The sequence below is a fragment of the Engystomops pustulosus genome, chromosome 2, assembly GCF_040894005.1.
Source record: "Engystomops pustulosus chromosome 2, aEngPut4.maternal, whole genome shotgun sequence".
Lineage (NCBI taxonomy): Eukaryota > Metazoa > Chordata > Amphibia > Anura > Leptodactylidae > Engystomops > Engystomops pustulosus.
In genome coordinates, this window is record NC_092412.1 from 250,777,430 (window position 1) to 250,921,608 (window position 144,179).

The 144,179-nt window shown below is 42.9% G+C and overlaps 2 protein-coding genes across 5 annotated transcripts; both read left to right on the forward strand.

Moving 5' to 3' along the window:
• Positions 1-10,961: 10,961 nt before the first annotated feature.
• On the forward strand, positions 10,962-47,290 carry LOC140119608 (uncharacterized). 2 transcript variants are annotated; one of them, XM_072138824.1, is made up of 14 exons: positions 10,963-24,594; positions 25,170-25,424; positions 27,299-27,411; positions 28,919-29,138; positions 37,911-38,051; positions 38,265-38,405; positions 38,726-38,866; positions 39,130-39,270; positions 39,732-39,872; positions 41,337-41,477; positions 43,957-44,040; positions 44,548-44,660; positions 44,763-44,958; positions 46,097-47,290. In XM_072138824.1, the coding sequence occupies exons 1-14, from the start codon at positions 11,022-11,024 to the stop codon at positions 46,288-46,290; spliced, it is 15,594 nt and encodes a 5,197-aa protein (XP_071994925.1). In that variant the 5' UTR covers positions 10,963-11,021; the 3' UTR covers positions 46,291-47,290. The 2 variants fall into 2 exon arrangements, with proteins under 2 accessions (XP_071994926.1, XP_071994925.1); XM_072138825.1 differs by lacking the exon at positions 38,726-38,866 and having other exon boundaries at positions 10,962-24,594.
• An 11,179-nt stretch (positions 47,291-58,469) lies between these two features.
• On the forward strand, positions 58,470-116,659 carry ABCG1 (ATP binding cassette subfamily G member 1). Of its 3 annotated transcripts, none has more exons than XM_072138826.1 (15): positions 58,470-58,576; positions 65,200-65,443; positions 91,765-91,882; positions 92,212-92,344; positions 93,805-93,855; positions 95,929-96,074; positions 98,569-98,692; positions 100,081-100,195; positions 102,362-102,507; positions 102,632-102,733; positions 104,987-105,155; positions 106,599-106,699; positions 106,915-107,073; positions 110,111-110,229; positions 114,826-116,659. In XM_072138826.1, exons 1-15 carry the CDS (start codon positions 58,478-58,480, stop codon positions 115,052-115,054), a joined length of 2,055 nt encoding a protein of 684 aa, XP_071994927.1. In that variant the 5' UTR covers positions 58,470-58,477; the 3' UTR covers positions 115,055-116,659. The 3 variants fall into 3 exon arrangements, with proteins under 3 accessions (XP_071994927.1, XP_071994929.1, XP_071994928.1); XM_072138828.1 differs by lacking the exon at positions 58,470-58,576 and adding an exon at positions 58,961-58,992; XM_072138827.1 differs by lacking the exon at positions 58,470-58,576 and adding an exon at positions 59,251-59,298.
• The last annotated feature ends 27,520 nt before the right edge of the window (positions 116,660-144,179 follow it).

Here is a 144,179-nt window from a genome sequence, read left to right on the forward strand (position 1 = left end):
CTGAAAACCCAAACTCGGCTTATACCCGAGTAAAAAAAATATATATCAAAACTCTCCTTTTCAGCTTCCCCCCCTGCTGGCTATATACTGGGGCAGGGGGCTGGCTATATACTGCGGGATATGGGCTGGCTATATACTGGGGCAGGGGGCTGGCTATATACTGCGGGATATGGGCTGGCTATATACTGGGGGATATGGGTTGGCAGGCTATATACTGGGGGGCAGGTGTTGGCTATAAACTATGGGGCAGGGTACGGCAGGCTATATACTGGGGCAGGTGCTGGCTATATACTGGGGCAGGGGGATGGCTATATACTGGGGCTGGGGGCTGGCTATATACTGCGGGATATGGACTGGCTATATACTGGGGGATATGGGCTGGCAGGCTATATACTGGGGGGCAGGTGCTGGCTATATACTATGGGGCAGGGTCCGGCAGGCTATATACTGGGGCAGGTGCTGGCTATATACCGGGGCAGGGTCCGGCCGGCTATATACTGGAGAGGCTGTGACCAATGCATTTCCCACCCTCGGCTTATACTCGAATATATACGGGTAGGTGCAAACCAGCGAACTCTGGAAAACTGCTGGAAAAATGTTATACAAGGAAGATGTATCTAACATAGAACCTTCCCTTCTATAGAATCTTATGGACATCACTAAAGTCAATTTGATACTTTTATAATTTGGACTATTTTTATTAATAATCTCCGTTCCCTTTAACTAGTGGTGACCTTGTGTTCTCACAGGAATGAATAATTTATTGCTGGTTTTTATAGGGATTTTTTTACATATCTATATAACGATATCACTCAGGTTCCTCTTCTCTGAGATACATCATTGAGGTTTTGATACGTTATCTCCATAACTGCGCTCCTGGACGCTCCCCAGCGCGCTGATGAATATTTTTATGGACTGGTGCCCAAAACTAGACGGCAAACTAAAGATTGTAGACACCAGAGCTTGTAAAGGCATAAAACACTCCCTTGTTTCCCTATAAGCCTTGGTTTTATGTATAGAGGATAATATCTTGTTGGCTTTTGATGCAGCTCACTGGCATTGAGCGCTATCATTTATTATTATTATTATTATTATTATTATTATCATTATCATTATCTTAATCCTTGATCCAATAGAGTATAAATCATAGGGGTTTGTATAAAATGTTTTTGCCCCAAAATTATTAAAAATTTTTGAAATCTCATTTTTATTTTTATGATTATTTTAATAAAAATATAGAAAAAAAGGATATTTGGAATAAATACTTTGATAAATGGCAAATGCCGGTGACATATTTTACTATGATACTTGGATATCTCATCTTTATTGCTATCGTTGTGACATTTATATTATGGTAATTATTATTGTAAGTACCGTATATACTCGAATTTAAGCCGGGGCCCCTAATTTTACCACAAAAACCTGCTAAAACCTATATTTTTTTACTCGAGTATAAGCCGAGTTTGGGTTTTCAGCACATTTCTTTGTGCTAAAAAACTAGGCTTATAATCGAGTATATATGGATAGAAATGCATAGAAATAAATTAATAACAATTAATAAAATTAATTATACATATATATATGCATAGAAATAAATTAATAACATAAATAAATGTTATAATAGAATAAAATAATTACTAATATTATTTGTAATAATGTTACAATTATTATTTCATCATCTTTATTGCTGTCATTTAAAGGTGATGTAGTAACATAATGGGGGGGGGGGGGTAAATTTACCATGGTGTTTATGTGGTGTATTTAGCATTTGCGCCATTTTCTTTTTACCGGATTCTGGTATTTGTCTTGTCTTTTTTGCCAATTAGGCGTTATTGAAAATTTTCCTATTAAAATCCCCCCCTCCACAGACTGCTGAAGTCTTCTGTGGCGGGGGGATTTCAAAAGGAAAATTTTCAATAATGCCTAATTGGCAAAAAATTACAGAACATCTCCACACTGCGTCCCTAAACATATCACAGTCACAGTACAATGTCTACCAGATAACAACACTGTGCTCCTAAATATTATATAGCCCTCACAACACATGTGACCGGTTTCCTAATTGCAAACTTTTTTTTGTAATTCTGTTAAAGATTGTACAGTTCATATGGTTAAGGCTACATTCACACTAACGTATGGGGGACGTATATACGGCCGATATACGTCCCCCATACACTTCTATGGGCGCACGGCACCCTACGGGAGCGGTACGGTGCAGCACACGTGCGGCACCGCACCGTTCCGTACCTGGGAAAAAGATAGGACACCTGCGCTCACCTCCTCCTCCTCTCCCCGTACACTGCCGTTGCCCGGTACGGGCGGGCAACGGCAGTGTGAATGTAGCCTAAGTGTAACTACACTTTTGTTACCCTCTTTTGACGTGATCTTTGGAGTGAAGACCTTTTGCACCATTTTGTGTGTAACAAATCTGTTGGGGGATAAGGCATTTCCTCTTTTCATATTCTGCTAGTGTACTAAGAATTTGTAATATTGTATATTCGTAATTAAAGGGATTGTCCCACTTAAAGGCATGATATTCCCTGTCTACAGATTAGGGTGTTAATGGCAGATCGTTGGTGGTCCAACCTCTAGGTCCTCTGTCCTACCAGTCTGACACTTATCTCCTACCCCTTTGACTTTGGAGGGACGACCTCTTTGGTTTTACCATCCTAAAATTCCATCTATCATCATTTTGAAATCTTAGATACAAATTTTATGCAATTCATGAACAATTTTGGGATTGAGGATTGAGGACTAATGATGTAATGTGGAGATTATTTGACAATTGTCAAACAAATGGCTCCGGATGTTTGGTCTGCTCCTTATATAAGACTAGCAGACTATGACGTCCATATAGGGGTTATGTGTATAGGTTGCCCCTGTGTGACTATTCCTTTAAGGGCGCATTAGTATCATATTATACTGACACTTTTTATGTGGATGTGGAATTGCTTGGTCACTCGGGTCAATACTTGTGACATTTCTATGATCTGTAAAGTAAACTTGTAAAGTGGAGATTGAACATATTAATATGAGGAAATTATAGCTAAATATTAACCCCTAACAAGGATCTGGTGCATCATATAGGACAGGTGAAGGATCAGGTCACATATCACTGACAGTCTGCAGGGGAGGATTATGGCTACTTTAAACCTGGGCTGGGAAAGGTTTTCGGCTCTGGGAGTAGTAGTACTGTGCTGTGCTCATATATACAGGATAGGGGTAGTAATACTGTGCTGTGCCCATATATACAGGATAGGAGTAGTAGTACTGTGCTGTGCCCATATATACAGGATAGGGGTAGTAATACTGTGCTGTGCTCATATATACAGGATAGGAGTAGTAGTACTGTGCTGTGCTCATATATACAGGATAGGGGTAGTAATACTGTGCTGTGCTCAAATATACAGGATAGGAGTAGTAGTACTGTGCTGTGCCCATATATACAGGATAGGGGTAGTAATACTGTGCTGTGCTCATATATACAGGATAGGAGTAGTAGTACTGTGCTGTGCTCATATATAAAGGATAGGAGTAGTACTGTGCTGTCCCCATATATACAGGATAGGAGTAGTAGTACTGTGCTGTGACCATATATACAGGATAGGAGTAGTAGTACTGTGCTGTGCTCATATATAAAGGATAGGAGTAGTAGTACTGTGCTGTGCCCATATATACAGGATAGGAGTAGTAGTACTGTGCTGTGCTCATATATAAAGGATAGGAGTAGTAGTACTGTGCTGTGCTCATATATAAAGGATAGGAGCAGTAGTAATGTGCTGTGTCCATATATAAAGGATAGGAGTAGTAGTACTGTGCTGTGCTCATATATAAAGGATAGGAGTAGTAGTACTGTGCTGTGCTCATATATAAAGGATAGGAGCAGTAGTAATGTGCTGTGTCCATATATACAGGATAGGAGTAGTAGTACTGTGCTGTCCCCATATATACAGGATAGGAGTAGTAGTACTGTGCTGTGTCCATATATACAGGATATGAGTAGTAGTACTGTGCTGTCCCCATATATACAGGATAGGAGTAGTAGTACTGTGCTGTGTTCATATATGCAGGATAGGAGCAGTAGTACTGTGCTGTGCCCATATATACAGGATAGGAGTAGTAGTACTGTGCTGTGCTCATATATAAAGGATAGGAGTAGTAGTACTGTGCTGTGCCCATATATACAGGATAGGAGTAGTAGTACTGTGCTGTGTCCATATATGCAGAATAGGAGCAGTAGTACTGTGCTGTGCCCATATATACAGGATAGGAGTAGTAGTACTGTGCTGTGCTCATATATAAAGGATAGGAGTAGTAGTACTGTGCTGTGCCCATATATACAGGATAGGAGTAGTAGTACTGTGCTGTGCCCATATATACAGGATAGGAGTAGTAGTACAGTGCTGTGCCCATATATACAGGATAGGAGTAGTAGTACTGTGCTGTGCTCATATATAAAGGATAGGAGGAGTAGTACTGTGCTGTGCCCATATATACAGGATAGGAGTAGTAGTACTGTGCTGTGCCCATATATACAGGATAGGAGTAGTAGTACTGTGCTGTGTCCATATATGCAGGATAGGAGCAGTAGTACTGTGCTGTGCCCATATATACAGGATAGGAGTAGTAGTACTGTGCTGTGCTCATATATAAAGGATAGGAGTAGTAGTACTGTGCTGTGCCCATATATACAGGATAGCAGTAGTAGTACTGTGCTGTGTCCATATATGCAGAATAGGAGCAGTAGTACTGTGCTGTGCCCATATATACAGGATAGGAGTAGTAGTACTGTGCTGTGCTCATATATAAAGGATAGGAGCAGTAGTACTGTGCTGTGCCCATATATACAGGATAGGAGTAGTAGTACTGTGCTGTGCCCATATATACAGGATAGGAGTAGTAGTACTGTGCTGTGCCCATATATACAGGATAGGAGTAGTAGTACTGTGCTGTGACCATATATACAGGATAGGAGTAGTAGTACTGTGCTGTGCTCATATATAAAGGATAGGAGTAGTAGTACTGTGCTGTGCCCATATATACAGGATAGGAGTAGTAGTACTGTGCTGTGCTCATATATAAAGGATAGGAGCAGTAGTAATGTGCTGTGTCCATATATAAAGGATAGGAGTAGTAGTACTGTGCTGTGCCCATATATACAGGATAGGAGTAGTAGTACTGTCCTGTGCTCATATATAAAGGATAGGAGTAGTAGTACTGTGCTGTGCTCATATATAAAGGATAGGAGCAGTAGTAATGTGCTGTGTCCATATATAAAGGATAGGAGTAGTAGTACTGTACTGTGTCCATATATACAGGATAGGAGTAGTAGTACTGTGCTGTCCCCATATATACAGGATAGGAGTAGTAGTACTGTGCTGTCCCCATATATACAGGATAGGAGTAGTAGTACTGTGCTGTCCCCATATATACAGGATAGGAGTAGTAGTACTGTGCTGTGTCCATATATGCAGGATAGGAGTAGTAGTACTGTGCTGTGCCCATATATACAGGATAGGAGTAGTAGTACTGTGCTGTGCTCATATATAAAGGATAGGAGTAGTAGTACTGTGCTGTGCCCATATATACAGGATAGGAGTAGTAGTACTGTGCTGTGTCCATATATGCAGAATAGGAGCAGTAGTACTGTGCTGTGCCCATATATACAGGATAGGAGTAGTAGTACTGTGCTGTGCTCATATATAAAGGATAGGAGTAGTAGTACTGTGCTGTGCCCATATATACAGGATAGAAGTAGTAGTACTGTGCTGTGCCCATATATACAGGATAGGAGTAGTAGTACTGTGCTGTGCCCATATATACAGGATAGGAGTAGTAGTACTGTGCTGTGACCATATATACAGGATAGGAGTAGTAGTACTGTGCTGTGCTCATATATAAAGGATAGGAGTAGTAGTACTGTGCTGTGCCCATATATACAGGATAGGAGTAGTAGTACTGTGCTGTGCTCATATATAAAGGATAGGAGCAGTAGTAATGTGCTGTGTCCATATATAAAGGATAGGAGTAGTAGTACTGTGCTGTGCCCATATATACAGGATAGGAGTAGTAGTACTGTGCTGTGCTCATATATAAAGGATAGGAGTAGTAGTACTGTGTTGTGCTCATATATAAAGGATAGGAGCAGTAGTAATGTGCTGTGTCCATATATAAAGGATAGGAGTAGTAGTACTGTACTGTGTCCATATATACAGGATAGGAGTAGTAGTACTGTGCTGTCCCCATATATACAGGATAGGAGTAGTAGTACTGTGCTGTGTCCATATATACAGGATAGGAGTAGTAGTACTGTGCTGTCCCCATATATACAGGATAGGAGTAGTAGTACTGTGCTGTGTTCATATATGCAGGATAGGAGCAGTAGTACTGTGCTGTGCCCATATATACAGGATAGGAGTAGTAGTACTGTGCTGTGCTCATATATAAAGGATAGGAGTAGTAGTACTGTGCTGTGCCCATATATACAGGATAGGAGTAGTAGTACTGTGCTGTGTCCATATATGCAGAATAGGAGCAGTAGTACTGTGCTGTGCCCATATATACAGGATAGGAGTAGTAGTGCTGTGCTGTGCTCATATATAAAGGATAGGAGTAGTAGTACTGTGCTGTGCCCATATATACAGGATAGGAGTAGTAGTACTGTGCTGTGCCCATATATACAGGATAGGAGTAGTAGTACTGTGCTGTGCCCATATATACAGGATAGGAGTAGTAGTACTGTGCTGTGCTCATATATAAAGGATAGGAGTAGTAGTACTGTGCTGTGCTCATATATAAAGGATAGGAGCAGTAGTAATGTGCTGTGTCCATATATAAAGGATAGGAGTAGTAGTACTGTACTGTGTCCATATATACAGGATAGGAGTAGTAGTACTGTGCTGTGTCCATATATACAGGATAGGAGTAGTAGTACTGTGCTGTGTCCATATATACAGGATAGGAGTAGTAGTACTGTGCTGTGTCCATATATGCAGGATAGGAGTAGTAGTACTGTGCTGTGTCCATATATGCAGGATAGGAGCAGTAGTACTGTGCTGTGCTCATATATAAAGGATAGGAGTAGTAGTACTGTGCTGTGCTCATATATAAAGGATAGGAGTAGTAGTACTGTGCTGTGCCCATATATACAGGATAGGAGTAGTAGTACTGTGCTGTGCTCATATATAAAGGATAGGAGTAATAGTACTGTGCTGTGCCCATATATACAGGATAGGAGTAGTAGTACTGTGCTGTGTCCATATATGCAGAATAGGAGCAGTAGTACTGTGCTGTGCCCATATATACAGGATAGGAGTAGTAGTACTGTGCTGTGCTCATATATAAAGGATAGGAGTAGTAGTACTGTGCTGTGCCCATATATACAGGATAGGAGTAGTAGTACTGTGCTGTGCCATATATACAGGATAGGAGTAGTAGTACTGTGCTGTGCCCATATATACAGGATAGGAGTAGTAGTACTGTGCTGTGTCCAGATGTATCTTTTATCTATGATTCTCTGATAATGATCAATAGTTGATTAACTGTAATAAATAGTTTTACCAGTCCAACCAGACGCTCCCTGAGTACATGGCAATTTTATTAGTGCCAACCAACCTGTTTTTCATGTCCTTGGAAGTGGGAGGTTAAAAAAAGTATGGTTCCGGTTGTCAAAATTGTTAAAAAGTCAAACAACCTTGTTAAAAATCCAGCCCTCTGATCGTATAATTACTGGGTAATTACCAAGAGGAATTTGCTTTGTGGATGGGATTGCTGTGGAGTGACCATGGTGTCGGTGTGTACAGTGCTGAGTATACGGGTGCAGGGTCCCCGCAGAGGCCAGGGGACAGGTACAGGCAGTGGCATCTCCTGCTCACACTGAGGGTGCGATATTGAGGTTTTGTGTTGTCTCGACGGCCTGTCAAGTATCATGTCAGAAATTGTACAAAATGACACGTTACGTGGGGTGTTACTGGTATGTAGTGGTTAGTAATTAGCAAAACTGGTCTAAGAAGGACAATCGGTGGGAAAGAAGCTGAGTCTATCTGATCTGTTCCAACACAAGACCTACAATTACACAAATTGTTAAGAAACAAGGAGTCAGATATCAATTTCTATAATACAGTGCTCTGTATCACCTGTAGTAGGCAGCAAACTCTGGAGCTCCCTCTAGAGGCAACAGAATTCAGTCATCTCCATGCACTTTTCCTCCTCATTCCTACTAATCGAGCAGGTTTTACTGATTTTATCCAATAGAAATTTTTTCTAGACTGATCTAGATAATCCATAGGGGCTCTATCTCCCCTCTCACAGCAAACAATCTCAGAGGTATTCAATTTATTGTAAAAGGCTCATTGGCAATACTGAACCCCTGTATTGCTGCATGTTTACATGTGAGAAGCTCTATCAGAACTGAACTATAACCCATTACAGGGGGGTTTCCATTTAGCTGGTCTGTGAGGAGGTGATCAACAGACCAAGATAGGTGCGGGTCCTAGTATTTATGACATATTCGATTGACCGTGTAGGCAGCAAGCAGATCTTCATACAGCGCCCTCCCTCCTACATGTGAGTTTACCCACACCTTGTGTTTATTGGATGCTATCCTACGCAAATATTTTTGGTTAATTCAGTTAATAGAAGACAGGGGAGAGGAGGGATTTTTTTTAAATTCCTAAATGTAGTGCTGAGATTCATTGCTGTGAGAGGGGAGAGGGAGTTGCAGCTATTATCTATTCTTGTATTCAGAGTATAGTGCATTACTTGTCATATCAGCAAGAACCAGCTCGATAAATATTATTAGATAGAAAAAGTGCATAAACACAAACCGGAACAGGAAAGTGAAAAATACCCAAAATATGCAGATCATATACAACATTTTAGACCCTTTCCCTTCACGCAGAGTCTCTGTAAATATTCCCACACCTACTTCTCCACTTACAATCTAGATGAATACAGAAGACAAGAGATGAAAGGGAGATGCGGCTCCATATTCTCATCTTTAGTGTTTTGCTGAGATTGTTTGCTGTGAGAGGGGAGAGGGAGCTGCAGAGTTATATTGGTGTAAAGCAGACAGCACTGTTCTAATACCACACTGGTAAAAGCCTGATCAGTCAGCAGTGAAAAAAAAACAAATCTATATGAAACACATAATAGAAATGTATATAATTAATCTAATATCACATCTATAGATTCCTATAAAGGGGTTGGTTGCCTTTTACATGATAATCGATACATTTTGCATTCCATACCGATGCACCAAGCCCTATATCCTGCAATAAACGTTCCCTTCTCTCATTTGCTTATGTTTCGTGCAGTTTTATCAGGTTTTGTTGGTTTATTACCTCTTATTAGTGTTTGCTTTATACATATTGAGACACAAAGCAAACACATGACACGGCAGGGCTCAGTTTTACTGAAGGAAATCAAACAAAATACAAGGTTAGAAGGGCAGGGACGGGGCCGAGGCGTCTCTGGCTTCTGTTTCTTATATGTTCCATATGATGAAAATGTCACATTTGTCCATTGCTTCATATGGAAGAGGTTTGTGTGTCAGTCCACAATGTAGGAGGGTTTGTACATCCTGAAGGTAACGGCAGGTTTTGGAGGGGTGTGAATTGTGACTTAAAGTCTTAAGATGAGTTTTTTTCCATGAAGTACATTGTGAAAGTCACTTACATGGGAGAATATGTGACTAATACTCTCTACGAGGCCAAGCCGTGCCCCTATGGGGGAGTCATCAGGCAGAGGGGTGAATGGGATTAGGCAAAGATAGAGGTATTGGGGCAGATTTACTTACCCGGTCCAGTCGCGATCCAGCGGCGCGTTCTCAGACGAGGATTCAGGTCTTCCAGTGATTCACTAAGGTGGTGCGCCCAATGTCCACCAGGTGTCGCAGCTGTGCCGAAGTCCGCCGGAGTTCTCCAACCTATTCCCGGTGCATGTGAGTGATAGATTTTGCGACACAATTCGGTCTTTAAATTCTGTGTTTTTTAGAAATCCGTCGGGTTTTCTGACGGACACGTCCCCAATTTCTGTCGTGTAAAAGCCGGCGTGTTTGCGCCAAAATCCGATCGTGTGCACCAAAATCCCGGCGGAATTCGGCGCAAAACGGAAAAAGTCGGGAAACCTGACAAAAGTGCGGCCGCGGAACCCTTACTAACTGAGCCCCAATGTGTTAGGATCAGACCTGTCATATAGCTATTGTATATGGGACGACCTGTTTGTAGAGCTTGAGGTCAGGCTGTTATTGTACTGTTAGTGGGGACACTCATTCAGGATCCTCAGCTTATTACTATGGTGGTTTACAAAGAGCGTATCATGCTATGGAGGACTTGTCTGGTTCTGCATGACCCCATTGAACTGAAAGGACACTGTGTAATGCTTCTTTTCTCCTGTTGGTGGCACTGCAGGGAAATTAAACACTCAGTGAGAGGGTTCCCATTAAATTACAACTGACCAATAAGACTCTGAAGAGTCCGACAGATTGTTTAAGGACCATTCTAATAATTAGAAAGAACCCATCTTATCCAATGAGGTCATATTTTCAAAACTATGTGTCCCACAGCTATTATTTTCTGTACTGTCTATATTTAAAATGTAATATTTTACAAATAACTTCCATATAATAGAAAGCCAGTTCGGGGTTGTGCCTATTTTTGACGGTGGAATAAGAATTTACCAGAAAGAAGGATTCATACAAATACTATGATGGTGCATCGTCCCCTGGTTTGGTTCCAACTCACTATTCCTACAAATAAACTTTGATAGTCCACTGGGCAACCATCATGACCATTGGTGGTGGGCCAGTGGCTTTAGTTCTAGACCAGAGGGCAATGCATTTCGATTGAGAGGTTCCCCATTTAGCTCAACATATGGCTTGTATCTAATGAAATGTACCATAATTTTTGATTTTGTAATTTTTTTTTCTAGCTGACACAAGTTCTACAAATGAAACTACAACGTCTTATACCTCATCAGGTAGTGATTCATCACAGACGTCATCACAAACTACAGTGATAAATATGAGTACAACGGACAGCAGTACCGGTACTGTCTCTGATACATCTCCAGACAGTAGTACAACCTCTAGCCAGGAGCCAAGCACATCACTAAGTGATGCTACAACCCAATCTCAAAGTGCAACTACAACTCAACAAGAGTCGACAAGCAGCACCGGAGAAGTAACATCCATATCCAACACCAATACATCAAGTAGTGAACCTTCTGCATCAACCAATGCTGAAACTTCATCAAATACCGAATCAGTGACTACATCTGATACTGGTACCATCACACAAGAAACAACATTAGTGGACTCCACGACACAGAGAAGTACAGCAGATACTATCACGTCTTCATCCATCACAGATGTTACCTCCACAGATACCTCAACATCTGCAGGGTCTACAAGTAACGTTGAATCATCTTCTGTAAATCCTACAGGCACATCCACCGAAATGCCTTCTAGTATAGCGACATCAGAGTCAACAACTAGTGCAAGTGTGACTACTACAGATGTCGTGGCTTCATCAACCATAGAAAGTTTGTCCACAGTTACCTCAACATTTGAAAGTTCTGCAGTGACGTCAAGTAATGTTGAATCTACATCTCCAAGTTCTGAAAGCCCTTCAGGAGCCTCCACTGAAACATCTACTAGTGTAGGACCAACAGAATCCACAACAGCAGAAAGTATCTCCACAGTCTTGTCAACCGCTGAAACATCTCCAGTGACATCAAGTAACACTGAATCTACATCTTTGTCATCTTCTGTAAGTCCAGCAGACACAACTGAGATTTCTACAAGTATCTCACAATCAGAATCCACTACTACAGAAAGCTTCTCCACAGTCATCTCTACTTCTGAAACATCAACAGTAGCAGCAAGTATCTCTGAAACTACATCCGAGTCATCTTCTGTAAGTCCTTCAGACACAACACAATCAGGATCCATAACTACAGATGGAATCTCCACATCTTCTGTGACATTGACTTACTTTGAATCTTCATCTACATCACCTTCTGTAAGTCCTTCAGATACAACCACTGAAACTCCTACAAGTACTTTCCAATCAGAAACATCTTCAGTGACATCAACTAACTTTGAGTCAACCTCCTTGTCACCGTCTGTAAGTGTTTCAGACACAACCACTGACATTTCTACAAGTACTTTACTATCAGACTCCACAACCTCCCAAGACATCTCAACAGTCTTGTCAACCTCTGAAACACCTACAGTGACATCAAGTAACACAGAATCTACATCCATGTCACCTTCTGTAAGCCCTTCAGACACGACCACTGAAACCCCTACAAATACCTTACAATCAGATTCCACAACTACAGGAAGCATCTCCACAGTCATCTCTACTTCTGAAACATCAACAGTGACATCAAGTTTCACTGAATCCACATCTGTTTCATCTTTCGTCAGTGTTTCAGACACAACCACCACAGAAATACCTACTAGTTCATCAGAGTCTACAACAGCAGCAGATATCTCAACAGTCTTGTCAACTTCTGAGACATCACCTTCTGTAAGTCCTTCAGACACGACTACTGAAACCCCTACAAGTACTTTCCAATCCGAAACATCTTCAGTGACTTCAAGTAACTTTGAATCAACCTCCTTGTCACCCTCTGTAAGTGTTTCAGACACAACCACTGACATTTCTACAAGTACCTTACTATCAGACTCCACAACCTCCCAAGACATCTCAACAGTTTTGTCAACCTCTGAAACATCTACAGTGACATCAAGTAACACAGAATCTACATCCATGTCACCGTCTGTAAGTGTTTCAGACACAACCACTGACATTTCTACAAGTACTTTACTATCAGACTCCACAACCTCCCAAGACATCTCAACAGTTTTGTCAACCTCTGAAACATCTACAGTGACATCAAGTAACACAGAATCTACATCCATGTCACCTTCTGTAAGCCCTTTAGAAACCAGCACTGAAACTCCTACAAGTACTTTACAACCAGATTCCACAACTACAGAAAGCATCTCCACAGTCATCTCTACTTCTGAAACATCAACAGTGACATCAAGTTTCACTGAATCCACATCGGTTTCATCTTTCGTCAGTGTTTCAGACACAACCACTGAACCCCCTACTAGTTCATCACTATCAGAATCTACAACAGCAGCAGCAGATATCTCAACAGTCTTGTCAACTTCTGAAACATCAACAGTGACATCAACTATCTCTGAATCTACATCTGTGTCATCTTCTGTAAGTCCTTCAGACACAACTACTGAATCCCCTGCAAGTACCTTACAATCAGATACTACAACCACAGGAAGCATCTCCACAGTCATCTCTACTTCTGAAACATCTTCAGTGACATCAAGTAACTTTGAATCTACATCTTTGTCATCTTCTGTAAGTGTTTCAGACACAACCACAGACATTTCTACAAGTACTTTACTATCAGACTCCACAACATCCCAAGACATCTCAACAGTCTTGTCAACCTCTGAAACACCTACAGTGACATCAAGTAACACAGAATCTACATCCTTGTCACCTTCTGTAAGCCCTTCAGACACGACCACTGAAACCCCTACAAGTACCTTACTATCAGATTCCACAACTACAGGAAGCATCTCCACAGTCATCTCTACTTCTGAAACATCATCAACAACATCAGGTTTCACTGAATCCACATCTGTTTCATCTTTCGTCAGTGTGTCAGACACAACCACTGAACCCCCTACTAGTTCATCACAATCAGAGTCTACAACAGCAGCAGCAGGTATCTCAACTGTCTTGTCAACTTCTGAAACATCACCTTCTGTAAGTCCTTCAGACACAACTACTGAAACGCCTACAAGTACTTTCCAATCAGAAACATCTACAGTGACATCAAGTAACTTTGAATCAACCTCCTTGTCACCGTCTGTAAGTGTTTCAGACACAACCACTGACATTTCTACAAGTACTTTACTATCAGATTCCACAACCTCCCAAGACATCTCAACAGTCTTGTCAACCTCTGAAACACCTACAGTGACATCAAGTATCACAGAATCTACATCTTTCTCACCTTCTACAAGTCCATCAGACTCGACCATTGAAACCTCTACAAGTAACTTGCAATCAGATTCCACAACTACAGAAAGCATCTCCACAATCATCTCTACTTCAGAAACATCAACAGTGACATCAAGTAACTTTGAATCTACATCCATGTCGCCTTCTGTAATGGTTTCGGATACAACCACTGATACTTCTACAAGCTCCTTACAATCAGATTCTACAACCTCAGTGGGCGTCTCAACAGTCTTGTCTACCTCTGAAACACCTACAGTCACATCAGTTATCACTGAATCTACATCGTTTTCACCTTCTGTAAGTCCTTCAGACACAACAACAGAAGTTCCTACTAATACAGCACAATCAGATTCCACTACTACAGAAGGGACATCCACAGTCACACAGACTTCTGAAACATCAAGTAACTTTGAATCTACATCCTTGTCACCTTCTGTAAGTTCTGCAGACACAACCACTGACATTCCTACAAGTGTAACAGAATCCACAACTACAGAAAGTATTTCCACCATCATCTCTACTTCTGAATCATCCACAGCAACAGTGAGTATCTCTGAATCTACATCTGTGTCTTCTTCTGTCACAGTTTCAGACACAACCACTGAAATTCTTAGCAGTACAATACAATCAGAATCTACAACAGCCTTGCCAACCTCTGAAACATCACCATCTGTAAGTCTTTCAGACACAACCAGTGAATCCCCAACAAGCACCTTACAATCAGATTCTACAACCTCGGGCGGCGTCTCCACAACATTGTCAACTTCTGAAACATCTACAGTGACGTCAAGTAACTTTGAATCTACATCTTTCTCACCATCTGTAAGTGCTTTGGACACAACCACTGATATTTCTACAAGTTCCTTACAATCAGACTCCACAACCTTCCAAGTTGTCTCAACAATCTTATCAACTACTGAAATATCTACAGTGACATCAAGTAACACAGAATCTACATCCATGTCACCTTCTGTAAGCCCTTCAGACACGACCACTGAAACCCCTACAACAACTTTACAATCAGATTCCACAACTACAGAAAGCATCTCCACAGTCATCTCTACTTCTGAAACATCATCAACAACATCAGGTTTCACTGAATCCACATCTGTTTCATCTTTCGTCAGTGTTTCAGACACAACCACCGAAATCCCTACTAGTTCATCACAATCAGAATCTACAACAGCAGCAGATATCTTAACTGTCTTGTCAACTTCTGAAACATCAACAGTGACATCAACTATCTCTCAATCTACATCCTTGTCACCTTCTGTAAGTGTTTCAGACACAACCACTGACATTTCTACAAGTTCCTTTCAATCAGATTCCCCAACCTCCCAAGTTGTCTCAACAGTTTTATCAACTACTGAAACACCCACAGTAACATCAGGTATCTCTGAATCTACATCCTTGTCACCTTCTGTAAGTCCATCAGACACGACCACTGAAACCCCTACAAGTACCTTACAATCAGATTCCACAACTACCGAAAGCATCTCCACAGTCATCTCTACTTCTGAAACATCAACAACATCAAGTTTCACTGAATCCACATCGGTTTCATCTTTCGTCAGTGTTTCAGACACAACCACTGAAATCCCTACTAGTTCATCACTATCAGAATCTACAACAGCAGCAGGTATCTCAACAGCCTTGTCAACTTCTGAGACATCAACAGTGACATCAAGTATCTCTGAATCTACATCTGTGTCACCTTCTGTAAGCCCTTTAGACACAACCACTGAATCCCCTACAAGTACCTTACAATCAGATACTACAACCACAGAAAGCATCTCCACAGTCATCTCTACTTCTGAAACATCTCCATTGACATCAACTAACTTTGAGTCAACCTCCTTGTCACCTTCTGTAAGTGTTTCAGACACAACCACTGACATTTCTACAAGTACTTTACTATCAGACTCCACAACCTCCCAAGACATCTCAACAGTCTTGTCAACCTCTGAAACACCTACAGTGACATCAAGTAACACAGAATCTACATCCTTGTCACCTTCTGTAAGCCCTTCAGACACGACCACTGAAACCCCTACAACAACTTTACAATCAGATTCCACAACTACAGAAAGCATCTCCACAGTCATCTCTACTTCTGAAACATCATCAACAACATCAGGTTTCACTGAATCCACATCTGTTTCATCTTTCGTCAGTGTGTCAGACACAACCACTGAACCCCCTACTAGTTCATCAGAATCTACAGCAGCAGCAGCAGCAGATATCTCAACAGTCTTGTCAACTTCTGAAACATCAACAGTGACATCAACTATCTCTGAATCTACATCGTTCTCACCTTCTGTAAGTGCTTCAGACACAACCACTGACATTTCTACAAATACCTTACTATCAGACTCCACAACCTCCAAAGTTGTCTCAACTGTCTTATCAACTACTGAAACACCTACAGTGACATCAAGTAACACAGAATCTACATCTTTGTCACCTTCTGTAAGCCCTTCAGACACGACCACTGAAACCCCTACAAGTACCTTACAATCAGATTCCACAACTACAGAAAGCATCTCCACAATCATCTCTACTTCTGAAACATCAACAGTGACATCAAGCAACACTGATTCTACATCCATGTCACCTTCTGTAATTGTTTCGGATACAACCACTGATATTTCTACAAGTTCCTTACAATCAGATTCTACAACCTCGGTAGGCGTCTCAACAGTCTTGTCAACCACTGAAACACCTACAGTAACATCAGGTATCTCTGAATCTACATCTTTGTCACCTTCTGTAAGTCCATCAGACACGACCACTGAAACCCCTACAAGTACCTTACAATCAGATTCCACAACTACAGAAAGTATCTCCACAGTCATCTCTACTTCTGAAACATCTCCAGTGACATCAAGTTTCACTGAATCCACATCGGTTTCATCTTTCGTCAGTGTGTCAGACACAACCACTGAAATCCCTACTAGTTCATCACAATCAGAATCTACAGCAGCAGCAGCAGGTATCTCAACAGTCTTGTCAACTTCTGAAACATCAACAGTGACATCAAGTATCTCTGAATCTACATCATTGTCACCTTCTGTAAGCCCTTCAGACATGACCACTGAAACCCCTACAAGCACCTTACAATCAGATTCTACAACCTCGGGAGGCGTCTCCACAATATTGTCAACTTCTGAAACATCTCCATTGACATCAAGTAACTTCGAATCAACCTCCTTGTCACCGTCTGTAAGTGTTTCAGACACAACCACTGACATTTCTACAAGTACTTTACTATCAGACTCCACAACCTCCCAAGACATCTCAACAGTCTTGTCAACCTCTGAAACACCTACAGTGACATCAAGTAACACAGAATCTACATCCATGTCACCTTCTGTAAGCCCTTCAGACACGACCACTGAAACCCCTACAAATACCTTACTATCAGATTCTACAACTACAGAAAGCATCTCCACAGTCATCTCTACTTCTGAAACATCAACAGTGACATCAATTTTCACAGAATCCACATCTGTTTCATCTTTCGTCAGTGTGTCAGACACAACCACTGAACCCCCTACAAGTTCATCAGAATCTACAACAGCAGCAGCAGCAGATATCTCAACTGTCTTGTCAACTTCAGAAACATCAATAGTGACATCAACTATCTCTGAATCTACATCCATGTCACCTTCTGTAAGTCATTTAGACACAACCACTGAATCCCCTACAAGTACCTTACAATCAGATACTACAACTACAGAAAGCATCTCCACAGTCATCTCTACTTCTGAAACATCAACAGTGACATCAAGTAACTTTGAATCTACATCCTTGTCGCCCTCTGTAAGTGTTTCAGACACAACCACTGACATTTCTACAAGTACTTTACTATCAGACTCCACAACCTCCCAAGACATCTCAACAGTCTTGTCAACCTCTGAAACATCAACAGTGACATCAAGTATCACAGAATCTACATCGTTCTCACCTTCTGTAAGTCCTTCAGACACGACCACTGAAACCCCTACAAGTACCTTACAATCAGATTCCACAACTACAGAAAGCATCTCCACAGTCATCTCTACTTCTGAAACATCAACAGTGACATCAATTTTCACAGAATCCACATCTGTTTCATCTTTCGTCAGTGTGTCAGACACAACCACTGAACCCCCTACTAGTTCATCAGAATCTACAACAACAGCAGCAGCAGATATCTCAACAGTCTTGTCAACTTCAGAAACATCAATAGTGACATCAACTATCTCTGAATCTACATCCATGTCACCGTCTGTAAGTGCTTCAGACACAACCACTGACATTTCTACAAATACCTTACTATCAGACTCCACAACCTCCCAAGTTGTCTCAACTGTCTTATCAACTACTGAAACACCTACAGTGACATCAAGTAACACAGAATCTACATCCTTGTCACCTTCTGTAAGTCCATCAGACACGACCACTGAAACCCCTACAACAACTTTACAATCAGATTCCACAACTACAGAAAGCATCTCCACAGTCATCTCTACTTCTGAAACACCAACAGTGACATCAAGCAACACTGATTCTACATCCATGTCACCTTCTGTAATTGTTTCGGATACAACCAATGATATTTCTACAAATACCTTACTATCAGACTCCACAACCTCCCAAGACATCTCAACAGTCTTATCAACTACTGAAACACCTACAGTGACATCAAGTATCACAGAATCTACATCCTTGTCACCTTCTGTAAGCCCTTCAGACACGACCACTGAATCCCCTACAACAACTTTACAATCAGATTCCACAACTACAGGAAGCATCTCCACAGTCATCTCTACTTCTGAAACATCTTCAACAACATCAGGTTTCACTGAATCCACATCTGTTTCATTTTTCGTCAGTGCTTCAGACACAACCACTGAAATCCCAACTAGTTCATCACAATCAGAGTCTACAACAGCAGCAGATATATCAACAGTCTTGTCAACCTCTGAAACATCAACAGTGACATCAACTATCTCTGAATCTACATCCGTGTCACCTTCTGTAAGTCTTTCAGACACAACCACTGAAACCAGTACAAGCACCTTACAAACAGATTCTACAACCTCTGGAGGCGTCTCCACAATATTGTCAACTTCTGAAACATCTACAGTGACATCAAGTAACTTGGAATCAACCTCCTTGTCACCGTCTGTAAGTGTTTTAGACACAACCACTGACATTTCTACAAGTACTTTACTATCAGACTCCACAACCTCCCAAGACATTTCAACAGTCTTGTCAACCTCTGAAACGCCTACAGTGACATCAAGTATCACAGAATCTACATCCATGTCACCTTCTGTAAGCCCTTCAGACACGACCACTGAAACCCCTACAACTACCTTACAATCAGATTCCACAACTACTGAAAGCATCTCCACAGTCATCTCTACTTCTGAAACATCAACAGCGACATCAAGTTTCACTGAATCCACATCTGTTTCATCTTTCGTCAGTGTGTCAGACACAACCACTGAAATCCCTACTAGTTCCTCACTATCAGAGTCTACAACAGCAGCAGCAGATATCTCAACAGTCTTGTCAACCTCTGAAACACCTACAGTGACATCAAGTAACACAGAATCTACCTCCTTGTCACCTTCTGTAAGCCCTTCAGACACGACCACTGAATCCCCTACAAGTACCTTACTATCAGATTCTACAACTACAGAAAGCATCTCCACAGTCATCTCTACTTCTGAAACATCAACAGCAACATCAAATTTCATGGAATCCACATCTGTATCGTCTTCCGTCAGTATTTCAGACACAACCAGTGAAATCCCGACTACTTCATCACAATCAGAAGCTACAACAGGAGGTATCTCAACAATCTTGTCAACCTCTGAAACACCCACAGTGACATCAAGTAACACAGAATCTATATCTTTCTCACCTTCTGTAAGCCCTTCAGACACGACCACTGAAACCCCTACAACAACTTTACAACTAGATTCCACAACTACAGGAAGTATCTCCACAGTCATCTCTACTTCTGAAACATCTCCAGTGACAACAAGCAACTTTGAATCTTCATCTCTGTCTCCTTCAGTAAGTTCCTCAGGGACAACCACTGAGATACCTACTAGTACAGCACAATCAGATTCGACAACTTCAGGAAGTCTCTCCACTGTCATCTCCACTTCTGAAACGTCTCTATTGACAACTGCCTTTGAATCTACATCTGTTTCACCCTCCTCAAGTTCAACCACTGAAATCCCTACTGGTGCAGCACAATCAGAGTCAACAACTACAGGAAGTGTCTCCACAGTCATCTCTACTTCCGAAACATCTACAGTGACAACAGGTATCTTTGAATCTTCATCTCTGTCCCCTTCAGTAAGTTCCTCAGGTACAACCACTGAGATACCTACTAGTACAACACAATCAGAATCGACAACTACAGGAAGTATCTCCACAGTCATCTCTACTTCTGAAACGTCTCCAGTGACAACAAGTATCTTTATATCTTCATCTCTGTATCCTTCAGTAAGTACTGAAATTCCTACCAGTACCACACAATCAGAATCGACAAGTATAGGAAGTATCTCCACAGTCATCTCTACTTCTGAAACATCTCCAGTGACAACAAGTATCTTTGAATCTTCATCTCTGTCTCCTTCAGTAAGTTCCTCAGGTACAACCACTGAGATACCTACTAGTACAGCACAATCAGAATCAACAACTTCAGGAAGTTTCACTGTCATCTCCACTTCTGAAACATCTCCAATAGCAACAAGTATCTTTGAATCTTCATCTCTGTCCCCTTCAGTAAGTTCCTCAGGTACAACCACTGAGATACCTACTAGTACAACACAATCAGAATCGACAACTACAGGAAGTATCTCCACAGTCATCTCTACTTCTGAAACGTCTCCAGTGACAACAAGTATCTTTATATCTTCATCTCTGTATCCTTCAGTAAGTACTGAAATTCCTACCAGTACCACACAATCAGAATCGACAAGTATAGGAAGTATCTCCACAGTCATCTCTACTTCTGAAACATCTCCAGTGACAACAAGTATCTTTGAATCTTCATCTCTGTCTCCTTCAGTAAGTTCCTCAGGTACAACCACTGAGATACCTACTAGTACAGCACAATCAGAATCAACAACTTCAGGAAGTTTCACTGTCATCTCCACTTCTGAAACATCTCCAATAGCAACAAGTATCTTTGAATCTTCATCCCTGTCCCCTTCAGTAAGTTCCTCAGGTACAACCACTGAGATACCTACTAGTACAGCACAATCACAATCGACAACTACAGGAAGTTTCTCCACAGTCATCTCCACTTCTGAAACGTCTCCAGTGACAACAAGTATCTTTGAATCTTCATCCCTGTCTCCTTCAGTAAGTTCCTCAGGGACAACCACTGAAATTCCTCCTAGTAACACACAATCAGAATCGACAACCACAGGAAGTTTCTCCACTGTCATCTCTACTTCTGAAACGTCTCCAGTGACAACAAGTATCTTTATATCTTCATCTCTGTCCCCTTCAATAAGTTCCTCAGGGACAACCACTGAGATACCTACTAGTACAGCACAATCAGAATCAACAACTTCAGGAAGTTTCTCCACTTTCATCTCCACTTCTGAAACGTCTCCATTGACAACAGCCTTTGAATCTACATCTGTGTCACCCTCCTCAAGTACAACCATTGAAATCCCTACTGGTGCAGCACAATCAGAGTCAACAACTACAGGAAATATCTCCACAGTCATCTCTACTTCTGAAACAACACCTTTGACAACTACCTTTCAATCTTCATCTCTATCTCCTTCAGTAAGTTCCTCAGGGACAACCACTGAGATACCTACTAGTACAGGACAATCAGAATCAACAACTTCAGGAAGTCTCTCCACTGTCATCTCCACTTCTGAAACATCTCCAGTGACAAGTATCTTTGAATCTTCATCTCTATCTCCTTCTGAAAGTTCCACAAGTCCAACCACTGAGATACCTACTAGTACAGGACAATCAGAATCGACAACTACTAGAAGTCTCTCCACTGTCATCTCCACTTCTGAAACGTCTCTATTGACAACTGTCTTTGAATCTACATCTGTGTCACCCTCCTCAAGTTCAACCACTGAAATCCCTACTGGTGCAGAACAATCAGAGTCGATAACTACAGGAAGTATCTCCACAGTCATCTCCACTTCTGAAACATCTCCAGTGACAACAAGCAACTTTGAATCTTCATCTCTGTCCTCTTCAGTAAGTTCCTCAGGGACAACCACTGAAATCCCTACCAGTACTACACAATCAGAATCAACAACTTCAGGAAGTATTTCCACAGTAATCTCCACTTCTGAAACGTCTCCAGTGACTATCTTGGAATCTTCATCCCTGTCCCCTTCAGTAAGTTCCTCAGGTGCAACCATTGAAATTACTACCAGTACCACACAATCAGAATCGACAACTACAGGAAGTCTCTCCACAGTCATCTCTACTTCTGAAACATCTCCAGTGACATCAAGTATCTTTGAATCCTCATCTCTGTCTCCTTCAGTAAGTTCCTCAGGGACAACCACTGAGATACCTACTAGTACAGCACAATCAGATTCGACAACTTCAGGAAGTATCTCCACAGTCATCTCTACTTCTGAAACGTCTCCATTGACAACTGCCTTTGAATCTACATCTGTGTCACCCTCCTCAAGTTCAACCACTGAAATCCCTACTGGTGCAGCACAATCAGAGTCAACAACTACAGGAAGTATCTCCACAGTCATCTCCACTTCCGAAACATCTCCAGTGACTATCTTTGAATCTTCATCCCTGTCTCCTTCAGTAAATTCCACAGGTACAACCACTGAAATCCCTACTGGTGCAGCACAATCAGAATCGACAACCACAGGAAGTCTCTCCACTGTCATCTCTACTTCTGAAACGTCTCCAGTGACAACAAGTATCTTTGTATCTTCATCACTGTCCCCTTCAGTGGAAACCTCTACTGGTACCACACAAACTGAATCATCCACAACCACAGAAAGTATCTCCACTGTCATCTCTACTTCTGAAACATCTCCATTTATAACAAGTAGCTTTGAGTCTACATCGTTGTCACCTTCTGTAAGCTCCTCAAGCAGCACAACAAGGGAAATCCTTACTGGTACATCCCAATCAGAATCCACAACTTCACAAATCTTTACTTTTACTTCTACAACACCTGCTTCTATCTCAACCTCATCTAATACTGAAACTACATCTAGTACTAGCAGCAGTGTCATCTCCGCTGGGATCAATTCTACAGAACTTTCCACAGCAGGGACCACATTTGGGTCAAACATCACATCTCTTTCTACTCCGGCTGTAACAACAATGTCTACAAGTGTCCCCTCAACAACCACAAGCATATTAGATACTAACACTACTACTACTACTTCTACCACCACCACCACTATTGTACCAACAACTACCTCAACTAATAACTCAACAATAACAGATATCCTTTCTGATCCTACATCCACATTTATGACAGTGACAACCATCCCTTCTCAGACTTCACAGAGTACAGTAAGTGATAGTAGTACAGGTTTGCACACAGCTGGTATAAATTCTACACAACCATCTTCAGAACCAACCAGTGAAACCATTTACACCACTTCTACGCCAACATCTATGGCAGGAGGCCTTTCGTCTGGATCAACGACGACTGCCACAACAATGTCTCCTTTGAGCTCTATGACACCAACAACATTGAGTAATGTCAGTACTAGTCTAAGCACAGCAGAAACAACCACTACTACTACTCCTACCACCACCACCACAGCTGTGACATCTGTCAACTCAACATTGACAAGTGGCCTTTCAACTGCGTCAACAACAGCCACCACCACAACACTACCTTTGGGCTCGATGACTACAGTGAGTAATGCCAGTACCACTCTAAATACAGCCGGAAGTTCAACAGAGAGATCCACCTCAGAAACAACCACAATTACTTCTACCACTAGCACCACTTACGTACCAACAGCTGGGACATCTGTCAACTCAACATTGACAAGCGGCCTTTCAACTGCATCAACAACAGCCACCAGCTCCACAACACCATCTTTAAGCTCGACTACTCCTTCAACAGTGAGTAATGCCAGTACTACTCTAAGTACAGCAGGAAGTACTACAGAGAGATCCACATCAGAAACAACCACAACTTCTTCTACTGCTACCACCACCACACCAACAACACTCATATCTGTCAACTCAACATTAACAAGCGGCCTTTCAACTGCGTCAACAACAGTCACCAACACCACAACACCATCTTTAACCGTAACAACACCAGCAACAGCGAGTAATGCCACGACTACTCTGAGCACCACGCAACCTTCCACAGCAAGTGCCACCATCACTACAGCGCCAACAACAGTCCCACCTGTCAACTCCACAAGTGTCCTTTCAAGTCTTACATCCTCTACAACATCAACGACTTCAGCAACGACAACGCCGACAACGACAACATCAACAACCACAACATCCACTGCATCACCTTCAGTTTGTGGTGAGTAACCAAAACCTAATAATAATTCCTCTGCTAGTGTATGCTTAAGAAAAGGCTTAGCCTTCAAGCCAATTTCCATTTCTTTACCCAATCTTTATTTTCAGTCCTGTTACAATTTTATAATACATTAAGGCTTAATTTTCCTGATGGAGTGCCAGATCCACCTGTAAGTTAAAGAATAACATTGTGACTACCTGCATTCTTCACTAGGGGGAGCTCTGGAGCATGCTGTAGACTTCATTGCCATAGAGCTTAATGTATTAACAGTATACAGTTAGCTTACAAGCTCCCCCTAGTGGTGCCGGCAGGTACTTTTTTAGAGGATTTGGTGCTCTGTATTACATCGCATTAGCTAATAACATTGTGACTACTTGCATTCTTCACTAGGGGGAGCTCTGGAGCATACTGTAGACTTTATTTTCATAGAGCTTAATGTACTAACAGTATACAGTTAGCTTACAAGCTCCCCCTAGTGGTGCCTGCAGATACTTTTTGGAGGATTTGGTGCTCTGTATTACATCACATTAGTTTTAATTTATCTGTTGTGTAATAACATTTTCACATCTTTTTTGCAGATGTTGCCTCTGTTTCTGTACAACTCTTAAATATCACCAGTGATGTGATTATCTTCAAGCTAATCAAACAAGGAGCTCCGAACAACGCCGTGTACAGAGTGGTACTGTCCACGGGCAGCAACACCACGGCGGCGATCACTACCTCCAGCACGACACTTAACTTTACTGGTCTGTTTCCTTCTGTGGAGTATCAGATATCTGTGCAGCAGACATTTTGCCCTCAAAAACCAAATTATTCTGTGGCTGTCAGGACAGGTACGTGGCTGGTTTCTTAGAAACTGTAAATAATATATATTGTCTTTTAAAATGTGATATGTTTTTATACGGGGAGTTTGATGTGCAATTACCCGTAGGGTGAAATGAGAAAATTCTGTCTTCCAGTTGTCACCACTAGGGGGAGCTCAGGATCTTAGAGCATAGTGATTGTATATTAAACTCTACAATGATACAGTATCCAGTGAGCTTCTTCTAGTGGTGATTGTTGCAAAATTTTATATATTATATAAATATTCTTTGACTCCATATTTATGCAGAGAATTTGGAGCTCTGTACTTGCCATTCTTAGTAAAGATTGTATGAAATCTCTCAGTAGCATCAAATTATTGGACCTTTATGATGTTGTCTATACTACATGTATATCTATGACACTTTGGAAGATCAGTGGATATCTCCTTTATGCATTTGAAAAAAAAACAGCGCCCCACCTGCCAACAGGCTGTGTCAGGTATTGCAGCTCCACTCTATTAAAGGCAGTTCTGCAGAACCAACCCCAACCAATGGACATGTGTGGTGCTGTTTTTGTCACCATTTTTGTCAAGTAGCCCCTGAACAATCCGAAACTTGTCCGAGGGGGTTAACAATTTTTCGCCCATCCTTTACGTGACCTAAGTATTTACCTTGCCTCTAATCTCCATCAGCGGGGGATGAACATTGTGCAGAAACTACTTGAGTAGACATCAGCGGGAGCTTAGGCTTCAGGATATAAATAGGTTATTTCCTGAAGTCTTGTGGACATAGTGAGACGCTACCGTACGGAGAAGGCGATATTCATATCACGGCTTAGGATCGAATCTCACAATTACCGTCATCTACTGAATGGCCACAAATCAAATACAAAAAGCTCCAAAAGGAACATACAACAAACACAGAGATGAGGCAACTGTATAGCGTATAATACTGGAAGTGACTGATCATCCAGGATCGGGGTACATCGCGTTCCGTCATCGCGTTCATGCTGATTGATGACGGTCACTCATTTTCCACTATTAACCCCCTCCCTGTCCATACACACACTTGCTTGTTTGTATTTCCCACTACAATGTGTAACTACAATGTGTAAGAGCCAACATGGAAAGTCCAGGGGGGGGAGGGGGGTTATACTATATACGGAAATATTTTAAAATTGTTGCAAAAAGAAGGTAGGATTCTCCAAGGAAAATGCTAATAAGTGTATCATTTGTATCATGATATATAATATTTTGTTAGAATAATTTTTGTATGATAATTTATTACATTGTTTATTATTATTTATTTATTATTTGTTACTATTGTCAATAATATGATCCATTTTTTGTCATTTTATATCTATAATTAATATTCTGGCTATTATTATTATTATTATTATTATAGTATGGCGGTACGGATAATCTGGTTTGGTGGGTGGTCTTCTTCTAGAGGGGTCTTCTTGGAGCGATGACACTAGACATATAGATGTTTCTCTCTGTAGATATAGAGGCAGTCCCCTACTTAAGGACACTCGACTTACAGACAACCCCTGGTTACAGACGGACCCCTCTGCCCCCTGTGACCTCTGGTGACCTCTCTGGATGTTACTATAGTCCCAGACTGCAATGATCAGCTGTAAGGTGTCTGTAATGAAGATTTATTGATAGTTCTTGATCCCATTACAGCAAAAAATTTTGAAACTCCAATTGTCACTGGGGCAAAAAAAAACACAAATTGTCTGGAACTACAGTTATAAAATATACAGTTTCGACTTACATACAAATTCAACTTAAGAACAAACCAACGGTATCTATCTTGTATGTAACCCGGGGACTGCCTGTAGTGAAATATCTGTGACTTTACTGCGTCTGATGTGTTCTCTTCTGTTTTTTCCACCTCATCAGCTGCGAAAATATTCGCCGCACAGATCAGGGTCACGAATGAAGTGTATAAATCTGACTACAGCAACAAAAGCAGCGCCGCCTTCCAGGACTTTGAGAAAAACTTTATTGCTGAGGTGAGAAAAAGCACTTTTTTTTTTCTTTTACATGCGTTTGGCTGGTTTGAATTTGCTTTTCTTTATTTGTGGAAGTGTAAGGAGCTGTGAAACGGTAACCATACAAACAGCGCATGCGTTTTCAGAGGTAACGATATAAATAGATAGATAGATGATAGATAGGAGATAGATAGATAGATAGATAGATAAATAGATAGATAGATAGATAGATAGATATGAGATAGATAGATAGATAGATAGATAGATAGATATGAGATAGATATGAGATAGATATGAGATAGATAGATAGATAGGAGATAGATAGATAGGAGATAGATAGATAGATAGATAGATAGATAGATATGAGAGAGATAGATAGATAGATCGATAGATAGATAGATAGATAGATAGATAGATAGATAGATAGATGATAGATATGAGAGAGATAGATAGGAGATAGATAGATAGATAGATAGATAGATAGATAGATAGATAGATAGATAGATATGAGATAGATAGATAGATATGAGATAGATAGATAGATAGATAGATATGAGATAGATAGATAGATAGATAGATAGATAGATATGAGATAGATAGATAGATAGATAGATAGATAGATAGATAGATATGAGATAGATAGATAGATAGATGATAGATATGAGAGAGATAGATAGATATGAGATAGATAGATAGATAGATAGATATGAGATAGATAGATAGATATGAGATAGATAGATATGAGATAGATAGATAGATAGATATGAGATAGATAGATAGATAGATATGAGATAGATAGATAGATAGATAGATAGATAGATAGATAGATAGATAGATATGAGATAGATAGATAGATAGATATGAGATAGATAGATAGATATGAGATAGATAGATAGATAGATAGATAGATGGATAGGAGATAGATAGATAGATAGATAGATAGATAGATAGATAGGAGATAGATAGATAGATATGAGAGAGATAGATAGATAGATAGATAGATAGATAGATAGATAGATAGATAGATAGATAGATATGAGATAGATAGATAGATATGAGATAGATAGATAGATAGATAGATATGAGATAGATAGATAGATAGATAGATAGATAGATAGATAGATATGAGATATAGATAGGTAGATACATAATCATATAGATATGTGATAACTGGATATACATGAAATCTTTATGACGGAAGCTCCTCGCCCATATCAGACAGGTGACACATACAGCAGTGATGTGAATGTTTGGTAATATGATAATTTAACAATTGTTCCTTCGAAAGACAAATATTTGCTGACATGATTCAACGCGGTGATACTGTGGCAGTAGATTTACCCCGTCCTCCTGTGAAAGTGGCCGCTCTGCAGGAACTAAGTCCCCGCTCACCGCTCCTGTATATATATATATATTCTGTAATAACTTCTAGGCTGAGCAATGACACTTACATGGGGCAGAGGCAGAATTGCTCTGGAATAACTATTAATGTACCACATGAATCCTCCATGTATCTTGTCTTCTGCAGTTAGTGAAATACCTGAGCGACTATCTGAGAGGAAGGATTAATTCTGGTCAGATGAAGATTGTGTTGACGAGCCTCGTACAGGGCAGTGTCATTGTGAACTACGACATTGTCACCAACATCGCTGATAACTTCACACTGCAAATAGTGAAAGAAGATTTCACTGACGCCCTAAATCAAAGCACCGCCCTAACTATCGACCCATTATCATATATGTTTAACGGTATGTGGATATATAGTGCACTATGGGAGGCCACTGGAGGTTATACTAGAACAGAATATAACTACTATAATACTGCCCCTTATGTACAAGAATATAACTACTATAATACTGCCCCCTATGTACAAGAATATAACTACTATAATACTGCCCCCTATGTACAGGAATATAACTACTATAATACTGCCCCCTATGTACAAGAATATAACTACTATAATACTGCCCCTATCTACAAGAATATAACTACTATAATACTGCCCCCTATGTACAAGAATATAACTACTATAATACTGCCCCCTATGTACAAGAATATAACTACTATAATACTGCCCCCTATGTACAGGAATATAACTACTATAATACTGCCCCCTATGTACAAGAATATAACTACTATAATACTGCCCCCTATGTACAAGAATATAACTACTATAATACTGCCCCCTATGTACAGGAATATAACTACTATAATACTGCCCCCTATGTACAGGAATATAACTACTATAATACTGCCCCCTATGTACAAGAATATAACTACTATAATACTGCCCCCTATGTACAAGAATATAACTACTATAATACTGCCCCCTATGTATAAGAATATAACTACTATAATACTGCCCCCTATGTACAGGAATATAACTACTATAATACTGCTCCCTATGTACAAGAATATAACTACTATAATACTGCCCCCTATGTACAAGAATATAACTACTATAATACTGACCCCTATGTACAAGAATATAACTACTATAATACTGCCCCCTATGTACAAGAATATAACTACTATAATACTGCCCCCGATGTACAGGAATATAACTACTATAATACTGCCCCCTATGTACTGGAATATAACTACTATAATACTGCCCCCTATGTACAGGAATATAACTACTATAATACTGCCCCCTATGTACAGGAATATAACTACTATAATACTGCCCCCTATGTACAGGAATATAACTACTATAATACTGCCCCCTATGTACAAGAATATAACTACTATAATACTGCCCCCCTATGTACAGGAAGATAACTACTATAATACTGCCCCCTATGTACAAGAATGTAACTACTATAATACTGCCCCCTATGTACAGGAATATAACTACTATAATACTGCCCCCTATGTACAAGAATATAACTACTATAATACTGACCCCTATGTACAAGAATATAACTACTATAATACTGCCCCCTATGTACAGGAATATAACTACTATAATACTGCCCCTTATGTACAAGAATATAACTACTATAATACTGCCCCCTATATACAAGAATATAACTACTGTACTATAATACTGCCCCCTATGTATAAGAATATAACTACTATAATACTGCCCCCTATGTACAAGAATATAACTACTATAATACTGCCCCCTATGTACAAGAATATAACTACTATAATACTGCTCCCTATGTACAAGACTTTAACTACTATAATACTGCTCCCTATGTACAAGAATATAACTACTATAATACTGCCCCCTATGTACAAGAATATAACTACTATAATACTACCTCCTATGTACAAGAATATAACTACTATAATACTGCCCCTATGTACAAGAATATAACTACTATAATACTGCCCCCTATGTACAAGAATATAACTACAGGCGGTCCCCTACTTAAGGACACCCGACTTACAGACAACCCATAGTTACAGACAGACCCCTCTGCCCACTGTGACCTCTGGTGAAGCTCTCTGGATGCTTTAAAATAGTCCCAGACTGCAATAATCAGCTTAAAATTGTCTGCAATGAAGCTTTATTGATAATTCTTGGTCCTATTACAGCAAAAAAATTTGAAACTCCAATTGTCACTGGGGCAAAAAAAAAAATTGTCGGGAACTACAATGATAAAATATACAGTTTCGACTTACATACAAATTCAACTTAAGAACAAACCTACAGTCCCTATCTTGTATGTAACCCGGGGACTGCCTGTACTATAATACTGCCCCCTATGTACAAGAATATAACTACTATAATACTGCCCCCTATGTACAGGAATATAACTACTATAATACTGCCCCCTATGTACAAGAATATAACTACTATAATACTGCCCCCTATGTACAAGAATATAACTACTATAATACTGCCCCCTATGTACAGGAATATAACTACTATAATACTGCCCCCTATGTACAGGAATATAACTACTATAATACTGCCCCCTATGTACAAGAATATAACTACTATAATACTGCCCCCTATGTACAAGAATATAACTACTATAATACTGCCCCCTATGTATAAGAATATAACTACTATAATACTGCCCCCTATGTACAGGAATATAACTACAATAATACTGCCCCCTATGTACAAGAATATAATTACTATAATACTGCCCCCTATGTACAAGAATATAACTACTATAATACTGCCCCCTATGTACAGGAATATAACTACTATAATACTGCCCCCTATGTACAAGAATATAACTACTATAATACTGCCCCCTATGTACAAGAATATAACTACTATAATACTGCCCCCTATGTACAAGAATATAACTACTATAATACTGACCCCTATGTACAAGAATATAACTACTATAATACTGCCCCCTATGTACAGGAATATAACTACTATAATACTGCCCCCTATGTACAAGAATATAACTACTATAATACTGCCCCCCTATGTACAGGAAGATAACTACTATAATACTGCCCCCTATGTACAAGAATGTAACTACTATAATACTGCCCCCTATGTACAAGAATATAACTACTATAATACTGCTCCCTATGTACAAGACTTTAACTACTATAATACTGCTCCCTATGTACAAGAATATAACTACTATAATACTGCCCCCTATGTACAAGAATATAACTACTATAATACTACCTCCTATGTACAAGAATATAACTACTATAATACTGCCCCTATGTACAAGAATATAACTACTATAATACTGCCCCCTATGTACAAGAATATAACTACTATAATACTGCCCCCTATGTACAAGAATATAACTACTATAATACTGCCCCCTATGTACAGGAATATAACTACTATAATACTGCCCCCTATGTACAAGAATATAACTACTATAATACTGCCCCCTATGTACAAGAATATAACTACTATAATACTGCCCCCTATGTACAGGAATATAACTACTATAATACTGCCCCCTATGTACAGGAATATAACTACTATAATACTGCCCCCTATGTACAAGAATATAACTACTATAATACTGCCCCCTATGTACAAGAATATAACTACTATAATACTGCCCCCTATGTATAAGAATATAACTACTATAATACTGCCCCCTATGTACAGGAATATAACTACAATAATACTGCCCCCTATGTACAAGAATATAATTACTATAATACTGCCCCCTATGTACAAGAATATAACTACTATAATACTGCCCCCTATGTACAGGAATATAACTACTATAATACTGCCCCCTATGTACAAGAATATAACTACTATAATACTGCCCCCTATGTACAAGAATATAACTACTATAATACTGCCCCCTATGTACAAGAATATAACTACTATAATACTGACCCCTATGTACAAGAATATAACTACTATAATACTGCCCCCTATGTACAGGAATATAACTACTATAATACTGCCCCCTATGTACAAGAATATAACTACTATAATACTGCCCCCCTATGTACAGGAAGATAACTACTATAATACTGCCCCCTATGTACAAGAATGTAACTACTATAATACTGCCCCCTATGTACAGGAATATAACTACTATAATACTGCCCCCTATGTACAAGAATATAACTACTATAATACTGACCCCTATGTACAGGAATATAACTACTATAATACTGCCCCCTATGTACAAGAATGTAACTACTATAATACTGCCCCCTATGTACAGGAATATAACTACTATAATACTGCCCCCTATGTACAAGAATGTAACTACTATAATACTGCCCCCTATGTACAGGAATATAACTACTATAATACTGCCCCCTATGTACAAGAATGTAACTACTATAATACTGCCCCCTATGTACAGGAATATAACTACTATAATACTGCCCCCTATGTACAAGAATATAACTACTATAATACTGCCCCCTATGTACAAGAATGTAACTACTATAATACTGCCCCCTATGTACAAGAATATAACTACTATAATACTGCCCCCTATGTACAGGAATATAACTACTATAATACTGCCCCTTATGTACAAGAACATAACTACTATAATACTGCCCCCTATATACAAGAATATAACTACAGGCAGTCCCCGGGTTACATACAAGATAGGGACTGTAGGTTTGTTCTTAAGTTGAATTTGTATGTAAGTCGAAACTGTATATTTTATCATTGTAGTTCCCGACAATTTTTTTTTTTGCCCCAGTGACAATTGGAGTTTCAAATTTTTTTGCTGTAATAGGACCAAGAATTATCAATAAAGCTTCATTGCAGACAATTTTAAGCTGATTATTGCAGTCTGGGACTATTTTAAAGCATCCAGAGAGCTTCACCAGAGGTCACAGTGGGCAGAGGGGTCTGTCTGTAACTATGGGTTGTCTGTAAGTCGGGTGTCCTTAAGTAGGGGACCGCCTGTACTATAATACTGCCCCCTATGTATAAGAATATAACTACTATAATACTGCCCCCTATGTACAGAAATATAACTACTATAATACTGCCCCCTATGTACAAGAATATAACTACTATAATACTGCCCCCTATGTACAAGAATATAACTACTATAATACTGCCCCCTATGTACAAGAATATAACTACTATAATACTGCCCCCTATGTACAAGAATATAACTACTATAATACTGCCCCCTATGTACAAGAATATAACTACTATAATACTGCCCCCTATGTACAAGAATATAACTACTATAATACTGCCCCCTATGTACAAGAATATAACTACTATAATACTGCCCCCTATGTACAAGAATGTAACTACTATAATACTGCCCCATATGTACAAGAATATAACTACTATAATACTGCCCCCTATGTACAAGAATATAACTACTATAATACTGCTCCCTATGTACAAGAATATAACTACTATAATACTGCCCCCTATGTACAAGACTATAACTACTATAATACTGCCCCTATGTACAAGAATATAACTACTATAATACTGCCCCCTATGTACAAACATATAACTACTATAATACTGCCCCCTATGTACAGGAATATAACTACTATAATACTGCCCCCTATGTACAGGAATATAACTACTATAATACTACCCCCTATGTACAGGAATATAACTACTATAATACTGTCCCCTATGTACAGGAATATAACTACTATAATACTGCCTCCTATGTACAAGAATATAGCTACTATAATACTGTCCCCTATGTACAAGAATATAACTACTATAATACTGCCCCCTATGTACAAGAATACAACTACTATAATACTGCCCCCTATGTACAAGAATATAACTACTATAATACTGCCCCTATGTACAAGAATATAACTACTATAATACTGCCCCCTATGTACAGGAATATAACTACTATAATACTGCCCCCTATGTACAAGAATATAACTACTATAATACTGCCCCCCTATGTACAGGAATATAACTACTATAATACTGCCCCCTATGTACAAGAATATAACTACTATAATACTGCCCCCTATGTACAAGAATATAACTACTATAATACTGCCCCCTATGTACAAGAATATAACTACTATAATACTGCCCCTATGTACAAGAATATAACTACTATAATACTGCCCCCTATGTACAAGAATATAACTACTATAATACTGCCCCCTATGTACAAGAATATAACTACTATAATACTGCCCCCTATGTACAAGAATATAACTACTATAATACTGCCCCCTATGTACAAGAATATAACTACTATAATACTGCCCCTATGTACAAGAATATAACTACTATAATACTGCCCCTATGTACAAGAATATAACTACTATAATACTGCCCCCTATGTACAAGAATATAACTACTATAATACTGCCCCTATGTACAAGAATATAACTACTATAATACTGCCCCTATGTACAGGAATATAACTACTATAATACTGCCCCCTACGTACAGGAATATAACTACTATAATACTGCCTCCTATGTACAGGAATATAACTACTATAATACTGCCTCCTATGTACAAGAATATAACTACTATAATACTGCCCCTATGTACAAGAATATAACTACTATAATACTGCCCCTATGTACAAGAATATAACTACTATAATACTGCCCCCTATGTACAGGAATATAACTACTATAATACTGTCCCTATGTACAAGAATATAACTACTATAATACTGCCCCTATGTACAAGAATATAACTACTATAATACTGCCCCCTATGTACAGGAATATAACTACTATAATACTGTCCCTATGTACAAGAATATAACTACTATAATACTGCCCCTATGTACAAGAATATAACTACTATAATACTGCCCCTATGTACAAGAATATAACTACTATAATACTGCCCCCTATGTACAAGAATATAACTACTATAATACTGCCCCCTATGTACAAGAATATAACTACTATAATACTGCCCCTATGTACAAGAATATAACTACTATAATACTGCCCCCTATGTACAAGAATATAACTACTATAATACTGCCCCCTATGTACAAGAATATAACTACTATAATACTGCCCCCTATGTACAAGAATATAACTACTATAATACTGCCCCCTATGTACAAGAATATAACTACTATAATACTGCCCCCTATGTACAAGAATATAACTACTATAATACTGCCCCCTATGTACAAGAATGTAACTACTATAATACTGCCCCCTATGTACAAGAATATAACTACTATAATACTGCCCCCTATGTACAAGAATATAACTACTATAATACTGCTCCCTATGTACAAGAATATAACTACTATAATACTGCCCCCTATGTACAAGACTATAACTACTATAATACTGCCCCTATGTACAAGAATATAACTACTATAATACTGCCCCCTATGTACAAACATATAACTACTATAATACTGCCCCCTATGTACAAACATATAACTACTATAATACTGCCCCCTATGTACAGGAATATAACTACTATAATACTGCCCCCTATGTACAGGAATATAACTACTATAATACTACCCCCTATGTACAGGAATATAACTACTATAATACTGTCCCCTATGTACAGGAATATAACTACTATAATACTGCCTCCTATGTACAAGAATATAGCTACTATAATACTGTCCCCTATGTACAAGAATATAACTACTATAATTCTGCCCCTATGTACAAGAATATAACTACTATAATACTGCCCCCTATGTACAGGAATATAACTACGATAATACTACCCCCTATGTACAGGAATATAACTACTATAATACTGCCCCCTATGTACAGGAATATAACTACTATAATACTGCCCCCTATGTACAAGAATACAACTACTATAATACTGCCCCCTATGTACAAGAATATAACTACTATAATACTGCCCCTATGTACAAGAATATAACTACTATAATACTGCCCCTATGTACAAGAATATAACTACTATAATACTGCCCCCTATGTACAAGAATACAACTACTATAATACTGCCCCCTATGTACAAGAATATAACTACTATAATACTGCCCCTATGTACAAGAATATAACTACTATAATACTGCCCCTATGTACAAGAATATAACTACTATAATACTGCCCCCTATGTACAAGAATATAACTACTATAATACTGCCCCCTATGTACAAGAATATAGCTACTATAATACTGCCCCCTATGTACAAGAATACAACTACTATAATACTGCCCCCTATGTACAAGAATATAACTACTATAATACTGCCCCTATGTACAAGAATATAACTACTATAATACTGCCCCTATGTACAAGAATATAACTACTATAATACTGCCCCCTATGTACAAGAATATAACTACTATAATACTGCCCCCTATGTACAAGAATATAACTACTATAATACTGCCCCTATGTACAAGAATATAACTACTATAATACTGCCCCCTATGTACAAGAATATAACTACTATAATACTGCCCCCTATGTACAAGAATATAACTACTATAATACTGCCCCTATGTACAAGAATATAACTACTATAATACTGCCCCCTATGTACAAAAATATAACTACGATAATACTGCCCCCTATGTACAAGAATATAACTACTATATTACTGCCCCCTATGTACAAGAATATAACTACTATAATACTGCCCCCTATGTACAAGAATATAACTACTATAATACTGCCCCCCATGTACAAGAATATAACTACTATAATACTGCCCCTATGTACAAGAATATAACTACTATAATACTGCCCCCTATGTACAAGAATATAACTACTATAATACTGCCCCCTATGTACAAGAATATAACTACTATAATACTGCCCCTATGTACAAGAATATAACTACTATAATACTGCCCCCTATGTACAAGAATATAACTACTATAATACTGCCCCCTATGTACAAGAATATAACTACTATAATACTGCCCCTATGTACAAGAATATAACTACTATAATACTGCCCCCTATGTACAAGAATATAACTACGATAATACTGCCCCCTATGTACAAGAATATAACTACTATATTACTGCCCCCTATGTACAAGAATATAACTACTATAATACTGCCCCCTATGTACAAGAATATAACTACTATAATACTGCCCCCCATGTACAAGAATATAACTATGTAATAGTATAACTGTGTATTTTATTTTTAGCTGTAAATAGCTGTCAGCCTGGTCTGAACGGATGTTCCGTGAATGCGACCTGTACCCCGGATGGCGCTTCGTATACTTGTAAATGCTTTCCTGGATATGTGGACACAAGTCCAAATGTTCCCGGGATCACATGTGTACCAGGTATGTCAGTCTCAGCATCTAGGTGGTAAAATGTGAGGGATAGATGGGTAAGAGTCAAATGATGTCCATCTAAGTGGAGTTAGACTTTATTACGTTATACGTTAAAACCATTGTTTAATGATAGAGGAATGGGCGGAGCTGTGACAACCTCACATTTTTCATATCGGCATTATAAAAAAAAGACGGCTCATATTGTGTGAATTTTTTTTCCAGATGTAGACGAGTGTGCCATACCGAGTCTAAACACATGTTCTCCACTGGCAACCTGTACCAACACCAACACCAGTTACCTGTGTCAGTGCATACCAGGGACTGAAGATCAGAACCCCTCCAACCCGGGCCGGGTCTGTGTAGGTGAGTGCATTTTAAGAGATATATAATGTTACTATTTATTAGTGAAAGGGGCGGGGCTGTGACAACCTGGTAAGTTTCAAGCACAACTTCTCATGTTTAAAAATATGTATAACCTGTATCTACTTTACAAATCCTCTACTGAGATGAGAAAGCTGAAAAAAGGATTGGATAGAGTTACCCTTTAAGAACCAGATCCTTAAAGGGGAGTTCCATTTTTGATTTTCAGTAGTGCTAGTATAGGGAATGCGGCAACTTTATATTTCTCATCCTCATATTAGAACCATATCTAATGATCTATATTTTGTGTCCTCTTTGATCAGATATTAATGAATGTGCCAATACAAGCCTAAACACATGTTCCCAGTATGCAAACTGTACCAATACCAACGGCAGTTACCTGTGTCAGTGCATGCCAGGGACTGAAGATCGAAACACCTCCAACCCAGGACGGGTCTGTGTAGGTGAGTCCTGGGTTGGGGAATATGCATTACCTGTATTTGCTTTACAAATGTTGTGATAACAAAGCTGAATAAAAGTATTGGATAGAGTTACCCTTTAAGAACCAGATCCTTAAAGGGGAGTTCCACTTTTGGTTTTCAGGGTAAATAACTCTTATATAGCAATAGTAAAAGGGGTGTGGCTTTGACAACCTTATATTTCTCCCCTTTATATAGGAACTATGTTTTTTATCTAATGATCTATATTTTGTGTCCTCTTTGATCAGATATTAATGAATGTGCCAATACAAGCCTAAACACATGCTCCCCGTATGCGAACTGTACCAATACCAACGCCAGTTACCAGTGTCAGTGCATACCTGGCTTTCAAGATCGAAACACCTCCAACCCAGGACGGGTCTGTGTAGGTGAGTGCATGTTAAGAGATATATAATATTACCATTTATTAGGGGCGGGGCTGTGACAACCTGGTATGTTTCAAGCACAACTAAGGACCAGGTTATTATATTTTAAAATACGTCTTTCCTTCCCAAATCCTCTGTTTTGATGAGAGAAATTAGGAGAAACTGCATGGGTGGAATTGCCCTTTAAGAACCAGTCCTTTTGTAGAACCAGATACTGAGTGTTAGTTTTGTTGACTGAACCTCGATGGCCTAGATTTATTCCAAGTGACTACTGAGGAACATTATCCAAATAGTAAAATTCTACTAATAAGAACAGATTACGGAATAACGTTGTCTTATTGTTTGACTGTATGGGCAGTTTTGTCTTATCAGTGCTAGTAAAAGTGGGCGGGGCCGTGACAACCACAGTTTTCCCAAAGGAACCATCTCATGTCGTTCTATATTTTATGTCTTTTTCTGTGCAGATATCGATGAGTGTAGCCAACCGAATATGAATACATGTTCCCCGCTGGCGACCTGTACCAACACCGTCGGCAGTTACCAGTGTCAGTGCAAATCCGGGACTAAGGATGAACAGCCTTCCAACCCGGGCCGGGTCTGCTCAGGTGAGTGCCATCTGTTGGAAATTTGTGTCAAACTAATTTTCACCATGGGCAGTATAGGCTACGTGATTGCCGTGAATTTTAACACTGTATAAGTGCATCTACTTGATCTGTTTGGGAGTTTTATTCATATAGTATTAGGCTACATTCACACTGGGGGACGTATATATATGCCGTATATAAGTCCCCCATAGACAGCAATGGCGCACCACACCATTCCGTAGACGGGAGAAAGATAGGACATGTCCCATCTTTTCCAGGAATACGTTGCCGTGCACCATACATCACTATGGAGAGGGGTGGGGGTGAGCAGCGCTCACCTCCTCCTCTCCCCGGCGCTGTCGTGTGCCCATGTGAATGTAGCCTTACTGTTACTAACAGCCATTTGAGGGCAATCACAAGGCAGAACATGTTGTTAAATAACCAGAGACAACGGAAAGGCCAGTCTGTGCCCCTACAGCAGCATATAGATGCAGTGTCAACCAGAAGACCATTGCATCAGTGCACCTAATAGTCACAGTACCCCACAGAAGCCTACAGTCACAGTGCCTATAGTCACAGTACCCCCACAGAAGCCTACAGTCACAGTGCCTATAGTCACAGTACCCCCACAAAAGCCTACAGTCACAGTGCCTATAGTCACAGTGCCCCCACAGAAGCCAATAGTCACAGCGCCCCCACTGTAGCCTATAGTCACCGTGCCCTCACAGAAGCCAATAGTCACAGCACCCCCACTGTAGCCTATAGTCACAGTGCCCTCACAGAAGCCAATAGTCAGAGTGCCCCCACTGTAGCCTATAGTCACAGTGCCCTCACAGAAGCCAATACTCACAGCGCCCCCACAGTAACCTATAGTCATAGTTAGTCACAGTGCCCTCACAGTAGCCTATAGTCACAGTTCCCCCACAGAAGCCTATAGTCACAGTTCCCCCACAGTTGCATATAGTCACAGTCCCCCCACAGAAGCAAATAGTCACAGCACCCCCACAGTAACCTATAGTTATAGTGCCCCCACAGTAGTCAAGAGTCACAGCCACAGAAAAGATTTTTGTAGGGGATTATATCAGGGTTCTAGGGTTAATTTTTAGTTTATCACATAAATGTGTTCCAAGTGAATAATAAGCAGATATGACAATGTAAAAATAAAGACATTGGGGGTATTTATTATACGCCAGCATGGAGGTGACGGAAAGGGTAAAATAATTGCAAGGGCTTCTACACCATTATTCTGGCATAGAAGCCCTAATAAATACCCCCCCCCATTTTCCTTATATGAACATATTAAACAATTAATTCTCAATGGATGGGAATAAGATATCCAAAAGTGGAGCTGCACTTACGAGATTTGTTATTAGTACTTATCAGCGCTAGTGAAAGGGACGGGATTGTGACTACCTTATATTTCACATTCATTAGAACCTTGTTTTTTTCTCACCTTGGTCTTTATGTAATCTTTTTATTGTACAGATATCGATGAGTGTACCGCACCAAACATCAACACATGCTCCCAATTTGCAAATTGTACCAACACCATTGGGAGTTATCTATGTCAGTGCTATCCAGGAATACAGGACCTGAACTCAACCAATCCCGGGCACAACTGTTTAGGTGAGTGCAGTTTTGTATTTTCAGAGCTTCTGGTTATATACTGGTTATATACGGCAATGACAAAAAATAGGCAAATTTTTTTTATATAGATATGTGCCATTCACTTCCCTGAACATATTTTTTTGTAGAAAAGCGGTGTCCACTTTTCAGGAGTTTGGTAAAAATGGAATAATTACCATGGTCTCTGTTTTCAGTGTGGCTAGTTTGGAAATATATAAGTTAGTATAAAATAGCCTAAAAGGTGAAATAATAAAATGTAATAAAATTTGGTTTTCGATGGTGGACAGAGACAGACATGAAAAATTAGCCGTCCTTAGATATTTGGCATGGTTACTAGAGCAGAAACACCACTGGAACTACAAGGGATATAACACGGATATATACGGATATATATGGCTAATCCAAGGCTTCTCAATCTTCTCCTGAGTTTGGCAGGAGCCATTTTTGGGCAGATTTTGATGCAGAAAACTATCTTAAAATTGCCTTTAAATCTCTGTGTGTACACAAGCCCCATCAGGATGGTCAGATTTTGTATGCTATGCATTCCCTTAGCTGTGGGGTCTCTTTGAGGGCAATATAAAATATGTGGGTCCACCATGGACCATGGACCACCAGCAATAATTTGTAACCATATGGAAATATTTTCCCTTTAGGGATCATTCACTATTTTTACAGATTTACTTCGACCATTTGGTGGTTCTGGAGGCATTATCTATGCTGCAATATATAAAATGGGTTAATTCCACTGTTTTTTTTTCTTTATCTGTATGAGAACCGTCATACACAATCTCTTAATTATTGGTAATTATGGGTTTGCTGTGACCTTTAACCTCTGGGAATTTCCTAGACTATTTAAAGCTGTATAATTATGAATGGCTTATGTGATTTACTGTAGAAATTGTATAGGACAATAGGCATTTAGTTTTACAGCAGAAACCAAGTAAACAATCAGTATTCACATCAAAGGTGGGGGTTTAATGGCTATTTTCTATCATAAACAAGTCGCTCCAGCATTTTGTTGTGGGTTATTAAATGGTGGTCTCTGTGAGCATTAGGCCTCATGGAGTAGAGCTGTAGCCCATAGCAACCAATCATATCTCTGCTTTCATTATAAAACCTGAGCTGAGAAAATGAAAGATGGAATCTGATTGGTTCTTAGGGGCAACTTGTACACTGTGGTTTAGTTCTCCACACAAAATGTAAAAATCACTGTAAAAATCCACACAACATGTACAAATAATTAATATATTTCTTCTTATGTGACAAAGAGGTCCCTACAACCTTATGGTTATGAAAATGGCAGTCATTCTGAGCAAAAAATATACAAGGCCGCATTGAGTAGAGGTGTTGCCCATGGTAACCATTCAAATCACTGCTTTCATTTTAAAACCAGGCCTGAGTAAATAATAGTGGGAATCTGATTGGTTCTTAGGTAGAATATGTCTCCTTCATACTATGACCTTATTTTAAATATCCCAAAAAATATTTAGAGGTATCCCACAGCAAGCCTATTGATTAATCAAAATAATATGAGGGCAACATGAGGCGCAAAAGTACCTCGCGCCTCGATCATCACACTAATATGGCTTTCCTATATGTTAATACATATAAGTGGTTGTTTGTAGAGCGTTTAAGTGTCCTGTATAACATTTTGGGACCCACCCCAGTAACCCCCTGCCACTGGCCTTGATCTGAACTCATTGTGTGAATAAAAGGTTTTCAACCTGTGAAGCTGAGTCAATATTTCCTCTTGTGTGAGCGTCTATTAGCACTGCGGCTGGGACAAACATTCCCATAGAAGGTCCCGGGGTGAACCCCATAGTATGATCAGACGTACAATGGAGTCACTAATACCTTGTATAAAGGGGGGATCTACTGCTACTACCTGTAGCATAATGACATGTGTATTGATGTGGGAAAGTTACAACCTACCTACACAACCGCCTACTACATCCGCTGTATCATTACATAGTCCACATAGTTGTATATGGATGAGTAGGTGGCAAATCAGCTGCCAAATCGATTTTACCCAGCTTTTCCAAAGGCAGAAAATTATAAAATGTCAGTATAATATTTGTTATATTATACACATCAATCAATCTGGTAAAATTAGATAAAACCAATGAAAGGCAGTCACCCAGCTTTTCCAGATTCCTGAAATTTGAGCCTGCGTAGGACTGCAGAGATACATATACCCTTTATCTCCGTGAAAGCCTGTGAAAGTCGAGGCGTAGCCGGCGAGATACCCATCATCTCCAGAAACGGATAAACATACAGTACAAGAATTCTCGAAATTGTTTCCAGAAATTTGCCGTTGCCTCGAGTGCTTCACCCCATTCATTAGAAATGATGTATTATACTCAGCACACAGCGGACCGGACTGACTTGTTACTCCGGCCCGTACAAATGTCATTGTGGAAATCCTGACAGATGTGATTGTACAAGACGGCAAACATCAGTGATGTCCTTTATCTTTCAGATCCTGTCCTCTGTTACAATGCGGCGACATTCTGCTCTGCTACATCCTCCTGCAGTATCGATGGCAAATCTCAGATATGTGCAAGTAAGTGTCCGTCTACAATGCATACACATGTCTACTTATATATCAGACCCCGGAATACGCCGTCATGCGCCATATATCACTATGGAGAGGGGCGGCACCGTCGTGTGCCCGCCATTCTACGGTGTGGCGGGTACACGTGAGTGTGAATATAGCCTTAGATAGTAGGGGGCGCTCCGATTTGGATAATCTCCACTTGTTATAAAGGACAATAAACGGATCATAAAGTGTCCTCCATCTGAAATTTCATTATTAATATTAGAGGAAATTTTCAAGAAGTGTTTCCCAACAGCTCCCCCAGAGGAGAAGCAAAGTATTACACAATACCCATAGAAATCAGTAAATTGTCTGTGAAATGCAGGACATGACTGGTCCTCCAGCGCTAGAGACACTCTGTCATCAGTCCTCACCAGAAAATAAGACTTCTGAACCTGATGGCCACCCCCAATTACCCAGAAGTGTATGAACATGTGTTTTCTAAAATCTCCTATGATTTTCTTATTATTACAGGTAAGCAGGCATTCCCAGCCAGAGCCCTGATGAAGGGCCTTAATTTTACCACAGACTATTATAATCAATCCAGCACGGCCTATAAAGATCTGGCAGCGAGGTTCACCGTCAATGTAAGTTAATATTCTTTCTGTGAATCTGATCCTTTATTAATTATAATTAGGACATTAAGGGGTGAAGGTTTATAATGACACTGTATTTTATTGTGTTTGCAGCTAGCAAATTACATGAAGGCGGCCTTGAACGTCAGCAATTTCCAGATTATTGTAGTGGGCTTCAGGCAGGGAAGTATTGATGCCTACTTTATGTCCATCATAAACTCGTCTTCACCAATTAGCTCGGCAGACATGGAAAAAGCTCTGCTTGCCCAAAATGTGCTGCCTGGGGATGTCACAGTCAACCTGTTACCAGGTAAGTTGTAGCAGAATAGAGAATATCATCACTTTCTTCACAGTAGAAGTCTGATGGCACCACTAGAGGGAGCTAACTGTATACAGCAAATATTGATCTTCATATATATCTGCATACAGTGAGCACCCCCTACTAGAAGCAGTTCAATCTAAAGTTATAATACAGGTGGTCCCCTACTTGAGAACACCTGACTTACAGACGACCCCGAGTTACAAATGGATGTTGGTAATTTACTGTACTTTAGCCTTGGGCTACAATAATCAGCTATAACAGTTATCACAGGTGTCTGTAATGAAGCTTTATTGTTAATCCTGGATCTGATGACAATCCAACATTTTTTAAATCCAATTGTCACAGAGACCAAAAATTCTAGCTGGAGTTACAATTATAAAATATACAGTTCCAACTTACATACAAATTCAACTTAAGAACAAACCTACAGACCCTATCTTGCACGTAACCCGGGGCCTGTCTGTATTATAAATCTAGTTGGTGTTTATTTGAAATCCTCCTGTAGCTTTTTTTCTGCTACATTTGTCCATTTGCAAACACTGAATATTAATCTATGCTCATAGGTCACAGTTGAAGTGTTTTTTTCAAAAATCGGAAAAATTCCTAAAGGGGCAGATCTAGTCAAAAATACAAAAAAACTGACTTTAGTCAGATGGAAGGGATGTCACATTGATTGTCACCACTGAGCCAATCCCTGGTGTACAATGATCATGATGTCAACACTTGCAAGGGTGCACTTCAAGAGGGTGCTGCAGAATTCAAGAGCCGCTGATGGAGCCTTTAGAGTCCCATCAGATATAGATCTTTATTTTTAACCCCCCTCCCCCAAGTACTTTTTAAAAAGTCTGTGAAAACTCAATATCGCACAATATAAATACAGATATTTCGATCTAAGTTTTTGTAGATGTAAAGGAATTTATAGGAATATTACACGCAGTCCGCACAGCAGTGTTAGTATTATTGTGATGATCACATTGACAACAGCACCACCTAGTGTTAGCTATAAGTAAAAGTATTGCTTTTTGTTATAATTATAGGGACAAAACTCGACAGTGTTCCCCTTTAAGTAATTTTAATAACTTATATTGGAGTTTAATATAAAAAACGTATTTCCTTTTGATTACAGCCATTGCCACAAACCAGGTAACCACTGAAGACAACAATTGGAGGACGGCCACTATCGTCGTCGCTGTCCTGCTGGGGGTCTTCTTACTAATAGTCGTAGTTCTGTCCGCCTTGTGGATCTACACCAAGAACAGAGCCGGCAGATACTCGCCCTACACGGATAACATTCTAGGACATTCCTATAAGAACTTTTAGGCAAAAGTCGCCCAAAGTATCTGGACTTATTCACTGATGACCTATAGTAACATCCTCCTGGACTGTTAGAGGAATTACTATATTAAAGGGATGCGTTGACCGCTGGCTGTGCTAATGAATAGAATCTTATTCTATATGATTGACTTTGGATAAATTTATACATTTTTATTGTATACAGAAAAATCATCATTTTTATAAAATATTCTAATTATATATTTTGCTATATGATAGTGATACATTCTGAATCTGTTTTGCACTGAACGTTTGTCCTTATCCAGACCTCCCCTTTAAGAGCCATCTCTTTTTCCTTCGACATGTCTCCCCCCCATGACCTCACTGCCCCTACACTCACTTTTTGTCTTATTTAGCTACATTTTGTGTTCTTTTCTCCAGCCTGAACTGTGACCACTTCATACACGTGACTGGTGGTCACCCAGAAAGGAAGTGAAGTGGTTGCTGGGCAACCAGAACAAACAAGTAACCTTAAGATTCTAGAACTTTCTGAGAAACAAGTGACTATGGAGCCGTAATCGGGTAATAGTCACATGATCAGCGCCGTATCAGTTTATAGGGACTTATAAATATCCTTGTACTGTTGCCAAGGAGCCTTATACGTGAACAAATGTCATTGTCATAGGTTTACATGATGATAGGAAAGATATTTTATAAAGAATATTAAATATGCATTAATTGCACATATCTATGATGAAGTATGGACCGCAGGTGTTGTCATAGGGATCTCACCTGTGGTTCTGTATGTATAAGGGGCAGTGCTAAAATGACAGCCTATAACTCCCATCGGATTCCAGATGGGAGTTATGGTATCTGCATGATATTTGGGACAACCCCTTAAATGTATCCTTATTGTAAGGGCCGTATATGGTGTATATATATGTATACTGTATGATCCTATAATGAAGAGTTAATATGAAAAACTTATTTTATTTATTATTATTATGATGCTATTTAAGCTGAAGACAATAAACAAATTATTTTATTATCGGATGGTTTGTGGCTTTACTTATTGGGACTAGAAATCTGGTAACAAAAGTCTCCTCTAGGGAAAGCTCATGGCTATGGGTGTGAAGTCACCACTAGGGGAAGCTCATGGCTATGGGTGTGAAGTCACCACTAGGGGGAGCTCATGGCTATGGGTGTGAAGTCACCACTAGGGGGAGCTCATGGCTATGTGTGTGAAGTCACCACTAGGGGGAGCTCATGGCTATGTATGTGAAGTCACCACTAGGGGGAGCTCATGGCTATGTATGTGAAGTCACCACTAGGGGGAGCTCATGGCTATGGATGTGAAGTCACCACTAGGGGGAGCTCATGGCTATGTATGTGAAGTCACCACTAGGGGGAGCTGATGGCTATGTATGTGAAGTCACCACTAGGGGGAGCTGATGGCTATGTATGTGAAGTCACCACTAGGGGGAGCTGATGGCTATGTATGTGAAGTCACCACTAGGGGGAGCTCATGGCTATGGATGAAGTCACCTCTAGGGGGAGCTCATGGCTATGGATGTGAAGTCACCACTAGGGGGAGCTCATGGATAAGAATGAAGTCACCACTAGGGGGAGCTCATGGCTATGGATGAAGTCACCACTAGGGGGAGCTCATGGCTATGGATGAAGTCACCACTAGGGGGAGCTCATGGATAAGAATGAAGTCACCACTAGGGGGAGCTCATGGCTATGGATGAAGTCACCACTAGGGGGAGCTCATGGCTATGAATGTGAAGTCACCACTAGGGGGAGCTCATGGCTATAAATGTGAAGTTACCACTAGGGGGAGCTCATGGCTATGGATGAAGTCACCACTAGGGGGAGCTCATGGCTATGGATATAAAGTCACCACTAGGGGAGCTCATGGCTATGGATGTGAAGTCACCACTAGGGGGAGCTCATGGCTATGGATGTGAAGTCACCACTAGGGAGAGCTCATGGCTATGGATGTGAAGTCACCACTAGGGGGAGCTCATGGCTATGGATATAAAGTCACCACTAGGGGAGCTCATGGCTATGGATGTGAAGTCACCACTAGGGGGAGCTCATGGCTATGGATGTGAAGTCACCACTAGGGGGAGCTCATGGCTATGAATGACATCACCACTAGGGGGAGCTTATGGCTATGGATGTGAAGTCACCACTAGGGGGAGCTCATGGCTATGGATGTGAAGTCACCACTAGGGGGAGCTTATGGCTATGTATGTGAAGTCACCACTAGGGGAGCTGATGGCTATAGATGAAGTCACCACTAGGGGGAGCTCATGGCTATGGATGTGAAGTCACCACTAGGGGGAGCTCATGGCTATGGATGAAGTCACCACTAGGGGAGCTCATGGCTATGGATGAAGTCACCACTAGGGGGAGCTCATGGCTATGGATGAAGTCACCACTAGGGGGAGCTCATGGCTATGGATGTGAAGTCACCACTAGGGGGAGCTCATGGCTATGAATGACATCACCACTAGGGGGAGCTTATGGCTATGGATGTGAAGTCACCACTAGGGGGAGCTCATGGCTATGGATGTGAAGTCACCACTAGGGGGAGCTTATGGCTATGTATGTGAAGTCACCACTAGGGGAGCTGATGGCTATAGATGAAGTCACCACTAGGGGGAGCTCATGGCTATGGATGTGAAGTCACCACTAGGGGGAGCTCATGGCTATGGATGAAGTCACCACTAGGGGAGCTCATGGCTATGGATGTGAAGTCACCACTAGGGGGAGCTCATGGCTATGGATGAAGTCACCACTAGGGGGAGCTCATGGCTATGGATGAAGTCACCACTAGGGGGAGCTCATGGCTATGGATGTGAAGTCACCACTAGGGGAAGCTCATGGCTATGGATGTGAAGTCACCACTAGGGGGAGCTTATGGCTATGGATGTGAAGTCACCACTAGGGGGAGCTCATGGCTATGGATGAAGTCACCACTAGGGGGAGCTCATGGCTATGGATGTGAAGTCACCACTAGGGGGAGCTCATGGCTATGGATGTGAAGTCACCACTAGGGGGAGCTCATGGCTATGGATGTGAAGTCACCACTAGGGGGAGCTCATGGCTATGGATGTGAAGTCACCACTAGGGGGAGCTCATGGCTATAGATATGAAGTCACCACTAGGGGGAGCTCATGGCTATGGATGTGAAGTCACCACTAGGGGGAGCTCTTCGCTATGGATGTGAAGTCACCACTAGGGGGAGCTTATGGCTATGGATATAAAATCACCACTAGGGGGAGCTCATGGCTATGGATGAAGTCACCACTAGGGGGAGCTCATGGCTATGGATGAAGTCACCACTAGGGGGAGCTTATGGCTATGGATGTGAAGTCACCACTAGGGGGAGCTCATGGCTATGGATGTGAAGTCACCACTAGGGGGAGCTCATGGCTATGGATGAAGTCACCACTAGGGGGAGCTCATGGCTATGGATGAAGTCACCACTAGGGGGAGCTCATGGCTATGGATGTGAAGTCACCACTAGGGGGAGCTCATGGCTATGGATGTGAAGTCACCACTAGGGGGAGCTCATGGCTATGGACATGAAGATATAAAAGCTCTCACTGGTGAGCCACAACTTAAACTGACCAGATCTGTTTCTAAGACTATCCGGCACCTGCCCCATGGCTTTCATGTTCAAAACACAGAAAAGATCTTCGCAAAGACAAAATAATCAACAACATAAAACCCCATAAAACTGTAGAAATATCCATTTCATAAAACCCTATAAAACTATCTATAAGGTCATAAATTGGTGTAATACATTATACAATTGTATCAAACATTACAGAACCATGTGTAGCAGGATAGAAGCAAGAAGATACAGCAAAGAGGGGCTTTGGGAACCTCCCAGAGCCCTTCAGGCTCATTAGCATAACTATAAAAGTTGATATTAGAAGGAAGGAGGCCACAGATAACAAATATAAGAAGATTCCCACAGCCCCGGGATGTGCTCTATCATGATGGATTTTTATGGTAGATTTTCGTAAACCTTATTTTTCACAATATTTTCACGCACACGTTATTCATCCGGTTATTTCTCCTGCTTCCAGATGTTTTTCCTATTCTCTAATCCCGTCAGATAAGGGTTAATAGCTTTAGTTTATATTCCGAGTCATGTTTATAAAAATTGTCATCAATATCCATATTTCATTAGACCAATCATATCCTGTCCCTGGAAATGTCGGTGATCTGCAGTAAATGAAATCACCACAAGGTGTCACTGTTTCCCCCCCTTTATGTTATAATGCAGCAGTAAAGTGAAATTTAGAAGGGAAACCCATTTCATGTGCAGGATGGGGGTACTTTGTATCTGGCCCATCAAGAAGTATAACCCTTTCAGTGTTTTAGACCAAAAGGTCCAAATTTTTTTTTTTCACAGGGCGGTATAGGTTTCTGTATTTCAGGCTCCGCCCCATATGGAAGACTTGATGTTGGAGGTGGGAAGAGATAAGGAAGTGTCCTACGTTACACAGATCCCAGTAGATCTTCCCACAATGACCGGTCAAATTTGGTCCTCATTAATAACAAGTGAAAGACTATGTAGCCCTTTAAGCCCCCTTTAAGTGAACCCCTTAAGCATAGCCGGTTCCTGTGTGTGCATGCTCGGTACACACGAGGAACACAACATCATCGGCTCATAACATGGTTATTATAGATGGTAATAGGATTAGAAATTCCAGGAAGAGGAGCACAGCCCCATGTGACCTGCCAACACGGGGACACGAGGAAATACACATGGGAATACCTATCACAGCCTGACACTGGACTTCCCCTTTAACTAGGAGCATGGTATGATTGAGCTCATTGAAAAGCTGTAAAAAGTAAAGCTATAAACTAATACATTTCTCTCCCTCTTGTGATACTCAAAGAGAATCTATCAGCAGGTGCGACCATGTAAAAGTGCAGCAAGATTGTGAAAAAGTGGATTTGTATTCCAGGTTTGTAACTGGACTTGGAGCAATTGAGGAGTCTCCTCACACTGCTGCGCACTCTGTATTGTGCAGAATAAAATCTGTAGCAGTTTTCTGGTTAAAGGGTTAAAGGAGCTGGAGAGCAACTCAATGCAGAGAGCTCAGGAGCGCAGTCCAGAAATAAAGACAGATGGATTGATAGGAGATAGTTAGGAGATAGATAGATAGATATGAGATAGATAGATAGATAGATAGATAGATAGATAGATAGATAGGAGATAGATAGATAGGAGATAGATAGATAGATAGGAGATAGATAGATAGATAGATAGATAGATAGATAGGAGATAGATATGAGATAGATAGATAGATAGATAGATATGAGATAGATAGATAGATAGATAGATAGATAGATAGATAGATAGATAGATAGATAGATAGGAGATAGATAGATAGGAGATAGATATGAGATAGATAGATAGATAGATAGATAGGAGATAGATAGATAGGAGATAGATATGAGATAGATAGATAGATAGATAGATAGATATGAGATAGATAGATAGATATGAGATAGATAGATAGGAGATAGATATGAGATAGATAGATAGATAGATAGATAGATATGAGATAGATAGATAGATATGAGATAGATAGATAGATAGATAGATATGAGATAGATAGATAGATATGAGATAGATAGATAGATAGATAGAGAGATAGATATGAGATAGATAGATAGATAGATAGATAGATAGATAGATAGATAGATAGATAGGAGATAGATAGATAGATAGATAGATAGATATGAGATAGATAGATAGATAGATAGATAGATAGATAGATAGATAGATAGATATGAGATAGATAGATAGATAGATAGATAGATAGATAGATAGATAGATAGATAGATAGATAGATATGAGATAGATAGATAGATAGATAGATAGATATGAGATAGATAGATAGATAGATAGATAGATATGAGATAGATAGATAGATAGATAGATAGATAGATAGATAGATAGATATGAGATAGATAGATAGATAGATAGATAGATAGATAGATATGAGATAGATAGATAGATAGATAGATATGAGATAGATAGATAGATAGATAGATAGATATGAGATAGATAGATAGATAGATAGATAGATAGGAGATAGATAGATATGAGATAGATAGATAGATAAATAAATAAATAGATAGATAGATAGATAGATAGATAGATAGATAGATAGATACTAACAAAACACACACAACAGGTATGATTCATATCACTGCTGGGACAACACTGGCTGCAGAGCACGGAGCACAGCAGTGTGAGGACACACCTCCGTAATTGGAGAAGCTCAAATCCTGGAATATAGATCCATATGTCACAGTCCTGCTGCTACTAACAATATACACAAAGGTCTGATTACACATCTCTCCAGTGACAATTTCTAATACTCTAATGCTCAAATACTCTTATGCCTGAAAGAGAGCACAGCAGTGTGAGGACACAACGCCAGTGTTTGGATAAGGTACAATCCTGGGGAAAAAAAAAATCCATATTTTACAGTCCTGCTGCTACTAACAACATACGCAGAGGTCTGATTACACATCTCTCCGGGGACAATTCCTAACACTGACTGCACCTTCTGACAGGTTCCCTTTAGCCTACTGTAACACTACAACCACCAGCATGCCCTGAAACCCAGATGTTGTAGCACTGGATTTTGTGTGGCAGAACCCTATGAGGTAAGGTGACATCCTCTAAATTTAGTGACAATGTCACCTGATTCGGGTGCCGGAGCATTGTCCTCTGATATTCTGCGCGGTATAAGGGGAGGGTGACACATCCCTAAGTGTCTGCCGGCGATGGGTGATCAGCGATGTAAAAATAGGTTCTCACAGAATACAATTGGTCGCGTGGTGGAGGATGCGGGCACCATTCACACTGGCATTTAGGACTCATCAGCATGAGAAAGGCGCCTGCTATGGATTTAAAGAAAAGCTCAGCGATTATCACCAATTTGTAAATGTCTCTGCTTCCAGAAGTGAAAAACACAGTAATAATTTGCAAGAGAAATTATAATAAAAAGGGTAAGTGATCCCACAGCCGAGAACAAGAAGATAACACCTGATTTGACCCCTCTAAACCAGCAGGTAGGGTATACAATGTCCTTTTCCAAAATTCTCTCTTTTATGTGAAATATCACCCACAGAAAAACAAAATAAATTTCCAAAATCATGTGCCAATGAGCAGAAAAGAGTCATATTTTACCTGAGATGAGTCAAGTTTAGAGACCAAAGAAACTATCTTGTGTCACATTAAAGATAAGAATCTCATTTTTTCAGTTGCATCAGGATTGTGTTTCTCTGATCTACAGAATCGAAGATACAGTTAGATAAAGGCATAGTTGGAATCACAAGCAGGTAAAAATCTAATTCCTGCCTTTTTCTTCACCACCGGTATGTAAATCGCTGTTCTGTAAATTACTGATTCAATCTTAAAGATGAGATTCTTATCTTTAATATGACACCGGCCGCATGTTTCTAGGTGCTGTAGAACTGAGGATTTTACTTGACTCATCTCAGGAAAATTTGACTCATCTCTGCTCATTGTCACATGACTTTGAAGGAGAATTTTTATAGGTGTGATTTCACACAAAAGAGGGAATTCTAGAAAGAACATGTCTACAAGCCAATACAGAACTCCCATAGAAGTCATGGAGCTTCATTGGCTTGGGTGGCTTTTAGGCTCTCAGGGGCCTATGGCTGCCCAAACTACCTACCACCATGTACAGGTCATTAGGATAGAACCCTGCACTTCTAGTACATCTGTGCTGGATCCTGACACTGAATTATAAAGGACCCGTGAAGGACCTTTGAAAGGTCCTCTAGAAGTCCTTAAACTTCAACCCTGCACTTGAGAAGGACCTTCTTTGTGCCTTTGATGGTATAAACTGTACCGTGTTGCATTTTTTTCCCTAGATACTGGGGCAGATTTACTTACCCGGTCCATTCGCGATCCAGTGGAGTGTTCTCTGTGGAGGATTCGGGTCCGGCCGGGATTCATTAAGGTAGTTCCTCCGACGTCCACCAGGTGGCGCTGCTGCGCTGAAGAGCATCGGAACGCACTGGAGTACACCAAGCCGGGCTGAGCGCGTGCCGAGCGACATTTTTTTTTTTAAAATGCGGCAGTTTTTCCGAATTCTTGGGTTTACATTCGGCCACGCCCCCCGATTTCCGTCGCGTGCATGCCGGCGCCGATGCGCCACAATACGATCACATGCGCCAAAAACCCGGGGCAATTCAGGGGAAATCGGCGCAAATCGGAAATATTCGGGTAACACGTCGGGAAAACGCGAATCGGGCCCTTAGTAAATGACCCCCACTGGCTCCATATTTAGGGAGTAGGTTGTCTCGGCCATTGACACCCATTATGAGCAACATAAATAACTTTCCAGTTCCCAGCTGGATCCTGCGTTACATCACAGTACAGCTACAGGCAGTTTGTTCTTAAGTTGAATTTGTATGTAAGTCGAAACTGTATATTTTATCATTGCAACCCCAGACAAAATTTTTTTTGGTCTCTGTGACGATTGGATTTTAAAAATGTTGGATTGTCATAAGATCCAGGAGTAACAATAAATCTTCATTACAGACACCTGTGATAACTGTTATAGCTGATTATTGTAGCCTAAGGATAAAGTACAGTAAATAACCAACATCCAGAGGTCCGTCTGTAACTAGGGGTCGTCTGTAAGTCGGGTGTTCTTAAGTAGGGGACCGCCTGTATGTAGATATTTCCTGTACAGTATGGTCAGCACACAGCCATGTAGTCAGTGACATTACAGAAAGATCACAGCGTGTTATTCCAGAGAAGAACCAACCTTTAACATGTCCTGACCTGCACTTATCCCCTGTATTCCAACAACAAGTAACAACAATCCAAAGATTAATAAAAACAGCCCTAAACATGTTACAAGTTATACTACTGATTACCATGATTGGCCTTGAACTGAGCCCCATGGCGGTCCCTTCATTTTCATTAAAAAAAAAGAAAAAAGGCAGCGCTAATAGTATTATTAGTTTTAGTATTACAGACGGTCCCCTACTTAAGGACACCCGACCTACAGATGACCCCTAGTTACAGACAACCCCTAGTTAAAGACGGACCCCTGGTGAAGCTCTCTGAATGCTTTACTATAGTCCCAGACTGCAATGATCAGCTGTAAGGTGTCTGTAATGAAGATTTATTGATAATCCTTGGTCCCATTACAACAAAAAATGTTGAAACTCCAATTTTTTTTTGTCTGGAGCTACAATTATAAAATATACAGTTCCGACTTACATACAAATTCAACTTAAGAACAAACGTATGGAACCTATCTTGTATGTAACCCGAGGACTGCCTGTATAGTGATAGTATTATTGTTTTATTATGCAGATTAATCACTTCTTTCCGACCACCGGGGCAGTCAGGTCCTAAATCTGGTGCCTGCACCTGAGCGGAGGGTGAACACTGGCAGAGCACCCAGGATCAGTGGAGCATAGCACCCCGGAAACAAGATTACTGAGTGCTGGTTTTGGAACATGACAGCTGCAAGGCCTTATAGTGCTCTGCGTGCATACAGGCAGTCCCCGGGTTACATACAAGATAGGGTCCGGAGGTTTGTTCTTAAGTTGAATTTGTATGTAAGTCGAAACTGTATATTTTATAATTGTAGATCCAGACAAAATTTTTTTTTTGAGTTTTGGACAATTGGAGTTTAAACTTTTTTTTGCTGTAATGGGACCAAGGATTATGAATAAAGCTTCATTACAGACACCTTACAGCTGATCATTGCAGCCTTGGACTAAAGTAACATCCAGGACTTCCCCAGACTTCCCTATGGGTTGTCTGTAAGTCGGGTGTCCTTGAGTAGGGGACCGCCTGTATTATAAAAAATAATTGTAAAAAAACCCATTAATTGCGCCTCTCAGAAGTGTTAAAATCTTTTAAAAAGTTATAATATTTCTCCTATTGGCCGGTATTTATTGACCCCCAGCTGTACAAGCTTTTTATGGTGCCACCTGGGATAATACAGGCAGTAAGATCGTCCCATGTCGTAACATTACCATTGATTTTAGGGAACCGCCATGGGAGCCACGTTGGTGTCAGGAAACATTCCCTGGATCAGGTATAATGATTGTAGAGACACGTGTGACGGTGGAGTTATGGGATGACGTGACTGATAATAAGTAGTGATAATAGTGGATAATAGACTATTCGCCAGGGATATTCCAGTTTGGCAGGTTGTACTTACATTCCTGGATGCCATAGACACGAGACTGGTCCTGTGTAATGGCAGGCATCCCACAGGCTGAGCCCTCGCTATAAGACTCAGTTCACATGGTGGATTTAAGTCGTCTGGTGAAATAACTTTTCCTATTCAAGGGCGGGTCTAAGGAGGTGTGTCATCTGTTGTCCCACCCCTGAGGAGGCCTCCCCATTAATAGGCCTGTGACCACCACAGTCAATAATATTTATACATTGTTTACCAGATCTAATTGTTACCCTCTTCCTTTAAAAATAAGACTTATTTTATTTTTCTCCAAAAAATGGGTTAGGTCTAATTTTCACGGGAGGTCTTATTTTTTTTCCCCAAGAATAAAATCCACATTTATTCTTGAACATAAACAATTTATCATGCATTTGAGTATGATCCTATCGTCATCTTCTGGAACATCATCGATCTCCAATCCCTGAATTTCACTGCGAATTTCTGGTGTCATTTTAAAGAGGAGAATCTCTCCTTTAATATGGCAAAAGGATTGTGCCACAGAAGCGGAGTGGGACTTTCACATACAGTTCTCACTCAAGACTGTCACTTCTTGTGTGATATTAAAGAGGAGATTCTCCTCTTTAAAATAACACCCAAACTGTGTTAATAGGTGGTAGACTATTTTTGGGGTAGGTTCTATTTTCCAAGAATATCGTTATCGGTTTGTGGGCATTGTATGACACTGCTACTTATATCCTATCAGCTACAGTATTGTTTGCTGTGGATGGCAGCAGTGTGAGAGTGGTCTTTGCTCAGCATAGGACACTGTTATTTGCATATCAGTCCCCTCCCACCACACTTTGATCTCCTTTGATTTCTAGGAGTATAAGTATCATAAATCCACTACATCCTCTGTGCACTGAGACTTATAATACCCTGACTCCAGACATGCCCCCCTCCCCGGAGATCATTAACCTATTATGCGCGTCTCCCCCTCATACGTGCACATTACGCGTCTCCTCCTCATACGTGCACATTACGCGTCTCCTCCTCATACGTCCACATTACGCGTCTCCTCCTCATACACGCACATTACGCGTCTCCTCCTCATACACGCACATTACGCGTCTCCTCCTCATACACGCACATTACGCGTCTCCCCCTCATACACGCACATTACGCGTCTCCCCCTCATACACGCACATTACGCGTCTCCCCCTCATACGCGCACATTACGCGTCTCCCCCTCATACGCGCACATTACGCGTCTCCCCCTCATACGCGCACATTACGCGTCTCCCCCTCATACGCGCACATTACGCGTCTCCCCCTCATACGCGCACATTACGCGTCTCCCCCTCATACATGCACATTACACGTCTCCTCCTCATACATGCACATTACACGTCTCCTCCTCATACATGCACATTACACGTCTCCTCCTCATACATGCACATTACACGTCTCCTCCTCATACATGCACATTACACGTCTCCTCCTCATACACGCACATTACACGTCTCCTCCTCATACACGCACATTACACGTCTCCTCCTCATACACGCACATTACACGTCTCCTCCTCATACACGCACATTACACGTCTCCTCCTCATACACGCACATTACACGTCTCCTCCTCATACACGCACATTACACGTCTCCTCCTCATACACGCACATTACACGTCTCCTCCTCATACATGCACATTACACGTCTCCTCCTCATACATGCACATTACACGTCTCCTCCTCATACATGCACATTACACGTCTCCTCCTCATACATGCACATTACACGTCTCCTCCTCATACATGCACATTACACGTCTCCTCCTCATACATGCACATTACACGTCTCCTCCTCTTCTCCTTGTGGAGATAATGACACATGAAGGAGACTGAGAAGAAAACAAGAGCACGTTTATCTGCAGCCAGAGGCCCCGCCCAGCGCCGCGTCCCAGCCAATGAGCAGCAACGGGGGGTGGAACTGAAGGAGTCGCCGGGGCTGGAGATGCAGCAGGACCCACAGTTCAGCACCAGGAGCTGTAGACAGCGCACAGGGGATGGGATGGCCTGCCTGACCGCTGCCTTCACTGTACCCTCCACCATGGTGAGTGCCGGCTACATACACAGCTCTACTACCCCTACACACACAGCTCTGCTACACCTACACCCACCTGCCTAACCGCCGCCTTCACCGTACCCTCCACCATGGTGAGTGCCGGCTACATACACAGCTCTGCTACACCTACACACACAGCTCTGCTACACCTACACACACCTGCCTGACCGCTGCCTTCACTGTACCCTCCACCATGGTGAGTGCCGGCTACATACACAGCTCTGCTACACCTACACACACAGCTCTGCTACACCTACATCCACCTGCCTGACCGCCGCCTTCACCGTACCCTCCACCATGGTGAGTGCCGGCTACATACACAGCTCTGCTACACCTACACACACAGCTCTGCTACACCTACACACACCTGCCTGACCGCTGCCTTCACTGTACCCTCCACCATGGTGAGTGCCGGCTACATACACAGCTCTGCTACACCTACACACACAGCTCTGCTACACCTACACACCTGCCTGACCTCTGCCTTCACCGTACCCTCCACCATGGTGAGTACTGCTACATACACAGCTCTGCTACGCCTACACACACAGCACTGCTACACCTACACACCTGCCTGACCTCTGCCTTCACCGTACCCTCCACCATGGTGAGTACTGCTACATACACAGCTCTGCTACCCCTACACACACAGCACTGCTACACCTACATCCACCTGCCTGACCGCCGCCTTCACCGTACCCTCCACCATGGTGAGTCCTGGCTACATACACAGCTCTACTACACCTACACACACAGCTCTGCTACACCTACATCCACCTGCCTGACCGCTGCCTTCACCGTACCCTCCACTATGATGAGTGCCAATACATACACAGCCTGCTTCACCTACACACACACAGCCGGCTTCATCTACACACACACAGCCGGCTTCATCTACACACACACAGCCGGCTTCATCTACACACACCTGCCTGCCCAGGGCCCTCTCTAGGGTTAGTACCTATTACAAACACAGCACTCTACACCTACACACACCTACCTGACCATTGCCTTCTATGTGGTCAGTACCTACTACATACATAGCACTACTACATGCACATACACAGCCCTGCTACACCTACATGATTGCTGCACTTAATATGCTTTGCTCCATGGTGAGTGACCCCCTCATACAAACCTGACACATTCAACTCTGCTATATCTCTGTATACACTATGTACTGACTATAGCTGCAGGTTGGGCAGTATACAGATGTAGCAGTGCTGGGACAGTCAGCAGGAATCCCCCTGACAGCAGAGTAGTCAGTGACAACAATCTGAGCACTGCTACATCTCTATTCTTGTCCTGTATTCTGCTCCCTGGATGTGCTGTATACTCCCCTCCCCCACCCTGCCTCTATGTGCTGTATACTCCCCTCCCCCACCCTGCCTCTATATTATACCAGCACTGACTGATGTCCGAGGTCACAATGGAATATGGTAACCTGGGACTTGTAGTTCTCCACGAGCTGTTGAAAGAATAACTGCCTGCTGGGAGTTGTAGTCCTTGTGTAGCAGGTTGTAAAGCTCTGGATGTTGTTGTTTAAGTCATGTACTGCCGGGACTTGTAGTCGGGTTTCTTATGCACAGAATTGCCTGCTGGGAGTTGTAGTCCTCGTGTAGCAGGTTACACACCAGTGTTTGTTCTTCTGGAACTTTTAGCTCATCATTTGGCATCAAATGTTGGAATCTAATCTGGGACTTGTAGTCCTCCTGCAGTAAACCATGTGTGTCCTATGTCAGGGCTTGTCGTCGGGATCCGTGTCCTCCTCCAGGTCTCCACTGGTTGCCTCTTGGGAGTTGTAGTCCTCATCCAGGTCTCCAGTGGTTGCCTCTTGGGGGTTGTAGTTCTCCTCCAGGTCTCCACTGGTTGCCTCTTGGGGGTTGTAGTCCTCCTCCAGGTCTCTACTGGTTGCCTCTTGGGGGTTGTAGTCCTCCTGCCGGTCTCCACTGGTTGCCTCTTGGGGGTTGTAGTCCTCCTGCAGATGAGGTCACTGTACACACGGTGCGGCTCCTCCTCTGTGTTATGGGACACATCTTTAGGAAGTGAATCGTGTCCTCATTAATGGCTGTGACTCTCATTAATGGAGATGATGATGATGATAATGAGAGTCACGTGACTGTTAACCCCGTGGTGGCTGGATGATAATCCCCAGATACCCCCTCCCCAAAAGATTTGCCCCCCCCCCCCCCCCCCCTCTAGTATTACTAATGCTGCATAGGTGACCTGAACGCACAGGGTTAATTGCTATCTGCGCTGTGATTGGCTGCTGCAGGGTTATTATAAAGTGCTTATAATGTGATATTGGAGATGCATTGCATAAGGCAGCGGGGTTAACCCTCTGCGGGCCGGAGAAGAGCCGCGTCCTGCCCCGGTTCTGGCTGCAGCCTCCGGCACCTGCAGGCAATGACCGACAGTAACCTCCGAGCTCAGGATTACAGGATGTGCTGCGCATGCGCCCCGCCGCATCACCGCATCCTCCTGCTGCCAGCAGCCTGGAGACAGCGTCTACAATGTATATATATATACACATCACAGAGGCTACACTACATGTATATATATATACTGTATATATATATATATACAGCGACTACACTACATGTATATATATATATACAGAGACTACACTACATGTTATATATATATACAGCGACTACACTACATGTATATATATATATATATATATACAGCGACTACACTACATGTATATATATATACAGAGACTACACTACATGTATATATATATACAGCGACTACACTACATGTATATATATATATATATATACAGCGACTACACTACATGTATATATATATACAGAGACTACACTACATGTATATATATATATACAGCGACTACACTACATGTATATATATATACAGAGACTACACTACATGTATATATATATATACAGCGACTACACTACATGTATATATATATATATATACAGCGACTACACTACATGTATATATATATACAGAGACTACACTACATGTATATATATATACAGAGACTACACTACATGTTATATATATATACAGAGACTACACTACATGTTATATATATATATATATATATATATATATATATATATATATACACAGCACAGAGACTACAATATATATACAATTCTCTTTATCTACTTTATAATGGACCTTGACCACATTACTCCACTTGGACTAAAGTTTTGGACCACATCTTATTAGACCGACGGGAGTTGAATGTCCCCCCCCCCCCCCCCTTATATTTTGCACATGAAAGAGCTCTCACTATTTCTTAACGATGGGAGTCCTTGCTTCATTCTGGGATATACTGCAATGGACTCTGCTGGCGCAAACAGTTCTCACGGTAGCTACAGTGCTTTAGAGAGGGACTCCTTGCATAATATCTCTGAATGATGCAAGGACTCCCCTCCTGTGCAACATGTGCGGTTTGTAGGATCGGACCAGCACTTGGGGGTCATTTTCCATATTCTGAACGCTTTCCCCTGCAAACAGTAGCATCAAAGTGATTGTGATTTGGAAGAAGCAATGCCGTTTTTTAATCTGTGCAGAAATTATTATAAATCTGATTAATGTCCCCATAGTTTTGATTCAAATCATGAACTTCTCCAAAAACTTTTGCTTGCCCAATTAACCCGAGACCCCTAGTAAGTCCAGACCCATGGGAAGAACTCACTGTCCAAAGTGAATACATTATACTTCCTACCCTCACTTTGTATCTCCACTCTCTTACTTGAGGACCTGCGCAGATCATGTGACCACGGGTCCTTTTTACGCGAACTGGCACAGGTTTATATCATTACACACTATATATATACTACAACCCCAAACCCCCAAAAATCTGCCCCCCAGTATACAGACATGTGGGAATGGACGCCGCAGCATTAACTATTCGCAGCCTGTTGTCATTTGGCGCCGATCCCCATTTTTTTTTCATTGTGGCAGTAACCATGTAACAGTTTCCATTCTGTGACAGAATCACAAAAGCGGATTTGTCCTCACAGCTGAGTCCTGGGACAATCCCTGCCTCTTCACTCTGCAACCTGAAGTGAACCGCGCTCTAACAGCGATTGCCACTTTTTGGCTTCAAAGATTTTGGGGGAAAATTTGTAAGTTTTAGATTTATTTCTTACATTTTTCAAGATCTCTGCTTGCTTCTATAGGAACGTTCATTAGTTACTCCAAAAAATTCTATGTTTTATATTCCTTAAATTCTTCCAGATCTTAGACTCTTCAAGATTCTATAGGAAGCTTCATTGTTTACTTCCTGTGGATAACCACCGGTCCTACATGGCTCATTATCTCCCTGGTCATGTGATGTCACACAGGTGTACAGCTCATTATATCCCTGGTCATGTGATGTCACACAGGTGCACGGCTCATTATCTCCCTGGTCATGTGATGTCACACAGGTGTACAGCTCATTATATCCCTGGTCATGTGATGTCACACAGGTGCGCGGCTCATTATCTCCCTGGTCATGTGATGTCACACAGGTGCACGGCTCATTATCTCCCTGGTCATGTGATGTCACACAGGTGTACAGCTCATTATATCCCTGGTCATGTGATGTCACACAGGTGCACGGCTCGGTATATCCCTGGTCATGTGATGTCACACAGGGGCACGGCTCGTTATATCCCTGGTCATGTGATGTCACACAGGTGTACAGCTCATTATATCCCTGGTCATGTGATGTCACACAGGTGCACAGCTCATTATATCCCTGGTCATGTGATGTCACACAGGTGTACAGCTCATTATATCCCTGGTCATGTGATGTCACACAGGTGTACAGCTCATTATATCCCTGGTCATGTGATGTCACACAGGTGCACGGCTCGGTATATCCCTGGTCATGTGTCACACAGGTGCACGGCTCATTATATCCCTGGTCATGTGATGTTACGCAGGTGCACGGCTCATTATATCCCTGGTCATGTGATGTCACACAGGTGCACGGCTCATTATATCCCTGGTCATGTGATGTTACACAGGTGCACGGCTAATTATATCCCTGGTCATGTGATGTTACACAGGTGCACGGCTCATTATATCCCTGGTCACAGGTTCCCAGGATCACAAGAGCAGGATTTGAAGAATTAATACTGAAAGTATTTTGGAAAATTGTAGAACTTTTCCTTACACGAACAATATAAATTATCTGCTGAAAGTGGACGACCCCTTTAAAGCTTTCCAAAAACACTCACTTTTGGGCACCTCTCTTTTCTGGGCTGGGATCATGATTATTACGGAGAGAATTTGGGACTTTTTTTTTTTTTTTGGTGCTACTTTTAGGGGTTTTATTTTTAGGGTCAATGCCCTTTAACCCTCCTTACTACAGTGCTGTACTATGGTCGCTCCGTAGATGTGGGGGACACACTCCTCGCTCTCAGGTCTCGGCCGCCTTCATTCCTGCCGCGATTCAATAGTCAGCGGAGTCTGGATCCAGATTTCCTGACACCAGTGCGCTGTGTTTTCCAGCGGGTGGGTAGGGGGGGGGGGGGGTAACCTAATCGCTTGGGTTTTGTCTCCGTGCCCCCGGGGAGATATTTGATCATTGGGAACTGGACGAGAAAGATTGGAACTTTTTGTCCTAGAGACTTATATCAGATGCCCCGGAGCCCCGGAACGGCTGAACGTTGTGTAATCTGGCAGGAGGATCACAAAACTCTCCACAATGTGCCAGAACCTAAAGACACAGAGGGACTGCGGGAGAAACGGTGAATATACCGTACGCCCCTACACTAGATGGCGCTATTTTCCTGCATCCAATGTTCTTTAGGGAGTGGCTAAAGAATTCCAAAGTTGCAACAATGTATCAATGAGCTGCTACGAGTTCTAAACAAAAACTTCCAAACATATAATTCCCTGAATAATAAATAAACTTCCATTCACTGACAGCAAGCAAATTTTTATCATAAAGTGATTAAATTTTAGTTCAATTACAAGTGCCTAGAGGTCGGGGTAGGTGGGTCAGGGGAGTACCAGAGCCCATCGGAGGTCATGGACTAGGAAGCAGAATTTGGAGGCTATTGGGGTCTATTTGGAGGCTAGTAAATTCTTTTTACATGTACTGGGTTATTTTGTATGATGGACCCAATGATCTCTAGGGCGACACTGCCCAGCGAGCTCAATTTTTTAACTGTGGATGGGCTGATACAAACGAAATGAGCTCGGTCTGCTTTTGACAAGGTCTTTCTGTCCGAAAAAGAACCCTAAAATTAGCCAATCACAGGGTGTTTTGTTGTTTGACTCAAAAAATAAAGGTGTAAAATTTCCCTACAGCTCCCCCGCAGGTACAATAAGGCATTACACACATTCTATTCAGGACAATGGACAGTCAATGCAATCCATGAGCAGACAAGACCTCCAAAGAGAGTGAAACACTTGTTGCAGTGATTATAATCTTCAGCAGCGCCACCACAGGTGAAATAAAGTATTACACATGGCCCAATGTATGGAGAGGTCGAGTCCTCCAGAGAAGGAGATGCTCTTCCTAACCTCTACAGCTGATAGATGTTGGTCCTAAACCAGGAAATCCCATGTTTTATTGGTGTGTTGTCCATGTTTATATTGTATATTTTATGAATTTTTATACATTTTTGCAGAATTCCAGCATCCCGGCCGCAGCAATGTCGGACCCGAAGTCAGTGTGTGTGTCCTTGGATGAAGTGGTCTCCAGCTGCGCTGGAAGTCAGGACACCCCTCTGCTTAATGGACACTTAAAAAAAGTTGATAACAACCTGACGGAAGCGCAACGCTTCTCCTCGTTACCCCGGAGGCCGGCGGTGAATATCGAATTCAAGGATCTCTCCTTCTCAATACCTGAGGGGCCCTGGTGGAAAAAGAAAGGTAAGAAGGAAACTCTGAGACCTTCTCCATCTATTATATTATACCACATCCACTGACTATATAGGAACCCAATCCATTATACTCATACAAAGTAACCAGATATCACCATACACTGTCCCATACCATCATACACTGACCAAATACCATCATACACTGACCATATACCATCACATAGTCATCAATTACTGCTATACATTGTATAATTACTACTACATAGTAACCCAACACCATCATACACTGACAAAATACCATCATAAAGTAACCAAAAACACCCATAGGGTGAACAATAACCCCCTACACTGACCGTATACCACCATACAGTGACCAGTTACCTTCATACAGTGACCATAAACCACCCTGCACTGACCATATACCATCATACAGTGACCAGTTACCATCATACACTGACCATATACCATCATACAGTGACCAGTTACCATCATACACTGACCATATACCATCATACAGTGACCAGTTACCATCATACACTGACCATATACCATCATACAGTGACCAGTTACCATCATACACTGACCATATACCATCATACAGTGACCAGTTACCATCATACACTGACCATATACCATCATACAGTGACCAGTTACCATCATACACTGACCATATACCATCATACAGTGACCAGTTACCATCATACACTGACCATATACCATCATACAGTGACCAGTTACCATCATACACTGACCATATACCATCATACAGTGACCGGTTGCCATCATACACTGACCATATACCATCATACAGTGACCAGTTACCATCATACACTGACCATATACCATCATACAGTGACCAGTTACCATCATACACTGACCATATACCATCATACAGTGACCATATACCATCATACACTGACCATATACCATCATACAGTGACCATATACCATCATACAGTGACCATATACCATCATACAGTGACCAGTTACCATCATACACTGACCATATACCATCATACAGTGACCAGTTACCATCATACACTGACCATATACCATCATACAGTGACCAGTTACCATCATACACTGACCATATACCATCATACAGTGACCAGTTACCATCATACACTGACCATATACCATCATACAGTGACCAGTTACCATCATACACTGACCATATACCATCATACAGTGACCAGTTACCATCATACACTGACCATATACCATCATACAGTGACCAGTTACCATCATACACTGACCATATACCATCATACAGTGACCAGTTACCTTCATACACTGACCATAAAGCCCCACGCAGCGACCACATTAAAGACAGAACAAATCCCACCCAACACTGACCATGCTCTTCCATACATTGATTGGATACATACACTGAGTATATACCATCATACACTCACTAATGACCAATACACACTCACTAATTATAACCCTACATTACCCATAGATCATCATACCCTGATTAGATACAGTGCCAACATACATTAAACATTATACACTGACTAAATACTACATATATTGACCATAAATCATAATACATTTATAAAATACCCCCATACTCTGACCAACTACCTCCATACACCAAACATATATCCCCATACAGTAACCATACACCACCATAAACTCATCATATGACCCCATACAGTGATCAAATAGCATCATACACTGTCCGAATACCACCATTCAGTAATCATACACCACCATACAATTACAAAATACCACCATGCATCGCCCATACACCATCATACACTGACCAAATACTATACTGACCAATTACCACCATACTGTTACCATATGACCGCGTATAGTGATTATATAGCATCATACACTGAACAATTACCAACATAGAGTAACTGCATACCACCATACAGGGACCAAATACCATCATACACTGACCAAAAATCCCCATCAGTGACCATAAACCACCATACAATGAACAAATACCACCATAAACTGACCATATATCCCATACCCTGATCATATACCATCAAATACCTTCATACAGTGATGATACACTCAGCAAATGTCGCTATTCAGTGACTAAGTACCTGTACTATAGATTATGCACATAATACTTGTATAGGATGAATGTGGGGGGTCATATGTCGCTCCCCTTCATTAGGAGGTGCGTTCTGTCCCTATGATAAACCTTCCTGTCCCTCTCTGGATGGTGTCAGTCGTCTGTACAGAAGGAAATGACAGGTTGGCGTTGTAGGTGATGAAGTCGCTGCGGGCTATGTGTCGCCTCCCGGGCTCTCTCCGCTAAGTATAGTTCTCTTACCTGTGATTATAGCCTGCGCCTTCTCACAGCAGCGATGAATCAGAGCGTGCCCAGTGTGTGCCAGCACCCGCCTCCTCACGTGCCACTCACACGGGTACACAAAGGGTTAAGAAGTCACTTACCAGGCTGTAGTATGTGCGGAAGGAGCCGAGTGTGCACCTACTGTCATGCTGATCTACATTTCATTCCATACTGCTCACTGCTGAGGGTTTGCTACAGAAAATCTACCCCTTTCCAATACCCTTGAGTAAGGGGTAGTCAGATGGGCCATAAGCCTTAGATGGGGGAGCGCTGTAGTAGGAGATCACATTGAATCTGTGCCCCAGGTGAAGGAAAACCAATATACACTTCTACAGCTGAGGGTTTGTTACAGTTGAACCCAGTTTACAGAATCCATTGTGAGACACATCCATCAGAATCACAACACAAAGGTTTATCCTGTCAGGGTAGTTTGTTACATTTCATTGTTTCTCCTATTCTTCTCCTCTTGCTGCTCTGCGCTTGGCCTGAGGACCTGCATTCAGGTCCTTTTACAGAAATAGGTCCTGTGTACATATAATACAATGCAGAATACATATATTTAGTACGTTACATTTAGGCCAATGTTACTATCTAGCAGGAGGTCGGTTACTGAATGACCTGATAGTAGCTCCGACTGTTCTCCATGTGACTCTGCTGCTTTGCCATTGACTTTAGGACCTGCACAGATGATCATGTGACAACAGGTCCTCCACATAGAGTAATACAGATACTTAAGATGTTCAGTTTGCTTACTTCATATCATTTTGCACTGCGGGAGGTTTAGTATTGACTAATGACTAACCTAAACACCTCATAGTAGCTCCCACGTGTTGTCTTGGTGCTCTTTCCTTGGCATGAGGACCTGCACAGATGATCATGTGACAACAGGTCCTGCAAACATACTTAGGATGTTCAGTTTGATTACTTTATGGTCTCCAATCCTGTGTGGGAGTCTTATATTGACTGACCTGAACACCTTATAGTAACTCCCACTCTGTTGTCTTGGTGCTCTTTCCTTGGCATGAGGACCTGCACAGATGATCATGTGACAACAGGTCCTGTACACATACTTTGTTCATTTTGGTTACTGTACTGTCTCCAACCCTGTGTGGGGGTCTGATATTGACTGACCTGAACACTTCATAGTAGCTCCCTCCCTGTGACCTTGCTGCTCTGCACTTGGCTTGAGGACCTGCACATATAATCATGTGACAACAGGTCCTGCACTCTAATAATAATAATAGTAATAAATACAATCAGGATATTGTGGGCACTTTTTGTTATCTTGGGCTGCAGAAATCTGAAATGGACTTGTCTGTCTGAACACATTTATAAGGCCTTGATGCTCTGTCCTTGACGTGAGGACCTGCACAGAAGGTCCTGTGACCACAGGTCCTGCGCACATATAATAAAGCTATTTCAAGGATGTTGAATTTGGACACTTTGTATCAGTGCGGTAATTCTGGTAGTGAGCATCACCTTAAAGTCACAGTAATAAGCAGGTATCACCTAAACCCTTCCCTTAAAGGGACGGTAACACAATTCAGCGCAGACATAATCCCGCCTTCCGCCTGCGAGTTAATCATGAATTCATTCAAAGTCTTTAAGAGACGCTCTTGTCCGGCTTTACAAAGAGGCGATATACGAGCGTCTGGGAAAGCTGGGTGCGGGTGTGAGCCATGAATAAGAAGCTGAATAATGGTGGAATTAGCGAGAATGTGAATGAGCTGTGAGGACGCTGTGTGGTGGCGGCCGCGGGATTTGCCGCTTTGCATCTTAAGGATTCTTTTATTTCTCGGTGTAAAGGCTGAGAGATAAATGCGCTGTATTAGCAGACAGGAATCCATTATCCCCGCAGCCGGGCAGCGCCAAAAGTGCCAATTATAGACGAGAAATTGTGCGGAAAAAGAACATTTTGTAACATTTTATTTTAAAAAAACCAAGACATTCTATAGTTTTAAGTCTCTATAGATTGTAGCAGGTTATAGCAGCGGTGGGACTGCATGCCCTGACATCTTCTCATAGCGACGTCCACATTTAATCACATTTTTGGGACAGGGGGCAGTAACTTGTAGAGTCCGGAATATCGGAGATAAATCTACTACTGAATTGTAGGATTTTTTCCGATTTTGTGCAATTCACACGCAAGAATAAAGAATATAGGAGGAAACAATCAGCAAGGTGCTGCTGACGGATCTGTTATTCATAATATTGGTCTCTATGTAATGTAATAAACTTATAACGAATCCTTAAAGGAAATCTACCATCAACATTCCTCATGATAAACCCGGGACATTACTCATAGATCCAGGCACCATGACTGTGGTAATCTTCTTATATTTGTTATCTATGGCCTCCTTCCTTCTAATATCAACTTTTGTAATTATGCTAATGAGTCTGAAGGGCTCCTGGGGGTGTTACCAAAGTCCCTATGTGCTGTAGCATCACAGGCTATTACACTGTGCAGGAGCACTTACCCCTCCTGCTATGTGATATTACATCAGGCAGAGGGAGGGAGGAAATGCATAGGGAGCAGACAATGTAACAGCCTGTGAAAATACAGCACACAGGGGCTCTGGTTACAACCCCATAGCACTTATGGCTCATTAGCATAATTATAAAAGTTGATGTTAGAAGGCAGGAGGCCATGGATAACAAATACAAGACAATACCACAGTCCCGGAGCCTGGATCTATGAGTAATGTCCCTGGTTTATCAGGATGGATTCTGATGGGAGATTTTCTTTAAGGATTCATTATAAGCTTATTATTTTACATGACATTTTATGTCATGTTTTATGTTTTTTATTTGTGCAATGCACACACAAAAATAGAATATATGTGGAAGCAATCAGCAAGCTGCTGCTGATGGATCTGTGATTCATAATATTGGCCTCTATGTAATGTTCTCGTCATGATTGTAGCGTTACTATGTATTTGTGTAATATACAAATGAATGTGGAAACCATCAGCAAACTGCTGTTAATGAATCTGTAAATCATACTGCTGGTCTCTAGTCATTAATTCAACCTTGTAATGGTTTCTGCCTCTCATTGGATCTTTGAGATGTGTCCTCCTTGACTTTGTATGACATGACTATAGTGCAATGCACAAGATAAAATTTTGTGGAAACCATCAGAGAGAGGCTGTTGATGGATCTGATATTCATATTATTGATCCATGACACCTATATTGGGTCCTTGAGATGTTCCATCTGTACCTTCACGAGACATGATTATATTTGCTTGTTTTTCCCAGTTTTTTTCCATGCACAAAACAAAGGATGTGGAAACCATCAGCAAACTGCTGTTAATTAATCCATTTTCCATATCATCAGTGTCTTTTTATTGCTTCAAACTCATCATAGTTCCTTCCTGTCACTGGATCTTTGCCGTTACATGATGATTATAGCGTCACATTAATAAGTTTACAACAAATCCATAAGATGTTCTTGTCATGGCTTTTAGGTTACTTTTTATGTGTGTGGAAACTGTCAGCAAATTGCTGTTAATGAACCTGTTATTCATACTGATTTAACCTTGTAATGGTTTCTACTTCCCAATGGATTTTAGATGTTTCACCCCTGCCTTTGTATGACACGATTATAGTGTTAATTTCTATTGCAATTTTTATTTCCTGTGTGCGTTGCACAAAATAAACTTGAGTGGAAACCATCAGAAAGCTGCTGTTGATGGATTTGATATTCAAATTATTGCGGAATTCAATTTATAATGAATCTTGAGGTTTTTTTCATCTCATCTTCCAAGACAAGATTATATTGATTTGGTTTTGCCAATGACGTGGAAACCATCAGCAAACTGCTGTTAATTATTTTGTAACTCATACAATTATTCTCTATTTATGGCTTTATACTCATAATGGTTCCGTCCTGTCACTGGATCTTTGCCGTTTTGCGACATGATGATCATAATGTTACTTTATATTTTAATGTACGGATGGCGCAAAAATTAAATTATGAGGAAACCATCAGCAACTTCTGTTGCTGGACCTCTCTATTATTTTTTTTATTATATATCACTATAAACTTGGAACGGATCCTTGAGATCTTTATTCGATGCCTTCAAATAACATGATGGTGGTGTTAATTTACTTTATTCTGCTAGTTTTTTTTTAATTGGTGCAGTGGGGAAACCATCAGCAAGCTTCTGTTTATCGTTCTTTCAATCTCTAGTCATTTCTTAGTCTCATTTCTGCCTGTTTTTGGATTCTCCAGATCTTCTCATTTGGTTTTTATATGACGAGATTAAAGTATCACTTGTTATTTCTTTGTATATAAAACAGGATTTTGTGGAAACCATCAGCAAGCTGCCGTTGATGGATCTGATTTATAAATTATTGGTGTCCATGGAATATTACAAATAATAATTAATCATTTAATAATATCATTTTCATATTATTTAATAATATTATATATTTGATAATAAGAAGAATAATTATTACTAATTATTATTATTCAAATAAAGTTATTAAAATTTGATCCGCCAACAGAAACTTGCTGACAGTTTCCTTTCACATAATCATTATATAAATGAAGATTTATTCATCATAAAGATGCTGGATGTTATATACTGGATCTTGGTGTAGTTGAATGTGTTGTGCCCTAGGTGACGGCCTCGGCTCTGCTACATCTCTGGTTTTGCAGTTTTCTATATGTCCGGCCTGCATTGTCCCGGGTGCTCACAGTCCTGATCTTATCCTTCACCCTAATTCTCCAGCGCAGGGGGATCGTGTAAGGTTACAAGACGTGACCCCGGTCAGCTCGGCCTCTGTGTATTATAAGGCAATTTAAACCTTCTAATCCCCATAATTCTGCAATACAGAGCCGGCCTGGGGGATTAGCGCTGATCACATAGTATATTATATACCGCCACATGGTTGTCTGCTTATATCACAGAGGTGGTGCACAATTAGAATGAATATTCCTGCTTTTTTTCCCTAGATACAGCGCCCCCTGAGGCAGTGTGAGGTATTACAGCTTATCCCTATTCACTTCACAACACCCGGGTTGACCCTCATTAGATGGCAGATCATGCTTGAATTATATAACATGATATGGAGGTATTACATGGATACTTTAAGGTGTTAATAGTTGGGCACTGTATGTGATATTGTTTTTGATACTATATGGTGGTATTACTTGGAAAATGTAAGGTTTTATTAGTTGGACACTTTCTGTGATATTATTTGGACACTATATGGCGGTATTACATGGATACATTAGGGTGTTATTAGTTGGACACTTTCTGTGATATTATTTGGACACTATATGGCGGTATTACATGGATACATTAGGGTGTTATTAGTTGGACACTTCCTGTGATATTATTTGGGCACTATATGGCGGTATTACATGGATACATTAGGGTGTTATTAGTTGGACACTTCCTGTGATATTATTTGGACACTATATGGCGGTATTACATGGATACATTATGGTGTTATTAGTTGGACACTTCCTGTGATATTATTTGGGCACTATATGGCGGTATTACATGGATACATTATGGTGTTATTAGTTGGGCACTTCCTGTAATATTATTTGGGCGTTATATGGCGGTATTACATGGATACATTAGGGTGTTATTAGTTGGACACTTCCTGTGATATTATTTGGGCACTATATGGCGGTATTACATGGATACATTAGGGTGTTATTAGTTGGACACTTCCTGTGATATTATTTGGGCACTATATGGCGGTATTACATGGATACATTATGGTGTTATTAGTTGGGCACTTCCTGTAATATTATTTGGGCGTTATATGGCGGTATTGCATGGATACATTATGGTGTTTATAGTTGGGAACTGTATGTGATATTATTTTTGATACTATATGGTGGTATTACTTGGAAGATGTATGGTTTTATTAGTTGGACACTACCTGTGATATTATTTGGGCACTATATGGCGGTATTACATGGATACTTTAAGGAGTTATTAGTTTGTCACTGTGTGTGATAACGTAAAGGCAGTGTGTGTGATATTATTTGGGCACTATATGGCGGTATTTTATGGATACATTATGGTGTTTATAGTTGGAAACTGTATGTGATATTATTTTCGATACTAAATGGTGGTATTGCTTGGAAAATGTATGGTTGTATTAGTTGGGCACATCCTGTGATATTATTTGGGTACTATATGGCGGTTTTACATGGATACATTATGGTGTTATTAGTTTGCCACTGTCTGTGATAACATAAAGGAAGTGTGTGTGATACTTTTTACACAGTATGCGGCGGTATTACTTAGATACTTTAAGGTGGTATTACTGGCATATCACTGGATATTTTGGCACTACATGGCAGTATAACTTGGGAACAATGTGGTGTGAATACTTGGGCACTGTCTGTAATATTATAAGGGCACTTACAGGGCTCTGTATTATTATATTTTTATAGCACTATATGGCAGTAGGTAGTTTATGGTGATATTAGTTTATGTGCTGAATAAGATATTATTTAAACGCTTTATGGGGTTATTTAGACCCTGTGAATAGTTTCTTTGCCTTTCCATGTAATTACTATAGTGTAGTTACTGTGCACTATATGGCAGTTTTATTGAGGTGCTGTACAGTATTTCTTTGGTGTATAGCGGTATTATTTATAGTTATTGGTTTCTGCCATACATTGCTTTGCTGGGTGGCTTGGGGGCTATACATGGAGCCCCCCCCCCCGTCTAGTTTTAGTAGCTGAGACCCATTGATTGAATTAGCACCATATGGCGCCTCCCGCTGCTGACTCTGGGGCTCCGCTGCGTTACACTTCATAGATCCGTCCTGACAATTAGCGAAACCTCCAGCGACACCTCGGGTCCTCCAGGATCTTATTACAGAGCAGCGGAAATACACACCAGTACACACCAGTCTACACTGGGACCCCAGACCCCAAAAGTTGCCCCTCAGCTCCACTCTACCCCCTCCCATGTTCAATAGGGCTGTTTGTACAACGCCACTGCATATTTTGGTGCTATATCCATAATTATCCGAATTCTGGATAATTAGTTTCACATTGTCGGCACAACGCGACGAGATCCTGACTCTGCGCTTTACAAATAACCTCCGCGACAATGTCCCCCGCTCCTCCCCGTCACATTCACTTTTATCTAGAAGTGCCGAAAAAATGACTGGGCGCCCGGCGAGGACTGCGGAGGTGGCACAATGTCACCTTGTCACCACCAGTGTCCAGACCTGGCTACAAAATGTTCTGCAACTTTCTACTGTGGGTTCAACTTCTCACCAAAACCTCTGCTTCATGTCAGTGTATGGTGCAACGATAAAAATTATAAGCAAAGTGTATCAAAAAGAAGAATAAATAATACCGCCAGACAGTTATACACTGTAGCATATAAATTCATACTCGTATGTCATATAGTGCCTGAGTAATACCGCCAAACAGTGCTTTACTGCAGTGTAATAGAGAGCCCAGAGAACACTGACCAAATGTCAGCGCCACATAGTACCTAGATAATACCGCCACGCGCTGCTACTCTGTAGTACATGTAAGAGCCAAAATAATACTAATTAAATAATATTGCCATAGAGTACCTGATCACCGCCATATACCATGAAAGAGGCAAAATAATACCGACCCAATAACAATGCCTTATACTTCCCTAATAATACCGCCAGACAGTGCAGAACTGCAATAAATCAAAGAAAGAAAATAATATTGATTCATTAATTGTGCCATAGAGTGACTAAATAATACCGCCACACAGTGTATCACTGCAGTAAATGAAAGAGCCTGAATAATACTGATTCATTAATGTATAAATAATACCGCCACACAGTGTAGCACTGCAGTAAATGAAAGAGCCTGAATAATACTGATTCATTAATGTATAAATAATACCGCCACACAGTGTAGCACTGCAGTAAATGAAAGAGCCTGAATAATACTGATTCATTAATGTATAAATAATACCGCCACACAGTGTAGCACTGCAGTAAATGAAAGAGCCTGAATAATACTGATTCATTAATGTATAAATAATACCGCCACACAGTATAGCACTGCAGTAAATGAAAGAGCCTGAATAATACTGATTCATTAATGTATAAATAATACCGCCACACAATGTAGCACTGCAGTAAATGAAAGAGCCTGAATAATACTGATTCATTAATGTATAAATAATACCGCCACACAGTGTAGCACTGCAGTAAATGAAAGAGCCTGAATAATACTGATTCATTAATGTCTAAATAATACCGCCACACAGTGTAGCACTGCAGTAAGTGAATGAAAGCCTGAATAAAACTGATTCAATATTAATGCATAAATTATAGCCCCTGCAGTACAAGAAAGAGCCCAGATAATACTGGCCCAACAAATATTCCATAAGGTACCAAAATAATACCGCCAGACAGTGCTGTGCCGTAGTAAATGAAAAGCCCAACTAATATTATACCATATAGGATGTAAATGGTACAGCTATATAATGCTTAGCCTATAACAATCTCATATAATCTCTATAATCTCAGGCACTGAAGTCCATAATGCCGCCATATCATACTCACCTACTAGTTATCACAGAGTGCTTAAATATAGGGCCTAAATAATACTGTATTGTACCGAAATCTAACGATAAAAAGTACTGCTATCATATAAGAAGGAGGCTGTAGATTGCAGGGCTCCCCTGCTATATGCTATGATGCCACAAAGGACATGATTGGGGTCTGCTAGGACCACCAGGGATCATACAGTGTGCACCATATAGAGGTGGCCTGTCCTCCCGGGGGGTGCGGGATAACAGATCAGCTTCTATGGAGATCAGAGGATTATGGACACATGTCATAAAGCGTCCAGGCAGTAAATCCCTGAGTGATCCTGTACATGGCAGAGTCTGGGGAAGTGACCTCAAATAGTAAATATTGTGAAGACAAAAGTGGTTGTTCCACAAAAAAATACCTCCCCTTAACAATATGGGGGGCAAACAAGGATGTAACTAAGAGAGGCCGGGCCCTATAGCAGACTAATGAATGGGGCCCCCTTCCCCTTAAAACAAATATACATATCTGTATAGTCACACATAAGTTACAATCACACACATTTATATATCACATAAACATACATACAATATACACACACCATTTATACATACCTACAGAATACATATAGTACTATATACACACATTACATATACACACATATATAGAGCATATACACATTACCATATACAGTAATACAGAATATACACACACATACAATATATACACACCATTTATACATACCTACAGAATACATATAGTACTATATACACACATTACATATACACACATATATAGAGCATATACACATCACCATATACAGTAATACAGAATATACACACACATACAATATATACACACCATTTATACATACATACAGCATACATATAGTACCATATACACACATTATCTATACAGACACATATATAGAGCATATACACATCACCATATACACACATACAGCATAAACATACATATAGTATACACACACCATTTATACATACATACAGCATACATATAGTACCATATACACAGATTACATATACACATCACCATATACAGACATACAGTATATACACGCACATACAATATATACAAACCATTTATACATAAACACAGCATACATATAGTACCATATACACACGTTACATATACACACATATAGAGAGCATATACAGATATACAAAATATACACGCAAACACAATATATACACACCATTTATACATAAACACAGCATTCATATAGTAGCATATACACATTACATATACACACATATATAGAGCATATACACATTACCATATACACACATACAGAATACACACACACATACAATATATACACACCTTTTATACACACAAACATATTGCGCCATATACACACATGCAGCATACACATTACATATATACACACACATATATGGAGCATATACACAGCACCATATACAGTATATACACACTGCTGCATTTTAGCTGCCATTTGGGATCAAGGAAAATGTCTCAGAATTGTCTCAGAAATCTGTTGTCACAATCCGATCTTGTGGTTCAAATGTTATCAACAAAGAAGTTTATTACGACATCCAGGAACGTCCCCCGTGATGCACAGCTATTTGTTGTGCTGTCCATGGTGCTGAAGGCGCTGGATCCAATCATTATATACCTGCATCAGAATCTATGGAGAATCTCTTTCGGACCGCAAGGTATATTGCAAATCTGACTGCAGCAATCGATTACGACAAACTTGACTTCGGATGGTGGCCATAGAAGACCACAACACGTTACATAGCTGTACATCGCAGGGAACGTTCCCAGTTGTTGTTGCAATTTTATTTTTTTTGATAACCTTAGAACCACAAAAGATATTACAGATCTGATTGCTGTGATCAATTTCTGATACAATTCTGGTTTCCTCTGATGCTACATGACCACTTTCCCATTGGAAACATGTGCCCTTCATCCAATATGGCGGCTTTCCAGATGGTAGCTGTGTTCTAGGCATAGCCTAAAAGATTTCCCCGTTACGTTCAGGGATGTCAGATATGTCATTGTCCCTTTATTTCTTTGATTAAAGTGATATCCTGGAATGTTTCACTCCCTATGTAATGTACATTATATATATTAGGGTAGTACTTATATTTTATACATTTCTATATTTTACATCAATATTTGTAAGCAGATCCATTACACTCCAGAGGGGGTCATTTCTTCTACTCTCATTGTTGTCTCTGTATATTCGTCATCATCATTGTCCTCTCTATATTCGTCATCATCATTGTCCTCTCTATATTCATCATCATCATTGTCCTCTCTATATTCATCATCATCATCAACATTGTCCTCTCTCTATATTCATCATCATCATCATTGTCCTCTCTGTATATTCATCATCGTCATTGTCATCTATGTATATTCTTTATCATTATCATCATCATTGTCCTCTCTGTATATTCATCATCATCATCATCATTGTCCTCTCTGTATATTCATCATCATCATTGTCCTCTCTGTATATTCTTCATCATCATTGTCCTCTCTGTATATTCATCATCATCATTGTCCTCTCTGTATATTCTTCATCATTGTCCTCTCTGTATATTCTTCCTCATTGTCCTCTCTGTATATTCATCATCATTGTCCTCTCTGTATATTCTTCCTCATTGTCCTCTCTGTATATTCATCATCATTGTTCTCTCTGTATACTCTTCATCATCATTGTCCTCTCTGTATACTCTTCATCATCATTGTCCTCTCTGTATATTCTTCATCATTGTCCTCTCTGTATATTCATCATCATTGTTCTCTCTGTATACTCTTCATCATCATTGTCCTCTCTGTATATTCTTCCTCATTGTCCTCTCTGTATATTCTTCCTCATTGTCCTCTCTGTATATTCTTCATCATTGTCCTCTCTGTATATTCTTCATCATTGTCCTCTCTGTATATTCTTCATCATTGTCCTCTCTGTATATTCATCATCATTGTCCTCTCTGTATATTCATCATCATCATTGTCCTCTCTGTATATTCATCATCATTGTCCTCTCTGTATATTCTTCATCATTGTCCTCACTGTATATTCTTCATCATTGTCTCTGATCGGGATACGCAGGTGTGAATACATTTTCCTCCCATGATCCCCTCCTCCCTCTGTCCCATTGTTGTTACATTATTACGTTATTATGATCGTTGTCACATTCCGGGCACCGTTACCCGCGGTTGCGGTAGGTTTTCGCTGCAGTGCATATATCAGGTTTTTGGATGTCGTCTTCTCCGGTTTGCCCTGTAGTAACCCCCTGACTGAGTCCCACCGCGTGGTTAATTCTATTTGTGTGGATATTATCTGCCGTGTGCCTAGTATCATCTTTATCATCAACATTCGGATGTGTCCTACTTTATCACTTAATCCGGTGGTGGGGCAGGTGCATTGCGGTGGAGGTGCAGCCCCTCGGGTTACTCCTGGACATTGCACTATAGTAACCTCACAGCAGGATCCGGGCTCAGCGCACGCGCACCCTGATTGGCTGATGGCAGACGTGTTGCTAAGAGGAAAGCGAGAGCTCAGAGGCTGCTATAACATAGGGAGGAGGATGCTGCTGCCTCATACCTGAGATGTAGCAGAGCCGTGCAGCAGTGTGTAGCATAGACTATACACTGGTAATGGACACTGCTTCATCTGCAGTCCCATGTAAGCCAACATATAATGCAATGTGATGAGTCTGTTAGCATGCAGTCCTATGTAAAGTCATGTACAACACATTGCAATCAGTTTTTGAGATAAGAGAATGGAGTCTGTGTACATGCAGTCCTATGTAAAATCATGTATACATTGCAACGAGTCTTTGACGTAAGAGAATAGAGTCTGTACATACGCAGTCCTATGTAAAATCATGTATAATGCATTCCAATGAGTCTATGATTTAACAGAATGGAGTTTGAGCACATGCAGTCCTGTGTAAAGCCAAGTACAAAGCATTGCAATGAGCCTTTGACGTAAGAGAATAGTCTTTACATATGCAGTCCTATGTAAAATCATGTACAATGCATTGCAATGAGTCTTTGAGTTAGCAGAATGACGTCTGAGCACATGCAGTCCTATGTAAAGTTAAGTACAAATCATTGCAATGAGTTTTTGAAGTAAGAGAGTGGTATCACAAATTTGTATATTTCTTAGAGTTAAGATATCAGAGAAAGTTCACTTGCAGTCCTATGTAAAATCACAGATATCACATGTGTGATGTCTCTCTGAGTTAGGATAATCAAGTGGGACTCCATGCAGTCCTATGTAAATTCTCATACAAGACAGAGCAAAAGTTCTTTAAGTTAAGGTGATGGAGATGGTTAACCTGCAGTCCTAGGTAAATCCATGTGTAGCTTTTTTAGTTCGGGTATTGTGATGGATTCAAATGCAGTCTCATGTAAAATGCAGTGCATTGTGATGCGTCATCAAGTTAAGATAATGCAGTGGTGTAAACCCGCAGTCCCATGTAAAACAGCAGAACACATTGCAACAAGTCTCTGGGATAACGTGATATAGATGTGTAACCTGTAGTCTTAGCTTGTAGTGCCTTGGGGTTGCACAATATGGTGGGATAACCTGCAGCCCCATGTAAATCCACATAGTGCACTTATTTGCAGTCCTTTCTGATTTAATTACTTTTAGTACCATCTAGAAGTTAAAGGATATTTACCACCAGGATGAAGGATTGTAAACCAAGTACTTACCTGCCGCTATGTGACCCTTCTGGTAGGATCTGCTCCTTATAAGCTTCCTATGCGCTTGTTTTTAAGACAAAAAGGCTTTTAAATTATGCGAATCAGCCTCAGGGGCTCCAGGCTCCATAGATGTTAATGGGGTCTGGAGCCCCTAAGGCTCATTTGCATAACTTTAAAAACCAGAAGCATAAGAAGCTAAAAGAAGAGCAGATCCTGCCAAGGGGGGCGCACACCAGTATGTCAGTGTGCTTGGTTTACAATCCTTCATCCTGGTGGTAGATTTCCTTTAAGTATGTTGTAATTTGACATGCTTTGTGCAGCGCTGCGTAATCTGTGTGCGCTATATAAATAAAGAATTATTATTTCTTTACTTCCTCATCATGATCAGGATCTCTGATTGCTGTCAGTGAATAAAAACACATTTGTATCCAGATCCTGAACTTGGCAGAGTTGTTACAGAAATCTCCAGTTTACACCATCGTCTGTGATGGGGATCTAGACTGATACATTGTACATCATGCGTTTTTATGAATAGTTCTAATGACAGATGTCATGTGTACACAGCTCCTTGAGAGACCTATTTATCGTCATGGAAACAGACTACAAACAGATGCTGAGTAGTCTGAATGTGCTGTCACATTGTCAGTAATCTCTGACAATGTCTGTAAGTAGAGGACAGGGAGAAATGGACTGAAGGATCTGACTACACAGGATGTGTTTGTAGTCTGTTACCATGGAGACATATATAAATCTTAAGCCTCCCAGCTGCTCCCTCCCCCCTCTCACAGCATTTCATTTCATATTCAGACTGATGCAGTGAGACTGTAACCTGATTCACCCCCCTTCCCACATTGTGACATAGACATGATCAGGGCTGAATGAGTGGCTATGAGGCAAGTTGAGCCTCTTGTCCCAGACATCACCTCCTGCAGCAAGATAGGGGGCAGCACCCACTTACTATAGAAATGATCTGATATTTCGGATGGGCAGAGGGAGCACAGTTCTATAGCTTTCCTAGGGCAGCAGAGAGTTTGGGTTCACCCCTGGTAATGATACTGCTCCAGCTGCATCCCCCTCCTCCCCCATGGGAGGGGACACTGATCACTGTATGGAAGGGTTAAGCTCTGATTTAGAAGAACATTCCAGCAGATTCTGGAGTCTTTTCGATAAATGTGAACAGAGACGTCTCTGTTGCGGCGACTCATCACAATTTGCACATTTGGGGAAAGCTGTGAATGTCGTCTTATACTAAAAACAGACTCCAGCGTCCGCACACTGCCACCTGCCTGCCGCCGCCGTCTCCTGCGCCTCCGGTGATGTCATCGCTGCAGCCGATTCATAGAATATAAACCAAAAGAGACAATAACCTGGCAAAGAGTACGATGATGAGGTCTGGATGCGATTGTAACAAACCCTCAGCTGCTTCATTTCATTGTTCCAAATTTGTTTATTCCAGTCTAACCATGAAGATTTTCATGGTAACAGACTACAAACAATCGTAATCGTTACTTTGTATATGTTGTTATTAGCAGCAGCAGGACTGTGATGTATCTAGTGACATGATGTATATCCTAGTGCACTGGGAATGTGTCCTCACACTGCTGTGCTCTGTGCCTTCTCCTGCCAGTGTTATATATGTAATATTCATACCTTTGTATATGTTGTTATTAGCAGCAGGACTGTGATGTATCTAGTGATGTGATGTAAATCCTAGTGCACTGGGAATGTGTCCTCACACTGCTGTGCTCTGTGCCTTCTCCTGCCAGTGTTATATATGTAATATTCATACCTTTGTATATGTTGTTATTAGCAGCAGGACTGTGATGTATCTAGTGACATGATGTATATCCTAGTGCACTGGGAATGTGTCCTCACACTGCTGTGCTCTGTGCCTTCTCCTGCCAGTGTTATATATGTAATATTCATACCATTGTATATGTTGTTATTAGCAGCAGCAGGACTGTGATGTATCTAGTGACATGATGTATATCCTAGTGCACTGGGAATGTGTCCTCACACTGCTGTGCTCTGTGCCTTCTCCTGCCAGTGTTATATATGTAATATTCATACCATTGTATATGTTGTTATTAGCAGCAGCAGGACTGTGATGTATCTAGTGACATGATGTATATCCTAGTGCACTGGGAATGTGTCCTCACACTGCTGTGCTCTGTGCCTTCTCCTGCCAGTGTTATATATGTAATATTCATACCATTGTATATGTTGTTATTAGCAGCAGGACTGTGATGCATCTAGTGATAAGATGTATATCCTAGTGCACTGGGAATGTGTCCTCACACTGCTGTGCTCTGTGCCTTCTCCTGCCAGTGTTATATATGTAATATTCATACCATTGTATATGTTGTTATTAGCAGCAGCAGGACTGTGATGCATCTAGTGATATGATGTATATCCTAGTGCACTGGGAATGTGTCCTCACACTGCTGTGCTCTGTGCCTTCTCCTGCAAGCCTTTTAATACACATATATAATATTCATACATTTGTGCATGTTGTTAGTAACAGCAGGACTGTAAGAAAAAACTATTTATATTTCAGGATTGCAGCAGTCTGGGGACCTGTCCTCACACTGCTGTGCTCTTAGCTCTCTCCACTGATATGTTTCACAGCCTTACTCCTCAGTTCTAAGTAAAAACTAAGTGCATCTGAATGAATTCAACAATTGTTGCTAAGAACAATTGAGAGGGGATGTGGAGAAGCTTAATGTAGTGGGCACAGAGCACAGCAGTGTGAGGACATGGATAAAAAAGACAAAAATCTGGTCAGAATTTGCAATTCCTGAATCTAGAAAGACCGGTCATGTTATTTCTCTGGTCCGATGATTCGTATTGTCTTGGGTTCAGGGTTCCAAACTCTAGGAATCAGGGAATAACAGGGAAGTCTTCATCTTATAGTCCATGTTTATCCTTATAATAGGTTTTGTGTTCTTATTGATCTTTCTGTGTGAATTATAGTGTAAAACTTCTCACAGCTGAAGGTCTGTTCCAGTTGCATCCAGTGCAGATAGTCCAGACTGTTGAATGATTTGCAGACAATGGACACTTTGTCAGATTCGGACGCACCCCAATCACTTCTAGCGCCTGTGAACAGCGCTCTACTCACTATTGTCTGGCCTAGGTGCAACTGTAACAAACCCTCAGCTGTGAGAAAAATCTAGAAATAGAAATGTTGACTATCATGACCATCTGAACCCCCAGTGATCACATGTCCCCTCCATTCCTGTAATGAGTCTGACCCCCCAGGGAGGATCGGGAGTCATTACCTTGGTGGGAGGACCCCCTTTCTATACCTTTTCCAGGTGATTTATAGGGTCTCTGTCTCTTTGTGGCTTCTCAGATCTGTTACATCCATTTCCCTCTCACTAATGATTCATCTTGAAATGAAATATTAAGCATTTTCTCCCTGAGCCGCCCCTCCCCAAAACCGCTGACCCAGATTACACCCGTCCCCGATGATCAGGAGTATTGAACAAATAAGCCAATCCGGATAAGGAACAGAACAGTGTACTGACCCTGGAGCATGTGTATTCAAACTGTGCCATGTTGTTAGTAGCAGCAGAACTGTTGTATATGGATTTATATTTCAGGATCATACCAGGGGCTTGTCCTCACACTGCTGTGCTCTGTGCTGCCTGCAAACAGTGTAAGGTATTGTCCCTGTATAGATGTGTAATCAGACCTTTGTGTACCTTGTTAGTAGCAGCAGGACTGTGGAACTAGGATTTATCTTCCAGGATCATACTAGGGGTGTGTCCTCACACTGCTGTGCTCTATGCAGTAAATACTAGGTATTGTTCCTGGAGAGGTGTGTATAATCAGACCAGGATCATACTAGGGGTGTGTCCTCACACTGCTGTGCTCTGTGCAGCCTGTGCTAGATATTGTTCCTGGACAGATGTGTAGTCAGACATTGTTAGTAGCTGCAGGACTATAAAACAAGGATTTATATTCCAGGGTCATACTAGGGGTGTGTCCTCACACTGCTGTGCTCTGTGCAGCCAATACTAGGTATTGCTCCTGGAGAGGTGTGTATAATCAGATCTTTGTGTACCTTGTTAGTAGTTGCAGGCCTGTGAAACAAGGACTTATATTCCAGGATCATACTAGTGGTGTGTCCTCACACTGTTGTGCTCTGTGCAGTCAGTGTTAGGTATTGTCCATAAGCAGATGTGTAATCAGACCTTTGTGTATTTGTTAGTAGCTGCAGGACTGTGAAACAAGGACTTATATTCCAGGATCATGCTAGGGCTGTGTCCTCACATTGTTGTTCTCTGTGCAGTCAGTGTTAGGTATTGTCCCTATGCAGATGTGTAATCAGACCTTTGTGTATTTGTTAGTAGCTGCAGGACTGTGAAACAAGGACTTATATTCCAGGATCATACTAGGGCTGTGTCCTCACACTGTTGTTCTCTGTGCAGTCAGTGTTAGGTATTGTCCCTATGCAGATGTGTAATCAGACCTTTGCGTATGTTGTTATTAGCAGCAGGACTGTGAACTATGATTTAATATTCCAAGATTGCAACTGCTCCAAGGTCACAGGGGCCATGTCCCCACACTCCTACGCTCTTTGCTCTCTGCAGCCAGTGTTAGGTACTGTCCCTGAAGAGATGTGCAATTATATATTTGTATGTATTGTTAGTAGCAGCAGAACTGTGAAATATGAATTTATATCCCAGTATTGTGTACTGAAAGGGTTTTGTCCTCACACTGCTGTGCACCTACCATTCTACATTCTACTTTTCTTTACACTTCCACTTTGCTCTGAGTGAAAGCTGTTGCAGTCTGCAGGTTGGATACATCATCTGTCAGAGCAGAGGAGGAGGACGGTGGAGCAGTTCAATGTAGGAATCTAAAAGCACAGCAGTGTGAGGATCCCTCCTGGGAGCTACAATCCTGGAATATACAGTACATCAACATGTCACATAAAACTTACACAACAATATGCTTACACTTCTAGCACTGTGCAGAGAGCTAAGAGCACAGCAGTGTGAGGGTAAACTAAGATGGAGTTGTATAATCCTTATGTATTGAGCTCCCCCTGGTGGTGATGGCAGTAGAAGTGAGAGTGTCTCCCAGCAATGTGACGATATTACCCAGCGCTACAGAGAGTGACAGCACCGCAGGCCCGTGTCTTACACAAATATATGAATATGAACGCGTGTAATACTCAAAACCTCCTGTGGAGGCGCTGCAGAGAAAGCTCCTCTTCTATATGATCTCTTTAGTAGACATCCCCTTTAAGGCGACTCTTCCACCTCTGGCTTTCTGGATAGAGATGTCTGTGTTCCCGGATGGGTCGTGTCATAGACGAGCGCGGACATTAATCATTCATACAGGATCTCACTATTTGTTAGAAAGTCACAAAGAAAAGAGGAAAAGATGAGCTCATTATAAGGTGTCAGGAACAGGCCCCGGGCTCCTACCCACAATCCTCCCTGCTCTCCCGGGAATTTACACATTCCTTACTGTGCAGAATATTCTGTGCCGGAATCATGTACATGACATGTGCAGTATATACAGTAAGTACTCATCATGGGGGAGGACACCAGATAGATAGCAAACAATCTCTCCCTGTAGCATCTATCTATCTATCTATCTATTTCCTATCTATCTATCTATCTATCTATCTATCTATCTATCTATCTATCTATCTATCTATCTATTTCCTATCTATCTATCTATCTATCTATCTATCTAATATCTATCTATCTATCTCATATCTATCTATCTATCTATCTATCTATCTATCTATCTATCTTCTATCTATCTATCTATCTATCTATCTATCTATCTATCTATCTATCTATCTCCCATCTATCTATCTATCTATCTATCTATCTATCTATCTATCTATCTCCTATCTATCTATCTATCTATCTATCTATCTATCTATCTATCTCATATCTATCTATCTCCTATCTATCTCCTATCTATCTATCTATCTATCTATCTATCTATCTATCTATCTATCTATCTATCTATCTCTATATATTTATCAATCTATCCATTCATCTCTTTATCTGTATGTCTATCTAATATCTATCTTCCATGCATTTCATATCTATCAATTATCTATCTATCTTCCAATATATACCAATCCATAAATAAAGAATATTGGAAAACTATACATTTCTATTTTTCTGCTAAAAACTTACATTTCTTTAAGGTGAGGATAGGAGAACTCAATAGACAGAATAATGAGGGGGTCCGCACCCCGCACCCCGGCCCTGGCCGCCGCTCTGAATGTTTCCATTATGCATTCGGTGATCGATACCTCCCGGCGGAGCGCTGCTCTTACTACATACTTCTGCCTGGTATTGATCAGGAGAGGACAGTGTAGGTCACTGATCCATCACAGCGACCCCATTACATGTGGTGTCATCATCACTGGACGACCACCAGGGAGTTATATCAGGACAAGCCCCGGATCACATCTGAGGCTGAGGTTCTGTCCTCTCTTCCTCCCCGCAGAAGAAGTCTTCAGGTTGGGAAAAAATTGTCTCCTTCTAGGCCAGTGGTGGCGAACCTATGGCACGGGTGCCAGAGGTGGCACTCAGAGCCCTCTCTATGGGCACTCATGCCATCTCCCCATGGCAGGCTTCGCCAGATAGGACACAAGGCCTCTTGCAGTCCCAGGCAGCCCAGGACCCTAGAAGGAAGCTACAATGATAATACAAACTTCTTCTCCTTCTTTCTACTGTATTGGTGTCCTCAGGTGCCTATACAATTTAAACATGTGACAGAGCAGGGAGTAATAAGTTACTGTTTAAATTGTTGCATTGGCACATTGCGAAAAATATGTGGGTTTTGGATGTAGTTTTGGCACTCGGTGTCTAAAAGGTTTGCCATCACTGCTCTAGGCTCTACTATGCTGCAGCACAAATCACTCCTCAAGAAGACTAAGAACTGACTAATGAGAAAAAGCCCCTAAGACAAAAGTACCAGAACCAAGTGTAGAACACTTTTATAAACTCTGGAGCACTGCCTCTGGAATGTACTGAGAGCTCAGCCAATGGGAAGAGCCTGCTTACCACCAGGTGATCTTAAAGTGTAAACACAGATTCAAATAACAAAATATTTAAATGTGAACCATATTAAACAATAACCACTTTGCACACGAGATGGTGTTGTTGTTATACAAGCAGTCCCCGGGTTAGGTACAAGATCGGTTTTGTAGGTTTGTTCTTAAGTTGAATTTGTATGTAAGTCGGAACTGTATATTTTATAATTGTAGCTCCAGACAAATTTTTGTTGGTCTCTTTGACAAGTGGATTTTAAAAATGTTGGGTTGTCATAAGAACCAGGAGTAACAATAAAGCTTCATTACAGACGCCTGTGATAACTGTTATAGCTGATTATTGTAGTATAGTAGTACTATGCCCAACATCCAGAGATCCGTTTGTAACTAGGGGTCTTCTGTAAGTTGGGTGTTCTTAAGTAGGGGACCGCATGTACTTAAAACCAGTTAACACAAAAGGTTATCTAGGAGATATTTAGAAAATCTGGGTCTCCCTGTGTTACATATAGAAGCAGGTTGATCAGGCTTACAGCTCCACTCCAACAGGATCGCCTGGTAGAAAGTGAGTAATGGCCCCTTCTCCAGGTCATTACAGATGGATATGATGGATGGATGGATGGATGGATAAAGAGGGAATAAAACCAAACGTTTGCATCATGGAATAAAGGATCACCCTTTGTTTCTCAGTATTCCAAAATGTTGCCCCTTCCTTGGATGTGTACTGACTAGTCCAGTCTGGGGCTGTACGGCCAAGCACTCAATTCCCCCCCATAGACTGCCGGTACATTGATGTTACCATTGTCAATTTCCCATTGGCTGCTCCTGTTCCCTGCAGCGCCATCTAAAGGCCACTTGTAGTATTAGATGGTGGACACTGGTATAAATGAGGTCCTTCTTATTAACCCTTCTTGTCTCTCTCTCTCATAGAGGGGTCCTGACTAGAGACCCCATATAATCATCCATACGCCCCAGGAGATGAGACAATCCCCTAACACAAGGACCTCTAATAATTCCCATAGAGATATCTTCTGAGGACCATAACTTGTAACGAGGAGGAGTGTCCGTGGTCCTGAGAACGTCCTGACACTGAGCTTCTGTCTCACGTTCCCACAGGAGATGAATGGAGGCCATTTATCCTCTCCCAAAGGACAAGGAATAAAATCATTACAGTGTCAGGAGGTCCCCGGGATGATGGCGTCCATGACCGATCATACACGAGCGCGGCGGCGGACATCCTGTGCCGGGGGATTACTGGGATACACATAACTTGTGTCTTTCTGAGGGATGGACAATGGATATAGTGTAGCCCCCAGACATGAGCCGCTCCGAGTATCCCGGGTTCATATGGGGCCCAATATTTAATTAATATGAGGAAATAGTCTACATGGTGTATGAGATGGCAGAAGATGAAGACGCTCCTGACTCCATATTCCACCTGAGGGGGGGGGATTATCTCTTTTTATTAGAAGGTTACTTGACAATAATCTGATCATAAAGTTTCCTCCTCTTGGGATCTACCACAATCATCAAGAGTAGTTTCCCCACAGCACCTCCACTGGAGGAATGAAGTACTGCACCATGTCATGTCTATAGGTTGTCTGTGTAATGTAGGACAGGACAGGTCCTTCATGTCCGAGAGAAGAGATGAGGATCCTGAAGAGAGGACGTCCCTCTATTAAGCCAAAATTCCCTGATAGGGTTATGGATGAAGGTTTTCTAAATCTGACATCTCATTAGAGGTAGAGGAACATTTAGATCCTATATATCTGTACCAGAATTATAGATATACATTGATAAAGCATCTGGAGGACAGGACACATCTGATTGCAATGGGAACCATGTAATACTCTGTCTTGCCTGGGGTAGCGCTGTAAAGAAATTGAATACTTATTTACCACTTCCCTAGTAGGATGCCCCGCCTCTCTTAATAAACCATTCTATCTTGGCCAATAAGATGCATCACCTATCCTGATAAACCATAGCCTCATTCTGAGGTTGCCCCTCCCCTACAGATAAACCCCACCCTACATTGGTCAATAAGGTGCATCTCTCCTCCAGATAAACCACACCCATAATTGGTAGGATGCCCCTCCCCTTCTGATAAACCACACCCTTAATCAGTAGGATACCCCTTCCCTCCTGTTAAACCACACCCTTGATCAGTAGGATACCCCTCCCCTCCTAATAAACCACACCCTTGATCAGTAGGATACCCCTCCCATCCTCATAAACCACACCCTTGATCAGTAGGATACCCCTCCCCTCCTCATAAACCACAACCTTGATCAGTAGGATACCCCTCCCCTCCTGATAAACCACACCCTTGATCAGTAGGATACCCCTCCTCATAAACCACACCCTTGATCAGTAGGATACCCCACCCCCCCTGATAAACCACACCCTTGATCAGTAGGATGCCCCTCCCATCCTCATAAACCACACCCTTGATCAGTAGGATACCCCTCCCCTCCTCATAAACCACACCCTTGATGAGTAGGATACCCTTCCCCTCCTCATAAACCACACCCTTGATGAGTAGGATACCCTTCCCCTCCTCATAAACCACACCCTTAATCAGTAGGATGCTCCCCCTCTCCTCATAAACCACACATTGATCAGTTGGATACCCCTCCCCTCCTTATAAACCACACCCCTGATCAGTAGGATACCCCCCCTCCTTATAAACCACACCCTTGATCAGTAGGATACCCCTCCCCTCCTTATAAACCACACCCTTGATCAGTAGGATACCCCTCCCATCCTCATAAACCACACCCTTGATCAGTAGGATACCCCTCCCCTCTTCATAAACCACAACCTTGATCAGTAGGATACCCCTTCCCTCCTGATAAACCACACCCTTGATCAGTAGGATACCCCTCCTCATAAACCACACCCTTGATCAGTAGGATACCCCACCCCCCCTGATAAACCACACCCTTGATCAGTAGGATGCCCCTCCCATCCTCATAAACCACACCCTTGATCAGTAGGATACCCCTCCCCTCCTCATAAACCACACCCTTGATGAGTAGGATCCCCTTCCCCTCCTCATAAACCACACCCTTGATGAGTAGGATACCCTTCCCCTCCTCATAAACCACACCCTTAATCAGTAGGATGCTCCCCCTCTCCTCATAAACCACACATTGATCAGTTGGATACCCCTCCCCTCCTTATAAACCACACCCCTGATCAGTAGGATACCCCCCCTCCTTATAAACCACACCCTTGATCAGTAGGATACCCCTCCCCTCCTTATAAACCACACCCTTGATCAGTAGGATACCCCTCCCCTCCTGATAAACCACACCCTTGATCAGTAGGATGCTCCACCTCTCATGATAAATCTCCCCCTTGATTAATCAGGATGCTACACCCCTTTCTGCCCCTCCTGATAAATCCCGCCCTTAATTAACCAGAAGGATGCTCCCTCCCCCCTTAAAAATCCTGACAAAGCCCACCCAATATGGTAAATAGGAAGCTCCACCCTTCATGATAAACCCCACCCTACATTGGACAATAGACCCCACCCCTTGTTGCCCTATCAAGCACAGTCTATGTATGTACAGGATGCCCCGCCCCCCTCATTTTCTCAAAAACAACAAAAACAAATCTAAATTTCTTGTAACTTGTGACAAAAATATAAACTTTTGTAATTCCAGGAAACTGCTGTATAACTGATGGTAAATCCCCCCCATTATGTGATTTATTGTGGTGATATTATCTTCTTCTTCCCTCTGTGGTATTTTATATTTTTTGTGATGTTTTTTGATTTTTCTATTTTATCCTCAGGTTATAAAACTCTGCTGAAAGGAATCTCTGGGAAATTTGCTTGTGGAGAACTTGTAGCGATCATGGGTCCCTCGGGGGCTGGGAAGTCGACGCTGATGAACATCCTGGCGGGATACAGGTCAGTCATTAGTGACAGTAAGTGGGCGTGGTTAGTGGATACCCCACCTGCAAGTGGGTGTTACTTGTTGTGTTGAGGGAGGAGCCAAAGGCGGGGTTTAAACACTTGTGGGGTTATGTGTTAGGACCTTTGGTGATAAGTCATGGAGGACCTCAACTACAAAGGTTGGAGGACCTATCATGTGCGTGCAGTTAATGAGGGTGATGTAATACTTAGTTTCACCTGCGGAGGAGCTGTGGGGAAATTGAAAACTTGCTTTTACAAATTCTATTTGATCACGGAGGGTCCCAGAATGCACTGGTAACATGGCTTTGGGATTTGTTTTCCAGAGAGACGGGAATGAAGGGAGAAATCCTCATAAACGGGCAGCCGCGCGACCTGAGGACCTTCCGCAAAGTGTCCTGCTACATCATGCAAGACGACATGTTGTTACCCCATCTCACTGTTCAGGAGGCGATGATGGTAAGTGAGGCAGCACACTCATACTCCAGATTCCTGAGGGTCCGTCAAAGTTTTACCCTTAATTAAAGGGGTCCTGTCAGCAGGTGTGACTGTGTACACTGCAGCCAGTGTTATGTATTGTCCCTGGAGAGATGTGTAGTCATACATTAGTAGCAGCAGTAATGTGAAATATGAATTTATATTCCAGAATTGTAGCAATTAGGACAAGTCCTTACACTGCTGTGCTCTTAGCTCTGTGCATTGAACTGTTCCACATCCATTCTCCTGTGCTCAGAGTAAAGCTGTAACATACACTTGATTGGATAAAACAGCAGTCACTCAGAGCAGAGAGGAGGGGTATGGAGCAATCCCGGGAGCTAAGAGTGCAGCAGTGTGAGGGCACATGGAGAAGCTATAATTCTGCTATATAAATCCATATTTCACAGTCCTGCTGCTACTAATAACAAAGGTATGACTACACATCTCTCAACATGCAATACCTAACACTGGCTGCAGGGAGCACAGAGCACAGCAGTGTGAGGACACATCCACGGTACACTTGGAATAGCAATAAATCCTGATATATAAATCTATATTTCACAGTCCTGCTGCTACTAATAACAAAGGTATGACTACACATCTCTCAACATACAATACCTAACACTGGCTGCAGAGAGCACAGAGCCCAGCAGTGTAAGATCACATCCCCAGTACACTTGGAATAGCAATAAATCCTGATATATAAATGCATATTTCACAGGCCTGCTGCTACTAATAATATATACAAAGGCCTGTTACACATCTGTTCAGGGACAATACATAACACAGGCTGCAAAGAGCACAGAGCACAGCAGTGTGAGAACACACCCCAGTACACTTGGAATAGAAATAAATCCTGATATATAAATGCATATTTCACAGTCCTGCTGCTACTAATAATATATACATAGGCCTGGTTACACATCTCTTCAGGGACAATACATAACACTGGCTGCAGTGAGCACAGAGCACAGCAGTGTGAGATCACATCCCCAGTACACTTGGAATAGCAATAAATCTTGATATATACATGCATATTTCACAATCCTGCTGCTACTAATAATATATACAAAGGCCTGGTTACACATCTCTTCAGGGACAATACATAACACTGGCTACAGAGAACACAGGGCACAGCAGTGTAAGATCACATCCTCAGTACACTTGGAATGGAAATAAATTCTGATACATAAATGCATATTTCACAGTCCTGCTGCTACTAATAACATAGCACAGCAGGGTGAGGACACATCTCCAATTCAGAAGCTACAATTCTGGAATAGAAATCTATGTATCACTTGTGCAAAAGTAGGAGCTTACCCTAAAGGTATGATTACACAACTCTCCAGGAACGGGATAGGGCTATCTTCATACACAGCAGATTGCTTGCTGTGACTGGAAACCAGTTTTGTCCTTCTTAAAGGGGTTGTGTTGTATTGTAGGTCTCTGCTCATCTGAAGCTGCAAGAGAAAGATGAAGGACGGAGAGAGATGGTGAGTTCTTTAGGTTCTTTACAGCAGTTACTCAGAGCAGCTCAATGGACAGATCTAATTGAACAGCAGTGTGAGGATACTCCATACCAATTTAGGGTATATAAAACTCTTATGGGATGGCCAGTATATAATACCCTGTAACTCTACAACTATCCGGTCTCCTCTCATCTACAGATTCTCTTCAGGGTCAGGGATTATTTCTCTTACAGGAGCCCCCCACTCCCTACTTCTCTCCTTATTCATTGATGAACATCAGTTATAGTGAGAACTGTAGGGTTTTAGGACCCTGTAGACATCAGCAGAGAATAATGGGGCACATTTATAAAACTAAAACTATCCCCAAAAATAAAAAAAATTGGTGAAATGTCTATGTCTATAATCCAAAGCGTCTTTGTAGCTCATAGCAACCAATCACAGAGCAGCTTTCATATCATATTCAGCTTTAGAGAATTTAAAGCTGCTCTGTGATTGGTTGTTATGAGTAACAAAGACATTTTCATACAATTCAATTCAGATTTCGAATTCAGAATGTTTGGGATTTGTCACACACTAAATCACTGTGGACCTATAGTCCAGGTTCAAACGATCCCTCTGAACCTTTCATGATGATGAATGACTTTCTAGAGTTGTACAAAAACTTCAGCGATGGTCAGCTGAATGTACGACATTACCCCAGTGGGGCCTGACCGCAGTTTGGGGGGCAGCTGGATTCCCAGGGACCGGAGGGGCTGGCTGTTGTTGCAGCCTAGTGCCAGGTTATGTCACAGAGGTTTGGTCCCAGAGAACAGGCCTCGTTCATGCCCCTCAAGGCCAGCAGGGGGATGCAAACAGAGGGGGAGGTCGCAATATGGATAAGGGTTACTTGTAGGTGGTAATAGACTACCCCCGGCAGATGGTAAAGGTGAGGCCCGTGGTGTTAGTGGCAACAACCAACGATCACATTGGAGATAGTAATCTTGAAGTAAATACAGTCGGTCCCCTACTTAAGGACACCCGACTTACAGACGACCCATAGATACAGACGGACCCCTCTGCCCACTGTGACCTCTGGATGTTACTATAGTCCCAAATTGCAATAATCAGCTTAAAAGTATCTGTAATGAAGCTTTATTGATAATCCTTGGTCCCATTACAGCAAAAAAAATGTTAAACTCCAATTGTCACTGGGGAAAAAAAAAATTTGACTGGATCTACAATTATAAAATATACAGTTCTGACTTACATACAAATTCAACTCAAGAACAAACCTATGGACCCTATCTTGTACGTAACCCGGGGACTGCCTGTAACTCAGTTTCTTTAATGGCACAGAGTCCAAAACAGCAGCAGTTAATGAGCTGGGAGGCGGTCCTTCCTGCAGGAAACACAAGGTGGGGGATTGGTCGGCTGTGGTGATGATGCTACTGTTCTAACAAAGGAATTTTTTAGTACCTCAGCCCTAGTCCAGTGGTAACAAAGTTGGCTAGTAGGAGCCAGGCTGGCTCTGCTGCTTGGGCAACAATCTGTGTGCAGAGATAAAAGCAAAAGACTCAGAAATCCAGACAGAGAAATAATTTATAGACTCACTGTTCTGGGAATTTTCCAGCACACCAATCACCAGCTTGGGATTCTGCAAGAAAGATAACAAATGTTTCAAGATATCACATGTTAACCCTTCAGTAATAAGCAGATTATTCTGCAATTTGGCAGTGGGTGGCAGCAAAGGATAGCTATTGGATAGATGTCAAATATGGGGAAATCCAGTCTTAAAGGGAAAGGAAAATTAAAGGTGGCATGTAAGAGCTGGTTAGACCCTCTGCAGCCATCCAAGAAACTAACTGGAGCAAATCATAGTGATGACCAGACCAGCAGGACATTATAGATGACTCTGGAAAGGTCCCAAGCCAAGGCCATCCATATCCATTCCTGGGTTCCCTGTCTTGGACTCAAAGTAATGGGGCACTTAAGACAATGGCTGGTCCTCTGATATCAGTCTGACTAAAGGGATTGGCTTCTACGAGATTTTGGGATAGATGTTTAGTACAGACCCTCTCATGAAGACCACCTCACCCAACATCTTCCATCTCATTTCAGGTGAAGGAGATCCTGACGGCGCTGGGATTGTTGTCCTGTGCAGACACCAGGACCGGATGCCTCTCGGGGGGTCAGAGGAAGCGATTGGCGATCGCTCTGGAACTGGTCAACAATCCCCCCGTGATGTTCTTCGATGAACCCACCAGGTAGGACCCGGAAAACTTGAAATCAGCTTGTAACACCAGGTTTAAGCAATTGTTTTTGTAATCCTCTGTCTTTAGGATAGGGGGCAACAATCAGAGTGGTGGGGACACACACACACAGATCATGAGAATGGAGATCTCCTTCTCGCTAATTGAATGATGTAGCAGATGTTTTCTACTGCTCCATTCAATACTATGAAAGTGTCCCAAAAAAATTGCTGAGCACAGCACTCAGGTATCTGGCAATGACATGAATTCCGGAGATACCTGAGCGGCATGCTCTGCAATTTCAGAACTCGATCTCATGCTTCATCACTTGCTAAAAGGAGACTCCCATTCTTGCGATTGTCCCCCCTCAGAATGTTATCCCCTATCCAAAGAAACAGTTGGTACAATCCCTTTAAGACCCAACACAATGATAGTCAAAGTCATCTGCCTTAGAGGGTTTTTTTTTCTGATCTCAAAACTAGTAATAACCAATCTATGCTAGGTGGGGGTGCGATTTTTGGAGCTGAACAGCCCCCGTAAAGCCAGTCTTGTTATAGATCGACCCAGGGGGCAAATGCCCTGCCCATAAAATGCAATGCATGACAGGAATACTAACCCTATCCGGGTCCTTCACAGCCACTGGGGGCAACTAATATTAGCGGAAAGGGTAAGGAACGTCCCTTTAAATGAATCATATGAGCCCAATTCCATCTGGATCCCTGACATGAGCACTGCCTGTGTAGTCCTGATGGGCGGCCCCCGGGGTGGTGGTGGTGGTGGTGGGTGTGGTGGTGCACCGATCTGCACATGAGTCACATGAAGATGTTTATCAGATTTCTCTATCCATGTTTTTTTCGGCCATTTGTCGTCTCCATCGAGGCGTCTTAGTCGTGTTCCTTCAGAACGTGGATGGAGAAAACTTATAATCTTTTAATCTGTCAACTTTTAATTAAATCAGTCATCATGAAAATGGGTCAGGGGAAGCTCTGCGCTTGTCTTACGGCTTTACTCCGTAGCGTGTTCTATATTTGTAGATCCAAGGCCGGATAAAGACTCACAGGGACCCCGGAGAGATTGTAGTACAGACCTCCCTCTTGTCTTTCTCTGTATTTGGCAGGAATGATTCATGGAACTGCTTAAAGGGGAAGTCCCAATGTATAAAGTGATGGTAGATATGGCTAGGGCAATAGGGCAGGCTATCGTTGTACGATTCGGGGTTCAAATTTGCAGGACCACCACCGAACCTGATCATAAAGAGTTTGTAACATTGACTCAGTCGATGTTTTTGTCTGTAAAGCGGAACCTAGTTACACAATGGGGCAGATTTACTTACCCGGTCCATTCGCGATCCAGCAGCGCGTTCTCTGCGCTGGATTCGGGTCCGGCCGGGATTTATTAAGGCAGTTCCTCCGACGTCCACCAGGTGGCGCTGCTGCGCTAAAATTCCCTGGAACGCACTGGAATACACCGGGCCGGGCTGAGTGAAAGTAAGTGCAAGCTCCGCGACAGATTTTTTTTTTTAAATGCTGCGGTTTTTCCGAATCCATCGGGTTTTCGTTCGGCCACGCCCCCCGATTTCCGTCGCGTGCATGCCAGCGCCGATGCGCCACAATCCAATCGCGTGCGCCAAAATCCCGGGGCAATTCAGGGGAAATCGGCGCAAATCGGAAATATTCGGGTAACACGTCGGGAAAACGCAAATCGGGCCCTTAGTAAATGACCCCCATAGTGTAGAAAAACTTCACATAGAAGGATCAGTTAGGTCGGACCCTCAGCAATCATGAAATGATGACATATCCTAGTAATAACCAAAGAAGTTGCCGAAGCCATAGGTGTTCACCTGTACAGGGCTCTGGACTTCAATGTGACAAGGACATCAGGTTACTAGCCTTGGAAACAGCTGTGGGTCAAGAGGTGCGGGTGCAGTGAGTAGTCAGGGACAAGCCAAGGTCAGGGTTAATGGGACACATTTATGGATAATCAGACAGTCTGATGGTCAGGGCAGGCAGCATGGGCTTGGAGGACTAGTCAGGGAGGTCTCAGGACCGCAGCAGGAGACGCGTAGTAGTGGGACAAGTCAAGGGTAGGACACAGGAGACAATCAGCAAGTAGGAGGCAGGAGACTGGATATCTTCAATGGTTACCTGCAAGCCAGAAGCCTTCATGTTCTGGTAGCTTCTCCTAGGTTGCTTTAATTGACCAGAACGGCCACGGAAAAGTGCTAGGATCATGTGTTGACCCTTTAAGAAGATGGGGGACCGGGCATACAACAAGCAGGCTCAGAGAGCCATATCATACATCCATATAGAGTCTAAATAAAGTAACATGCAATAGTTTATACATGTAATACTGTAATATAGCGCTTGATAAAGCCGCCATATAGTGCTCAGACACTGCCACTACATAGAGCCCACATACAAGCAGTTCGGTATCACCTTTATTATGCTGTCACCTTAGTTTTTACTCTGAATATACATTATTGCAGTGATTGTTTTCCTCTCCTCTATAGTGGGCTGGACAGCTCCTCCTGCTTTCAGGTCGTCTCACTAATGAAATCTTTGGCTCAAGGAGGCCGGAATATAATCTGCACCATTCACCAGCCCAGTGCCAAGCTTTTTGAGCTCTTTGATCAGGTGAGTTACATCTCTCAGATCCCTGTCGCGTCAGTAAGAGGAGGAGTCTAGATCATGTTTACTCCTCCCATGAGGAAATAGATTCAGCCAATCAGAGATAGTTCTTTCTTATTCACCAGCCCCAGAGGAGCCCAGGCCCGCCCCATGTGGACCAAACACCCCTGTATAACCTTAAACCAAAATAATATTCAAAATACTCAATATTGGGTATTTTCTTTCTCAAATATATGCAATAATAACTTGGAGGATGTGTCTTGTAGTTCTTCTGGTGTTTCCTCAATGATGCAGGATTTTGAAAAAGGCTGTAAATTCCAAGTTGTTCTTTTGTGGGATTACCAATATCCTATTCTAAATGGAAAGTGTTAATTTAAATAAACTTCCCCTTTAATAGATCATCTATGTCTTCTCAAAAAGGGTTTTTCTTCTTTTGTGGAACTTTTTCTATTAATCAGCATGACATGTCTAGTGCCTTGATTTTAGTTTGGACTATGTAATACCGTATTTACCCTGCGGGGGAGCTGTTGGGAAATTGAACACATGCTGTCAAAATGTAAAGATTAGACCTCATAGCTTTTGATTGGTTTATTACCATTACTACTAAGTGTCACCCTTCTTTTAAGGTGTTTCCCTCACATCCCCATAAAATCAACTTTGTTATCATACCTGGCATACAGCCAGATCCAGCAGCGAGTCAGAGGGGGCATGTCCTGCTTGCCCGAGTCCATTGCCCCTTCCCTATGTCCCATTATCACCATTCAGCACTGCATGTCATGTGACCAGAGTGATGTCATCTAAGGTCCTTTACCCACTAACATTTTCAAAGTTTTCCCCATGTATGTATCTGATCACAGCAGACTCCATGGAGAATGGGGAGGAGTAGAAGTCCATGGAGGTACACTGTGATTTTATGTGATCAGATGCATAAAAGAGGTAGATTTTTCAAATGTTGGTGGGTAAAAGATCTTAGGTGACATCACCCTGGTCACATGAAGTGCTGAATAGTAAGAAGGAGTCATGCGACATGGGGAGGAGCTGCTGGAATCTTTTGAATGGAAAATGATTCTCCATTGGACTTTATGGCAGGTAAGATAACAAACTTGATTTTTTAGGGATGTGAGGGAAACATCTTTTAGCATTTAGTTAATAGGGATCAGTGGGAACCTGTCACTAGCTGTATATGTGAGAAATGTGGTGACAGGGTCCCTATATGTTTAATAAAATATGTTTTTTTAAAAACTTTTCCTTTAAGAACGAATAAACAAAATATATACAATCATTCTTTTCCATCTACAGAATAGTTAAACCTGATGAGCACTTCCTAGTATTCTATTCCAGTAAAGCTGCAGAACAGATAACATTACACGTTCCTCTCTCCTTTTCATACGCAGCTTTATGTACTAAGCCAGGGACAATGCATCTACCGTGGGAAAGTGTCAAATCTTGTTCCATACTTGCGGGTTCTAGGATTAAACTGCCCGACCTATCACAACCCGGCCGACTTCAGTGAGTATAAAACATTCTAGAATATTCACTGCCCCTCTGTGTAGTCAGATAATGGGCCCTGTGTATCAACCAGAATCTATCCACTTGTGACAGAACTACTGCTCTCATCATGCAGGGAGTATGGGGGTGATGATAGCAGACCAGGAGCAGAGCAGAAAAAGCAGTCCCCCAAAAAATCCTCGCCCCTGGGCATCTTTAAAAGGATCTAAAACCTGATTAAAGTACCGACAACATTACTAATAGTATCCTCACATAGCACCAAAGATCACGGACCCCCTATGACTGACACTACACAGGCCGACGCTGCCTCACACACTGTGACACAGACATCTAAGTGATATCTAGTACCTCACAGGTGACTATTTGCTCCATCATGACGATTTCCCCTGTCCATGACAATCACTGTTGAATTCACGGCCAGATGTCTTCACCCCCACACCGCGCCTATAAAAATACAGCCACACTGCGCTCCTAAGTAGTATATATCCCAAACTACACTGTTTAATATACAGCCCCCTAATAATTTAATACATAATGTCACCCTAATAAATGCATATACTTAACAGCACACTAATTAACTTATATACAAACAACAATTAAACTATATACAGAACCACTTTTACATAGAGATGGAACATCCAACTTTAATTGTATACTAAAAAATGCCCCCTTTTATTTAAGATCTGACCCCCATATACAATCCACCCAGTTAAGCAATATACAGTAACCCATCAACCCCCCCACCACCACCAGTTCAATTAATATCCATCCCCCCATAAAAAGTCTCCTCCACCCCCAGTTTAGTTATATAAAATACTCATTTATAGAGACCCCCACTCTAATATTAACCCTGGGAACCATAGTGAGTCATCACCCGCCCGGTTTTGTCATATATATAGAGCCCAATAATATAACCTCCCCCCCCATTTAGTTGTTATCCGGCCCCAACATTTAAACCTCCCTCTCCTTTTTTATGACATGCAGCCCCCCCACAAGTGATTATTTTATTAACAATATGGCCAGTTTTATTAATTGTGCTTCGTTGTGAAGTATTTCAAGCAGTTTATAACATTTCTGCTTTTCTTGCTATATATAACAATATTGAAAAAAATGCTATCAGTACAGACGGTCCCCTACTTAAGAACACTCGACTTACATACGACCCCTAGTTACAAACGGACCTCTGGATATTGGTAATTTATTATACTTTAGTCCTAGGCTACAATAAACAGCTATAACAGTTATCACAGGCGTCTGTAATGAGGCTTTATTGTTACTCCTGGTTCTTATGACAATCCAACATTTTTAAAATCCAATTGTCACAGAGACCAAAAAAGTTCTGGCTGGGATTACAATGACAAAATATACAGTTCCGACTTACATACAAATTCAACTTAAGAACAAACCTACAGACCCTATCTTGTATGTAACCCGGGGACTGCCTGTATTTTCCTTATTATGTGGTTTGTTATCGCCCTCTAGTGGCCAAATACTAAAAGACCAGAGAGTGTAAGATCCTCCTGCAGTGTAAATTGTTTAGGTTGTTACTGCCTCACAGGTTTTTCCCACCCGACAGGGCCGGCGCCAGCACTGGGCATTCCTGGGCAAATTCTGGGGCCCAGAGCTGCTGGGGGTGGGGGGTGTGAGGGGGGCTTATATAAAATAACCATGAGGAGGGCTGTTTGGTGTGATAAGTTAGGGAATATTTTAGGAAACAGGAGACTGTTTCAGTTTCCGAATTTTTATTGCTGCTGCGTTAGTTCACTGCAAAGGGGTCCATTGAGGCTCTGTCGCCCAGGGGCCTACTGATACCTGGAGTCAACCCTGCTACCTAACCATGTATAATTTCTCATAGATAAGTGGAGGGTGCGGCCTTACAGACGATTTTTTTTTAGTAACTGTTGTGATGAATCTGTTGCATCTTTCCATTTTGTCTAAATTTGCTGTTGTATCTGCTTTGCATCCCCTGTGCAGACCTAGGAGTCCTCATACTAACAGTAGGGTCAGACTACACAATGTTTGTTCGTAGTCTGTTACCATGGAAACACATAGGTTTACAATATTTACAAAAAAGTGCAAGGTCACATTCCATAGAGATGCCTTGTATTGTAGTAGCGGAGTGATACTATGAACCGTAACTATGTCCTACGCCCTCCTCACCCGCAGTCATGGAAGTGGCCTCTGGAGAGTACGGAGACCAGAACCCCCGACTCGTAAGAGCCGTTCAGGAGATGTGCGGGAGCGATCTGAAGAGGGACCATTGTGGGGAGACCGAGCCTAACCCCTTTCTGTGGCACCAACCATCGGATGAGGTAAACAAAGACTCCTGGGTCTCTCTAAATATGAATATCAATGTTTCTGTTCAGTGACAGCTAGCAGAGATCTTACAAAAAGATTTTGTCATTGTTTTTTTTTTCTGACACGCTCTCCTTACAGGACTCGTCCCCAACAGAAGGTTGTCACAGCTTCTCTGCCAGCTGCCTCACCCAGTTCTGTATCCTGTTCAAGAGGACGTGTCTCAGCATCATGAGGGACTCTGTAAGTCCTCCTGTCAGAGGATGAGGACATCATATGTATTAGAATATAAACCCATCCCTTAAGAGAAAAGTTTTTTTGTGTCGCTGATTTCCTTGTGCGGCAGGTTGACAACCAATACCTCCGCCATTTATCCTACTATTCCCTTGTGAGGCAGGGTGACAACCAAAATGGCCGCTATTCATGCAGCCGTGTTTATGTGAGGGTGGGTGACAACCAATATGGCCGCCATTTATCTTTCCATCTGACAACTTATATGCAGCCGTTTTCTAGTCAACGACAACTAGATGACAGCTGTTTTCTGGACAACCAACATGGCCGCCATTGTTTCCTAATAAGGCAGGAAGACAACCAATATGGCCACCATCATGAAGCTGTTTAAAGTCACCATTGTTTATGCTATTTCCTAAGGGGGTAGGAGGACAACCAATATGGTCGCCAACCATGTGCCTGTTTCTAGTCAGGGTGGAAGTAATATGGCCACCATTTCTGTTGCTATTCTCTAGTGAGGCTGGAGGACAACCAATATGGATGATTTTTAAGCCATTTTTCCCTACTAAGGTAGTAATGGCCTAATTTTATGTTGCTATTTCCAAGTGAGACAGGATGACACAGCCCATATGGCCGCCATTCATGAAGCAGTTCCTAGTTGTAATGGGTGACAACCAATATGGCTGCTATTTTTTATGTTTTTTCCTAATTAGGTGAGAGGACTAACAATATGGTAGCCATTTTGATGCTATTTCTTAATGGAGCAAAAAGACAACCATATGGCTGCCATTCATGCAGCTGTTTTCTAGTCAGTATGGGTGACAACCAATATGGCTGTCATTTTTTCTATAGTGAGGCTGGAGGACAACCAATATGGCTGCCATTTTGTATGATATTACCTTATGGGGCGGGAGGGCAACCAATATGGCTGCCATTTTGATGCTATTTCCTAATGCAGAACCAATGTGACCACTATTCCTGCAGCTGTGTCCAGTCAAAGTGGACGACAACTAATATGGCCGCCATTTCTGCTGCTATTTCCTAGTCAGGCTGGGGGGCAACCGATATGGCTGCTAATTATGCCATTTTTACCTAATAAAGCAGGTTGACAACTAATATGGTCATAATTTCTGCTGCTCCTAATGAGACTGGAGGAAATCCAATATGGCTATCATTCATCATGCTGTTTCTAGTCAGTATACATGACAACCAACATGTCCGCCATTTTATATAGTGAGGCTGGAGGACATCCAATATGGCTGCCATTTTATATAGTGAGGCTGTAGGTCAACCAGTATGGCTCCCTGTCATTTATTAAGCTGTTGCTAGACAGTATGGGTGACAACCAACATGTCCGCCATTTTATATAGTGAGGCTGGAGGACACCCAATATGGCTGCCACCTTGTCTTTCACACTGGTTATTACCCAGCTTTTCCATCGCAACGATTGCAATGCTATGCCCCGCCCCTTTCACCTAGTGCGATGCAACGTATTAGTCTTACCCGGAGTGTCCCTTTAAGCCGCCCTCCAGGTTGACTTGAACAAGAATTGTCTATTTTTGAAATGTATTGTCTTGACTTTTTAAAAATAATACACATGGACCTCAGTTTCCATGACGACAGGAGCGATTTTCCGTGATTAGCGTGCGGAGAACATGATAAGTAGGGTTATTATAATCATCTGAAAGGCAACAATCAATAGGAAAGTGACCTTTACTGGGAAATCTGGGAACAACACAAGAATAAGGCTCCGCAGGTGTGCTATTATATGATTTATGTCAGTCCCTGGGAATGGGGGGGTTCTGATAACCCCATCAGGTCATAGGTCACCTCTACAAATCAGATGATTAAGGACTTAGGTAAAAAAAAATTCCTGCTGATTTGTGTTGGAAATTATAACTTTCCCATTCAACTGCACAATAGTACTCTACTGCAATAAGGTCATCATAAACTGCAAAATGCATCAAATAGTGCACACTCAGCGCCATATAGTGCACACCCAGCGCCATATAGTGCACACCCAGCGCCATATAGTGCACACCCAGCGCCATATAGTGCACACCCAGCGCCATATAGTGCACACCCAGCACCATATGGTGCACACCCAGCGCCATATGGTGCACACATGCCATTCCCATACAGTGTTAAGCATTGAACACATATAGCAAGACAATTCTATCACACAGTGCCTACATACAGTACACACCTACCTCTCTCACATTGTGCCTATATAAAAGGTTTATGCAGTGAACATGTCTTACTCAGGTGCTGACCCACTTACGTATCACATCCCACATTGGCATCGGGATCCTCATAGGATTACTCTACCTGGGGATCGGGAACGAGGCTAAGAAGGTCCTGAGTAACTCCGGCTTCCTCTTCTTCTCCATGCTCTTCTTGATGTTCGCAGCTCTCATGCCGACTGTCCTCACGTGTGAGTATCCGCCACGGGCCACAGGATTTACTCCACAAACATGAATTGCGAGTATTACGTTTTCCTAAGTTTTTGATACAGAACTGTGAGAAATGAGTGAATCCTGATGATCGTGGTGATCACAACAGCGGGAGAGGAGTGTGCTGCTCTTGTAGGAGAAAGTGACCTGTTTACTCTTGGGATGTGGATAATGGGGAGACAGGAGCGTCACAATAATGTGAGGAGGGGACAGAGATAATGAGCAGGGTATCCAGCAGCACAGAGGGTTTCAGTAGAGGAGTGTGCTGCTCTTGTAGGAGAAAGTGACCTGTTTTTACTCCTGTGATGATAGAGAGGACAGGGTAATGTCATGATGTGAGGAGGGAAATAGAGACCACTGGGAGGCTATAAACTAAGAGTTACATTGTGGATGGAGAAGTGACCACAGCAGCAGAGAGGATATCAGGAGATGAGTGTGTTGATTTTGGGGAAGGCAGTGACCTGTACATTCATGTGATGATTTAACTGGCTTAGTGTCTGGAGGGGAATGGAGACAAGTTGGAGTTCATAGATTGAGCTGTACATAGTAGTAGTAGGGTACACAGCTGCACAGAGTGTTTCAGGAGATGAGTGTGTTGATTTTGGGGAAGGCAGTGACCTGTCCATTCAAGTGATGATGTTAATAAGAGGGGGTGTAGTGCCATGACGTGAGAGGTGAACAGGTGGAAGGACAAAGACTTGATGGTAACACAGTAGACGGAGAGAGTACACAGCAGCACAGAGTATCTCAGGAGATGAGGGTGTTGATTTTAGGGAAGGCAGTGACCTGTCCATTCATGAAATAATGTTTGTGCGGACAGATCTCCTGCCATAATGAGAAAGGGGAACGAGGGGAAGTACAAAGATTAAGGGTAACATGGTAAAAGAAGCTGCAGCACGGATGAGATGAGTGTGTTGATTTTGCGGAAGGCAGTGACCTGTCCATTCATGTGATTATTTAAGTGACTTAGTCATAATGTCAGGAGGGGAATGGAGACAAGTTGGGGTTCATAGATTGAGTTGTACATAGTAGTAGGGCACCCAGCTGCGCAGAGTGTTTCAGGAGATGAGTGTGTTGATTTTGTGGGAGGTAGTGACCTGTCCATTCATGATGATGTTACTAGAGACGGTGGTAAAGCCAAGACTTGAGGAGGGGAATATAGACAAGTAGGTAACAGGCTGAGAGTTTTATAGCAGAAGGAGCAGGCTATCCAGCAGCACAGAGTATTTCAGGAGAGTGTTGATTTTGTTGGAGGCAGTGACCTGTCCACAGGACTGCAGCTTTGTCATGATGTTGGAGGACAATGGGAAGTGTCAGACTGACACTTAGGGCCCATCACAGCGCAGAGGATTTCAGGAAATCACTGCTTACAATCATATGTGTGAGCGGGCGAGCAGGAATTATTTTCTCTTTTGTTCTTGCAGTTCCTCTTGAGATGGGAGTTTTCCTTAGAGAACATCTCAACTACTGGTACAGTCTGAAGGCGTATTACCTGGCCAAGACCATGGCCGACGTCCCCTTCCAGGTAACGTGTGGGTGACATCGGGGTCCTAGAGTTACACATTCACAGCAGCACAGATGATTTCAGAAGATGATTCCGGTGATGATAACATTGAGAACAAGTTTCATGGCCTCCCACAGTATTCTCTCCTGAAATACTCTGCACTGCTGGGGAAACAGCTTCACCCACTACCTACCTCTCAGACACAACAGATGTGATTTTCTTCTCCTTTCTCTCAGATTATGTTCCCGGTGGCGTACTGCAGCATCGTGTACTGGATGACGTCACAGCCATCCGACGCCCTAAGATTCGTCTTATTCTCGGCTCTGGGGACAATGACGTCACTGGTGGCCCAGTCCTTAGGACTTCTGATAGGTGCAGCATCCACCTCCTTACAGGTACATGGAGTAGATACTGAATACACTTCTCTGCTCCTCCACTAGGGGGCGATATATACACACCATAACAATTAATGTATAATTATACAGCAGTACTGTAATGTTAACATTATCATCTTAATTGCACACATTTGAGAAAGGACTCTAAAAGAGACCCCAGACCAGACCCTCTAAACACATAAAGGCCCCAAACTAGACCCCTTAAATAAATACAGAACCATCACCAGACCCTCTAAACACATAGAGACCCAACACCAGACCCTCAAAACACGTGGAGACCCAGCATTAGACCCTCTAAGCACATAGAGAACCAACACCAGACCCTCTAAGCACATAGAGACCCAACACCAGACCCTCTAAACCAATAGAAAGCCAAAACCAGACCCTCTAAACACATAGAGACCCAACAGCAGAACCTCTAAACACATAGAGAACCGAAACTAGACCATATAAACAAATAAAGAACCATCACCAGACCCTCTAAACACATAGAGACCCAACACCAAACCCTTAAAACACGTGGAGACCCAGCATCAGACCCTTAAACACATAGAGACCCAACACCAGACCCTCTAAACACCTAGAGACCCAACACCAGACCCTCTAAACACATAGAGACCCAACACCAGACCCTCTAAACACATAGAGACCCAACACCAGACCCTCTAAGCACATAGAGACCCAACAGCAGAACCTCTAAACACATAGAGACCCAACACCAGACCCTCTAAACACATAGAGACCCAACAGCAGACCATCTAAACACATAGAGACCCAACACCAGACCCTCTAAACACATAGAGACCCAACAGCAGAACCTCTAAACACATAGAGACCCAACAGCAGAACCTCTAAACACATAGAGACCCAACACCAGACCATCTAAACACATAGAGACCCAACACCCGACCATCTAAACACATAGAGACCCAACACCAGACCATCTAAACACATAGAGACCCAACAGCAGACCATCTAAACACATAGAGACCCAACACCAGACCATCTAAACACATAGAGACCCAACACCAGACCATCTAAACACATAGAGACCCAACACCAGACCATCTAAACACATAGAGACCCAACAGCAGACCATCTAAACGCATAGAGACCCAACACAAGACCCCCTAAACACCTAGAGACCAACACCCGACCCTCTAAGCACATAGAGACCACACAGCAGAACCTCTAAACACATAGAGAGCGGAAACTAGACCATCTAAACACATAGAGACCCAACAGCAGAACCTCTAAACCCATAGAGACCCAACACCAGACCCTCTAAACACATAGAGACCCAACACCAGACCATCTAAACACATAGAGACCCAACAGCAGAACCTCTAAACACATAGAGACCCAACACCAGACCCTCTAAACACATAGAGGCCCAACACCAGACCATCTAAACACATAGAGACCAACACCAGACCCTCTAAACACATAGAGACCCAACACCAGACCCTCTAAACACATAGAGACCCAACACCAGACCATCTAAACACATAGAGACCCAACACCAGACCATCTAAACACATAGAGACCCAACACCAGACCCTCTAAACACATAGAGACCCAACACCAGACCCTCTAAACACATAGAGACCCAACACCAGACCCTCTAAACACATAGAGACCCAACACCAGACCATCTAAACACATAGAGACCAACACCAGACCCTCTAAACACATAGAGACCCAACACCAGACCATCTAAACACATAGAGACCCAACAGCAGACCATCTAAACACATAGAGACCCAACACCAGACCATCTAAACACCTAGAGACCCAACACCAGACCATCTAAACACCTAGAGACCCAACACCAGACCCTCTAAACACATAGAGACCCAACACCAGACCCTCTAAACACCTAGAGACCCAACACCCGACCCTCTAAACACATAGAGACCCAACACCAGACCCTCTAAACACATAGAGACCAACACCAGACCATCTAAACACATAGAGACCAACACCAGACCATCTAAACACATAGAGACCAACACCAGACCATCTAAACACATAGAGACCAACACCAGACCCTCTAAACACATAGAGACCCAACACCAGACCCTCTAAACACCTAGAGACCCAACACAGACCCTCTAAGCACATAGAGACCCAACACCAGACCCTCTAAACACATAGAGACCCAACAGCAGAACCTCTAAACCCATAGAGACCCAACACCAGACCCTCTAAACACATAGAGACCCAACACCAGACCATCTAAACACATAGAGACCCAACAGCAGAACCTCTAAACACATAGAGACCCAACACCAGACCCTCTAAACACATAGAGACCCAACACCAGACCCTCTAAACACATAGAGGCCCAAGACCAGACCATCTAAACACATAGAGACCAACACCAGACCCTCTAAACACATAGAGACCCAACACCAGACCCTCTAAACACATAGAGACCCAACACCAGACCATCTAAACACATAGAGACCCAACACCAGACCATCTAAACACATAGAGACCCAACACCAGACCATCTAAACACATAGAGACCCAACACCAGACCCTCTAAACACCTAGAGACCCAACACAGACCCTCTAAGCACATAGAGACCCAGCACCAGACCCTCTAAGCACATAGAGACCCAACACCAGACCCTCTAAACACATAGAGACCCAACAGCAGACCATCTAAACACATAGAGACCCAACAGCAGACCATCTAAAGGTGCCTCATCTAATGGAGAACCCAGACTGGACCTTCTAGAAGAAAGGTACCCAAAATAAATCCAGACCCAAGACCAGATCTGATAAATTCGGCCCCCAGGTCACACTGTAAATTAGAGACCTCAGACTAAACCTGCTACTCACCAGGTCAGGTCTCTTATCAGACTCTTAGATCGGATTCCAGAATAAACCATAAAAAATGCTGACCCGACACCAGACCTCCTATATACAAAAATCATGACAAAAACACACTAAAAACTAGCACAAAACAATAGAGCACCTTCAGAACCGCACATTATGCCTCTAATACTGAAGCCCCTTTCTCCCTCAGGTGGCGACGTTTGTGGGTCCGGTGACAGCGATCCCGGTGCTGCTCTTCTCTGGATTCTTTGTCAGCTTTGACACCATTCCTGGCTATCTCCAGTGGATGTCCTACATGTCATATGTCAGGTAGGTGATTCCTCCTCATGATTTAGGGGATGTGACTGATGACATATGAAGGGGTCCCAAAGATCCAAGTTTATTATGGGATGGGCTTAAGTCCTGATGACATAGGGATGGGTCAGATGATAGAGGGGCCAGTCCTCACGATATAGAAGATGTGTCTGATGACATAGGGAATGGGTCTGAGGATATAGGGAATGGGTCTGAGGATATAGGGAATGGGTCTGATGACATAGGGAATGGGTCTGAGGATATAGGGAATGGGTCTGATGACATAGGGAATGGGTCTGATGATATAGGGGCCAGTCCTCACGATATAGAGGATGTGTCTGATGATATAGGGGTGGGCCTGATGATATAGGGGTTAGTCCTGATGATGTAGGGGAGTGCCTGATGACATAGGGGATGGGCCTGATGACATAGGGGATGGGCCTGATGATATAGGGGCCAGTCCAGATGACATAGGGGATGGGCCTGATGATATAGGGGCCAGTCCAGATGATATAGGGAATGGGTCTGAGGATATAGGGAATGAGTCTGAGGATATAGGGAATGGGTCTGATGATATAGGGAATGGGTCTGATGATATAGGGAATGGGTCTGATGACATAGGGAATGGGTCTGATGACATAGGGAATGGGTCTGATGACATAGGGAATGGGTCTGATGATATAGGGGCCAGTCCTCACGATATAGAAGATGTGTCTGATGACATAGGGAATGGGTCTGAGGATATAGGGAATGGGTCTGATGATATAGGGAATGGGTCTGATGACATAGGGAATGGGTCTGAGGATATAGGGAATGGGTCTGATGACATAGGGAATGGGTCTGATGATATAGGGGCCAGTCCTCACGATATAGAGGATGTGTCTGATGATATAGGGGTGGGCCTGATGATATAGGGGTTAGTCCTGATGATGTAGGGGAGTGCCTGATGACATAGGGGATGGGCCTGATGACATAGGGGATGGGCCTAATGATATAGGGGATGGGCCTGATGATATAGGGGATGGGCCTGATGATATAGGGGCCAGTCCAGATGATGTAGGGGTGGGCCTGATGATATAGGGGATGGGTCAGATGATAGAGGGGCCAGTCCTCATGATATAGGGAATGGGTCAGATGACATAGGGAATGGGTCTGATGATATAGGGCCCAATCCTGATGACGTAGGGGTGGGCCTGACGATATAGGGGATGGGGATGATGATATAGGGGGCCAGTCCAGATGACGTAGGGGTGGGCCTGATGATATAGGGGATGGGTCAGATGATAGAGGGGCCAGTCCTCATGATATAGGGGATGGGTCAGATGACATAGGTAATGGATCTGATGATATAGGGCCGAATCCTGATGACGTAGGGGAGGGCCTGATGATATAGGGGCCGGTTCTGATGACGTAGGGGTGGGCCTGACGATATAGGGGATGGGGATGATGATATAGGGGGCCAGTCCAGATGACGTAGGGGTGGGCCTGATGATATAGGGGATGGGTCAGATGATAGAGGGGCCAGTCCTCATGATATAGGGGATAGGTCAGATGACATAGGGAATGGATCTGATGATATAGGGCCCAATCCTGATGACGTAGGGGTGGGCCTGACGATATAGGGTATGGGCCTGACGATATAGGGGTGGGCCTGACGATATAGGGGTGGGCTTGACAATATAGGGGATGGGCCTGACGATATAGGGGATGGGCCTGATGATATAGGGGACGGGCCTGATGATATAGGGGACGGGCCTGATGATATAGAGGGCCAGTCCAGATGACGTAGGGGTGGTCCTAATGATATAGGGGGTAGTTCTGGGCCTGAGGACATATGAGATGGTCTGAAGAATGTTTGGAGCAGGTCGGATGATTTAGCGGATGGCTTGCTGGGGTCTAAATATGTAGGGATTGGCTATCCAGATGACCCTGTGGTGCAGAGTTGGCGACAGCACTGGGCATACCTGGGAGAGTGCCGGGGCCCAGGCCTGCTGAGGGGGCCCACATAAGGCTGTACATAGGGAATCCAGGTTTTATATAAAATAACCATGAGGCGGCTGTTTGGGATGATAAACTGGGGAACATTTTAGTTTCTGAATTTTTACCCACTGCAAAGGGGCCACTAAGGCGCCCAGGGGCCTGCTGATACCTAGAGCCGACCCTGCTGGGGTGGGCCCGATAACATAGGGGGACATCCTAATGACGTAGGAGTGGACCTGTTGACGTATGGGGCAGTCTAAATGTTATGTTATGATGGGTCTAATGAGGAGACTTACCTGAGCCTTGTCCTCCTGAGATAAGCAGCCCAGAGGACTCCAGCAGACGCTTATCATCACCTACTAAAACACACAGTGAACACCTGGAATATCTCCACACCTGCTCTGCAGCCACATAGTATAACCATGTGCTGCCATAGTGTCCACTAGGGGGTGTCGCTTGCCTACGATCCGGCGCCCCCTAATGGCCGGCTGCCCATATCAGTGACTGACAGCAGCAAACAAGCTGACACTGGGTGCGGAAATGAAAATATTATAAATGACATCTCGGGATCAGTTCCCACTGACACAGTGTTTGCTCGGATTGTATTTGCTGTGCAGGCAGCGCTGTTATTCTAGGACGGACGCCACGCCACCAGCGGGAGAGATAGTCTGCAGCGTCTGATATCACTGATTTTACTGTAATACCCGGTGCTGGAACATGCAGGATAGGTGATGGTGAGGGAAGCAGAAAATTGTGATAAAAACAAAAAAAATAAATAAACCTAATATACTCAGAATGAATATACTATGTCATTTCTTAAAGGGATTGTCGTAGTCAAGAAAGACTTTATTTGGATAACCTCGTGGTCGTCCATCTAGTAAATAGCTCATTTGATTTAACTTAAAAGGGAATCTGTCAGCAGTTGTGACTATGAGGTATGAAGTCAGTGTTAGATGTTGTCCCTGGAGAGATGTGTATGTTGTTAGTAACAGCAGGACTGTGGAATATGGATTTATATTCCAGAATTGTAGAATTCTCCAAGCGCATGGGCAGGGTGTCCTCACACTGCTGTACTCTGTGCTCTATGTAGCCAGTGTTAGGTATTATCCCTGGAGAGATGTGTAATCAGAGCTTTGTGTATGTTGTTAGTAGCAGCAGGACTGTGAAATAAGGATTTATAGTCCAGGATTGCAGCTTTTTCAAGTGCACTGGTCAGGGGGGTGTACTCACACTGCTGTGCTCTTTACTCTCTTTAATAAATTTATTCAAAGCCCCTGCCATCTGCATTAAAAAAACCACTGCTCGACTGGGTCACGGTGCTTGGTCCAAGCAGGACAGGCCTCATTCACACCTGGCAGGTGTCCGACAGGTGGATTGCAGGAAAGAGGGATATGCCGTGGTTGGATCGAAATACTTCTCCCTGGCCCCCCCTTCCTATGTATAGATGTCAAGTCCCCGGGAAGATGGTAGAGGGGAGGCCCTCGATGTTATGCGGCTGCCAGGGATCACACGGAGACAAGGGATGTGAAACATCAACTCATGGTTCCTTTATTCCAGAACACGAGCACAACAAAGTGCAACAAGCCAAGGTAACAGCTCCACTGGTCCAGGTCCAAGGTGGCTGGTTGGATTATATTTAGGAAAAGATGAGCACAGCCTGGTTTCTATATCTTAAGGCTCTTTAAAGGGGTTTTCCCACAAACTAAAGTGCTGAGATCCCCACAGATCACGAAAAACCGTTTTGCTCCATTAATCTCTATGGAGCTGATGGAGATGGGGGAGCGCAGCGCTCAGCAATTTCCATCAGCTCCATAGAGATTAATGGAGCAGAACGTTCATGGGCTGCCGTCGGCTTCATTAGTCTGAGGAGTGGCAAGGGGGTCTCAGCACTGTTTTGGTGATCTGCGGGGGTCTCAGCACTGTTTTGGTGATCTGCGGGGGTCTCAGCACTGAGACCCCCACTGATCAGCAAGTTAGGCCCTATTATGTGGATAAATCCTAACTTTAGTTAGTGGGAAAACCCCTTTAAGGTAGAGTCCTGCATCAGCCTGGTCTGCAGGCCGTGTGTAGAGATGTGTGCTGTTCCCCAGATCTCACAGAAAGAACTTTCCAGCCCCAAGGGGTATATATATACATCATTGAGGGTTTAAGAGCATGTTCTTAAAGGCAACTTCCTATGGAACTACAGAGATTGCAGGATCAGCTGGCCACACAACACTGGAGGAAATTGGAAGCACACAAAGTTAGTAACATGACCCGTCCGGCGGGCCATTACACTGCAATCCTGGAATATAAATCCATATTTCACAGTCCTGCTGTTACTAACAAAATACACAATGGCAATACCTAACACAGTCTGCAAAGAGCACAGAGTACAGCAGTGTGAGGACATGCTCCCAGTGCACTTGAGAAAGCTAAAATCCTGATTTATAAATCCATTTTTAGAGTCCTGCTGCTACTATCAGAACATATAGCTGAATGATTACATGTATAACTAAGACCAGCTGCATTCTACTTGGTCAGAGCTGCTGACAGGTTCCTTTAGATGTCCCACTTGAACATCAGAGAGGCCTCCTAGACATCTCATCTTCACTGATCTCCCCAAATTGACATGATATTTCTTCTCAACAGATACGGATTTGAGGGAGTCATCTTATCTATTTACGGCCTGGACAGAGAAGACCTGCACTGCGACAAAGACGAAACCTGTCACTTCCAGAAGTCAGAAGCCATATTAAAAGAACTGGACGTGGAGAACGCCAAGCTCTACCTTGACTTTATCATTTTGGGCATCTTCTTCGTCACTCTGCGGCTCATAGCCTACTTCGTACTGCGGTACAAAATCCGGGCGGAGAGGTAAAGGCCGAGCTAGAAGAAGGTTAGTTCCATCCAATTCCACTGAAGACCATTAATGTACTGCTCCACCAGGTCTTGGAAGATGCCACCAGACCCAACCTTGCTGAACTTGATTGGGTACTTTGACTTTTTGGGTCATCTTTTTCAAACCCATGGAGATATTTTTTCCCTTGAGCTATTGGTTTCTTATAAACTTTCTAGATTTAACTAGGAAGGAACAGAAGGGAAATCTAGAAGGTCGAGAGTTGACCACTCAGTGTTCCTCTGAGGATGAGGTAGAAGAGGACATCTCCATCCTTTCGACCTTGGTCTAGTATTGACGTAGAATGTCCTTACAGCTATTGACTGTGTCATGGGGAAGGGGGTTTAGGGTCTCCTGGGAGTATTCAAGGTTTTGTTTCTAACTTTTTGGATTCGGTAAGACATCAGCTTGATGGATGTGAGAGATATCAAAGGCTTTCCAAAAAATCCTACTACCGACTTTGACAATCCCGCTCTAACCAACTCAAGATGTCACGTAGAAGAACCCCTCTAAATGTTGGCTTCTCTAAGGTACCACAAAAGTGTTGACTTGAGTGAGTTTATTTGTCTCCATTAGGAGAAATGAAGTATGTCTTATATGCTGGTGCCCTCATAGTTGGCTTCCTGCTTCTAGGGGGTGGGTTATCTTGACTAAAGGACCTTCTTAGGCCAATTCCTAGCACAGAGAGATCATAGAGATCACGCGTTAATGCTCCTGTTTACTTACTTATGGGCAAGGTTGGACTGGCCCACCGGGGAATCGGAGGATCCTCCGGTGGTCCAAGATGTAACACTGTAGCTGTCCTCAGAAGTCCAGTAGAAGACAACCCAATGTAAAGGCTAGTATGGTCTTTTTTCACAGGGGGGGCTCCACAATCAATTAGGGACTCCCACTGCTTAAGGGTATCCATGTTGGGCACACCTGCACCTAAAAAGGGAAAAGACCCCTTTAAGATTTAGCACTGTTTTCTTAGAGCTGGCCTCAGAAGTATTTTTGAAGAATGTTTTTGAAAAAACAGATGGATCTATAAATGTAACTTCGATACCGCGACACCCACGACTTGGTCGAGGTCTGAATGTAGCCAGGAGATGGATTGTAGGGGAGTCATCTGATTGTAAGGTACTCAAAAAAAAAAACACTCACAAAAACATTTACCAAAAACATTGGGGTAGATTTATCAAGCAGTCTGAAAGTCAGAATATTTCCAATTGCCCATGGCAACCAATCACATCTCCCCTTTAAAATATTCATGAGCACTGGTGAAATGAAAGCTGAGCTGTGATTGGTTGCCATGGGCAACTGGAAATATTCTGACTTTCAGACTGCTTGATAAATCTGCCCCATTGACTTCCAAGTCTGTAATGTCTCCTGTCTTCAGCGAACATGTTCTCGGGACATGCCAAAGCAATGATAGGGGGCCGGGGGGGGACAGCACTATGCTAGGGATGCTAGCTATGTGAGTAGCGATGACGTGACTCACTGATAAGCAGACCCCATCCACACTCTGCAGTATATGAGCTCATATGATGATGTCACTAAATTATGCACATGATGTCATAATGTCTGCTTCTTTGCACTGAGCTTTATTGACTATGAAAAGGGAATAAAAAGGAAACTGTCAGCAGGTGTGACCATGCAGAATGCAGGCAGTGGTAGGTATTGTCCCTGGAGAGATGTGTTAGCATACTGCTGTGTATGTGGTTAGTAGCAGCAGAACTGTAAAATATGGATTTATATTCCAGGATTGTAGCTTAAAGTATACTGGGGGTGTGTCCTGACACTGCTGTGTTCTGTGCTCTTTGCAACCAGTGTTATGTATTGTTCCTGCATGATCATGCCTTTGTGTATATTGTTAGTTGCAGCAGAACTGTGATATATGGATTTATATATTCTAGGATTTTAGACTATTTTAAATGCATTTGTGGCATATCCTCACACTGCTGTGCTCTTTGCCATAAATCGCTCCAGATTCCCTTCCGAAAGCTGTACACATTTTAAGCTGTCCCATAAAACAGGGGAAAGGGGCTTTAACCAAAATCCCTTTATAGCTTTACACAGAACAGAGGGGAGGGGGTTATGGAACAGTTGCAAAGAGCACAGCAGTGTGAGAGCCCACCCCCAGTGCACAATCCTGAAAAATAAGTCTATTTTAACAATCCGACTGCTACTAACAAAAGACACAAAGGTCTGATTACACATCTCTTCAGAGACAATACCTAATATTGTACACAGAGCACAGCTGTGTGAAGACAACTCCACCCCTTATGCACTTGGGGAGGCTACACCTCTCGAGTATATATCCATATATCACAGTTCTGCTGCTACTATTAAAGGAAAGATACAATCAAAAGCCATCATAATAAACCATAGATCACAGTGACTGTGGTATCTTCTTATAGTTGTTATCCGTGGTCACCTTCCTTCTAAAATCAACTTTTATAATTATGCTAATGAGCCAAAGGGCTCAGGGTGGTGTTGCCACTGCCTCTCTTCACAGGCTTTCACACTGTTGCCCCATCCCACCTGCTTCCTCAGCACTACCCCCGTCCCTGTGCCTCCTGTAATTTGACACAGTGGGATGAGGAAGTGCTCCTGCACAGTGTAACAGCCTGTGAAGCTAAAGCACAAAGGGGCTCTGATAACAACCCCAGAGCCCTTCAGACTCATTAGCATTATTTGAAAAGTGTATAAATAAAAGAAGATTCCCACAGTCCCGGTGCCTGTATCTATCAGTCCCTGGTTTATCAGGATGGATTTTATTGTAGATTTCCTTACACAATGGTCCAGGGACAATACACACGACTGGCTGCAGCACCACATGCTCATACCTGCTGACCCATCCCTTTAAGGAACATTTCTTTTGTTTACAGTAATGTTTACACTTCAACACTAAAAACAAAAACATTTGAAAATCAGGGCAGACTAGGCCCCTGCAATCTTCCCGAGATGTTCTCCACCGATATTTTATGAAAAATCTGATTAATAAGGCAGAAGGAGATGAGAAACCATCCTCTGTCTTGGTTCGGATCTGAGTAATGTCAAGCAGCCCGTGGGCATCTAGCACTGCATAGTAACCCCATTGTCATTGGTTGTTAGGCAGTGTCTCCATAGCAACAGTTCTAGAATGTATTCCAAGTCTGTAGAAGTAATCAGATTTTCCTAAAAACAATCACAGGTGATGAACCTCCAACGGATCCCAGAGGCAGTTGTTCTGTAGGATGGGGCAGTACTTGAATGCATGTAGGGTTGCCTCATTACACACTTACATTTTTAGACCCTCATCTCCCTCCCATGTGTCACATTTGAACCCTCAACCCCCTCCCACTTGTGGACCCTCATCCCCCTCCCACTTGTCACATTGGACCCTCATCCTACTTGTCACATTGGACCCTCATCCCCCTCCCACTTGTCACATTGGACCCTCATCCCCCTCCCACTTGTCACATTGGACCCTCATCCCCCTCCCACTTGTCACATTAGACCCTCATCCCCCTCCCACTTGTCACATTGGACCCCCATCCCCCTCCCATTTGTCACATTGTTCACCCACCACAACATGCTGGTATTTTCTGGTTTTCTTCACTATACGCGCAAACTACCTCAACAATTTGCACAAGGACGTTAAAATTTTCAGTTCAAGTAGTCGCTAAAGTCGCAACTTGGGAATGTCAACCCCGTGTTCAGCCGCACTTTGCAGCTATTAGTTTCCATTTACAGCAAAAGGGGTGTGGCTAGCTGGTCAGCATTTTGCAGCATGTATCACTTTGTGACAGGATGTATACAACATGTTCCCTCCTGATGCCTCTTATAAGTTAGGAGGCGACGCAGCAGCATCTCGGGGTAGAATTTTATGTTTATATAATGCATTTTTTATTATTTAAGTCATTTATTACAATTCAGACCTAGAATGAAGTAGAAGGCAGAAGAGACGACCCCTTTCCATCTGTCACTTGACCAAAAGATTTCTGGTGATCCGAGTCCGTGTATGTTTAGGATCAGCAGCGAATGGATTGATATTTTGTATAGAGTAATAAATTTGTACTGAAAACCTGCAACTCACCCTGAAACATTGTCTTCATTTCATCTCATTATTACATTTACATTGTGCTCAGGGCCAGGTTATCATTGGAAAAGTACACTCCAGAGCTGCACTCACTATTCTGCTGCTGGTGCAGTCACTGTGTACATACATGACATTACTTATCCTGTACTGATCCTGAGTTACATCCTGTATTATACCCCAGAGCTGCACTCACTATTCTGCTGCTGGTGCAGTCACTGTGTACATACATGACATTACTTATCCTGTACTGATCCTGAGTTACATCCTGTATTATACCCCAGAGCTGCACTCACTATTCTGCTGCTGGTGCAGTCACTGTGTACATACATGACATTACTTATCCTGTACTGATCCTGAGTTACATCCTGTATTATACTCCAGAGCTGCACTCACTATTCTGCTGCTGGTGCAGTCACTGTGTACATACATGACATTACTTATCCTGTACTGATCCTGAGTTACATCCTGTATTATACCCCAGAGCTGCACTCACTATTCTGCTGCTGGTGCAGTCACTGTGTACATACATGACATTCCTTATCCTGTACTGATCCTGAGTTACATCCTGTATTATACTCCAGAGCCGCACTCACTATTCTGCTGCTGGTGCAGTCACTGTGTACATACATGACATTACTTATCCTGTACTGATCCTGAGTTACATCCTGTATTATACTCCAGAGCTGCACTCACTATTCTGCTGCTGGTGCAGTCACTGTGTACATACATGACATTACTTATCCTGTACTGATCCTGAGTTACATCCTGTATTATACCCCAGAGCTGCACTCACTATTCTGGTGCAGTCACTGTGTACATACATGACATTACTTATCCTGTACTGATCCTGAGTTACATCCTGTATTATACTCCAGAGCTGCACTCACTATTCTGCTGCTGGTGCAGTCACTGTGTACATACATGACATTACTTATCCTGTACTGATCCTGAGTTACATCCTGTATTATACCCCAGAGCTGCACTCACTATTCTGCTGCTGGTGCAGTCACTGTGTACATACATGACATTACTTATCCTGTACTGATCCTGAGTTACATCCTGTATTATACCCCAGAGCTGCACTCACTATTCTGCTGCTGGTGCAGTCACTGTGTACATACATGACATTACTTATCCTGTACTGATCCTGAGTTACATCCTGTATTATACTCCAGAGCTGCACTCACTATTCTGCTGCTGGTGCAGTCACTGTGTACATACATGACATTACTTATCCTGTACTGATCCTGAGTTACATCCTGTATTATACCCCAGAGCTGCACTCACTATTCTGCTGCTGGTGCAGTCACTGTGTACATACATGACATTCCTTATCCTGTACTGATCCTGAGTTACATCCTGTATTATACTCCAGAGCCGCACTCACTATTCTGCTGCTGGTGCAGTCACTGTGTACATACATGACATTACTTATCCTGTACTGATCCTGAGTTACATCCTGTATTATACTCCAGAGCTGCACTCACTATTCTGCTGCTGGTGCAGTCACTGTGTACATACATGACATTACTTATCCTGTACTGATCCTGAGTTACATCCTGTATTATACCCCAGAGCTGCACTCACTATTCTGCTGCTGGTGCAGTCACTGTGTACATACATGACATTCCTTATCCTGTACTGATCCTGAGTTACATCCTGTATTATACTCCAGAGCCGCACTCACTATTCTGCTGCTGGTGCAGTCACTGTGTACATACATGACATTACTTATCCTGTACTGATCCTGAGTTACATCCTGTATTATACTCCAGAGCTGCACTCACTATTCTGCTGCTGGTGCAGTCACTGTGTACATACATGACATTACTTATCCTGTACTGATCCTGAGTTACATCCTGTATTATACCCCAGAGCTGCACTCACTATTCTGCTGCTGGTGCAGTCACTGTGTACATACATGACATTCCTTATCCTGTACTGATCCTGAGTTACATCCTGTATTATACTCCAGAGCCGCACTCACTATTCTGCTGCTGGTGCAGTCACTGTGTACATACATGACATTACTTATCCTGTACTGATCCTGAGTTACATCCTGTATTATACCCCAGAGCTGCACTCACTATTCTGCTGCTGGTGCAGTCACTGTGTACATACATGACATTACTTATCCTGTACTGATCCTGAGTTACATCCTGTATTATACTCCAGAGCTGCACTCACTGTTCTGCTGCAGGTGCAGTCACTGTGTACATACATGACATTACGTATCCTGTACTGATCCTGAGTTACATCCTGTATTATACCCCAGAGCTGCACTCACTATTCTGCTGCTGGTGCAGTCACTGTACATACATTACATTACTTATCCTGTACTGATCCTGAGTTACATCCTGTATTATACCCCAGAGCTGCACTCACTATTCTGCTGCTGGTGCAGTCACTGTGTACATACATGACATTACTTATCCTGTACTGATCCTGAGTTACATCCTGTATTATACTCCAGAGCTGTACTCACTATTCTGCTGCTGGTGTAGTCACTGTGTACACACACGACATTACTTATCCTGTACTGATCCTGAGTTACATCCTGTATTATACCCCAGAGCTGCACTCACTATTCTGCTGCTGGTGCAGTCACTGTGTACATACATGACATAACTTATCCTGTACTGATCCTGAGTTACATCCTGTATTATACCCCAGAGCTGCACTCACTATTCTGCTGGTGCAGTCACTGTGTACATACATGACATTACTTATCCTGTACTGATCCTGAGTTACATCCTGTATTATACCCCAGAGCTGCACTCACTATTCTGCTGCTGGTGCAGTCACTGTGTACATACATGACATTACTTATCCTGTACTGATCCTGAGTTACATCCTGTATTATACTCCAGAGCTGCACTCACTATTCTGCTGCTGGTGCAGTCACTGTGAACATACATGACATTACTTATCCTGTACTGACCCTGAGTTATATCCTGTATTATACCCCAGAGCTGCACTCACTATTCTGCTGCTGGTACAGTCACTGTGTACATACATGACATTACTTATCCTGTACTGATCCTGAGTTACATCCTGTATTATACCCCAGAGCTGCACTCACTATTCTGCTGCTGGTACAGTCACTGTGTACATACATGACATTACTTATCCTGTACTGATCCTGAGTTACATCCTGTATTATACCCCAGAGCTGCACTCACTATTCTGCTGCTGGTACAGTCACTGTGTACATACATGACATTACTTATCCTGTACTGATCCTGAGTTACATCCTGTATTATACCCCAGAGCTGCACTCACTATTCTGCTGCTGGTGCAGTCACTGTGTACATACATGACATTACTTATCCTGTACTGATCCTGAGTTACATCCTGTATTATACTCCAGAGCTGCACTCACTATTCTGCTGCTGGTGCAGTCACTGTGTACATACATGACATTACTTATCCTGTACTGATCCTGAGTTACATCCTGTATTATACCCCAGAGCTGCACTCACTATTCTGCTGCTGGTGCAGTCACTGTGTACATACATGACATTACTTATCCTGTACTGATCCTGAGTTACATCCTGTGTTATACCCCAGAGCTGCACTCACTGTTCTGCTGCTGGTACAGTCACTGTGTACATACATGACATTACTTATCCTGTACTGATCCTGAGTTACATCCTGTGTTATACCCCAGAGCTGCACTCACTGTTCTGCTGCTGGTACAGTCACTGTGTACATACATGACATTACAGAGCTGCACTCACTATTCTAATAAATAGCAGTCTGAGCATATGATGCCCTACATGCAGTAGGATCCCTAGTCTTGAGTGAAGTAATCTGATTTGGAAGTGTAAGTTGTACCTTTGGATTGTATGGTAATACCTGCTGACAGATCCCTTTGAGCCTTGCACATCATGGGTTAATATCATATGCAGAGTCGCTGTTTCAGTAAGTGTTTACACGTTATCGTTTGTCGCTCTGATCCAAGTCAAACATTTATTTGTCACAGTGAGAGCAGCGTTTGCTCTTATCTTCTGTATATAGGAGGGTGTAACGCTCTGCGATACCAGGAAGTGGTGAAAACTTCAGCCCGAAATACATCCACACTGCCTGAAAATACCCCCACTAGATGGCGCAAGTGAGACAGAGAGAAAACTGCATGTAGTGACAATCACAGCACCTGTATACATCTGTATTCTGAATTTATAAATTTATAAATATTTATGCTGAATATTAAGTTCATCTTAAGCTCTAGTAGGAATTTTAAAAGATGCTTTGGGTGTGACTAGAGCACAATCTAAGGCAAATCTAAACTCGGTAACAAAACAAAAGAATAAAGTTTTGCCAAGTCAATAATGTTTGCAGAAATTGTGTGGGTCATGTTTGTATACAGCAGAATAGTGAGTGCAGCTCTGGGGTATAATACAGGATGTAACTCAGGATCAGTACAGGATAAGTAATGTCATGTATGTACACAGTGACTGCACCAGCAGCGGAATAGTGAGTGCAGCTCTGGAGTATAATACAGGATGTAACTCAGGATCAGTACAGGATAAGTAATGTCATGTATGTACACAGTGACTGCACCACCAGCAGCAGAATAGTGAGTGCAGCTCTGGGGTATAATACAGGATGTAACTCAAGATCAGTACAGGATAAGTAATGTTATGTATGTACACAGTGACTGCACCAGCAGCAGAATAGTGTGTGCAGCTCTGGGGTATAATACCGGATGTAACTCAGGATCAGTACAGGATAAGTAATGTCATGTATGTACACAGTGACTGCACCAGCAGCAGAATAGTGAGTGCAGCTCTGGGGTATAACACAGGATGTAACTCAGGATCAGTACAGGATAAGTAATGTCATGTATGTACACAGTGACTGCACCAGCAGCAGAATAGTGAGTGCAGCTCTGGGGTATAATACAGGATGTAACTCAGGATCAGTACAGGATAAGTAATGTCATGTATGTACACAGTGACTGCACCAGCAGCAGAATAGTGAGTGCAGCTCTGGAGTATAATACAGGATGTAACTCAGGATCAGTACAGGATAAGTAATGTCATGTATGTACACAGTGACTGCACCAGCAGCAGAATAGTGAGTGCAGTTCTGGCGTATAATACAGGATGTAACTCAGGATCAGTACAGGATAAGTAATGTCATGTATGTACACAGTGACTGCACCAGCAGCAGAATAGTGAGTGCAGCTCTGGGGTATAATACAGGATGTAACTCAGGATCAGTACAGGATAAGTAATGTCATGTATGTACACAGTGACTGCACCAGCAGCAGAATAGTGAGTGCAGTTCTGGCGTATAATACACAATGTACACAGTGAGTTAGATTTGTTTCTATGTAGGATGCAAAATTGTGTTTAAAGGGGATCGTATATCATACCCTTACATCACTCACATTTCATGAGACCACACGCGTTCGGTTGATGTACTTATGCTTTGAGGTAAATCAGTACGATGCTCCCTACACGTGTCTCGCACCTTAATGAATGTTTCGTTTATTGAAGCCATTAGCAATAACTTTTTTATCATTTTATGATTTTACTTTTTGTGTGTATAAAAGACAGCGATACTAAAAATACATCCTAATGCACATCTGTACCTTTAAATCTTGTTTGACCTGGTAAATAGTTGAACTCTTGAACAATAGAGATTAAACAATAGGTGGAGCACCATGAGAACCTCCAGAAGATGGAAAGAAAAGCCGGGATGTCAAATCATCTCTTCATGATCACATCCTGACATTTTTTATACTCATACTATTAAAAAATAGCAAAAAAAAAAAACAAAGAAAAAATATTTTGCTACACAATGTAAAGAAACCAGGTTGCAATGGGGGATGCAGCTGCAGTTTCTCTTCCTTGCTGTGAGTGTTTGCTGTGAGAGAGGAAAAGGAGAACAGTCCAGCAACTCAGGAAGCATAGAAAGAGAATTAAAATACAAAGTAACAGAGTAAATAGACAAGTGTGAGAGAGGGGATGAAGCTGCAGTATCCTTTCTTTCCGTGCTTTAATTGTTTGCTGTGAGAGGGGAGAAGGAGCAGGGTCCAGCAACTTAGGAAGCATAGAAAGATTTTTTTCTGTAAAAATACTAATAGGGAAAGAGACAGAGGGGATGATATCTCTGTTTTACTGTGAGAGGGAAAGGAGTCCCTCGCCTCAGTAATCATAGAAAGAAAGAGAAAGTAGATATACATAGTAACAAAGTTAATAAAAGATTGGGTAATTCGGCTGCAAGAAATCTTCCTTGATATGAGTGAATGCTGTAAAAGTAAAATAGGAGAAGGATCTGGGCAATAATTAACCACAGAAACTGAGAAAAAAACACTGTAAAATGCATAGCAAGTAAATTAATGAGAAAGAGAGAGGGGTAGGTGTAGTATTTATTCCTTGCTGTGAGTGTATGCTGTGAGAGGGGAACAGGAGAGGGATCCAGCCTCACAGGAAGCATAGATAGTATATAAATACATAACAACACAGTCTATATTAGACAAAGAGAGAGATGGGGATATAGTTGCAATATCTTGTCTTTGCTGTGAGTGTCCGCTGTGAGAGGGGGAAGAACCTAGCTACTTATTAAGTATTGAAACAGGAAAACATAGAAAATTACTCGAGAACATTGAAGATAAATGACAGCAAGAGAGCAGGGTAATATATGTTTTCTCTTCATTGCTGTGAGTGTATACTGTGAGAGGGGAGAAGAACCTAGCTACTTATTAAGCATAGAAAGAGAAAAACATTAAAATTACTTGAAAACATCGAAGATAGATGACATGGCGAGAGGAGGGTACAGCTATATTATCTCTTCCTTGCTGTGAGTGTATGCTGTGAAAGGGGAGGAGACAAAAGCTAAGAATGATAATGAAACATAGTACAATCCCTATAATCCACAGATTGCAAACCATTTTTACCAACTCTAATACAAGTAATACATCTACAGCTGGAGGGAGTGAGATTTCTGTTCATAATAAGGGATACCCCCCCTTCTTACTAAAATGAAATGGAAAATTCCTTTAACAACTTCCCTAAACAAAGAGGTTTCCCCAATTAACCCCTTAGATACCATCTGCTATTATGTAAATAGTAATCTGAGCGGTTACTTTGGGCAGCCTCCTCTCTTTTTAGCAAATTTTGGGGACAATATCAAGTGTGTTCACGTAAATGTTTACTTCAAGATTGACTATGAAGACCGAGCTCCATTCTATCAATTGTGTAAAAACTCTAAAGAATTCCTTTAAAAAAAAAACAAAAATGAAAACCTTATTTTTTTAACTGCACGATACTGCGGGACGTAACTGAATCTATGTGACGTTTGTACGGATCTCTTGGGGGGGGGGGACTAAGGATTTTTTTATATCTATATTTTAACGGAGTTAATATTACAACAAAAATGTTAAAAAAATATATATTATTTCAAAAATTTTCAAAAAAAAAATCATGTTTACTATTAGCTCGGGATCTAGAACCCCCGATTATTATTTTTTTAATGAACAATGCAAGAATCAATGCAAGCAACCAGCGTGCGGAAATGTGCATCTATGTCTCTTGTGGAAGTGGATCCTATAGCTCGTTTCTATGTGTGTAAAGTTTTTTTTTTGCACTATTTCATCGGGGGGAGTGTAGGGTTAACTGCTCCGTGCACGCCGTCATAGATTTGCACTGCTCTAGATGCCACTGGTATGTGACTGTAACTGCTCACCATTCCTTGGGACAATGTACTGTATATGACTTAACCTTTAGGATGTGGGGCATTTCAATAAAGGATATTACCCTTGTTGACCTTCATGGGTGCGTCTGAGTGGTTAATCCTTCGGATATTAAGACCTGGTCAACATAAATATGGCAGCCGGACTGCCCGGAGCTTGTGTACACTGGTTCTTATGACTCATAACCACATGGCAAGGACTTGGATGGCTTCTAAGCTCCTTATGCAGCGTTTCAAGAAGTTATGTTTGGTTTCTCCAAAGATGGACCTCTATCCATTAGAGTCAACGAGAGCCAAGGAAATCTGAGATTCCATAGCCACCTATCTATTGACACTTCCACTTCCATGACACTACCTTCCGAATCATGGTTCCATGTCGAATTGCCGATATTATTGGTCAAGATTCTTTAGAATAGGAGGTATCAGGCCACCCTTCCAATGTTGTCTATCTTGAGACCTTTCACCACCTTCATCAACTCTATTTCAATCCCGTAACTAGTGTCGCTCAACTGATTCAGCTAAAATTTTCTTTCTGGGCCCTATCTTTTCCCCCCCAAAAAACGATGTGAAAATCTTTTGGTTTCTGCTCTTCAGAGAAGGCATATGTGGATACCCTTTGTCAGGTTCGCTAGGGAGATTGCTGGGACTTCTGGTTCTTCTGGTGGTACCAGCAGCGTTCTCCGAACCCCGGCGCGTATCCGCGCAAACTCCACCTCTCGTCCTGGGCAGCGGCTGCTAAGATCTCGCGCTGTCTAGGAGTGGCTGGGACTTTGAACCTCTGCTTGGTGCTTGGTTGTTTCTGCACCATGAGGGGTTAATTCCCAGATGCTGTCCAGCACCTATCAGGTTCTGGAGGTGGAGTTCTGGCTGCATAAATTGCAGCTTCACTAGTCACCAGTGCCAGTGTTTGAAAATCCCTTTCTCCACCTGGTTGCTGCTAGTTTGTATTGCTCTGTATCTGTATCTATATTGTTGCTAACTCGGCTAGTTTTGGACTTTGACTCTTGCTTACTGATTCTGCTTTTGACGTACCCTCTAGTTGTGACTCCGGCTTGTTTACGATTCTTTTATGTTTTATGTTTGTCAGTCTGTTTGTGTTCCCCTTCCCACACTTACCCAGAATATTTCGAGTCTTCAAGTAGTCGCCCCACGGTTTAGCGTGGGGGGGCTATAGGAAGGGACAGAGGTTGGGGCAAGCTCAGGGCACACTATCCCCTGTCTTTTGTGTAACCAATCCTAACAGAAACACTGGCCACACATAGGTCTGCATCCTGTATCCGACGTGCTACATTCTCTCCTTCCATGGAGCCTTTGTCAGCTGTGGTCGCTCAGGTCCAGACCCTAACTCAGCTTGTCCAGGATCTAGCTTCCCGTCTCCAAATTCAGGAATCTATGCAGGTTCCACGGCAGACATCACCGCAGGATCCACTGCCACCCACGCCTGAACCTAAGGTTCCTCTCCCTGACGTGTTTTTTGGTGACCGTAAGAAATTTTTTTCATTTCGGGAGGGCTGTAAACTTTACTTTTCTTTACGCCCTCGTTCATCGGGCACAGAGATTCAAAGGGTGGGCGTGGTAATTTCCCTGTTGCGTGGGGATCCGCAAAATTGGGCTTTTTCTCTCCCACCTGACTCTCCATCCCGTTCTTCTCTTGACGCTTTTTTTTCTGCTTTAGGCCAGATTTATGACGAACCTGACCGCCGAGCACTTGCAGTTTCCCACCTTAGATCTCTGTGTCAGGGAAAACGGACAGCAGAAGACTATTGTGCCCAGTTCAGACAGTATGTGACTGACTCTCAATGGAATGACTGCGCCCTAAAAGACCAATTTATGTCCGGACTGTCAGACCGAGTACAGGACTTAGTCTTAGCTTATGCCGAGCCTCAGACATTAGATGATGCTATGACTCTGGTCATCCGAGTTGATCGTCGCCTAAGATCCAGGCGATCACCTCGGGTGTCCTCGGACTGTCAGCCAGCGGCCAGTCCGTCTCCAGGTAGTCCAGAATTGGAATCCATGGAGCTGGATAGCATCTCTCCTGCACAGCGGAAGCAACATCGAATAAGACGACATCTTTGTTTCTACTGTGGAAGTCCTGATCATCAGATCAACACCTGTTCCAAGAGGCAGCAGCAGGAAAACTTCCGCTCCTAAGCAGTAGTCGGGGGGACTGCTTAGGAGCTCAGGTACTCCCTATTGTGTCTAGAATGTATTTACCTTGTACGGTTAAGTTTCAGTCTGTTTCCTGCACTGGTCGCGCCTTTTTGGATTCAGGTGCTGCGACTAATTTAATCGATTATAATTTTGTGTCTCAGTTTTGCATGTCATTGATTCCATTGTCCACTCCTATCCAGATGTCGGGTGCGGATTTGACCCCTCTACAGGCAGGGTTGATCAAATTCCGAACCCCGCAGATAAAGCTTATGGTAGGAGCTATGCATGAAGAATGGTGTTCTTTTCTAGTTATGGAAAACCTGTCTGAAAATGTCATTCTTGGTCTACCCTGGCTCCGGATCCATAATCCGGTAATTAATTGGGAAACTCTGGAGCTGGTTCATTGGGGTCCTCTCTGTAAGGAGCACCTGACCAGAGTTTCACTATGTACAGTAGTGACGGAAGATCAGGGTCTTCCAGGTTTTCTCTCGGACTACTCAGATGTGTTTTCAAAACCCTTGTCCCAAGTCCTTCCTCCTCACAGGGAGTTTGATTGTAAAATTGACCTTCTTCCTGATGCTAGATTGCCAAAGGGTTGTATATATAACTTGTCGGTACCAGAACGGGAGGCACTGAAGAGTTATATTGATGAGAGTTTGGCAATCGGACATATTCGTCCCTCTGAGTCGCCCACTGGGGCCGGGTTCTTTTTTGTTGAGAAAAAAGATGGTGGTTTACGGCCGTGTATTGACTATCGAGAATTAAATAAGATAACGGTAAAAAACTCAGGTCCCCTCCCCTTGATCCCGGATCTCTTAAATCAGGTTTCTGGGGCCCAAGTTTTCTCTAAATTAGATCTCAGAGGGGCTTATAACCTGATTCGGGTCCGAGAAGGGGATGAGTGGAAAACCGCATTTAATACACCTTTGGGGCACTTTGAATACCTGGTTATGCCCTTTGGTTTGAGTAATGCCCCAGCGGTTTTTCAAGGCTTTATGAACTCCATTTTTCATGATTACATCGGGGTGTTTATGGTGGTGTATCTAGACGATATTTTGATTTTTTCTCCTGATATGGTTTCTCACCAGCAACATCTCCGCCAAGTACTTACCAGGTTGCGCAAAAACCACCTCTTCGCTAAGCTGGAAAAGTGTGTTTTTTGCGTCCAGAAGGTTTCCTTCTTAGGTTATGTTGTGACTCCCTCTGATGTACAGATGGATCCGAGTAAGATTCAGGCGCTCACGGACTGGGTTCGGCCTACCAATCTTAAGGCCCTACAACGATTTTTAGGTTTCGCTAACTATTATCGGAACTTTATAAAGAACTTTTCTGTGATCGCCAAACCCCTCACGGATCTAACCCGTAAGGGTGCTGATCCAAACAACTGGTCCCCTGCCGCTTGCTCAGCGTTTGAAACTTTAAAAGCGGCATTCTCGTCAGCCCCAGTTTTGGTTCAACCTGACCTCTCTCTACCGTTTGTTGTGGAGGTTGATGCCTCCGAGGTAGGAGTAGGTGCAGTGTTGTCTCAGGGGTCCTCCACTCTCACCAGACTTAGGCCCTGTGCATATTTCTCTAGAAAGTTTTCCTCTTGTGAGAGGAATTATGATATTGGTAATCGAGAGCTCCTTGCCATTAAGTGGGCATTTGAAGTCTGGCGACACTTTTTGGAAGGAGCTCTTCATCCGATAACTGTGCTCACAGATCATAAGAACTTAGTATATTTGGATACTGCTAAGCGTTTGAACTCACGTCAGGCTAGGTGGGCCTTGTTTTTCTCTCGCTTTAATTTTGTGGTCACCTACCGACCTGGGTCAAAAAATGTGAAGGCTGATGCCTTGTCCCGTAGCTTCGGGACTCCTGAGCTTCCAGCGACTACGGACAGTAATATTTTGTCTCCAGGTGTTGTGTTGGCAGCTGTCTCCTCCCACCTCTCCTCTCAAATTTTAGCAGGACAAAAATCTGCACCCAAAGACCTTCCGGAAGGCAAATTATTTGTTCCTCTTTCTTGTCGTTTGAGAGTGTTGGAGGAGACGCATTGCTCAGTATTGGCAGGTCATCCGGGAATGCGGAGTACCTTGGATCTCTTAAAGAGAAGTTACTGGTGGCCTCACATGACTAATGATGTGCACGCATTTGTCCAAGCCTGTCAGGTCTGTGCGCGAGGAAAGACTCCCAGGAGACGTCCTGAGGGGCCTCTTCTTCCGCTTCCAGTTCCCACCAGGCCATGGTCTAAAGTGTCAATGGATTTTGTCACTGATCTGCCAGCATCTCAAGGCTATACAGTGATTTGGGTGGTAGTGGACCGTTTCTCCAAGATGGGACACTTTGTTCCATTAAAAAAGTTACCTTCAGCTGAAGAATTGGCTGATTTGTTTATACAGAACATTGTACGCCTCCATGGTATACCAGATGATATTGTGTCTGATAGGGGCGTACAATTTGTTTCCAAATTTTGGCGAGCATTTTGTTCTAGACTGGAAGTTAATCTGTCGTTCTCCTCAGCGTTTCATCCTGAGTCTAATGGTCAGTCCGAGAGAATGAATCAGGAGATGATTCAATATCTGCGACTCTTTGTCTCGGACAGTCAGGACCAGTGGGTGAAATTCCTTCCGTTGGCAGAATTTGCTATTAATAACCACTGTAGTTCGTCCACACAGGTATCTCCGTTTTTCTGCAATTATGGTTTTCATCCACGTTTCTCTTTTTCATCTGTGCCTGTCTCTAATATTCCTCGAGCGGAAGCCATTACATCCAAGTTGCGCTCGCTCTGGTCACAAGTTCGGGAGAATATTCAGAGGGCACAAAATTCTATGGTCCAACAAACTGAAAGAAGGCGCACTAAATCTGATACGTTTGTGGTGGGGGATAAAGTGTGGTTATCAACAAAAAACCTTAAATTGAAGGTCCCCTCTTTGAAGTTTGCGCCCAGGTTTGTGGGTCCGTTTGTTGTTACTCATATTGTTAACCCGGTTTCCTTCAAGATTACACTTCCAGCAGGGTGGCGGGTCCATAACACCTTCCATAAGAGTCTTCTGAAGCGCTATGTTGAGCCTGTTTTGCCTCTTTCTGACCCTCCTTCTCCATCTATTGTGGAGGGGAATCTGGAATTTGAGGTGGAAAAGGTGGTGAATTCCAGATGGGTAGGTAACTCCCTGCAGTACCTGGTCCATTGGAAAGGTTTTGGTCCTGAGGATAGGTCTTGGGTTCCGGCTAGAGATGTTCATGCTCCACGGTTACTCAGGTTATTTCATCAGACCTACCCTCAGAAGCCATCTTTAAGATCTAGGGGTCCGAAGGCCCCCCGTCAGGGGGGGGGTACTGTCAGGTTCGCTAGGGAGATTGCTGGGACTTCTGGTTCTTCTGGTGGTACCAGCAGCGTTCTCCGAACCCCGGCGCGTATCCGCGCAAACTCCACCTCTCGTCCTGGGCAGCGGCTGCTAAGATCTCGCGCTGTCTAGGAGTGGCTGGGACTTTGAACCTCTGCTTGGTGCTTGGTTGTTTCTGCACCATGAGGGGTTAATTCCCAGATGCTGTCCAGCACCTATCAGGTTCTGGAGGTGGAGTTCTGGCTGCATAAATTGCAGCTTCACTAGTCACCAGTGCCAGTGTTTGAAAATCCCTTTCTCCACCTGGTTGCTGCTAGTTTGTATTGCTCTGTATCTGTATCTATATTGTTGCTAACTCGGCTAGTTTTGGACTTTGACTCTTGCTTACTGATTCTGCTTTTGACGTACCCTCTAGTTGTGACTCCGGCTTGTTTACGATTCTTTTATGTTTTATGTTTGTCAGTCTGTTTGTGTTCCCCTTCCCACACTTACCCAGAATATTTCGAGTCTTCAAGTAGTCGCCCCACGGTTTAGCGTGGGGGGGCTATAGGAAGGGACAGAGGTTGGGGCAAGCTCAGGGCACACTATCCCCTGTCTTTTGTGTAACCAATCCTAACACCCTTCCATTGGAGTCTACCTTAAGAGGACCCTTCACAAGCTCCATTAACTGTATTTCCATCGTGTAAATGGTGTCGCTCAACTGTTTCAGAAGTTGGTGGAATTTTCTTTCTAGGTCCCATCTTTCCCCCCATAAAATAATGTGAACATCTTTAGGTTTATGCTCCTCAGAGAAGGCGTACAGGGATACCCTTCCATTGGAGTCCAACCTAAAAGGACCTTTCACCTGCTCCATCAAGTTTATTTCCATTATGTAATTAGTGTCACTCAACTTATTCAGAAGTAGTTGGAATTTTCTTTCTAGGCCCCACCTTTCCCGAACAATCAATGTGTAAATCTTTAGGTTTCTGTTTTTCAGAGAGGACATATATGGCTACTCATTAGAGATGAGCGAACATACTCGTCCGAGCTTGATGCTCGATCAAGCATTAGCGTACTCGAAACTGCTCGTTGCTCGGACGAATACTTCGCCCGCTCGAGAAAATGGCATCTCCCGCCGTTTTGCTTTTTGGCGGCCAGAAACAGAGCCAATCACAAGCCAGGAGACTCTGCACTCCACCCAGCATGACGTGGTACCCTTACACGTCGATAGCAGTGGTTGGCTGGCCAGATCAGGTGACCCTGGGATAGACTAGCCGCTGCCTGCGCTGCTCGGATCATTCTGTGTCTGGATGCCGCTAGGGAGAGAGCTGCTGCTGGTCAGGGAAAACGTTAGGGTGTTCTATTAGCTTACTGTTAGGCAGGAGTGATTCTACAAGAACCCAACAGCCCTTCTTAGGGCTACAATAACGTTATACTTTTTTTTTTTTATTTGCAGCTAGTACCATATTGTGAGGAATTAGCAGGGGGACTTGCTACCGTTGTGTTTAGCTCTTAGTGGCACACATATCCATAGCAAAGACCGAAGTGGGAAAATTTAGTAGGGGTTGGATTTCAATTAGGCACAGTCTGCCATTTACTTTTTTATTTTACGTTTATTTTGTTTAATAACTCAGCGTCATCTCATCTGGCATAGTAGTGTGCTTTCATACTTGGCTAGAAAATAGCCATAGGAGAATCCAAACGGCTTACTTACGCCTACAGTAGCGTTATATATTTGATTTCTGGTTGATCTGCTGGTGGCTGTACTTGCTGCAGTGCATCTACTCAGGGCCGGATTATAGGCGGGGCTCACGGGGCTTGAGCCCCGGGGCCCCCACCATCTTGCCCCCCCAGGGGGCCTCCACCAGATTGCGCCCCCGAGCCCTGACTCCTCAGCTGCCACCTCCCTCCTCAGCCGCCACCTCCCTGAGCGGTTCGCCCGGCCCCCGGCACAGTTGACCGCCTCCCCGCATATCCCCCTGCATCGCCGAGCCGTCCGCCCCCCGGCACGTTACCGCCTCCCCGCCCACAATTCAGGTGCATGGCCGAGCCGTCCGCCCCCCGGCACAGGTTCCCTCCTCCCTGCCCGCCCATCCCGCTGCATAGCCAGGCCTTCCCGCCCGCTCGCAACCCCGCTCGCGCTCCCTCCTCCCCCTGCCCGAAAAGCGGCTGTCCTCCTCTCCTCACCCCCGGCGGAACAAGCGGGCTTCCTCCGCTCCCACCCGCCAGAACAAGCGTCCGTCCTCCGCAACCGCACCCCCCTACCCGGGAACAAGCGGTCGTCCTCCGCTCTCCTCCGCTCCTCCCCCCGGCAGAACAAGCGGCCGTCTTCCGCACCCACGCCCCCCCCCCCCCGGCGGAAAAAGCGTCCGTTCTCCGCTCCTCCCCCCCGCCGGAACAAGCGTCCGTCCTCCGCTCCCCCCCCCCCCCAAACAAGCGCTTGTCCTCCGCTCCTCCCCCCCGGCGGAACAAGCGGCCGTCCTCCGCAACCGCCCCCTGGAACAAGCGGCCGTCTTCCGCTCTTCTCCGCTCCGGCCATCCTCCGGCCATCTCTCCTATCTATATATGTATATACTGTGTATATATGCATCTACTGTCTATATATGTATATACTGTGTATATATGCATCTACTGTCTATGTATGTATATACTGTGTATATATGCATCTACTGTCTATGTATGTATATACTGTGTATATATGCATCTACTGTCTATGTATGTATATACTGTGTATATATGCATCTTCTGTCTATATATGTATATACTGTGTATATATGCATTTACTGTATTTATTCATGCATATATTTGCATATATGCTCTGTATACTGAATGTGTGTGTGTGTGAAAATGCTGTATATACTGAATGTGTGTGTATTTGCTGTATGTGGGTATATTCTGTATGTATAAGCAGCATGTGTGTATACTGTATGTGTGTGTATATATATATATATATATATATATATATATATATATATATATATATAGTATATGATGTGTATGCAGTATGTGTGATGTGTATATACTTTATGTGTGTATATATTTTATGAGTTTGAAGAAGACAGCGGGAGATCAGCACTTTGTGGTGATTAATGTTTATTCATACACCAGTGGCAATACAATGCTTTGTATTGTATTGCCACTGGTGTATGAATAAACATTAATCACCATGGAGTGCTGCTCTCCCGCTGTCTTCTTTGGATTTTCCTGTTGCCTTGAGTCGGGCGGCTGTATGTAGCTGTGTTACTGGGGATGAGGCGGCTGTATGTAGCTGTGTTACTGGGGACGAAGCGGCTGTATGTAGCTGTGTTACTGGGGTGAGGCGGCTGTATGTAGCTGTGTTACTGGGGATGAGGCGGCTGTATGTAGCTGTGTTACTGGAGATGAGGCGGCTGTATGTAGCTGTGTTACTGGGGACGAAGCGGCTGTATGTAGCTGTGTTACTGGGGATGAGGCGGCTGTATGTAGCTGTGTTACTGGGGTGAGGCGGCTGTATGTAGCTTTGTTACTGGAGATGAGGCGGCTGTATGTAGCTGTGTTACTGGGGATGAGGCGGCTGTATGTAGCTGTGTTACTGGGGATGAGGTGGCTGTATGTAGCTGTGTTACTGGGGATGAGGCGGCTGTATGAAGCTGTGTTACTGGGGGTGAGGGGGCTGTATGTAACTGTGTTACTGGTTTGAGGGGGCTGTATGTAGCTGTGTTACTGGGGACGAGGCGGCTGTATGTAGATGTGTTACTGGGGCTGAGGCGGCTGTATGTAGCTGTGTTACTGGGGTGAGGCGGCTGTATGTAGCTGTGTTACTGGGGATGAGGCGGCTGTATGTAGCTGTGTTACTGGGGGCGAGGCGGCTGTATGTACCTGTGTTACTGGGGGCGAGGCGGCTGTATGTACCTGTGTTACTGGGGGCGAGGCGGCTGTATGTAGCGGTGTTACCGGGGGCGAGGCGGCTGTATGTAGCTGTGTTACTGGGGATGAGGCGACTGTATGTAGCTGTGTTTCTGGGGGAGAGGTGGCTGTATGTAGCTGGGTTACTGGGGGCGAGGCGGCTGTATGTAGCTGTGTTACTGGGGATGAGGCGGCTGTATGTAGCTGTGTTACTGGGGATGAGGCGACTGTATGTAGCTGTGTTACTGGGGATGATGCGACTGTATGTAGCTGTGTTTCTGGGGGAGAGGTGGCTGTATGTAGCTGTGTTACTGGGGGCGAGGCAGCTGTATGTAGCTGTGTTACTGGGGGTGAGGCGGCTGTATGTAGCTGTGTTACTGGGGGTGAGGCGGCTGTATGTAGCTGTGTTACTGGGGGCGAGGCGGCTGTATGTAGCTGTGTTACTGGTGATGAGGCGGCTGTATGTAGCGGTGTTACTGGGGATGAGGCGGCTGTATGTAGCTGTGTTACTGGGGGTGAGGCGGCTGTATGTAGCTGTGTTATTAGGGATGAGGAGGCTGTATGTAGCTGTGTTACTGGGGGCGAGGCGGCTGTATGTAGCTGTGTTACTGGGGATGAGGCGGCTGTATGTAGCTGTGTTATTAGGGATGAGGTGGCTGTATGTAGCTGTGTTACTGGGGGTGAGGCGGCTGTATGTAGCGGTGTTACTGCGGGGTTAGTGGATAGTGAGCAGGAGGACGTGTATACACGCTGCACTCAGTGGGGGCCTCCACCAGATTTTGCGCCCAGGGGCCCCCACCAACCTTAATCCGGCCCTGCATCTACTAGCAAATTGTGAGCAATTTGTAGTGAGACTTGCGACCGCTGTGTTTTGCGCTTAGTGACGCACATATCCATTGCAAAGACCGAAGTGGGAAAATTTAGTAGGGGTTGGATTTCAATTAGGCACAGTCTGCCATTTCCTTTTTTATTTTACGTTTATTTTGTTTAATAACTCAGCGTCATCTCATCTGGCATAGCAGTGTGCTTTCATACTTGGCTAGAAAATAGCCATAGCAATAGGATAGCATCGTTTGGTTTTAAAAACTAAAAAACACAAAAAAAAGTTAAAAAAAAATTAAAGTTATAACTCTCATTTTCAAAATGTTTAACCCGAGGGCTAGGGGTAGAGGACGAGGGCGGGGACGTGGGCGTCCAACTACTGCAGGGGTCAGAGGCCGTGGTCCTGGGCGGGGTGAGACACCACCTGCTTATGAGGGAGCAGGGGAACGCCGCAGAGCTACACTCCCTAGGTTCATGTCTGAAGTTACTGGGACTCGTGGTAGAGCACTGTTGAGGCCAGAACAGTGCGAACAGGTGATGTCGTGGATTGCCGACAATGCTTCGAGCAATTTGTCCACCAGTCAGTCTTCCACGCAGTCCACCCATGTCACCGAAATCGGCACTCCTCCAGCTCCTGCACCTCAGCCTCCTCCCCCCCAGTCTGCCCCCTCCCAGGAAAATTTGGCATTTGAACCGGCATACTCTGAGGAACTGTTTTCTGGACCCTTCCCACAGTCACAAACCACTTGTCCGGTTGCTGATGAGCAATTTTCCGATGCCCAGGTTTTCCACCAGTCGCAGTCTGTGGGTGATGATGACCTTCTTGACGTAGTGGAAGAAGTGTCTAAAGAGGTGTCCGACGATGAGGAGACACGGTTGTCAGACAGTGGGGAAGTTGTTGTCAGGGCAGGAAGTCCGAGGGGGGAGCAGACTGAGGGCTCGGAGGATGATGAGGTGACAGACCCAAGCTGGGTTGATAGGCCGGGTGAACACAGTGCTTCTGAGACAGAGGAGAGTCCTCGACCAGAACAGGTTGGAAGAGGCAGTGGTGGGGCCAGACGGAGAGGCAGGGCCAGAGCTGGTGCATCAGCGCCAAATGTGTCAACTAGTGAAGCTCCCGTGGCGAGGGCTCTTGCGGCGAGGGCTAGATCTTCAGAAGTCTGGAGGTTCTTTAAGGAAACACCGGATGACCGACGGACTGTGGTGTGCAACATTTGCCAAACCAGGCTCAGCAGGGGTTCCACCACTACTAGCTTAACTACCACCAGTATGCGCAGGCATATGAATGCTAAACACCCCACTCAGTGGCAACAAGCCCGTTCACCTCCGGCCGTGCACACCACTGCTCCTTCCCCTGTGTCAGCTGATAGTCAGCCCCCTGCCCAGGACCCTGGCACAAAAACCCCATCGTCGCCTCCACGATCCTCCACAGCATCCACCAACGTTCAGCTCTCCATACCCCAGACGCTGGAGCGGAAACGCAAATATAGTGCAACCCACCCGCACGCCCAAGCCCTTAATGTGCACATCTCCAGATTGCTTAGCCTGGAGATGCTGCCCTATAGGCTAGTAGAGACCGAGGCCTTTCGCAACCTCATGGCGGCGGCCGCCCCTCGGTATTCGGTCCCCAGCCGCCACTACTTTTCCCGATGTGCCGTCCCAGCCCTGCACCAGCACGTGTCAGACAACATCATCCGTGCCCTGACCAACGCCGTTTCTGACAAGGTCCACCTGACCACGGACACGTGGACGAGTGCTGCCGGGCAGGGCCACTATATATCGCTGACGGCACATTGGGTTAACTTGGTGGAGGCTGGGACCGAGTCTGACCCTGCGGCTGGTCATATACTGCCGACGCCGAGGATTGTGGGGCCTACCTCGGTCCAGGTGTTTCAGGCCTACTATGCCTCCTCCTCCTCCCACCCCTCCTCCACCTCCTCCTCCTCCGAATTACCATCCGTGGGCATGGCGCCATCAGTCGGTAGCTCTAGGCACAGCAGCAGTGCCGTCGCTAAGCGACAGCAGGCAGTGCTCAAACTGCTGAGCCTAGGCGATAAAAGGCACACCGCCCAAGAGCTATTACAGGGCATCACGGCGCAGACTGATCTGTGGCTGGCACCGCTGAACCTGAAGCCAGGCATGGTTGTGTGTGACAACGGCCGTAACCTGGTGGCGGCTCTGCAACTCGGCAGACTGACACATGTGCCATGCCTGGCCCATGTGTTAAATCTGATAGTTCAGCGTTTCCTCAAGACATACCCCAATCTGTCTGATTTGCTCACGAAGGTGCGCCGCATCTGTGCGCATTTCAGGAAGTCCAGCACAGATGCTGCCACTCTCAGGGCAGCGCCGCCTCCAACTGCCCGCTCACCGACTGTTGTGCGACGTGCCCACGAGGTGGAATTCAACACTGACCATGTTATCCAGAGTTTACCAGCAGCGCCGAGCCATTGTAGACTGCCAGATGTCAACTTCCACCAGAACTGGTAGTCAGGTCAGTCAGCTTCCTCAAGTCTACAATGAGGAGTGGACGTGGATGTCTGATATCTGTCAGGTGCTGAGTAACTTTGAGGAGTCAACACAGATGGTCAGTGGCGATGCCGCCATCATCAGCCTCACCATCCCGCTGCTTGGCCTGTTGAAAAACTCTCTGATCAGCATGAAGTCGGAAGCTTTGCGCTCGTCACAAGAGACGGGGGAAGAAGATTCCCTTGTTGATAGCCAAAGCACCCTCAGGTCTGTTTCTCAGCGCATATCGGAGGAGGTGGAGGTGGAGGAGGATGAGGAGGAAGAGGAGGAGAATGTTGGCGAGACACAAGAGGGGACCATTGTTGAGTCCTTCACTGTTCAGCGTGTATGGGCAGAAGAAGAGGAGTTGGAGGAGTTGGAGGAGGAGGAAATGGACAGTCAGGCCAGTGAGGGGAGTGAATTCTTGCGCGTTGGGACTCTGGCGCATATGGCAGATTTCATGCTAGGCTGCCTATCCCGTGACCCTCGCGTTCAAAGAATTTATTCCAGCACCGATTACTGGGTGTTCACTCTCCTGGACCCACGGTACAAGCAAAATCTTTCCACTCTCATCCCTGGAGAGGAAAGGAGTGTGAGAATGCATGAATACCAGCAGGCCCTGGTGCACAAGCTGAAACAGTATTTCCCTTCTGACAGCGCTAGCGGCAGAGTGCGTAGTTCTGCGGGACAAGTAGCGAGGGAGAGTAGGCGAGCAGGCAGCTTGTCCAGCACTGGCAAGGGTACGCTTTACAAGGCTTTTGCCAGCTTTATGTCACCCCAGCAAGACACTCTCACCTGTCCCCAGTCTCGGCAGAGTAGGGCTGATCTTTACAGAAAGATGGTGAGGGAGTACGTAGCTGACCATACCATCGTCCTAAATGATCACACAGCTCCCTACAACTACTGGGTTTCAAAGCTGGACATGTGGCACGAACTGGCGCTGTACGCCTTGAAGGTTCTTGCCTGCCCTGCCGCTAGCGTCTTGTCCGAGCGGGTTTTCAGTGCAGCTGGTGGCATCATCACCGATAAGCGTACACGCCTGTCGACTGACAGCGCTGACAGGCTGACGCTTATTAAGATGAATAAAGCCTGGATTTCTCATAATTTCCAATCTCCACCAGGTGAAGGAAGCTCAACCTGAATAATTGATCCACTCCTCCTCCTCCTCATTTTCCTCCTTCTCCTCCTCTTTGTACAGTAAAGCAGAGGAAATTGGCTATTTTTTGACAGGGCCCACTGGCTCTAGCTATAGTACTTTATGCATTTAATTTTTCTGGAGGGCCACCTACCCGGTCCTCTGTTTTAAAAATTTTTGGGAGTGCCACATACAGGCACTCAATCTATTCAATTTTTCTGGAGGGCCACCTACCTGCTCCTCTGGTTTGAAAACTTTTTTGGACTGCCACATACAGGCACTCAATCTATTCAATTTTTCTGGAGGGCCACCTACCCGCTCCTCTGGTTTGAAAACTTTTTTGGACTGCCACATACAGGCACTCAATCTATTTCATTTTTCTGGAGGGCCACCTACCTGCTCCTCTGGTTTGAAAACTTTTTTGGACTGCCACATACAGGCACAATCCAAATTAAATTGTCTCCATAGCAGCCTCCACACGTTGTCTCCATTGCTACCTCCAAAAGTCGTCCATATAGCTGCCTCCATACATCGTCCCCTTATCAAACGAGGTGTGTCAGGCAGAAATTTGGGTTGTTTTCATGGATTCCAGATCAAAGTTGTTAACTTTGTCGCCACCCTGCTGTGTTATCCACAAAATATACTGGCAAACTTTTATCATTTACCAATATTATTTCAGCGCTTCTTGCGCATCTGTTTACATTCCCCTCACCCGGCATATCCTAAACTTATAAGAACGCTACTACACTTGATCTTATACAAAAGGTTCTTAGAAGTGCTGTTTGGGGAGTAGCCTAGAGACAGGGGCTTGGATTGGCGAAAGCTCGCCTGGCAGCGGAGCGCCAGCTCCATGCGCATCATGCGCTTCTTGCGCATCTGTTTACATTCCCCTCACCCGCCATATGCCAAACTTATAAGAACGCTACTACACTTAACTTGGTGCAGGCTGGGACCGAGACTGACCCTGGGGCTGGTCATATACTGCCGACGCAGAGAATTGCGGGGCCTACCTCGGTCCAGGTCTCAAAGGTCTAGTATACCTCCTCCTCCTCCCACCCCTCCTCCACCTCCTCCGAATTACCATCCGTGGGCATGGCGCCATCAGTCGGTAGCTCTAGGCACAGCAGCAGTGCCGTCGCTAAGCGACAGCAGGCGGTGCTCAAACTGCTGAGCCTAGGCGATAAAAGGCACACCGCCCAAGAGCTATTACAGGGCATTCCACATCAAACTTGTTAACTTTGTCGCCACCCTGCTGTGTAATCCACAAAATATACTTGCAAACTTTTATCATTTACCGATATTATTTCAGCGCTTCTTGCGCATCTGTTTACATTCCCCTCACCCGCCATATCCCAAACTTATAAGAACGCTACTACACTTGATCTTATACAAAAGGTTCTTAGAAGTGCTGTTTGGGGAGTAGCCTAGAGACAGGGGCTTGGATTGGCGAAAGCTCGCCTGGCAGCGGAGCGCCAGCTCCATGCCAAGATCCAACTAACATAGTTTTAACTGCAGCACCTTTAATCTACTACTAGTTCACTGCCTCCATACATGGTCCCCTTATCAAACGAGCTGTGTCAGGCAGAATTTTGGGTTGTTTTCATGGCTTCCATGTTAACTTTGTCGCCACCCTGCTGTGTAATCCACAAAATATACTGGCAAACTTTTATCATGTACCGATATTATTTGAGCGCTTCTTGCTCACCTCCTTTGGTTCCTCTCTGCCACCCATTGGTTTGAAGCCTGAGTCCATTTAGGGTATGTCGCCATGCCACTCTCTAGCCTGCTGCCGCTGCCTCTGCATGCCGTCCCCTATAGTGTCAGGGTCAATTATTGCATGTTTTAGATGCTATCTAGCTTCATTCTGTCACTCTGTCATGGCCATGCTGTTGCCCATAATTTTGGCATAATGGTGCGATTAGGCAGCCTCAGAGGCATCCATGCATGCTGCCCCTGCTGTTTCCTGTCCATTTCCGTGGTGTTTCCATCCTTTTCTGAGGTTCCCAGGTGTTTGGCCAAGCTTCCCTGTGCAGAGCCTTGGTCCCCTTGAAAAATGCTCGAGTCTCCCATTGACTTCAATGGGGCTCGTTATTCGAGACGAGCACTCGAGCATCGGGAAAAGTTCGTCTTGAATAACGAGTACCCGAGCATTTTAGTGCTCGCTCATCTCTACTACTCATGCATTGGAGTCTACCTTAAGATGACCTTTACCACCTCCATCAACTCTATCAACTGTCAAATTGGGGAATTTGCTCCAGGATAGGACCCCACATCAGACAGTGGACAGACTTATTTGCTTATTGGCTACTTAAACTACACAGAAACTATTCTTATTAGTCTCTCTGTTGTCAAATAGTTGGTCTGGGACTCGAACAGACAACGTGTCACCACCCCTCTGACAGTAGAGAGAAGCCATTATGGACACCACTGATTGTGCAGGAACGTTGGGGGCTAGAAAACGAATTCTCCAGACCAGAGGGCTTGACTTCACAAATCTTGTGTAGAAAGATACTCACTACCCATAACCGCATCACAAGACATTGGATGGCTCCTTCAAGTGTTTAAAAGCATCTTCAAGTTTCTTAAGAATTACATGGCCAACCCTTTATTAGAATCAACTTAAAAATGGAAGATGGACTTTCTGAGAAAGCACCTGATGCTTCCTTAGATACTATTCAAGTGTTCTAGGGGTTATGTTTGGGTTTTCGGGGGGTTTACATGGCCAGCAATCCAGTCAACAGAAGTCAAGAGATCTACTTGAACATCTAAGGTTCTTTAGGCCTTTCTGATCTTGGCTTCATATCGAATTACCAATATTACTGCACAGATCTTGTGTTCAGGAAGCTCTTGAAATGTTTATATTATGGTCTTTGGACTGTCCAGAGCCTCCATCAGTATCACCAGGAGATATGAATGTCTAGTCGAACATCTAAGATTCTAACATTGAAACCCATGCCACTACCTTCCCAGACCAAGGCTCCATGGAATCCCTAATGACCATGACTATTAGAAAAGAATGACTTGTAACAACCTCAAAATGCTGGCTTTAAGAGATGGCTCCTTGTGTACTATCCATGTATTTAGTTTAAGTCATTGAAAGATATGGAGACCTATGACATTATGTCTAGTTTCTATGAACATGACTCTCTAAAAAACCAAGTCAAGGTTTGTTCAATGTGTCATAAACTTCATGTATTGGACCATAAGAAGACGTATGCCATGACTAAATTGACAATATTCCTGCTGGATATTGTGGAGATGGCTCCTCAGCTACATGTGAGAGTTGTCCTTGATGTTCCAGGATTACTCAATCAAACCCATAGGTGGCATATATAGCCATGTGACTGAGGTCAATGGGGGCCGTGAAGGTCTACAATATCACCACTGAGGTCAGTGAGGTCTACAGTATCACCACTGAGGTCAGGGGGGGCTACAATATCACCACTGAGGTCAGTGAGGTCTACAATATCACCACTGAGGTCAGTGAGGTCTACACTATCACCATTGAGGTCACTGAGGTCTACACTATCACCA

Bases quoted from the DNA above. Each gene is read 5' to 3' on its own strand.
- LOC140119608 (XM_072138824.1), top strand. From the start codon at position 11,022: ATGAGTACAACGGACAGCAGTACCGGTACTGTCTCTGATACATCTCCA. The intron at 41,478-43,956 runs GTGAGTGCAGTT...TTTATCTTTCAG, and splicing joins TCCCGGGCACAACTGTTTAG to ATCCTGTCCTCTGTTACAAT. The intron at 44,661-44,762 runs GTAAGTTAATAT...TTGTGTTTGCAG, and splicing joins CAGCGAGGTTCACCGTCAAT to CTAGCAAATTACATGAAGGC.
- ABCG1 (XM_072138826.1), top strand. From the start codon at position 58,478: ATGCAGCAGGACCCACAGTTCAGCACCAGGAGCTGTAGACAGCGCACA. The intron at 91,883-92,211 runs GTCAGTCATTAG...TTTGTTTTCCAG, and splicing joins AACATCCTGGCGGGATACAG to AGAGACGGGAATGAAGGGAG. The intron at 110,230-114,825 runs GTAGGTGATTCC...TCTTCTCAACAG, and splicing joins TCCTACATGTCATATGTCAG to ATACGGATTTGAGGGAGTCA.